A 144,179-nucleotide genomic window follows, 5' to 3' on the forward strand; every position below is an offset into this window, starting at 1 on the left:
GACACGGAATCATTTGGATTCTTTGAAGGTAGATTTCGTCCTTGTGATTTATCCACAGCCTTCTTCATGGTTTGCTCAATCCGTATTTTTCAGTACCAAATCTTCTCTTTTTCTGAGCTTTGCCAACACACTACTCTTTATCATCAAACTTTTACTGTTAAGGTCGTTTATAGTTTTTACTGCTTCATCAGTATTTCGAGAACTAGTTCACAGTTTAGGGTGTTTTTCAGAAACTTCACATTCAAAGTATATAAGTCCAGAAGATAGACACATATAATTGTTGGCGTAAACATGCTGCGAGATTTCAAAATACTGATTGCTAATTTCCAATGATTTGTATGGCAATTCTCGTTACAAGATGCAGATGAGTAAATGATTGGGTTTTGATAAATATAAAGATTTTTCGGAAAGTCAAAGATCAATGAAGTTGTTAATAAGTTTACTGCTAATGTGGCGATATATGAAAGGTTTCCCGGTAATAATGATGAAGGGGTAATCATTATAATAAGGCTTATTCGATTGAACAATTAAAGTTGGTTTGCTGGAGCTGTGACAAAACCATCTATTTTTAGAAGGGATTGAAAAGTTATTTTAGCTAGTAAATGCCAAAAGATCTAACATGGATACATGTTAAATTATGACTTTGGTTTCAAGAGTTTTTCAGGTACGTAACTGTGGATAACATGTGGTTGGATCATCATCTCGATTGTTCATTATTTGAAGTGTCTTCAGGTATTTCGAAGGGCTTGAACACAGATTATAATCGTTAATATACATACGATGTTCTAACACAGTTTTGAAGTTAAAGTATAGCTTTGAAAGATGTAAGAATCTAAGAGTGATGATACCCGTTATAACTTGAATTGAATTCGGCGATTTCAAAATCAGAATATGTAATTAGATTTTGAATGAGTATGGTTGTTTTGATTTCTATAAAAGAATGTATATTGTTGTGAAAGTAGGGAGTATAATGGATGATTTGCTGAATCAGATTCGAAGAATGTAACATATTAATTGTGAATTTATATATCTCTCGGGTATTACCTACCCGTTAAAAAATGTCACAATTAATATTTTGTACAAAAGAATTTTATTACAGTCTTTATGGAAATATATGTGTATATTTCTTCAGATGTAATATAGATTTAATGAGTTAATATTAAATTAAACTCACTTGATTTATGGTTAAGGCTAGGATAGATAATTTCTAAACTTTAGAAATTACATAATCGTCGTAGAATGTTTTCCCAATGAAGTTATGAATCAATACTTCATCGTTGTGGTATTCCTTAGTATCTACAGGGCGTATGACGTCGATGCTCATGGGACAGATTGTGAAGTTGAGGTTTTCGATGCGGTTGTTATTGGTGGTGGTAATGGTACTTCTGGTTTTTTTTTATGGTGGTACTGGTTATGTTGCTGGTGCTGCTGCTGGTGTTTGTAACCTTTGCACCATATTCTCCAAAGCCACTACCCGAGCGCGAAGCTCGTTGACTTCTTCTATTACACCGGGGTGATTGTCGGTTCGGACGAGCGGATAAATAAGATCTAGAATTTGGTGTAGTATATAATCATGACGAGATACTCTGGAAATGAGAGAGAAAATGGTGTTTCGAACAGGTTCGCCGGTAAGTGCTTCAGGTTCATTGCCAAGAGGGCAATGTGGTGGATGGAAAGGATCGCCTTCTTCTTGTCTCCAATGATTAAGGAGGCTACGAACCCATCCCCAATTCATCCAGAATAGATGATGGGTGATTGGTTGATCCATTCCAGTCACACTGCTTTCGGAGCTTGAGTGGGATTCTATTTCGGAATCTGAGGAACTTGAACTGATGACGAATTCCATTTCGTACGATTTGATAAAGGATTTTTTGATACGAAATGATTTTTCGGCTATCGGGTGGTATTCTAACTACATAGAATATCTATATATATAGATCAAAAGATTTCATAGATTACGGAGGAATTTACGGAATATGTCAGGCAAAGTTTACGGTAATAGATAAGATAAGATATGATTTAGCAGATACGCTAAGATATGAATTTTTTTCTATACACTATTCATGCAATCAATGCAGCAAGACGTGTCTAGACTAAGAATGATAAGCAGGTAATTTTCTAAGGATGGTAAGTAGATGATTTCCGACTAAAAATGATAAACAAAACTTTTGACATGCAGACACGGTCGAAGTCCAGACTCACTAATGCATCTTAACAACTATCAGTTAGACACACTAATGCAAGACCTGGTTCGCTAAGACCACCGCTCTGATACCAACTGAAAGGACCCGTTCATATACATTATAAACGATTCACAATAGTTGATTACATCGCGAGGTATTTGACCTTTATATGATACATTTTACAAACATTGCATTCGTTTTTAAAAGACAAACTTTCTTTACAATGAAAGTTGATGACATGCACACCATTTCATAATACATCCAACTATAATTGGCTTAATAATAATCTTGATGAACTCAATGACTCGAATGCAACGTCTTTCAAAATATGCCATGAATGACTCCAAGTAATATCCTTAAAATGAGCTAATGCACAGCGGAAGATTTCTTTAATACCTGAGAATAAACATGCTTTAAAGTGTCAACCAAAATGGTTGGTGAGTTCATAGGTTTATCATAACAATCATTTCAATATATTAATAGACCACAAGATTTCCGTTTATAAATATATGTACACTCGCAAGTGTATAAAAGTATTCTATAAGTTGTAGGCACCCGGTAACAAGCCTTAACGTTCATATTTTACCCTCTGAAGTACACCAGATCAGGTGTGTTTAATATAACCTCGAAGTACTAAAGCATCCCATAGTCAGGATGGGGTTTGTCAGGCCCAATAGATCTATCTTTAGGATTCGCGCCTACCGTACATAGACAAGTAGTTTAATGTTACCAAGCTAAGGGTATATTTCTGGTTTAAACCCACATAGAATTAGTTTTAGTACTTGTGCCTATTTCGTAAAACATTTATAAACAGCGCATGTATTCTCAGCCCAAAAATATATATTGCAAAAGCAATTAAAAAGGGAGCAAATAAAACTCACAATACTGTATTTCGTAGCAATTATGTATATGACGGCACTGAACAAGTGCAGGGTTTGTCTCGGATTCACGAACGTATCAATATTGTGATTCAATATTGCAGGAAAGTACGTAGACGCAACGAAAATGATAAACGTTAGGTTGACCTCACGAGCAATACCCTTGATCAATACCCATAACCTCCATAGCTATAACCCATAATTTCCTTAGCTCTATCCCGTTTGAAAACTTATTTTGAAATCGTCTGAGTATAACTCCGTCGTAGTATTTTATGTATACTAATAATATCTTGAAATAATACAAAGAAAATATATATATATGTAATTCGATTGAGAGAGTTTAGAGAAATATATTTTCAAGTTTCTATGAAATAATGAAACCTATTGAATTCTATTTATAATAGATTTTTGAATTATTAAAGTGAATTATTAAAGTATGAATTATTAAAGTGAATTATTAGAGTGAATTATTAAAGTATGAATTATTAAAGTGAATTATTAAAGTATGAATTATTAAAGTGAATTATTAAAGTGAATTATTAAAGTATGAATTATTAAAGTGAATTATTAAAGTGAATTATTAAAGTATGAATTATTAAAGTGAATTATTAAAGTGAATTATTAAAGTATGAATTATTAAAGTTAAAGTAAAGTAAAAGTAAAGTAAAGGTAAAGTTAAAGTATAGTAAAGTATAAAAACTATGTATGTATAATACGCGTATAAATATATATAATATTAATTTAAATCGTTATATATATTTAATGAAATAAAATATAAATATCGTTATATTTATTATACTGGTTAAGTAATGAGTTGTCAAAAGTGATTCTAGATATTTATAAAAGTTATATACGTTTTAATAATAAAGTTCTTTTTAAACTGAAAAAGTCTTTGTACGTTTGAAAATAGATTAATAGAATATTATGGAAACCAATTCTCCACTAACTTTTGTCTAACTTTCGTAAATGACACTTTTTGTTTTTATTTATAAATAGCTTTACAAATTATTCTGAATATCGTTAAGAGGAATAGATTTTCTCAAATCATAGTGGACCTCTCAACAGAGACTTGTAATCATAATTCAATGTTTCTGATAATTCAATCATTTAATATATATTTTTTTAATTTCGTCGAAAATCATATTGAAACAAATACGTTCGTGTAAAGTATTATACGTTTAATACTTTATTAATATTCTCAAGTTATAATATATATATACATATACATATCTATTTATATATAACGGTTCGTGAATCGTCGGAATTTGGTCGAGGTTATAATGAATGTATGAACACAGTTTAAAATTCCTGAGATTTAACTTAACAAACTTTGCTTATCGTGTCGGAATAATATAAAGATTAAAGTTTAAATTTGGTCGGAAATTTCCGGGTCGTCACAATATGCTAACTTAATGATTTAAAACCTGGAAACACGAAAAACACCGTAAAACCGGATTTACGCCGTCGTAGTAACACCGCGGGCTGTTTTGGGATAGTTAATTAAAAACTATGATAAACTTTTATTTAAAAGTTTTTCTTCTGGGAAAATGATTTTTCTTATGAACATGAAACTATATCCAAAAATCATGGTTAAACTCAAAGTGGAAGTATGTTTTCTAAAATGGTCATCTAGACGTCGTTCTTTCGACTGAAATGACTACCTTTACAAAAATGACTTGTAACTTATATTATCGACTCTAAACCTATATTTTCTGTTTAGATTCATAAAATAGAGTTCAATATGAAACCATAGCAATTTGATTCACTCAAAACGGATTTAAAATGAAGAAGTTATGGGTAAAACAAGATTGGATAATTTTTCTTGTTATAGCAACGTGAAAATTGGTAACAAATCTATATTAATCATATCCTAGATAACTTATATTGTATTATACATGTATTCTAATATATGATGTAATCTTGGGATACCATAGACACGTATGCAAATGTTTTGACATATCATATCGACCCATGTGTATATATTATTTGGAACAACCATAGACAATCTATATGCAGTAATGTGGGAGTTAGCTATACAGGGTTGAGGTTGATTCCAAAAATATATATACTTTGAGTTGTGATCTAGCCTGAGACGTGTATACACTGGGTCGTGGATTGATTCAAGATAATATATATCAATTTTTTTCTGTACATCTAACGTTGGACAACTAGTTGTAGGTTACTAACGAGGACAGCTGACTTAATAAACTTAAAACATCAAAATATATTAAATGTGTTGTAAATATATTTTGAATATACTTTGATATATATGTACATATTTGTTATAGGTCCGTGAATCCACCAGTGGCCAAGTCTTACTTCCAGACGAAGTAAAAATCTGTGAAAGTGAGTTATAGTCCCACTTTTAAAATCTAATATTTTTGGGATGAAAATACATGCAGGTTTTATAAATGATTTATAAAATAGACACAAATACGTGAAACTACATTCTATGGTTGAATTATCAAAATCGAATATGCCCCTTTTTATTAAGTCTGGTAATCTAAGAATTAGGGAACAGACACCCTAATTGACGCGAATCCTAAAGATAGATCTATTGGGCCTAACAAACCCCATCCAAAGTACCGGATGCTTTAGTACTTTGAAATTTATATCATATCCGAAGGGTGTCCCAGAATGATGGGGATATTCTTAAATATGCATCTTGTTAATGTCGGTTACCAGGTGTTCACCATATGAATGATTTTTATCTCTATGTATGGGATGTGTATTGAAATATGAAATCTTGTGGTCTATTGTTACGATTTGATATATATAGGTTAAACCTATAACTCACCAACATTTTTGTTGACGTTTAAAACATGTTTATTCTCAGGTGAATACTAAGAAGCTTCCGCTGTTGCATACTAAAATAAGGACAAGATTTGGAGTCCATGTTTGTATGATATTGTGTAAAAACTGCATTCAAGAAACTGATTTTGATGTAACATATTTGTATTGTAAACCATTATGTAATGGTCGTGTGTAAACATGATATTTTAGATTATCATTATTTGATAATCTACGTAAAGCTTTTTAAACCTTTATTTATGAAATAAAGGTTATGGTTTGTTTTAAAAATGAATGCAGTCTTTGAAAAAACGTCTCATATAGAGGTCAAAACCTCGCAACGAAATCAATTAATATGGAACGTTTTTAATCAATAAGAATGGGACATTTCAAAGCTTATTCAGATAATTTAGTAATTGCGTTTGTACACAATTTAGTATTCAATACTGGTGGCCAGGTACACCTTGTGTGGAGAGGCAGGATCCTTTTGGTCCCAAGAAATTGGCGACTGTTCTGAAAATCCAACAACCAAGTCCAACCGGTTTATTCTAGAAACCACTTTATCTGGAATATCAAATTATGTAAAGGCAATAGTTGGGTTGAATAGTTTATATAATTGTAATTAAGATATTAAAGCAATATAATTAAAATAAACTAGCTAGCATGCAACAGCTAAGGACAGAGAAGACGTGGTTCACCATGATTTAAGATAACGTAGTGTCGGGATGATTGCGAGACACTCATTGGTTAGATATACCTTGGTGTAAACACTAGATTCCCTACTAATTGATTTCTCGATTACCATGTCACGAGGAACTAGGCTATCGTGATTCTGATCGTATGGACTATGCTCAACTCCCGACGCTTTATCTGGTTTAAGGATATAAACGACCCATCTTGGATGCAATGCATACCTTGGGCGCACGAATAGAGTAGCATAGCCATATATATAGAATATACAACCTTTCTTAACACCTTAGTGTATCACCCAAGTGAGTGGTTATGATTGTATTTCGAATCCCTTTCTGTCAATGGTTTGGTAAAATCTAAGGGTTTGTAGACGAATTAGAACTTCTGATAGTTTTCAGTCATCCTTAAAGACTTATAAGCTTAGTTTGTATTGTAATGCGTTAAATTCCCATTTATGACTTAAACCAGTCCTTACTTAAATCTACCCAATTAATCCCTTAGTTATCCACCATGTACTAGACTTATAGTGGTTCCATAGCTTCAAACCTTGACCATGCTCAAGTGGTCCTATAGTACATCAACAATGTATTCTACTGTATCAACAGTATTTCCTCAAGTCTTATACTCTTGACCAATGTCTTGATCTGGTCCTACGTTTATTGGTGGAAGGACGATAATGAAGAGGTTTAATATCATAGACAGAATGCGAGTACGAAACGATAATCATCCCTAACAAACATTATTAAATCATGGCAAACAATCAAGCAATACTCACACATCATGGCAACAAGCATTTCTAATATTAATAAATCACAAACATCTAACGAGAATATTATAATAAATTAATAAAAGAAAGGATAGATGTTGTGACACCCGGTACAAAATCAACATGTACGGATCATCAACAACAGGTCCATTACACGGTATAATGCTACATGTTGTTTCAAAACAAGTTTTTCATTCATAAAAAGGTAGTGATGTGTTCGATCGAGACCTTTATTTATGAACAGATTTGAGTTGTTTTGTTACACGAATTGATTTATTGTATATGTGGTATTTTATAGATTTCAGGTTGATTTCACACATATATATAGGCAACTAGTCCTATCCGTGTAGTTTAGTTTGTTGGTAAATCCGATTCGTTCCACATGGAGATGGAGTGTTTAATGGTTTTTTTATAGTCTTTGATGTCAAACTTAATTAAATGAGGTTTTGGATTAGGCATTTATAGTAACAGTAAAAGAAAATAAGTTAAACTAAATTACTAGATGAAATTACAAGATTACAAAAATTAACTTAAAAAGGGAATCTAATTGAAATTATACTAATTATGACGCGACAATTATATTACTAGATGGTAATTAGTAAAATAGTAATTTTTAATAAAACTATATGTTTAGAATTTTGTTTTAAGTAATTATTATATAAACTTATTTAAATTAACTAAATGATATTTTTAATAAAACTAATACAAATTAAAAGGAAATTAATTAATTAACTAATTATAAACTAGTTACAATTTATAAACTTATAATAATTAATACTAATTTTAAGATTAAAACATTTATTAAGGTATTTTATAATAAGTAAAACTAATTAACTTAATTAAAATAACTAATAACCTAAATATATATAATTAAATAATTAAAACCCTAAATTTAACCCTAGCTGTACTGTAGCCGCGTCAGAACCTTACACGATTCGTGTGATGATACACGATTTGTGTATGTGTAAAAGTATGTGACAGATTACTGTTACGAAAAATAAATGTTTTTATGTATTTTTCTAATATTTTAAAATGGTAAATCGTAAATAATAATAATAATACTTTTATAAGAAATATAAATAAGATAAATGGGAGTGTTTACTTAATTGTGTCACCCCTAGGTCCATGGATTGTTTTAAGTTTTACGCCCTATTTAAAATGTTCTAGTAACAAACTTTACATTTTTCTCTCGAATAAATATAAAGTTACAACTTAACTAAATAAAATCTAATTTTCATTGGATTCTTTTTAGAAAGCTACTATTCCCTAAGTATTTAAATTGAGACCTAGCCTAGTTTTGACCTTCGCCAATACCCAAATTATAACGGTTTCCCTTTTTATAATTTCACCTTCATATAATTTATTGATATCACCCAAACCACCGAAGTTTATTTCTAAATTGGTGTCAATAACTTATCCATAAATTCGTCTAGATCATTTTTAATGTTGAAGCTCAATTTATGTAAATAAAAACAACTTTCGTTATTTAAATTTAATAAATTAAGTGGCAAGGGTTAAATACCTAATTACATAAAAATGGTTCTTTTAACTAGGCTCAATATTAAAAATACTAAAGTTACATTTTAACTTTTACTAATGGTAACAATCCATTTCACTAGGGGCTCTACATTTAAGCAAACACTAGGGAAATTTAGCTATTCATTACACTAAGGTAGACATAAAAATATAGATATGCAAACATAATAACAACACTAATTTTAACAGAGTAAACTTACTAAAATATCTTCACTTGCATTAACTTCAAACGGTAGAAAAATTACAATAATAACACCCCTTTCACGCGTACAATAACACCCTTTATCACGAACAATACACCCTTAATATTACAACTATTTTTAACCTTGAACTAATAGAGTAATAAAAATTACAGAATAATAACTTGCGTATAATAATTGTATGAAAATATGTGTCTCATCAACTCTTGATAGTACTCCGTATTTAAACTGATCCAAGTAGTAGTAGGTGAATTCAACTGTCTTGATGGCTGTAGCACTAGAGAAAAAGAAGTAATTTTTAACTCCAAAAGCAGCCGCCCCTTATCTGATGAATGATTAAATTCGGCCTAACATTACACGATTCGTGTATCACTACACGATTCGTGTGAGAATAAATATACTACACGTTTCGTGTAGATATACACGATTCGTGTAAGAGTAATCAGCAATTTTCTTCATTTTTCTTTTTCAGTTGTTCTTTGTTGATCCCGTATTGACGTGTACTGATTTGGCACTTCTTATTTGAACTCTTTTCTTCTTTTATCTTGTACTTTAATTCGGATAAACCTTTCTTGATATAAATTTGGTTACAACTATCGTTTTATCGTCGTTTCTTCTAACTTCACTCTTTTGTCGTTTTTCTCGTGAAATGCGCATTGAATGTCTTTGTAGATGATAAAAACCTATGAAATATAAGTGATATTGCGTTGAATAATATGTATGTTTAGAGCAATATCAAAATACCCCACACTAGAACGTTGCTTGTCCTCAAGCAATTACATCTTTTAACAGAGTTAGAACATTATATATCTTTCTTATCGAACATTTAGATCACACAACACACACTACACGAAATGAAACACACACTATATGAAATATATTACACAACACAGTATTTATTGGATCACACGCACACGAAACGAAATTCTGACAACAGAAACAAACATGAAACTCGTGATTAGGGTTTAAAAATTTGGATCCTTAGGGAAAATTGGACCTTGTGAAAACGTTTTATGATTTTATAAAATGTCAGGCTAGTTTTTACACTAGACACGTTTTCCGGTTTTAACCTCAAATTCCGGTTGAGGGTAACTGAAAACCGAAGTCTCAGTCGGCGATTAGCAAGCTATTCGCCCCCATGATTGTAGTATCATGGAACTTGAAGCCGAATGTCCAAAAAATGGTTTTACACAAATATAATTCATAAAATAGCATAAGTTTTAGAACAAAATTATATCGTGTCCAAATATCATCGGTGAACCATGAGTTTGCACACCTCAATTTGTTATGGCATATGTATGTTGACCGCGGTCAAACATAGATGCAGTTGATCTTTACGGAGATCATCCATCTGGGGATTAGATTCATTAGTCTTAAAAGCTAATTTGCATTGTGCCCCCCCATTGTACGGGACATATCCTTCTCATGGTTAGGATAAGTCTGACCACCAAAAACCCTGTTTGATGCTGAGGTTAGGTGGATTTCCAGCCGATTTTAGGGATGACTTTACAAGATTTTTCGTCAACCTACAGCTGTTCTGGACTACATTTTCTAACATAAGTTAGCAAGTGTGTCAATTTGGAAGACTTTACTTCCTTACGGGATGGACTTGATTCATCCTCTATTACTCGTAATAGTGGAATATTCAGGTTTATACGTTCCAAAGCTATGATATCTGCAATAACTTCATAGAAACATGTGATATATGGTTCTCAACATAAGGTTTTATAAATTCTTGTTATACTTGGTTTCCTTTTATAGGTTTTAAACAAATAACTTATGCGTTTTTAATGTATTGAGACGACAATTTCGGTTTTTACACCTGATCTTTAATTGCTCGTAGTTACCTTAAAAATTGATTAGATACATTTGTTTAAAATTTTTATAAATCTTGATAAAAATCACCAAATTATAAGTTCTCGAGAATTTATATATTCCCACCCCACACTTAAGATTATGTAATGCCCTCATTACATAAAAATCAGATAATAATGTATATATTTGAGAGGACAAAAAGTGTAAAGTATTTGGAACTTCCTTTTGTTAACCGATTTGAATTTTCAAATTGCTTTTCCTATGATTATATCCATCTTTTGTATCACAATGCATATTGGTGTTTCGTATCGTCTAATTGCATTTTCGTCTGTACCTGTCAAAACCATGTTAAAAACACACAAAATATGGGGTTGTACTTCAATCATACAAAACAATATTACCCCACACTTATTTCTTACTAATATACAATAAAACATTAGAAGTATAAAAAATATCAATACACACCATTCAATTATGTTATTACAAACTAAAAAAAAATTAAAACAATAGAACTAGTCAAATGGGCTCCAAAATGGTCCTCCTCGTTCGCCCTCCTCCTGTTGCTGTCGCTGCCGTTGCTCGTTTAGGCGTTGTTCCTCGTAGAAACGCCTATATGCATCCTGACTCGCGGCTATTGCGGCGTTATGGTCATAGGGTGGAGGTAGAGGGTCATCGGGTGATTGCCATGGGGGATATGATGGAAAGGCTGAGGGTGCGTAAGCTTGCGGGTTAGACGCGTATAGATATGCCTGTTGGTGCGCCCACTCTAATTGATTTCCCATTCCCCTCTGATCATATCGGATGTTGGACAGCATATTATATTGATCTAGCTGGGTATGCCTAATGTCCCCTAATTGCCGAGATAAAGCAGTGTACTGATCTTCTGATCTCGCTCCCCAGTTTTGATATGAATTACGTACATCTAAACTCAATGCGTTAAATGAGTTTTGGAGCATATCGAAATCAGAAGTACCTGTATGAGACGAGCTAGCCTGATCTGTCTCTCGTCGTCTCCTCCTGGCTTCTCTCTCGGGTTCGTCATCCTCTTGCATCGGTTCTTGAGGCGCAACTTCCTGTGTCCTTAAACTAATCACCCCAGCCCTCACCCGTATAGCTTTAGCTGTCCTATACACATCCAATCCTAAGGTACGAACCTGTTGATTTATCGGTTGGATTGGAGGTGCGAAGTCGTTCGGGTTGATATCGAACCAGGATGCCAAACATGTGATATAGTGACCCCCCGATATGTCACTGTCTCCTCGAGCACCCTTACCTACATTGGCCAAAAAGTAGGCCACTCTATAGGGTATACTAATATTAGTTTCCCTATCTCTAATAACATCCAAATACCAAAGGTCGACATAATTAATCCTATCTGTAGTAAGGAATGCCCTTTGGTTAATCGTGTTCGCTATAAATTTATGAATTAATCGATAGCGAATATCTTGGATCTTAAGGTATGATTCTCGGCCTGCTGTATATGAATTTCTTCCGGAAAAAGATCGCCAGACGCTGACAGAATCATAATCTCCTGAATACCTAGCTCCTGTAAATATAAATTCCCAAAAACCTGGAGCAATCATATCATCACCCTCATAAATCCCTAAGGCCATAGTTAAGTCGCCTAGGGACATTACTCTATCAACCCCACCCAGTCGGAATTGTAGGAAACTAGTATCTTGGACACTTGCGGGGCTTTTATCCATCCTAACAGTAGAGTAAAATTCTAAACACAAATCCCTATATACAGGAGCAGTCAAACCAAACAATCTCTCCCAGTCATTAAATTACCTAATTACCCCAAATTCATCCGTGTAGCTTTGGGTTAAAATATTCCTTATCTGTGTATCTAAATTAACTGGGTGACCTAAGGGAGTCCAATCAACAACGCAAACTTGATTGATTGTTCGATTTACCAGAGTAAGTAAATCCTTAACTTTTTGTACCCTTTGGCTTATTTCAATAGGGAAATGTAGAATCGGGTGTAGTTGCAACATTTGTTGTTCCATTTCGGGCGTAACTTCCTCTTGTTGGTTAACTGCCCTCATTCTAATTGGTCCCTGCATAACATTTTAAAAACAAGGAAATCATCCCAATAGGATGTGTAAATGTTAGCAAAGATTTTAACTTCAACAAACAACTTGTTTTCAATACCACCTTAATCAATTTAATTCAACAAACTTGGGATATTTAGTTCTATTATCCAAAACAAAGCAAAAACAAACCAAAAATCACAAATCAAAAATCAAGTTTCATATAAAAAGTCTAATTCACAAGTGAAAACACGCAATTTTTCTAAGCATATCTACTTCAATTCAATCACATTGCGCATATCTCAGCTTCTAAATCATCCTTAACATCATTCAAACGCATACTTGATTCATGAAAGTATCAAAAGTTAACAATTTTAGGCTAAAATTAAAAATCACACAATCAAGCAATCAAAATCATGTTCACAAGTTCTATATACTAACAAAATACTCAAAAACAACTAATTATAACCAAATTAACACACTTTAGTTTCAATTTCTCAATTTTCCCCAATTTGGTATAAACCCTAATTTGCAAACACCAATTAAACATCATTTTCTTATGCTAATCGGGTTTATCATATTACTAACAACATAGATATAACAATAATCAAGAAAAAAATCAACACAAACATGCACAAAATTCGGATTATAACTATAAAGAAAAATAATGAAAAACTTGAAGAACACTAATTAAAATGGGTTAAAAATCCTTACCACTCTTGGCATGATGAAAGATTGAAGAATTAGAGGAGATTCAGAGTGTTAATTTAATGATTTGGTGCGATTTTGGGGTTTTTGGGGTTGAGCTCTCGTCACAGAAAAAAAAAATGGGGGAGGGATAGAGTGTGCAAACCAGTCCCCTGCCCCTTTCTGATATGGCCAGATTTTTGGCCTTACACGAATCGTGTAGGGCTACACGAATCGTGTAAGGCTTAATTTCAGCTGTAATTTTTTTTTTTTTTTTTATATATAACTTATAATCAATTAAGTTTTAAACTATCTTTTATAGATTTATATTTGTAACGGAAATTCGGTTTTTACACCTGTTCTTTATCCGTTTATAAATCTTAAAAATAAATTTATAAAATTTAATTTATTAATAGTTAAAGTTTTTAATATTTTTCGAAAACAAATTTAAAATAAAATAAAAACACTCTATTTTTTTTATAACTTAAAATCAATTGAATTTAAAATATCTTTTAAAAATTTATATTTGTAACGGAAATTCGGTTTTTACACCTGATCTTAATCCGTTTATAAATTGTTAACTTCAATTTATAAAATTCAATTAATTAAAAGTTAAAGTTTTTAAAAGTTTTATCGAAAATGAATAAAATAAAAATAAGTACATGAAAAATAAAAATTAAATAAATAAAAGTTCACTCTATTTTTGTTATATACCCTTAAATCAACTAATTTTCAAACTTAAAACTTTGTTTCCTATCATCTAGGTAGAGATTAATTTCGGTTGTCAAACCTATCATTATCCACGACAAAGTTTTATAAGTTATATATTTTTACGGTTATTGATAAAAGAGTATATTTTTGCAATCTACTACAGACTTTTAGAATTTAACAAATATTCTGTACAATTTTTTTTGAAAAGTAAAAATTCAGTTGTGACACCTAACATTTTTATTTTCAAAGAAACAAGTTAAACTCAAGGCGTTTCACCTCAATTTAGTAGAAAGGATTTTTTTTTTTTTTTTTTTATTTTGTTTTCTTGATTTACTATTTAAATGATATCTTAAAAATTTAACAATTAATTTCGTGCAATTTGAACAACAATAATTCAGTTTTAACACTTTAACATTATCGTTTTCAATGAAAACAGGTTAAATTCAAGTTTAATCAATTTTAAATAGTAGACCTTTTTATAAAACTCACTGCAAACAAATATAAACCAAAATACACACAAAATAAAAAAAATAAAAATAAAATATGCACATACATACAATCGACGAGAAAAAGAGTTAGATAGTGAACCCACGTTGACTCACTTCGTAGTCGAGTCGCGAAATTTCGCTTCCCATTGCCTCGTAGGCGTAACCTCGTGGGTTTAAGAGGTTTTCTTCTAAACATTTGAAAGGCCCTTCTCGGCATAAAGTTACGTACTCGAAATTAGAGTCCGTTTGGTTCTTTGGGCAATCTCCTGAGTGAGCTGGTTTTCCACATTTTTCACATTTACCCAATTGACGTGCCCGACGCCTTTTAGCGCATTTTGATTTGCCTTTTCCATAATTTTTCTCATTATAATCTTGTCTTTCTCCTTTTCTCATCGCATCGCATCTTTTCTTAATATCTAACACCACATCTCTTGGTAAAATCTTATCGCATATTAAAATGAAGTGGTTGTAGATATATTGACCTCGCATCTTGAAAATAAACAATAAAAACAAACCAAAAGAAATTAAAAAGGTAGAATGGAGGGAGAAGACTAGTTCTTTAGGGTCTGCTAGGGAAAGACCAATCTAACCCCACTCTTAAAGATAAGAATAAAAATCGAGAATGGAGTTTAAAACCTTAGAGTTACCCTGAATTTATTTGTCCTTAGGGTAGAAGGTGGTTTCGTCTCTTTCCGTAGTATTGATTTCTTCAAAGTATAACTTGAGTCTGTGTCCGTTCACTTTGAAAGTTCCGCCGTCTTTACCATACAACTCTGCATATCCAGATGGAAAAACCTGTTTTATTATATATGGCCCATTCCATCGGGATCTAAGTTTACCAGGTGAAAACTTGAAACGTGATTGGAATACCAATACTTTATCCCCTTGCTCAAATTCTTTCTTTTTTAATCGTGCATCGTGCCATACTTTAGTTTTTTCTTTATATGTTTTAGAATTTTCGTAGGCTTGTAATCTTAATTCATCTAGTTCGTTAAGTTGTGATAACCTATTTTCTCCGGCTTGTACAAGGTCGGTATTACATTCTCTCATAGCCCAGTACGCCTTGTGTTCAACTTCAACAGGTAGATGACACGCTTTACCGTATACAAGTCTAAATGGTGTGGTACCTATTGGTGTTTTATACGCAGTCCTAAAAGCCCACAACGCGTCATCTAACTTGCGTTGCCAGATTTTAGGGTTGTTATTAACCGTCTTCTCAAGTATGCGTTTTAAGGCACGATTCGTGTTCTCCACTTGACCACTTGTTTGCGGGTGGTACGAAGTAGAGAAACGATGAGTTACGCCATACTTCTTCAACACCTTTTCAAGAAGGTTGTTGGTAAAATGTGTTCCTCGGTCGGATATGAGTGCTTTTGGGATTCCAAAGCGTGAGAAGAGATTTTTCAAGAAGTTTACCACCACCCTAGCATCATTTGTAGGCAAAGCTTTTGCTTCAGCCCACTTGGATACATAGTCAACGGCTACTAGTATGTACTTGCACTTATGTGAACTTGGAAAGGGTCCCATGAAATCGATTCCCCAAATGTCAAAGATTTCACAAACTTGGATGCCGGTTTGAGGCATCTCATCCTTTTTCGTGATGTTACCCGTTCGTTGGCATGCGTTACAAGTCCGAACGAAATCATGGGCACCTTTAAAGATCGTGGGCCAATAAAAGCCCGATTCAAGGATTTTTCTTGCAGTGTGGTTTGGTCCGAAATGACCGCCGGTTGGCCCTTGATGGCAATGCTCAAGAATTTGTTGAGCTTCTTGTCCGTACACACAACGGCGAATTATTTGATCCGCACCAACACGAAATAGGTCTGGGTATTCCCAGAAATAAGACTTTAAATCCGCAAAGAATTTCTTCTTTTGCTGATAAGTAAGTCCTTTTTGTAGAATGCCTGAAGCAAGATAGTTTGCAAAATGGGCAAACCATGGGATTTCAGATTCTTTTTCAACCCTCATTAGAGATTCGTCAGGAAATGTGTCCTTGATGATTGTGTCATCAAGTTTATCTAATTCGGGGTTTTCAAGTCGGGATAAATGATCGGCAGCTAGATTCTCAGCTCCTTTCTTGTCACGTATCTCAATGTCAAATTCTTGAAGTAAAAGAACCCAACGTATGAGACGATGTTTTGCATCTAGTTTCGAGAATAAATACCTAAGTGCCGAATGGTCCGTGTAAACAATGGTCTTGGACAACACCAAATATGACCGAAATTTATCAAATGCATAAACAACCGCTAGGAGTTCTTTTTCCGTGGTGGTATAATTAATTTGGGCTCCCGTTAGAGTTTTACTTGCATAATAAATCGGAAGAAAATGATTATCGGGACGTTGTCCTAAAACAGCACCTAAAGCATAGTCGCTTGCGTCGCACATTAGCTCAAATGGCATACTCCAATCTGGAGATACCATAATGGGAGCTTGTGTGAGTTTTGACTTAAGAATCGAGAATGCATTCTCGCAATTAGTGTCAAAGCCAAATGGAGCATCCTTTTCAAGAAGCTTGGTCAATGGGCGGGCGATTTTAGAAAAATCTTTGATAAATCGCCTATAGAATCCTGCGTGACCAAGAAAGCTTCTAATTGCTTTAACATTTGATGGTTTAGGTAGCTTAGAGATAACTTCAATTTTAGCTTTATCTACCTCTATTCCCGCACGAGATATTTTGTGACCAAGTACAATGCCCTCCTTCACCATGAAGTGGCATTTTTCCCAATTTAGGACCAAGTTTGCTTTCTCACATCGGATAAGCATACGTTCTAGATTGAAAAGACACGATTCAAAGGAGTCTCCAAACACGGAAAAGTCATCCATGAAGACTTCCATACAATCCTCTACCATATCATCAAAGATTGCCATCATGCACCTTTGAAAGGTTCCGGGTGCATTGCATAAACCAAACGGCATGCGGCGATAGGCAAAGGTACCGAAAGGACAAGTGAATGTGGTCTTTTCTTGGTCGTTGGGATCAATTGGAATTTTGAAGTAACCGGAGAAACCATCTAAAAAGCAATAATATTCTTTTCCCGCTAATCGTTCAAGCATTTGATCAATAAAAGGTAAAGGGAAATGATCCTTTCTAGTGGCATCATTTAGACGTCTATAATCAATACAGACTCTCCAGCCGGTAACTGTTCTAGTTGGGACGAGTTCGTCCTTTTCATTTAATATAACGGTTGTACCCCCCTTTTTGGGTACTACTTGTACTGGACTAACCCATGGACTATCGGAGATGGGGTAGATTAACCCGGCGTCAAGAAGCTTGACGACCTCCTTTTTAACAACCTCTTTCATGTTGGGATTTAGCCTGCGTTGTCTTTGTACTACGGGTTTGTAGTCATTCTCAAGGAGAATTTTATGTGTACAATAAGACGGGTTTATTCCCGGAATGTCGGTTGTTTTCCAGGCTATAGCCTTTCTATGGGTTTTTAATACAGAAATTAGCTTATCCTTTTCATTATCTGAAAGATGTGAAGCAATAATTACTGGTAATTTAGATGTACCTTCGAGATAAGCATACTCCAAGTGTTTGGGTAGTTCTTTAAGCTCTAGTACGGGTGGTTCTTCTAAGGAATTTTTTATACGAAATCTATCTTCATTTTTGATTTCCTCAAACGATTCCTCTTCCATGGGAATTTCTTCTATTATGGTCTCGTCATCCGTGACCACCTTCATCAACTCATCAAAATCTTTATCAATATTGAAGTATTCATTCTCACTTACCGGGGCTAACCCCGGGATATCAATTTCAAGTAGCTCCTTCAATTCATTCTCGACACAAAGATCTATAACATCAATTTGAAAACAAGAGTCATCGGTAGAAGTGGGTCTTTTCATGGCTTTGTCAATGTGACAAATTATTCTCTCGTTTCCCACACCTAGACTCAATTGTTCCTTTTGGACATTAATGATAGCATCTGCAGTATTTAGGAAAGGACGTCCTAAAATGATAGGAACTTTTGTGTCCTCTTGCATTTCTAGAATAACAAAGTCGACGGGAAAGATGAGTGAGCCAACTTTTACAAGTATATCCTCGGCTATACCTATTGGAGTATCAAATGATTGGTTTGCTAATCGAATACCCATTCGGGTTGGTTTTAAGTCTCCTAAGTCAAGTTTTAAATATAACGAGTAAGGCATTAAGTTAACACTTGCACCTAGGTCGGCTAGTGCATCGTACACTACCGAATCACCCATCATACATGGTATAATAAAACTACCAGGGTCTCCTAATTTTGGAGGTACATTTTGTTTCTTTAAGATGGCCGAACATTCCTCATGGAGGAATGTGGCAGAAACGTCGTGGTATTTACCCTTCGAGGATATGAGATCCTTTAAAAACTTCCCGTAATTGGGCATATCCCTAAGAACCTCCGCGAGTGGCATGTTAATGCTAATTTGCTTAATCATGTCCGCAAATTTCTCATACCGCCTTGCGAGTCTGTCTTTCTTTAATGCTTTCGGGTAAGGAATAGGTTCCTTATGCACCTTTACTGGTGGTTCTTCGCTTTTCTTTGGCATGACCTCAGGTGGATCATCTTTCTCTTTATCTTTGTTATCTTGCTCATTTTCATCAACCGGTATTTGTAAAATAGAAGGAGATAAAGGAACTTCCGGGGATTTTGTAGTCTCCGGTTTAGTAGTTAAACCACTTCTAGTAGTTATAGCATTTACATGCTCGTTCCTTGTTTGAGGGTTGTTGGGATTTACTTGAGTATTTGAGGGGAGAGTACCTGGTGGTCTCTCTGATAGTAACTGTGAGATCCTTCCAACATCTCTTTCTAAGTTTTGTATTGTAGCTTGTTGATTTCGGATTTGCTGAGTTTGGAGCTCTGCATTTTGCTCGTGCTTAACCATAAAATCTCTTAAGAGATCTTCTAAACCAGATTTCCTCTCAGGTTGAGGTTGCATAATTGCTAATGGTTGTGGTTGATTGAATGCTAGTGGTTGTGGTTGATTGAATGCTAGTGGTTGTGTGTGTTGGAAATTATTTTGATAATTTCGTTGAGGTTGATTTTGGTTATTATAACCTGGTGGCGGAATTCTTTGATTTTGATTTGGGAAATTCCGGTTATTTTGGTAACCTGGATTTCCTCCTTGATAGTTATTATTATTTGATCCTGAAGGTCCTCCTACTTGATAGCTGTTTATAGGAGGATATTTTCGGTTGTTTGCTTCTATAGCTGGAAAATCACTGAAGTTCATTTCACCTTTTCGTAAGTATCCTAAGAAATTTGCTTGTTCTTCCATTGTACTTTGATCACAATCTCTAGTAAGATGGGGACCTTGGCACAGTTCACATCCTACTCTGATAGCATGCATTTCCTTGGTTACTTTCTCGATTTGCCTTGCTTGATTTGCTATTTGAACTTTTAAAGAAGCAATTTCATCATTGCTTTCAATACTAGCAACATTTGATGATCTAGAAAATTCTATTTCTTGATGCCAATTATTAGAATGGGAAGCTAAATCAGCAATGATTGTGTGAGCGTCTTCAGGTGTTTTCTTCATGATCGAACCTCCGGCTGCAACATCTATATCTTTTCTAGTTGTCACATTGACTCCTTTATAGAATATTTGGACCTTTTGGAATGTATTCAACCCGTGTTGAGGACATATTCGAAGCATTTTATTGAATCGGGTCCAAGCTTCATAAAGAGTTTCATTAGGCTTTTGTTTAAAGTGATTTATGTCACTTTGTAATTTTGCTGCTTTTGAAGCAGGAAAGAATTCTGACAAAAATTTATCCATCATATCATTCCAGTTTTCAATATAACCTTCTGGTAATGAGTCTAGCCAATCTCTTGCATCATCTTTTAAGGACCATGGAAAGATTTTTAAACATGCAACTTCATCGGTGACATCTTTGATTTTGAAAAGCTTGCAAATGCTTACAAACTTACGAAGATGCTCGTTAGCATCCTCATTTGGGGCTCCACCGAATTGACATGTATTAGTTACCATGTGTAAAAATTGACCTTTTATTTCAAAGCCATCACTCATCGTGGGTTGGATGATTGCGTGGCCTTGACCTTTTCTTGTGGCCTTCATTAATGCTTCCATCGTTTGATTTGTATCAGCCATTTCTTTTTCTTCTTTAATAATCGGCTCTATGATTGGTTGAATTATTAGTTCAGAGTCGGATTCTAAGAAAAGTGACTCTAAATTTTTAGCAAGAGATTCTACTTCTTGAGTTCTTAAGCGTTCGTGGAATTTTCTTTCGGGTTCAGGATGTGAGGGAGTTAATTCAGCGTTGGAGGAACGTAAGTTCATACATTAATTTTCTATTATGAGATCACTTCACTAAAGGTTTATCTAGGGTTACCTACTTGTTTCTCTTTTCTTTTTTTTAGTGTTTTTCGGTGTTTTAAAATTACTAGTACTTCCTATTTCTTTTTTTGTTGTTTTTGTCCTTTATTAATTCTTTGAGGTTCCGGATTAAGTTTAACGAGTTTAGGATTGAACGGATCATACAATTTGGGAAATTGTACAAAGAACTAAAGGATTTATTCAAAAACTTTGAACTTTCTTGGAAATAAATTTCCTCGAGAGGATCGAATAACATAAAAACAATGATAAAAACCTTTAAACAAACAGATTATCCTTCTGATTTTTGCCCACGTTTCGAATAGCCAAAAGATGCAGCAGAGGGGCAGGATCCTTCAAAGACCAATAAAATTGGTGATCCAACAACCCGGTCCACGTACAAATCCAACTACTACTACGAATCAGAAAAATTATCTATTTATTTAACTGCCAACTCCCCGGCAGCGGCGCCAAAAAGTTGATGTGTTCGATCGAGACCTTTATTTATGAACGGATTTGAGTTATTTTGTTACACGAATTGATTTATTGTATATGTGGTATTTTATAGATTTCAGGTTGATTTCACACATATATATAGGCAACTAGTCCTATCCGTGTAGTTTAGTTTGTTGGTAAATCCGATTCGTTCCACAGGGAGATGGAGTGTTTAATGGTTTTTTTATAGTCTTTGATGTCAAACTTAATTAAATGAGGTTTTGGATTAGGCATTTATAGTAACAGTAAAAGAAAATAACTTAAACTAAATTACTAGATGAAATTACAAGATTACAAAAATTAACTTAAAAAGGGAATCTAATTGAAATTATACTAATTATGACGCGACAATTATATTACTAGATGGTAATTAGTAAAATAGTAATTTTTAATAAAACTATATGTTTAGAATTTTGTTTTAAGTAATTATTATATAAACTTATTTAAATTAACTAAATGATATTTTTAATAAAACTAATACAAATTAAAAGGAAATTAATTAATTAACTAATTATAAACTAGTTACAATTTATAAACTTATAATAATTAATACTAATTTTAAGATTAAAACATTTATTAAGGTATTTTATAATAAGTAAAACTAATTAACTTAATTAAAATAACTAATAACCTAAATATATATAATTAAATAATTAAAACCCTAAATTTAACCCTAGCTGTACTGTAGCCGCGTCAGAACCTTACACGATTCGTGTGATGATACACGATTCGTGTATGTGTAAAAGTATGTGACAGATTACTGTTACGAAAAATAAATGTTTTTATGTATTTTTCTAATATTTTAAAATGGTAAATCGTAAATAATAATAATAATACTTTTATAAGAAATATAAATAAGATAAATGGGAGTGTTTACTTAATTGTGTCACCCCTAGGTCCATGGATTGTTTTAAGTTTTACGCCCTATTTAAAATGTTCTAGTAACAAACTTTACATTTTTCTCTCGAATAAATATAAAGTTACAACTTAACTAAATAAAATCTAATTTTCATTGGATTCTTTTTAGAAAGCTACTATTCCCTAAGTATTTAAATTGAGACCTAGCCTAGTTTTGACCTTCGCCAATACCCAAATTATAACGGTTTCCCTTTTTATAATTTCACCTTCATATAATTTATTGATATCACCCAAACCACCGAAGTTTATTTCTAAATTGGTGTCAATAACTTATCCATAAATTCGTCTAGATCATTTTTAATGTTGAAGCTCAATTTATGTAAATAAAAACAACTTTCGTTATTTAAATTTAATAAATTAAGTGGCAAGGGTTAAATACCTAATTACATAAAAATGGTTCTTTTAACTAGGCTCAATATTAAAAATACTAAAGTTACATTTTAACTTTTACTAATGGTAACAATCCATTTCACTAGGGGCTCTACATTTAAGCAAACACTAGGGAAATTTAGCTATTCATTACACTAAGGTAGACATAAAAATATAGATATGCAAACATAATAACAACACTAATTTTAACAGAGTAAACTTATTAAAATATCTTCACTTGCATTAACTTCAAACGGTAGAAAAATTACAATAATAACACCCCTTTCACGCGTACAATAACACCCTTTATCACGAACAATACACCCTTAATATTACAACTATTTTTAACCTTGAACTAATAGAGTAATAAAAATTACAGAATAATAACTTGCGTATAATAATTGTATGAAAATATGTGTCTCATCAACTCTTGATAGTACTCCGTATTTAAACTGATCCAAGTAGTAGTAGGTGAATTCAACTGTCTTGATGGCTGTAGCACTAGAGAAAAAGAAGTAATTTTTAACTCCAAAAGCAGCCGCCCCTTATCTGATGAATGATTAAATTCGGCCTAACATTACACGATTCGTGTATCACTACACGATTCGTGTGAGAATAAATATACTACACGTTTCGTGTAGATATACACGATTCGTGTAAGAGTAATCAGCAATTTTCTTCATTTTTCTTTTTCAGTTGTTCTTTGTTGATCCCGTATTGACGTGTACTGATTTGGCACTTCTTATTTGAACTCTTTTCTTCTTTTATCTTGTACTTTAATTCGGATAAACCTTTCTTGATATAAATTTGGTTACAACTATCGTTTTATCGTCGTTTCTTCTAACTTCACTCTTTTGTCGTTTTTCTCGTGAAATGCGCATTGAATGTCTTTGTAGATGATAAAAACCTATGAAATATAAGTGATATTGCGTTGAATAATATGTATGTTTAGAGCAATATCAGGTAGCGTTTTTACCAACATCAAATGTTTTACAAAAGATAACGTGCTTCTACGAATAGAAAGCATTAGTACATGACACAAAGGTTATTACAAAGCCATTGTTCAAATGTAACATAAGTTGTGAATGCAAAAATAAAAGTTCCATGATTGAGACATCTCTAAGTAATGCAGCGGAAGTCTAACACAGCTAGTCTGTAACAGCAAGTCTATAACACCAAGACTATAATAGCAAGTCTAACAGTGGAGCAACAATGTCTAAGCACCTGAGAAATACATGCTTAAAAAATGTCAACACGAATGTTAGTGAGCCATAGTTTGTTTGTAATCGGTAATGTAATGTAGACCACGAGATTTCGTATTCAAAACAGTATGAAAAGTATATGCTTATCCGTGGGCACCCGGTAACTAACATAAAAAGTAATATATCACCCCCTAAAAGTACACTTGGCGAGTGCATATGTTTACGAAGTATTAAACACCCGTTGACTGCTAGCGCGACTAGACCGAGTGTGGATGTCAAACCCTATGGATCCATATCTAAGATTCGCGTCTACCGGTTCATAAACCAATAGTTAAACGTTACCGAGCTAAGGGGAATCTTTGTGCCGTTATGTCACCAACACATATATAAAGTTTAAGTACTCATGTCTAGTATGTAAAACATAAAAAGCGCATGTATTCTCAGTCCCAAAAATAGTTAAAGTAAAAAGGGAGCTATAACTCACAATGAATGTGCGATAAAATTGATACGAAAATGTAAGCAAGTAGTAAGTCGGTCCAAACAAGTAAGTTGGTCGATCCAAAAGGTCCTCAACCTAAGTCAAAGGTTACTAAGTCACTAAATCGTCCCCAAAGGTTTAAAAGCAAATAAGTTAAGTCTTAAGTATCATCATCATCATCATCATTCGTAAAAGATAAAGTAAGTTTTCAACAAGAATAGAGATCTAAACAAAGGGCTGATTTCGGATAGCTGCTACGACCTCTATACAAACCGAAAAGACGCGTGGTTAGTGGCCAAGGCTCCGTATGTGAGTCCTCTTACTGCTGTCCAATTTTCAGATCCTAACTCGATGTCATTTGACCGTGGCGATGGTTCAAGCACGAGTAGGTCAGAATTTTCAGCACGTCGTTACAAAGGCGTAGTGATTTTCGGAAGTCTATAAATCCTAAACCATATATCGGATTTAGGCGAGTCTTAAACGAATATTCATCTAATCTAACCGAACTATCTGGAAATAAACTTTTTAGAAGTCCCAGGAGTCTGATAAGACCCCGAAAAACAGAAAACAAGTGCTCCGGTGGGTTTCTTGGTGCTTGATGCTCATCACGGTTTTCATCCTTGATGCGTATAAGCCTCAAGTGTACAACTCTTGATGTTTTAGCATCACTTTGATCAAGTTTAAACCATCAACATACAATGTCAAGACTAAGAAGAAATACAACTCACTTAAGAGTTTTAGAAGGATGATGAACCAAGGTTACATCATGTTCTTAGTCTTAACACAAATACAAGTTCTATTCAAGATTAAAGCTACAAACTTTGATTCAAATCAAGCAAGACCTTAAGTCACATAAATTAGATCAAACAAGGTAATGAAACCCTAAAGTAGAAAGTTTGGATCCCTTAACAATAATTATGAGATTTCAAAGCTAGAAAGCTTGAATCTTTTATGTCCTTGAAGATCTTTAAAGCAACAAGCTAGATCTTCAAGTTTCATGAAGATCATAAACACAAGTTTTGATCTTTTAGCAAAAACAAAGTGATCTTAAGCTATAAAGCTTAGATCCATCAAAGTAATGAAGATTCAAAGCTAGAAAGCTTGAATCTTTTATGTTCTTGAAGATTTATAAAGCAAAAGGTTAGATCTTCAAGTTTCATGAAGATCATAAACACAAGTTTTGATCTTTTAACAAAAATAAAGAGATCATAAGCTAGAAAACTTAGATCCAACAAAGTAATGAAGATTCAAAGCTAGAAAGCTTGAATCTTTCATGTTCTTGAAGGATTCAAATCAAAGTTTGAATCTACAAGATATAACAAGATCAAAAGGCTAAAAAACTTGATCTTATGATGATGATGATGTCGTGATTAAGAAGAGAAGAAGAAGAAGAAGAAGAAGAAGAAGAAGAAGAAGAAGAAGAAGAAGAAGAAGAAGAAGAAGAAAATTTAAAAACTTACAATTTTAGTGTGAGAAAGACTAGAGAGAAAATTAGAGAGCAAGTGTGTGTAAAATGAGAATAAAATCAAGTGTGAAATGGAAGAATGAGGCTTGATATTTATAGTGGTGGAGGGTGGTGCTTGGCCATGGGTTTAGGGGGGGATAAGGGGACAACTTTTTACTTTTTGCATGGTGGTGGTCTAAAGGTGGTGCTTATTGTTGGGATCCCATGCAACATGTGTAGTAATGGTGAACAAAAATGCTAGTATGTTGGCTCATCTTAATGGGTTTTTGTCCTACTTCTTAATGGGTCATAAATCCATTAAAGTTGGGCTAATTCAATGGTCCATTAACTAGAGTAGGGTGGGCTTAAGTCCATTAAGGTAAAAAGTCCAATACGACTAACTAGTGTGCATTAGTAAATTACTAAGTGTAAATAAGCAACCAATAAGCCAAGTAATTGTCATTAGAAAATAACAATTAGTTTTACGTAGTCATAATATTCCAATTATGACAAAAGTTAAACGTGTACCAAGTACATAGCTCGTTCTAAACGCCAAGTGACACTAACGGTCATAAAAGCATTCGGGGATCAAGTTAAGTAACTAAGTACTTAATAGCGTGTTGTAAGGTATTAACGAAAGTAATTAACATGAATAATGATCCCAGAATATAATCTAACATAGTAAAAATAAATACGCAGTTTTGTGAAAGTAATAAGCACAAATATAAGTCAAAAAAGTCGGGTCGTTACAGATGTTACCGAATAATGTCGGCAGAATAACACTTGTATTTCTTCATAATATTCATAGCATTACAATGCTTGATAGCTTCTACTACTAACTATATACTATTCTCCTATTGATCACTAGAGAGCGACAATAGAGAGATAATTATTTTCCTAATCTCGGTACTTTTATCTCTCTAGAATCTAGAGAGAGAACTAATCTCCTGTAGATCACTAGAGAGCGACTATAGAGAGATATTTGAGAGAGAAGTGAAGAATTGGTGTGTGTTGAAATGGTGGGATGAGCCACCTATTTATAGGAAAGCTTGATGGCAAAGTTGTAAATAAATTGCTGAAAAATCCCTGGCAAGTGGTTTGGCAGGTGGTTTGCATATGGGGTATGTCTAAACCCCTGGCAAGTGGTTTGGCAGGTAGGATTTTTGTTGAAAAAATGGTTGGCAAACGGCTGGCAGACCGTTTGGCAAGCCGTTTGCAGGGGCCGTTTGCCAGCCTTGCCCGTATGATGTGCCCGTTTGCTTGACCCGTGTTGTAGGTTGTTTGTCATAGTGGCAGGCCATTTGGCAAGCTGTTTGGCCTGTCTTGGTTTGCTGAATTCACTGGATTGTAACTTGATTTCTGGTCTTTCACCGTTTTCGCTCTAGAATCTTCGTTTTAGCTCCGATTCTGACGATTCTTGCGCCCACGCATTCATAATTAAATATACTACAACATAAGATTAAGTAAATAAACTTTCCCAAGAACTATAAAATAGGTTATTCAAACGCGAGTTAATCGTCTTAGCCGGTTTTGCTCGTTTTTCCCTGTTTTTCATCCCTTTTTAGTGATTCTTGAAACATACCCTTCGTAATGACATAATCTACCATATGAAGCAAATAAATGCTTATTTATATGATAAAGTCAATTACTTTATCATAAATGGGGCTAATATCAGGGGTAAAAACGTGACTTTTTAGCCGATATCAAGCAATCTTCGTTAACTACCTAATCATTCCCTTCCCTACTCTATCCATCTTAACCGCCTACTTCGACATATTGATGTGATAACTCCTCTAAGGGTCCCTCGTCCCGTTTCAACCATTCCGCTCACTTTTTTGGTTGAGATTCCTATCATAACTCTCTCATCCGACACTGATGATGCTACCATCTTAGACACCGTCAGCACCAATGCTCATTGTCTTTAAAAAGGTTGGTTAGGGAAAAATTAAGGGCGCGTAGTTCTGTCACATAGCTTATGATTATGACTTATTATCTTTTATGCACTATGTACTATAATTATGACTTATTATGCATGCTACTCTTTTTTCTATGAGTCCTATGTTATATAGTTCAAGGGGAAGCCATACTATCTTCCGCTATGTACGATTCAAGGTGGAGCATTAACTTAGGGCGCGCTTAGTTTCAGGGGTAGCTAACCTTTTTGCATCGACAAAGGGAGAGAAAGTATATGGTAAGTGACGTTAACACCTGTGTTGTTTTATACATCTAACCACACTTATGTTTTTCATCATAAAAAATGGGGAGAATGTTGGTTAGTAATCTAATGATGATATTCAAATGTTAATCACTTTGTTTTGATGATGACACCAAGCCTTAAGTGTTTAATGCGTATAGAACAACACAAGTTCACAAACCTACATGATCTCCAGAGGCGGAACCTCATAGAGACCAAAGAGGGCCATGGCCACCCTAACTTTTTGACCTAGAAGTGTTATTTTTATGATATTACCTGGGTTAAATATTTTTACCGACTACTAGGCCCTCCTAATATGGAGGTGAGTATTTGCAGCTTTTAGTTTAGGAAGATGAACCCCTTCCCAATGTTCCACACGTGACAATAGTCTCACACACGGTCAATTTCTTTTGTATTATTTTCTATTTTTACCACCACTACTAATATCTATATTCATATTAAATCCCTTTATTTGTAGTATTATTGCTAAATAGCCCTTCTGCCTTATTATTTAATTATAATAATATGATGAAAAGTTCATTTTATAATAAATAAAACTACTTCGAACTTTTCTAATAGTATGTAAAGTGTAAACTATTTTAGTGTAATCAGCAGTTTATATTATCGACTAGAAATATTAGAGTTTTTTGTTTTTTATATACAAAAATCAATGTGTTGATGAGGAGTTTGTTTTAAATTAGTTTAAACATGGAAATATTAAGATATTGTTGCATGCTACGGAGTAATAAATTTGATTTGTATTTAAACGTTTCTCTTAGAACATCAAAAAAAGCATTTCGTTCATGCCTGAGGTGTCTTCGAGCATAGGCAAGATAAGGACATAAAATTTTGAATATGTAAAAAAAAAAAAATTCAATATATTTAATATTTAATTAAATCAATTAAAAATTTGTTAATTAAAATTAAAATACATTTTTCAAATAGTTATTTACAATGTAAGTAAATATATAAAAAATTGGAGTATTATTTTTTTTATGCGTAATAAATATTTTAACGTATATGTGGGCTCATTTTTATTTTTGTCTAGGGCCTTTAAATTGTTGAGACGATCCTGCCTCAGGGCATAAAAAAGACAGGGCAGGCCACGACCCTACATTTATTAATTTATTTTAATATTCATTTTGGCCCCCCCTAATCAAAAGTTTCACGTTCCGCCCCTGATGATCTCTAGCAAACGACCTATACACATAATAAACAAGTCAAAAGAGTCCTTTGCAAAACCCATGTAGTAAACGACTAGGTCCACGCTTGACCGCAAGTCTGACCGTGGGTATCCTGTACCACGATTTCTGAGAAACCAGGTACACGGTCGACTTCACGCTAGACCGTGGTCCGAACACAAAATCCTCTGATCAAAATGGTTTGATCATATAAAGTTTGACCAGTTTGGGGCATCTATAATTTACAAAACGTTTTTCAGTATGCTTAGAAAAGTTGTCCTCTTCATATCCAAAAGGGTTTTGGTCTCTAAATTGTTAATATTGATTAATTTCACCTAATGACGCCTTAATAACAATTTAGCTTGCGATTCAGGTTAATGACACAAGTGTTGCAAAATATCCTTTTGAACCTAATAAAAAATCATCCTTTTAAATCTAAAATATCTCTAGACATGTTTAGGATGGTCATTAAGTCTTCAATAAAGAGATGCTCTTGTCTTAACCGTTAAGCATTAATTGTATGATTAAGTATGGTTTTTGCAACTCCCAAAGAGTCCTTAACTAGGTTCAAACTAGTTTCATTTGACTTGTTGCAAGCAACAAATGAGTCAAGATACTTCCATTAAAGTATTGACAAATATTGAAGACATGGGAAATGATGTTTGAAGTGTTGTGGTTTGTCAAAGTATAAAAATCTGCATATGCCATTATGGAAAATCAATGACACAATAGAAGGACAATGGAACTTTCCTTTTTTTCCAAGCTTATGTCGACTTCCATGAATACATCCAAGAACAAAGGGGTTATGCAGATTGGTTCAGATGTTTTTGGCTTCTAATTGCAGCCATCCAATAAGGGAAACTGACAAAAATAAAGGTCTAATGGATATAATTTCAGAGATCAGAACCTGCACGGTCGAACCACGGTCACCCGTGAGGTGAGACGTATATGGCCTGAACAGATTTTATCTTGCCTATATATACCAAGCGTTGGTGCAATTGAAGACCCACCTCTTGCACTTACATTTTCATATATTTTCAGATATCATTCAAATATTATTGTAAACTATTTAGAGTGATTCTAGCAAGAGTGATTGTAAACTTAGTCGTGAGTTTACTTGTAAGCTATCTTCTTAAAAAATCTAGAAGGTAGTTAAGGTTTTGCTAAGTTGGAGCATTAGGATCTTGTGGTAAGAGCATTTGGTGATTGTGAATTCTTCAAAGGGATATAAGGGTTCATAAGTTGCAGCTTATCGAGGAACTAGTGTTGTATCCGGACACTCCACCGAGTTTGGAGTAACATGGTGGAACTAATTTTCAATTCGTTGGAAGTGAATTAAGGAGGATTAGTTAACATCTTCCCGAACCACTATAAATTTCTGTGTTTGTTCTCTTATCCCTTATCTTTACATTTATATTACTTGTGAAGAAACAATTGAAATCTCACTATAGTCATCCCAAGTTCTAAATTGAAAAGATTTGTAAAAATCAACTAAGTAACTATTCACCCCCTCTAGTTACTTACACGATCTGTTTGCAACAAGCGTAATACTTTTTACTGCTTTTAATATTTTTATTAAGTGAGATTGTGGATTCATATTGTTTTTTATTAATTAATGTTAGAGCAAGCAATCTCTTTGATTTATCATCTCTGATCTTCGTTGACTCATTATTTTCTTTGAGAAACTAAAATTAGGGTTTTCGAGACTTTTCTTCCGTGTTTCATCTACGGATCTTGATAGAGCTGGTGTTCTTGGGTTACGAAAAAGTCGTGTGGTGATTACTTTACATATTTGTGGTTGTTTTAGGGTTTTATAGTTTACAAGCCCTAATTTGTTAATTTAAGGTTTCTGGTTGCCCTAATATGTGGTTCTTATTTCTTTCGATGTTATTCTTCCCTATCAGACGTCTACGATCATTAAAGTATTGGTTAAGTACTCTCTTCATACTTACCATGTAGTAGTTGGTTAAGACTATCATTTTTCTCACTAAATATATTGAGGTACAAATAAAGTGATTATCCTTCTCCGGTCAACTTTTTATTGACTTAGTGTTCTGTCACTGGTCTTATAAACTCGTTTCTTGGATGTGATAGGTGTAATTTCATTGTACTATCCTAGGTTTTAAATTTTGATTCATAAGAGTTGTATCTTAGTCAATAAATTTCTAAAAGAGTATCTAAAGTTTGGTAAGAATATGGTTCTGTGGTTTTCAATTGAGATATAATATCAACTCCTTATTTCAAGGAGGAACATATTTTTCTGATTAATATCACAAACTAAAACCTATGTGGAAGCAGTATGATGCAATGATAAATCTTTCTGACTATAACTGCAAAACTTCAAAAGTTTTTGAAGATCATGCTCAGTTATTAAAGTTAATGCAATTCTTATTGAGTTTAGGTGATGTTTATCAACCCATAAGAAGCAATCGTATGACAAATAATCCCTTACTAACTACCAAAATAGTTTTTGCAATAATTTCAAGGAAAGAGTTCATAGATCATCTATTTTTATAACTATCTTAAAAGAAAACAATTATACTTTTTCAGCTAAGTCTAATGCAGAGGGACAATCTCTATGTAATAATTCTAAAACAAGTAGAGGTCCTCCTACTAATGTAAAATGCTCTAAATGTAATAACATTTGTCAAATCATTCATAAGTGTTTTGAGATACTTGGCTATCTACCTAGTTAAAGACCATTAAACAATAAACCCATTAATAATTTTGTGTCTTCTTCTATATCTTCTTGGTCTAACAATTTTGGTGGGAAGCATTTCCTAAATAATGGTGCAACTTCTTAGGCACCTCAGTTGCAACCCTCTTTCTTTACTGAAGATAAATTATCAAAATTGAGATTCATGATAAAACTATAATCTTGAAGACACAAAGACTCAAAGTCTAATATGAAAGGTGAAACGATAATTAAATCAGCCCAAAAGATGCACGGGCCGCGTGCCTATCACAACTCGAAAGACAATCAACCTTCACAAGCTAAAATAGTGGACTAACCGGGTATCTCGAAGTTGCAACTAAAAACATGGTGGGAGATATTAATTAGTCACCACTTTAAACTTAAAAGGGACCAATTCTTTTTTTATCTATTCGATGTGGGATGAGATGTTACAAACTCTACTTAAATTCTTGACGTCCTTGTCAAGCCGAAAAATAATCAATACCCAGGATCCATATCCTATGAGATACACGAGCATTGTGCCCCTCACACCCAGTGAGGATTCCTTAGGAGACGCATGATCCGAGTGCCTATCAAATTCGGAGAAGTTATGGCTCTGATACCAACTGAAACGGCCGTCAAATTGGCCCTAAGAAATGCACGAGCTTCCTGCCCGTCACAACCAGAGAGACAATCGCTCCTCATAAGTTAAAGCAGCGGACTAACTGGGTATTCCCAGGTTTTAACTAAATACAATGGTAAGAGATATTAATTGCGACAACTTTGGCTTATAAGAGATCAATACATTCTTTCACTATCCGATATGGGATGAGATGTTACAAAAGGTATTTATTTTAATCAACTTAAATATACTCCCTCATGGGTTGTTGTCTGAGGGGTTAATCAATACTATATAACTGATGATAAGATCTTAAGGAATTTAGTTGATAATTCCTACCTAACTTTATCTATTAGTAACCTTAATGGAACTTAACAGAAATAGATAAAAATGTTGATTATCATTTGAGTTCTCATTTAACCCTCCTTGATTTTCTGATTGTCCCTTAATACACGGTTAATCTTATGTCTCTATAAAAAATTCTTAAAATAACAAAACATTTATATTTGGTGATCAACATTATTATATTGGACTTTTCCCCAAAAGGAAACAGTGAAAAAGACTCCGGGATTGATAATGTTTGAAGAAGCTTGTATATTTTCAATGATCAATTTGTTCTTAGTAACTACTCTTATGCTAATGTGTGATATATGTGACATCGCCCATTTTTTTAAATACACAGTAGAAGTAATATACATGATTAATAGGATTAACACAAACATATAGATATTAGTAATTTATTACATAACCAGGTGTCACTTAAAACCAGTTTACATAATACGTTAATTTTAATAAAAGACACATCAGAGTTCTTCGTGTCCAAACATAACACTGACATGTCCGCCTTCTCCCCTAAAAGCAACATCGATAAGCGAGCAATCAGAAGGGAGGAGATGGAAGGGTTAGCACAAAGATAAGTGAATGAAACTAACTACTGACTATAGTATACATGAACAGTTTATACCAATCATGTCATATAGTGTAACACACAACCACCACTTGTGCAGTCTAAAGAGACTCTGACGACCTGGCCTAGCCTGCAACCACCAGTTGATCAGACTGAGGTTTACCAGAGTCCTCCCACATATCACGTAGTATAAGTCATACACACGCAATGAATACATCATTCAAACTTATAATAAACCGCTGCCACATGAGGAACCCAACCTCCCATATGGTTGATCTCTCCTTCCTGTTTCAAGGCTACCTCACGGTAGGAACACACTAGGATTTCAACACAAAAAGCAACACACAAGCAGTACATACAACAGGTAATCAGTACCAATCAATACTAGCATGTTAATCCTAAATAGCATGGCATTCTTAGTATAACTAGCTACTCTATACTACAAGTCCTTATTCAGTCCTACTCACCGATTACCAACAATTGAGAAGGCGCCCAGTTATCGTACTTCACTAAGCCTTCTCTTTTTTCACTAAGCCTTCTCTTTTTTCTTTTCACCTAAAAAAGATATACAAACAAGTCAGTCATAATGTTTTAATCAAAATTATACAAACGAGCAGCATAACGACCTGGAAATGACACTTAAACAACAAAAAATTGGTCCATAAACTATTGATTTGTACGGATCTAGGTTCTATCTGTTTGAATCCAGAACAGATGCATCTGTACGGGTACAAATCTTACCTTATTAGATTCACCGAAACACAATGAATCGATTTCTAACACACAATAGCTTCTAAGAACAAGATTTGGTGAATTAGGTTTTAGGGTTGATAAAGATGTTAGGTACGTCGATTGTCTTTTGTTTGATGAGAACGAGATAGGCAATTGACTGCAGGACTATTGGGTGGGGGTAACTGGAGGAAGACAGCACGGGGCAAAGCACCTAGGGAAGGCAGGCACTTAGGGTGAGCAAAAAGGGTCAATATGTAGTAGAATTGCTCGAATGGACCTGATTAAGTATATGCTGACCACACCTATGTTGAAGGGGGGAATTAGGTATGTGTGTGTGTATATGTATGTATGCGTGCATGGAGTTTTATTGAAAAAGCAAACAAAGAAACCAGCTCCATAAATAATAAGGGTTTAAAACTCATACCCCACAAGCTTGCCTTTCAAAAAAAAAAAAAAAAAAAACTCATACCCCACAAGACGCGGGTATTTAACAGTTATCTGAACTCTTACGTACCTCGTTAGGCAGCCCTAACGGAGTCCAAGTTAAATAAACAAACCTATTATTTGACCCTTATCACAAAATGGTCTTAACCTAATAATCAAATAATTATAAATATACTATAAAAATTTAAAACATATAAACCACACTTGATCGAATCCTAAGGGCAAAATAGTAATCTTACAGTTAACCCAGTCGGAGGGTGTTACAATATATGTTTAAATTTGTGTGATATGGTCGTGTAGGTCATCCTAATGAGCCTACTATGAGGGTTTTAACATGTCAAATAGGTTTTGAGAATTAGTCTGTCATGCCTTATGACATTTTTTACAAAACAAAACAAACTTGAGACCCATTTCTTTTGAGTGAACACATGTCTATTATTATTGGTGAATAAGTTCATCTTGACATGTGAAGTCCTTATAAGGTGACTAGTAAAGAGGGAGTATAGCTACTTCTTGAATATTGTTCTTGACTATTGTTCTTGACTATTGTCGATGACTATGCTAAGGTTATCTGGTTTTACTTGTTAAAAAAAAAGGTGATGTTTGTGATTTTCGCAATTTACGTCTCCTTAATTCATCATTTATTCAAGGTATAATCTCGTTTTACTTATTATTATTTCTAAAGAATATTACGTTTAATTGATTTGTTTACTGTCTTTATTTAATTATGAGTAGCTAAACCCCATTAGGGTGTTGGTTTGGGTAAAAGGAGATAAAACTGTAATTTGTCGAGTATGGCCGCTGACCTGAATGGCGAGGCCGGCGGCCCAGAACCTTTAAAATCAGTAAATTATCTCGAACACTGTCTATTATTTTGACACAATACTTATTACTCTATTTTTGAATGGTTATTGTTGAGAACTCTTACGGAATCTATTAAATAGACCCCTATACTAAATTGATCTCATAGGTTGACTTAGAATTGTGATAACGGTACCTTAACGAATTGAACCTCTTACTGTATTCGGTATGCACGGGTGGAACTGCCGGATTAAGTCCAGTAGTGTAATCATACGTTTAACCTTTGTAACACCCTCAGACCGGGCTTAGATGTAAAATTACCATTTTGCCCCTAAGTTGTATACGTGTCTTTACATGTGGCTTTATTTTAATTTAATGTTTATTATTATCTGGCTATATGGTTACGATCAGTTTGAGACAAAGGTCACAGAACAGGTTAGTTTATTTAAATTGGAGTCCGTTAGGGTTGTTAAATGATGTACGAAAGATATCAGATAACTGATAAATACTCGTGTGTTGTGGGGTATGAGATTTAATCCCAATTAAGTTACTTGAACTGCTCTTTGTGCCTCATTTCCTCCACTTCTCTAAAATATTCACACAAATACACACACACACACACACAGTACCTTCTTCATCTCCATCTACCAAACCCTAACTTCTTAATCTTTTTCTTGAGCTCAAATCATTTGTATCTTTGTGTTCTTTGTGATTTGGTGAGTCTTTTAAGGTAAGAATCAAAAGATTTCATGCTTTAATCTTTGTGAAAATGGGGTTTTTGTGTTAGGTTTTACAAAAGTGTAATTTGGGTCAAAATTGCTTGAATTGTTGTTATTTGTGCTAAAATCTTGTTGGTTTATGTTCCAAAACGTTTAGTGTACCAGATGTGGTCAGTCTTGGAGTCAAAAATGAGCTTTGGATCAAGAATTGGTGAGTTTAGTGTGAAACCCATCACTTTTGCAGCTGTTGCAGTTGATGAACTACTCTCGGCTGATGGTCGTTGACCATCGACCGATGGTGATTGGCGATCAGCCAATGGACTTGACCATCGACCGATGGTGTGAGTCCTACGAACAATGTTTAATATTTTACACGATCGACTGACGGGAGGGGCCATCGACCGATGGTGTGCTGACAATCGGCAGACCGTCTCTGACAGACGACTAATGGTCTTAGGAAGTTGAAATTTTACTAAGTGTTGTTGCCTAGCCGTTATGCTTCCCGTGTGTCTAATTTATTGTGAATACTTCAACTGTTAGGATTGTGCTTTTAGTATGATTGTATGATGTATGTCATATCTGGGGACATGTAAAACCATTCCGTTGAATGGAAATGTGGCTTTGTAAAGGGTCGTTAGATATAGACTTTTTGTTAATGATTCAATCGTATCATCACTATTATCAGAATAAAGTTACTAAATTTTGTTATCTTTACTCAGGTGATAAATACAAGAGAAGGCACAGAAAGATTAGACCTCTGAGATCCTTTTGTGCCAGTATTAGAGCATAGGTTTAGCAGCATGCACATTATGATTGAATGTTATGTTCCCAAAATCTATGGAAGGCATGTCAAACATTACACGCAAGGGGATGGTCTATGTGAATGTTAGGGCAGGATGTATGTTAGTATGTGAGTACTAGCCAATTATATACTATGCTTTGGTGTGAGATGTTGTGGTAGTGCAGAAATGGCATATAACGAGAATAATGCTACTGACCCCATCACCCCGAAGAAGATGGCCATGTGTCATCGGAGGAGGAAATGACTCAGGAAGTACTTGATTTTCAAAATTAGTTACAGGAAGCTAGAGACCGAATAAAGGAGGTTGAACAACAACACCAGGTGAGCCTACTTCGGAGGCTTGTAAGTGTGAGCCTGATTTGAGGGTATTGTATGCTAGTTGACTGTTAAAGGGTCAAGCGATATAATGGTGGGATTCTATTGAAATGTCCCGTTCTTATTGATTAAAAACGTTCCATATTAATTGATTTCGTTGCGAGGTTTTGACCTGTATACGAGACGTTTTTTTTTTCAAAGACTGCATTCATTTTTAAAACAAACCATAACCTTTATTTCATAAATAAAGGTTTAAAAAGCTTTACGTAGATTATCAAATAATGATAATCTAAAATATCCTGTTTACACACGACCATTACATAATGGTTTACAATACAAATATGTTACATCGAAATCAGTTTCTTGAATGCAGTTTTTACACAATATCATACAGACATAGACTCCAAATCTTGTCCTTATTTTAGTATGCAACAGCGGAAGCTCTTAGTATTCACCTGAGAATAAACATGCTTTAAACGTCAACAAAAATGTTGGTGAGTTATAGGTTTAACCTATATATATCAAATCGTAACAATAGACCACAAGATTTCATATTTCAATACACATCTCATACATAGAGATAAAAATCATTCATATGGTGAACACCTGGTAACCGACATTAACAAGATGCATATATAATAATATCCCCATCATTCCGGGACACCCTTCGGATATGATATAAATTTTGAAGTACTAAAGCATCTGGTACTTTGGATGGGGTTTGTTAAGCCCAATAGATCTATCTTTAGGATTCGCGTCAATTAGGGTGTCTGTTCCCTAATTCTTAGATTACCAGACTTAATAAAAAGAGGCATATTCGATTTCGATAATTCAACCATAGAATGTAGTTTCACGTACTTGTGTCTATTTTGTAAATCATTTATAAAACCTGCATGTATTCTCATTCCAAAAATATTATATTTTAAAAGTGGGACTATAACTCACTTTCACAGATTTTTGCTTCGTCGGGAAGTAAGACTTGGCCACCGGTTGATTCACGAACCAATAACAATATATACATATATATCAAAGTATGTTCAAAATATATTTACAATACTTTTAATACATTTTGATGTTTTAAGTTTATTAAGTCAGCTGTCCTCGTTAGTAACCTACAATTAGTTGTCCACAGTTAGATGTACAAAAATAAATCGATAAATATTATCTTGAATAAATCCACGACCCAGTGTATACGTATCTCAGTATTGATCACAACTCAAACTATATATATATTTTGGAATCAACCTCAACCCTGTATAGCTAACTCCAACATTCACATATAGAGTGTCTATGGTTGTTCCGCAATATATATATAGATAGGTCGACATGATAGGTCGAAACATTGTATACGTGTCTATGGTATCTCAAGATTATATAATATACAATATAAGTTGATTAGGTTATGGTTGGAATAGATTTATTATTAACTTTCACGTAGGTAAAATGAGTAGTTTTTATCAATCTCGTTTTACTTGCCATTTCTTCGTTTCTAATCCGTTTTGAGTGATTCCAGTGGCCACGGTTTTGTATTGAATTTAAATTTATGAATCTAAATAGAAAAAGTATAAGTTTATAATCGGAAATACAAGTTACAAGTCATTTTTGAAAGAGGTAGTCATTTCCGTCGAAAGAACGACATCTTGATGACCATTTTGAAAAACATACTTTCACTTTGAGTTTAACCATGATTTTTGGATATAGTTTCATGTTCGTAAGAAAAATCATTTTTTCAGAAGTATAGCTTTTAAATCAAAGTTCTTCTTAGCTTTTAATTATCCCAACCAAAACAGCCCTCGGTTTTACTACGACGGCGTATATCCAGTTTTATGGTGTTTATCGTGTTTCCGGGTTTTAAATCATTAAGTTAGCATATAATATAGATATAGAACATGTGTTTAGTTGATTTTAAAAGTCTAGTTAGAAGGATTAACTTTATTTGCGAACAAGTTTAGAATTAACTAAACTATGTTCTAGTGATTACAAGTTTATAACGTTGAATAAGACAGCTTTTTAAGTATGAATCGAATGATGTTATGAATATCATTACTACCTCAAGTTCCTTAGAAAAACCTACTGGAAATGAGAAAAATGGATCTAGCTTCAAAGGATCCTTGGATGGCTTGAAAGTTCTTGAAGCAGAATCATGACACGAAAACAATTTCAAGTAAGATTTCCACTCGAAATAAGATTGTTATAGTTATAGAAATTGAATTAAAGTTTGAATATGATTATTACCTTGTATTAGAAAGATAACCTACTGTAAGTAACAAAGGTTTCTTGATCTTGGATGATTACTTGGAATGGATTTAGAAAACTTGGAAGTAAACTTGCAATCTTGGAAGTATTCTTGATTTTATGAAACTAGAACTTTTGGAATTTATGAAGAACACTTAGAACTTGAAGATATAACTTGAGAGAGATCAATTAGATGAATAAAATTGAAGAATGAAAGTATTTGTAGGTGTTTTTGGTCGTTGGTGTATGGATTAGATATAAAGGATATGTAATTTTGTTTTCATGTAAATAAGTCATGAATGATTACTCATATTTTTGTAATTTTATGAGATATTTCATGCTAGTTGCCAAATTATGGTTCTCACATGTGTTAGGTGACTCACATGGGCTGCTAAGAGCTGATAATTGGAGTGTATATACCAATAGTACATACATCTAAAAGCTGTGTATTGTACGAGTACGAATACGGGTGCATACGAGTAGATTTGTTGATGAAACTGAACGAGGATGTAATTGTAAGCATTTTTGTTAAGTAGAAGTATTTTGATAAGTGTCTTGAAGTCTTTCAAAAGTGTATGAATACAAATTAAAACACTACATGTATATACATTTTAACTGAGTCGTTAAGTCATCGTTAGTCGTTACATGTAAATGTTGTTTTGAAACCTTTAGGTTAACGATCTTGTTAAATGTTGTTAACCCATTGTTTATTATACCAAATGAGATGTTAAATTGTTATATTATCATGATATTATGATGTATAATATATCTTAGTATGATATGTATACAGTTAAATGTCGTTACAACGATAATCGTTACATATATGTCTCGTTTCGAAATCATTAAGTTAGTAGTCTTATTTTTACATGTGTAATTCATTGTTAATACACTTAATGATATATTTACTTATCATTTAACATAATTAACCAAGTGTATCAATATCTTAATATGATTCATATGTACCTAGTAAGACGTTATAACGATAATCGTTATATATATCGTTTTCGAGTTTCTTAATTTAATAGTCTCATTTTTATGTATATAACTCATTGTTAAAATACCTAATGAGATACATACTTATAATAAAATCATGTTAACTATATATATAACCATATATATTTCATCGTATAGTTTTTACAAGTTTTAACGTTCGTGAATCACCGGTCAACTTGGGTGGTCATTTATCTATATGAAACCTATTCCAATTAATCAAGTCTTAATAAGTTTGATTGCTTAATATGTTGGAAACACTTAATCATGTAAATATCAATTTCATTTAATATATATAAACATGGAAAAGTTCGGGTCACTACAGTACCTACCCGTTAAATAAATTTCGTCCCGAAATTTTAAGCTGTTAAAAGTGTTGACGAATCTTCTGGAAATAGATGCGGGTATTTCTTCTTCATCTGATCTTCACGCTCCCAGGTGAACTCGGGTCCTCTACCAGCATTCCATCGAACCTTAACAATCGGTATCTTATTTTGTTTAAGTCTCTTAACCTCACTATCCATTATTTCGACGGGTTCTTCAATGAATTGAAGTTTTTCATTGATTTGGAATTCGTCCAACGGAATAGTGAGATCTTCTTTAGCAAAACATTTCTTCAAATTTGAGATGTGGAAAGTGTTATGTACAGCCGCGAGTTGTTGAGGTAGCTCCAGTTGGTAAGCTACTGGTCCGACACGATTTATAATCTTGAATGGTCCAATGTACCTTGGATTTAGTTTCCCCCGTTTACCAAATCGAACAACGCCTTTCCAAGGTGAAACCTTAAGCATGACCATTTCTCCAATTTCAAACTCTATATCTTTTCTTTTACTGTCCGCGTAGCTCTTTTGTCGACTCTGGGCGGTTTTCAACCGTTGTTGAATTTGGATGATCTTCTCGGTAGTTTCTTGTATTATCTCCGGACCCGTAATCTGTCTATCCCCCACTTCACTCCAACAAATCAGAGACCTGCACTTTCTACCATAAAGTGCTTCAAACGGCGCCATCTCAATGCTTGAATGATAGCTGTTGTTGTAGGAAAATTCTCCTAATGGTAGATGTCGATCCCAACTATTTCTGAAATCAATAACACATGCTCGTAATATTTCTTCAAGCATTTGTATTGTCCTTTCGCTCTGCCCATCAGTTTGTGGATGATAGGCAGTACTCATTTCTAGACGAGTTCCTAATGCTTGCTATAATGTCTGCCAGAATCTTGAAATAAATCTGCCATCCCTATCAGAGATAATAGAGATTGGTATTCCATGTCTGGAGACGACTTCCTTCAAATACAGTCGTGCTAACTTCTCCATCTTGTCATCTTCTCTTATTGGCAGGAAGTGTGCTGATTTGGTGAGACGATCAACTATTACCCAAATAGTATCAAAACCACTTGCAGTCCTTGGCAATTTAGTGATGAAATCCATGGTAATGTTTTCCCATTTCCATTCTGGGATTTCGGGTTGTTGAAGTAGACCTGATGGTTTCTGATGCTCAGCTTTGACCTTAGAACACGTCAAACATTCTCCTACGTATTTAGCAACATCGGCTTTCATACCCGGCCACCAAAAATGTTTCTTGAGATCCTTGTACATCTTCCCCATTCCAGGATGTATTGAGTATATGGTTTTATGAGCTTCTCTAAGTACCATTTCTCTCATATCTCCAAATTTTGGTACCCAAATCCTTTCAGCCCTATACCGGGTTCCGTCTTCCCGAATATTAAGATGCTTCTCCGATCCTTTGGGTATTTCATTCTTTAAATTTCCCTCTTTTAAAACTCCTTGTTGCGCCTCCTTTATTTGAGTAGTAAGGTTATTGTGAATCATTATATTCATAGATTTTACTCGAATGGGTTCTCTGTCCTTCCTGCTCAAGGCGTCGGCTACCACATTTGTCTTCCCCGGGTGGTAACGAATCTCAAAGTCGTAATCATTCAACAATTCAATCCACCTACGCTGCCTCATATTCAGTTGTTTCTGATTAAATATGTGTTGAAGACTTTTGTGGTCGGTATATATAATACTTTTGACCCCATATAAGTAGTGCCTCCAAGTCTTTAATGCAAAAACAACCGCGCCTAATTCCAAATCATGCGTCGTATAATTTTGTTCGTGAATCTTCAATTGTCTAGACGCATAAGCAATCACCTTCGTTCGTTGCATTAATACACAACCGAGACCTTGCTTTGATGCGTCACAATAAATCACAAAATCATCATTCCCTTCAGGCAATGACAATATAGGTGATGTGGTTAGCTTTTTCTTCAATAACTGAAATGCCTTCTCTTGTTCATCCTTCCATTCAAATTTCTTCCCTTTATGCGTTAATGCAGTCAAGAGTTTTGCTATTTTGGAGAAATCTTGGATGAATCTTCTGTAGTAACCAGCCAATCTTAAAAATTGACCTATATGCTTCGGAGTTTTTGCGGTTTCCCACTTTTCAATGGTTTCGATCTTTGCCGGGTCCACCTGGATACCTTCTTTGTTCACTATGTGACTGAGGAATTGAACTTCTTCCAACAAAAATGCACACTTTGAAAACTTAGCGTACAGTTTTTCTTTCCTCAATACTTCTAGCACTTTTCTCAAAAGTTCTTCTTGCTCTTGATCATTCTTTGAGTAAATAAGTATGTCATCGATGAAAACAATGACAAACTTGTCAAGATATGGCCCACACACTCGGTTCATAAGGTCCATGAACACAGCTGGTGCGTTAGTCAATCCAAACGGCATAACCATAAACTCGTAATGACCATAACGCGTCCTAAAAGCAGTTTTTGGAATATCATCCTCCTTTACTCGCATTTGATGATATCCAGAACGTAAATCGATTTTCGAATAAACCTACGAGCCTTGTAGTTGATCAAATAAGTCGTCAATTCTCGGCAGTGGATAACGGTTTTTGATGGTAAGTTTATTCAACTCTCTGTAGTCAATACACAACCTAAATGTACAATCCTTCTTCTTGACCAACAAAACAGGAGCTCCCCATGGTGATGTGCTTGGTCGAATGAAACCACGTTCTAATAGTTCTTGTAGTTGGCTTTGCAGTTCTTTCATCTCGCTGGGTGCGAGTCTGTAAGGAGCACGAGCTATTGGTGCAGCTCCTGGTACAAGATCTATTTGAAATTCAACAGATCGATGTGGAGGTAGTCCCTGTAATTCTTTCGGAAATACATCGGGAAATTCTTTTGCGACGGGAACATCACTGATGCTCTTTTATTCAGTTTGTACTTTCTCGACGTGTGCTAGAACAGCATAGCAACCTTTTCTTATTAGTTTTTGTGCCTTCAAATTACTAATAAGATATAGCTTCGTGTTGCCCTTTTTTCCATACACCATTAAGGGTTTTCCTTTTTCTCGTATAATGCGAATTGCATTTTTGTAACAAACGATCTCTGATTCACTTCTTTCAACCAGTCCATACCGGTTATCACATCAAAACTCCCTAACTCTACTGGTATCAAGTCAATCTTAAATGTTTCGCTAACCAGTTTAATTTCTCGATTCCGACATATATTATCTGCTGAAATTAATTTACCATTTGCTAATTCGAGTACAAATTTACTATCCAAAGGCGTCAATGGACAACTTAATTTAGCACAAAAATCTCTACTCATATAGCTTCTATCCGCACCCGAATCAAATAAAACGTAAGCAGATTTATTGTCAATAAGAAACGTACCCGTAACAAGCTCCGGGTCTTCTTGCGCCTCTGCCGCATTAATATTGAAAACTCTTCCGCGGCCTTGTCCATTCGTGTTCTCCTGGTTCGGGTAATTTCTAATAATGTGGCCCGGTTTTCCACATTTATAACAAACTACATTGGCATAACTTGCTCCGACACTACTTGCTCCGCCATTACTCGCTCCGACACCATTTGTTCCTTTCGTTCTGTTAACCCCTGGTCCGTAGACCTCACACTTCGCCGCGCTATGACCATTTCTTTTACACTTGTTGCAAAATTTGGTGCAGAACCCCGAGTGATACTTTTCACACCTTTGGCATAACTGCTTCTGATTGTTGTTGTTGTTACGGTTGTTATTGTTATTGGGATGATTGTTGTAGTTTCTGTTGTTGTTGTTGTTGTTATTGTTAGGCCATTTGTTGTAGTTGCGATTGATGTTACGATTGTTGGGATAGTTGTTGCGATTATTGTTGTAATTGCTGTTGTTGTTGTATTGGTGATTCTTATCACCGTTTTCCTCCCACTTTCTTTTGACTTGCTTCACATTGGCCTCTTCAGCCGTCTGTTCTTTAATTCTTTCCTCAATCTGGTTCACTAGTTTGTGAGCCATTCCACATGCCTGTTGTATGGAGGCGGGCTCGTGTGAACTTATATCTTCTTGGATTCTTTCCGGTAATCCTTTCACAAACACGTCGATCTTCTCTTCCTCATCTTCTAACGCTCCCGGACACAATAGGCATAATTCTGTGAATCGTCTTTCGCACGTGGTAATATCAAATCCTTGGGTTCGTAACCCTCTAAGTTCTGTCTTGAGCTTATTGACCTCGGTTCTGGGACGGTACTTCTCGTTCATCAAGTGCTTGAATGCTGACCACGGTAGTGCGTAAGCATCATCTTGTCCCACTTGCTCTAGATAGGTATTCCACCATGTTAACGCAGAACATGTGAAGGTATGCGTAGCGTACTTCACTTTATCCTCTTCAGTACACTTACTTATGGCAAACACCGATTCGACCTTCTCGGTCCACCGTTTCAATCCGATCGGTCCTTCGGTTCCATCAAATTCCAAAGGTTTGCAGGCAGTGAATTCTTTGTAGGTGCATCCTACACGATTTCCTGTACTGCTAGATCCAAGGTTATTGTTGGTATGTAGCGCAGCCTGTACTGCGGCTATGTTTGAAGCAAGAAAGGCACAAAATTCCTCTTCGCTCATATTCAAGGTATGTCGAGTAGTCGGTGTCATTTCCTTCAAAATAGTCAAATGAAACGAGTTAATCATATAGAATATCAAGAGTAGTCAATAGTATTTCGTAGCGTAATATGAACTTATTTATAAAAGCTCTTTCTTCATATTAGCGTTTTATACTCTTTAATTCGGGTAGTACCTACCCGTTAAGTTCATACTTAGTAGCTAACATACCATTTCAACTACTACAATTCTATATGAAAAACTAATCACAAAAAAAAAATATCATATTCAAACCTTTATACAATAACTTGCAAACTTACAATACCGCTTTTTTTTACATATAGCATGAAATATAGCACATAAAACTTTGATACAAAGTAGTTGCGAAGATAATTCTAGTTAATAAATAAGGCGTTCAGCAAAGGCAATAAAGACACGTAATTCATACGTCTAGAAACAAGTCATGCATTCTGGTTTTACTAATACCACTTCCCATCCTTGGTTTTGTGGAACATAACCATTGTGACCGATAGTAAGACAATGTGATGTAACGTCATCAAAAGGATGAAGGTTACGTAATGACCAACAGTCTCGTAATAACCTAAAAACCTCATTTCTTACCCCAATTACCGACTCCGTCACTTGTGGGAACGTTTTGTTTAATAGTTGTAGCCCGATGTTCTTTTTCTCACTTTGGTGAGAAGCGAACATTACTAACCTGTAAGCATAACATGCTTCTTTATGTTGCATGTTAGCCGCTTTTTCTAAATCATGAAGTCCTATATTCAGATACATTGAGTCAAAATAATTTCTTAACCCGTTGCGTAAAATAGCATTTGGGTTCCCCGCAATATATGCGTCAAAGTAAACACATCGTAACTTATGGGTTTCCCAATGTGATATCCCCCATCTTTCAAACGAAAGCCTTTTATAAACCAAGACATTCTTGGAACGTTCTTCGAATGTCTTACAAACTGATTTTGCCATAAATAGTTGTGCCGAGGAATTCTGACCGACTCTAGACAAGATTTCATCAATCATGTCTCCGGGTAAGTCTTCTAAAATATTGGGTTGTCTATCCATTTTGTGTTTTTATACTGTAAAATAGACAAGAGTTAGATTCATAAAAGATACTTATTAATACAAGCAATTTTTACATATATCGTAAAGCATAAGCACACTATATTACATATATTACTCCGCACAAATACAACTATCTTATTCCGACTCACTCGTTTCTTCTTTTTCGAACTTGGTTCTTTTTGCTAAGTTTTTAGGGATATATGATGTTCCCCTAATACGAGCCGTCGTTTTCCACATTGGTTTAGAAAAACCTGGTGGTTTAGAGGTTCTCGGGTTATTGTCACAACTTAAGAAATACGGGTGTTGACGATACATATAAAGTTCATCGGGTTTGGAATCAAATTTCTCTATTTTTATGACCCTTTCCCTTATTGTTCTCTTTTGCCTTATTAAATTGCGTTGGGGTAATTTCTATAACATCATCGGAATCCTTGTCGGGATCCGATTCATCGGAGAATTGGTAATCCTCCCAATACTTTGTTTCCTTGGCGGAAACACCATTGACCATAATTAACTTTGGTCGGTTGGTTGAGGATTTTCTTCTACTTAACCGTTTTATTATTTCCCCCACTGGTTCTATTTCTTCTTCCGGTTCCGATTCTTCTTCCGGTTCCGATTCTTCTTCCGGTTCCGACTCTTCTTCCGGTTCCTCTTCGGGAACTTGTGAATCAGTCCACGAATCATTCCAATTTACATTTGACTCTTCATTATTATTAGGTGAGTCAATGGGACTTGTTCTAGAGGTAGACATCTATCACATAATATCAAACGCGTTAAGGGATTAATATATCACATAATATTCACATGTTAAAAATATATAGTTTCCAATAAAATTTGTTAAGCAATCATTTTTCAAGTAAACACGGTCGAAGTCCAGACTCACTAATGCATCCTAACAAACTCGATAAGACACACTAATGCAAAATTCTGGTTCTCTAAGACCAACGCTCTAATACCAACTGAAATGTCCCATTCTTATTGATTAAAAACGTTCCATATTAGTTGATTTCGTTGCGAGGTTTTGACCTCTATATGAGACGTTTTTTTTTTTAAAAGACTGCATTCATTTTTAAAACAAACCATAACCTTTATTTCATAAATAAAGGTTTAAAAAGCTTTACGTAGATTATCAAATAATGATAATCTAAAATATCCTGTTTACACACGACCATTACATAATGGTTTACAATACAAATATGTTACATCGAAATCAGTTTCTTGAATGCAGTTTTTACACAATATCATACAGACATGGACTCCAAATCTTGTCCTTATTTTAGTATGCAACAGCGGAAGCTCTTAGTATTCACCAGAGAATAAACATGCTTTAAACGTCAACAAAAATGTTGGTGAGTTATAGGTTTAACCTATATATATCAAATCGTAACAATAGACCACAAGATTTCATATTTCAATACACATCCCATACATAGAGATAAAAATCATTCATGTGGTGAACACCTGGTAACCGACATTAACAAGATGCATATATAATAATATCCCCATCATTCCGGGACACCCTTCAGATATGATATAAATTTCAAAGTACTAAAGCATCTGGTACTTTGGATGGGGTTTGTTAGGCCCAATAGATCTATCTTTAGGATTCGCGTCAATTAGGGTGTCTGTTCCCTAATTCTTAGATTACCAGACTTAATAAAAAGGGGCATATTCGATTTCGATAATTCAACCATAGAATGTAGTTTCACGTACTTGTGTCTATTTTGTAAATCATTTATAAAACCTGCATGTATTCTCATTCTAAAAATATTAGATTTTAAAAGTGGGACTATAACTCACTTTCACAGATTTTAACTTCGTCGGGAAGTAAGACTTGGCCACTGGTTGATTCACGTACCTATAATAATATATACATATATATCAAAGTATGTTCAAAATATATTTACAATACTTTTAATACATTTTGATGTTTTAAGTTTATTAAGTCAGCTGTCCTCGTTAGTAACCTACAACTAGTTGTTCACAGTTAGATGTACAGAAATAAATCGATAAATATTATCTTGAATCAATCCACGATCCAGTGTATACGTATATCAGTATTGATCACAACTCAAACTATATATATATTTTGGAATCAACCTCAACCCTGTATAGCTAACTCCAACATTCACATATTGAGTGTCTATGGTTGTTCCGCAATATATATATATATATATATATATATATATATATATATATATATATATAGAATATAGATGGGTCGACATGATAGGTCGAAACATTGTATACATGTCTATGGTATCTCAAGATTACATAATATACAATATAAGTTGATTAGGTTATGGTTGGAATAGATTTATTACTAACTTTCACGTAGGTAAAATGAGTAGTTTTTATCAATATCGTTTTACTTGCCATTTCTTCGTTTCTAATCCGTTTTAAGTGATTCCAGTGGCCACGGTTTCGTATTGAACTTAACTTTATGAATCTAAATAGAAAAAGTATAAGTTTATAGTCAGAAATACAAGTTACAAGTCATTTTTGAAAGAGGTAGTCATTTCCGTCGAAAGAACGACATCTTGATGACCATTTTGAAAAACATACTTTCACTTTGAGTTTAACCATGATTTTTGGATATAGTTTCATGTTCATAAGAAAAATCATTTTTCCAAAAGTATAGATTTTAAATCAAAGTTCTTCTTAGCTTTTAATTATCCCAACCAAAACAGCCCCCGGTTTTACTACGACGGCGTATATCCAGTTTTATGGTGTTTATCGTGTTTCCGGGTTTTAAATCATTAAGTTAGCATATCATATAGATATAGAACATGTGTTTAGTTGATTTTAAAAGTCTAGTTAGAAGGATTAACTTTATTTGCGAACAAGTTTAGAATTAACTAAACTATGTTCTAGTGATTTCAAGTTTATAACGTTGAATAAGACAGCTTTTTATGTATGAATTGAATGATGTTATGAATATCATTACTACCTCAAGTTCCTTGGATAAACCTACTAGAAATGAGAAAAATAGATCTAGCTTCAAAGGATCCTTGGATGGCTTGAAAGTTCTTGAAGCAGAATCATGACACGAAAACAATTTCAAGTAAGATTTCCACTCGAAATAAGATTGTTATAGTTATAGAAATTGAATTAAAGTTTGAATATGATTATTACCTTGTTTTAGAAAGATAACCTACTATAAGTAACAAAGGTTTCTTGATCTTGGATGATTACTTGGAATGGATTTAGAAAACTTGGAAGTAAACTTGCAATCTTAGAAGTATTCTTGATTTTATGAAACTAGAACTTTTGGAATTTATGAAGAACACTTAGAACTTGAAGATAGAACTTGAGAGAGATCAATTAGATGAAGAAAATTGAAGAATGAAAGTGTTTGTAGGTGTTTTTGGTCGTTGGTGTATGGATTAGATATAAAGGATATGTAATTTTGTTTTCATGTAAATAAGTCATGAATGATTACTCATATTTTTGTAATTTTATGAGATATTTCATGCTAGTTGCCAAATGATGGTCCCCACATGTGTTAGGTGACTCAAATGGGCTGCTAAGAGCTGATCATTGGAGTGTATATACCAATAGTACATACATCTAAAAGCTGTGTATTGTACGAGTACGAATACGGGTGCATACGAGTAGATTTGTTGATGAAACTTAACGAGGATGTAATTGTAAGCATTTTTGTTAAGTAAAAGTATTTTGATAAGTGTCTTGAAGTCTTTCAAAAGTGTATGAATACATATTAAAACACTACATGTATATACATTTTAACTGAGTCGTTAAGTCATCGTTAGTCGTTACATGTAAATGTTGTTTTGAAACCTTTAGGTTAACGATCTTGTTAAATGTTGTTAACCCATTGTTTATTATATCAAATGAGATGTTAAATTGTTATATTATCATGATATTATGATATATAATATATCTTAGTATGATATATATACAGTTAAATGTTGTTACAACGATAATCGTTACATATATGTCTCGTTTCGAAATCATTAAGTTAGTAGTCTTATTTTTACATATGTAATTCATTGTTGATACACTTAAAGATATATTTACTTATCATTTAACATAATTAACCAAGTGTATCAATATATTAATATGATTCATATGTACCTAGTAAGACGTTATAACGATAATCGTTATATATATCGTTTTCGAGTTTCTTAATTTAATAGTCTCATTTTTATGTATATAACTCATTATTAAAATACCTAATGAGATATATACTTATAATAAAATCATGTTAACTATATATATAACCATATATATATCATCGTATAGTTTTTACAAGTTTTAACGTTCGTGAATCACCGGTCAACTTGGGTGGTCATTTGTCTATATGAAACCTATTCCAATTAATCAAGTCTTAATAAGTTTGATTGCTTAACATGTTGGAAACACTTAATCATGTAAATATCAATTTCATTTAATATATATAAACATGGAAAAGTTCGGGTCACTACATCTATCATCGCTTATCTACCTAAGGAGAAATATAATCAGACAACCTAAGAGCAATTCCATGCTAAAGTTTATGAACAATATTGTATAGAGTACGAGATGGGAAGGTTGAAGACTGAGTTTTTGAGTATGAAGATGACTAGATAATATGAAAATTGATGATGTTTTCTGGGATTTTAATGCTCCGTTAAGATTCGTTCAACAATGGGTACCAAATGACAAGGATAAAGTACAACATTTTGTGAGGGTGATTAAGCCTGAGTATAGAACAGTTGCCTGTTTTGCTTCAACCCTAGAACAAACTCATAAAATGGAAAATGCTACAAATGGGGATGTTAGGGCGGCAAGAAGTGCAAGTGCAGGAAGTGGATCTTATGGGAGAAGGTCTGAGAATCCATCGAATAATCAGTAAATCCAGAAGTCGAGTAGACAGTCTGGTAATCGTGCTAAGAAATCAGGTGGTTATAAGCAGCAGGGTAAATCGGGTAAGAGTGGGTCGAGCTCCGATTCGAAGAATTGGTGTGTGGATTGTAAATCTACACAAGCAGGACCGTGTTCTCCATCGACTAAGATATATTTAAGATGTGGAGTTTCGGGTCATGACACCTTTAATTGCACATTCAGAGATAATGTCAACTGGAACTGTCATAAAGAAGGTCCCTGATCTGCAGGTTGCCCATCAGCTTTAAGAAGCAGTTCTTGGGCAGGGTCAGGGGCGAGGTCAACGTCCATGGGTAGAAAAGAAAGAACCCTCCGACAGCTGAAGCAAGGGCATTCCAGATGACGGTAGACGCTGTAACTGCTATCGATGACGTCATAACTGGTATGTTCTTGGTTAACTCCTTGCCAGATTGTGTATTGTTGCTTCAAGGGAAAATCGTTCCTTTATGTCATTAGGATTTTGTCATAATTTAAAGTTGCCTGTAAAGATATTAGATGCGCCATTGAGAATAGAAGTAGCTGATGGTAAATCGGTTCTATGCACATCATTTGTATCTGGAGTTACCATAGAGATTGATGGCCATCATTTTCCTATAACCTGTCTGCAGATGCCTATACCTAACTTTAATGTAGTCGCAGGCATGAACTGGTTAAGTTCGAATAGGGCTAGTATCAAGTGCCATAAGAAGATGATTTCTTTTCTTTGGCCGATGGGTCTCGAGTTGTAGCTAGAGGGGAGTACAGTGGATTTAAGTTCCCTATGGTTTCTCTAGTGAAAGCCTAAAAGGCAATATCGAAAGGTTATGATTCGTTTTTAGCTTATGTGATCGATGTTAAGAAGCAGAAGAAACAGGTGTCTGATATTCCGGTTGTGTCAGAATTCCCCGAAGTGTTTCCAGATGATTTACCAGGGTTACCTCCGGTACGTGAAGTAGAATATAAAATTTATATGTACCAGGTGCTACGCCGGTAGAAAAAGCTCCTTATCGATTAGCTCTTCAGAAATTGGTGAAATGATGTCTCAAATTCAGGAATTGTTGGATAAGGGGTTTATTCGACCAAGTTCTTTGCCATGGGGTGCTCCTGTTTTGTTAGTGAAAAAGAAGGATGGGTCACTTCGAATGTGTATAGACACCATGATTTGAACAAGAAAAAAATAAAGAGTAAGTATCCATACCGAGAAAAGATGATTTATTCGATCAGTTACAGGGTGCTTCTTACTTTCAAAGATCAATTTACGTTCCGGGTATCATCAGGTACGAGTTGCAGAAACCGATATACCGAAAACGGCATTTATAACTAGATATGGGCACTATGAATTCCTGGTTATGCCATTCAGGTTAACAAATGCGCCAGTAGTGTTTATGGTTTAATGAATAGAGTGTGTCGACAGTACCTCAATAAGTTCGTGATTGTTTTTATAGACGACATTTTAATTTATTCGAAAACTGAAAATGATCATGCGATGCATTTGAGGTTAGTGTTAGAGCTACTAAAGCAGGAACAGTTGTACGCGAAGTTCTCCAAGTGTGATTTCTGGTTGCCAGAAGTATAGTTTTTAGGTCATGTAGTTTGTGAACTGGGTATTAAGGTGGATAAGTCTAAGATAGAGGCAGTAATGCATTGGAACTCACCGAAAACTCTGACAGAAATCAAAAGATTTCTGGGTTTAGCAGGTTATTACCGCCGGTTTATCAAATACTTTTCAAAAATAGCGGGTTCATTGAATAAGTTAACCAGAAAAGATGTAGCCCTTCGATGGACTGATGAACAAGAAAAGGCTTTTCAAACTCTTAAACAGTTGTTATATCAAGCGCCGGTTTTAGGTTTTCCAGAGGGGTTCAAAGATTTTGTAGATTATTGTGATGCGTCTCATACTAGTTTGGGTTGTGTTTTTATAACACCCCCTGATTTTTTTTATTTTCTTATTTTTATTAAAATACAGTGGAAGACCTGGTTATAATATATATATATCATATAAAATCCACTTGATTATAATATACACGTTAATATTTAAAAGTCTGGGTGCTATATTAAATATTATAACAACTTTTAATATAAAGGACACGACATCAGAGTTTTCGGCTTTGTCAAACATATCTTCCAAAATCCCATCTTCACCCTGATAACTAGCATACAACAAATCCATAACCTGCAGGGAAGATGTGGGGGATTAGCACGAAGCTAAGTGAGTGCAACTAACTACATGCAATAGTATACAGGAACCGTCATACTAATCATGTCACATAGTGTAACATATAAACATCACCCAAGTGCCGTCTACAGAGACTCTGGTGGCTCGGCCAAATCATTAACCACCAGCTGATCGGACTGGGGATTACCAGAAGTTCCTCCACCACCGTGTGTATATATATATAATCCACAAGCGACGAACGCGTCATTCACATATATATACACCTCGGTTGTCTAGGCTACCACATGAGGAACCCAACCCGCAGGTTGATCTCTCCTACCGAGGCTACCACACAATAGGGACGCAATGGGCTCCAGCAGACAAGCATCAACTAACATGCAGTCATCACAACGTACTAACTAAGCACAACAATAAGTATATCTAACAAGCATGGCAATCATAATATAACATGCTACTCTATACTATATACTCTAGTTAGTCCCACTCACCGATACCGACATCACTCGGTAGTCTAATGTCACCGAGTCTTCTTCTCGTCTGTAACACCTTAAAACAATACTCACAAGTTAGTTATAATATCATGATCATCAACATACAAACGGCAGCATAACGGCTAAAAATCAACACTTAGTAAAATATTTCACTGCCAAAGACACTCGGTCGACTGTCAGAGACAGTCGGCCGACTGTCTACACTCACTCGGTCGAGTGTCAAGTCACTCGGTCGATGGTCTCTCATAGACACACTCGGCCGTGGGTCTCACACACTCGGTCGATGGTCGAGTCGGTCGGTTGAGTGTCAGGAGACACTCGGCCGACTGTGTTTATCTGCAGAAGCTGAAGAACAAAGTGACGGGTTTCAGCCAAAATCGACCAATTCTTGCTCTAGAGCTCGATTATGACCTCAAAACTGACCAAATCGAAGACACTAAACATGAAGAAACATAAGCCCACAAGATTTGAACTCAAACAACATCAAATCTAACCATTTTGACCCAAATTACACACTTTGTAAAAACTAACACAAAAACTCAATTTTTTCAAAGATTAGAGCATGGAATGCTACAAATCTTACCTTAAAAGAATTAGTAAATCGCAAGGAACACAAAGATACCAACGATTTGAGCTCTAAAATAAGAATTAAGGATTAGGGTTTGGTGTAGGTGAAGAGATGAAGAACGGTGTGTGTGTGTTTGGTGAATTTTCTAGAAATTGTAAGAACACAGCTCACTAGTCACTTAATTTAGGTTAATTCCCACACTATGCGATACACGGGTATTTATCAGTTATCTGATATCTTTCGTACTTAATTTAACTACTCTAACGAGGTCCAAATTAAATAAACAAACCTGTTCTATGACCCTTGTCACAAACTGGTCCTATCCACATCATTAAATAACAATAAATATAAAATTAAAATAAAAGCATATAATAACACCACACAACCTGCGGGCAAAATAGTAATCTAACAGCTAGGCCCGCTTCGAGGGTGTTACAAATCTACCCCCTTAAAGAGATTACATTCTCAGAATCTGCTAAGTCATAGCCAACACGGGTCGCAGGTAACAAATGCCAACACAATTGGTCACACCGGTAGCTACACCAAAACACATCCTAAGATGACAAGCATTACCAAGGTTCATTAGTTTTCTCAGCTGTCAACCCATAAGCCAGAATAGTCAATTTAAAAACTCACCGTCACTAAGTCAATGCCAACCCTTTCTGTTACAACCAACTCCAATCACGCAACACAACATTCAGATAAGTTTTCTCGTAATTGCCTATAGCATAACAAATATCGCTTGAAGGGGTGACCAAGTACCAAAAATCTACTGTTTAATAAGGGCCGTGCATGTCATCTTTTATCCTAGCGCTAAACTAAGAGGATAACGATCAAAAAATTCAACACTAGATGCAATCAACATTCATTCAAATACAAGACAACCCAAAAGTATTATATAGACCCATCATCAACTTAATTGACTTCCACGAAATGGTTCACAACAAGTTTCCGCTTACATATCGTATTCTCGAATCATATGTAACTATCCATCATTTAGTCCTCTAATTTACATCAATCAGTTGATTTTCTCAGTTTTCCACAAAAAGTTTCACATCAAACTGTCACTACACCCCACTTTCTGAAGATACCAACGGTTATACACTGTCAATTTCATCGAATCGGACTGATCCATCAAATTTCGAGATTACCCATAAAGTAAATCCATGCAATCTCCCATTTAGTTTATTCTAAGTCATCTGTTTATTGTCAACGTGTCACATGAAGACACAACTCAGTTAAGCCCACAATTCTACATTACTAAATCAACAAAGGTCATGGGTATTACAAACCACCACAACGGGCCACAACGTGACCTAAGTCAAAACATGTCTACGGTCATACACCTTACAAAGCTCCGTCCGTTCTCGTAGGTCAAAAGCTAACTTATCGATCTAAAGCCAAACATACCATCTACTATTCTACTATCCAAGGGTCAAGACCCGCTATATGCCGATGTGCAAACTTACTTACTTATGCTACACACTATCCGAATCGTTCCTCACATTCTGGTCTAGAAAACAGTCTTTACCATGAGCTAAAGAAATTCAATGCTAACAACATGTCGCTATCTAATAACTGAACAAGTCTAATTTCATCTGAATTCTAAACTTGATCTATCATTAATCTTAAAAAATACCACGAAAATTCCATCTCATGTCTAGGTTTTACACACTAACTCTTGAGTCACTACTAATGACCCACTACATGATATCTGTCAATCATGATTTGAGGTTATCCCCGAGTCACCTTCATCGAATTTCCTAGATTAACTCACTCTAAAACACTGAATAAGGGCTATTATTTACCTTAGAATATACAAACTTAGCTAATTTCATCACTACAACATAGCCAAATCAACTCGGATTACACTAAATTACCCAAACTCCGTAATTTAATACCTGTTTCAATCTCGATATTCAAGAATTTCGTTGAAATTCGCTTATCTGGTTCAATATTCACCCAATTATTCAACGACTAAATCGTGATTATGGTCAACTCAATCATAGTAAAAATGATTACCAACCCAATTTCAAATCAATTCAATCATTACATCACAAATCTTGAGTAAAGAATAATCGTCCACACAGTCTGAAAGTAATTATCCAAGTATTAATTTCCTCAAGTAACATCAATACACATGCCCAACACTGCTACAGTTACATCAGAAAGATCGTCACTAGGTTAAAGTGCTACCAAAACCCGCAATTAAATACCTAGTTCAAATTCAATACTTATGGGTTTCGTCATAAATCACTTATCTAAGTTGATACTTACCCAAAATTCATCACTTAATGCATGACTTTATTCATATCATCAATAGAAGAAACACTTACAAATACAATATTAAACCAACATTAATCATTCGAACATGGATTTCAAGTCAACGATATCCACTACCACAAACAATAAACATCCATCTAACAATTAAGTCTGTCAAATGATATCAATCCACGCATTTGACACCACTAAAACTATCTCTGCATCGACTTTATTTTGCTTCGAACTTCATCAGAACTCAAAACTAAGGCTTATTCGATCATCAATAGCCTAGGTCCAAATATGGTTCAACTAACATTACTATGTCGGAAAAAGTCTACTCTCGGTTAACAGTTCATCGAAAATCACATTCATTGTCAAACAACACCCAATCTAACACTCGTTACACCTCTTCCGACTCTCAAAACTACTGTATGATTTACTACAATGTATTTCCGTTGGCCAAACTTGATACATCATTCTAAATCACACTTTCATTTCGAGTATTTCGGAACAAGATCTTAATAGAGTTCATCAATACAACACAGTCTATTTTCTCAAGTCACTGGTAGTTATAAATCTCCACTATACCTAAATCAAATAGATTTTACAATCTAAGACTATCCAAATCGCAAGAAGTCTTGTAAGTAAACACCTAACTCGGTTCTAGCTCGATCTTAATTCTACTAAGTCCTCTTTAGCAACCACATTTGAAAATCCGATCCAACATTTGATAAACTACACCTACTTAGTTCGTCTTATTTGCAAATACTATTATTGTCCGTCCTCGACCTTGCATTCAAATCTTCCAAAGATAAGATATTCACATTAGTCACTATCGAACTATCAGATCAATGATTCTACCTTAACAGTAATATGATCACAGTTCTAATCACGTCTTCTGACCTAGTCAAGATTCATCACAATTCAACTTGAACTGAATTCCTATTCCGATTATAGTCTTATCCACTTCCAAGAAAGTCACTAAACGAACGTCTCCTATACTGACATCTAATGAGTCACATCAATTCACAAAAGTCAACAACTTCTCAGGACAACTCTACGAGTCCTACATAGCTAGTCAAATCCTGCAACGGTACAACCAGACTAGTAATAATCCTCACATAACAACAAAACATAATTTTCCTATCTTTAGTCAAGACTACATGGAAAGCTCCTTTCAAACATACTTCTTAAAGGTCACCACCAACTCACATGAGTCTAAGGTAGGAAAAGCGAATCCTCAAGGTCTTACTACGATCACAAATATCTGAACCAAAAGTCTACATCATACATGACACGCAAACCATATACATACGACAGTAACAAACAGGGTCTGGGTCCTCTTATTAAAAGACAAGAAAACTACTACTCTATCCCAATCCTTATGGGTCACTACATGTGTCCCGTAGATCCTTGGAAAGGAATTATATTCCACCTAAGTCCAACACAACTAGTCCCGTCATACAACAATATCATAGGGTCCGTCATTTACTGGTTCAGTCACGGTCGACAAGCATGAAATCTACACTTCACACAATTACACAATAGGTTTCGGGACCTTCACCAATCATTAAGGGGTAACTACCCTAATCAGTCTCTATGCGTCACTACACGTGTCCCAACAATCAATGGTAAAGATAAGACTTCATATTCGGCTTGGTTAATAATCATTCACCTTAATTCTTCCAGTCTATGCCAACGGTAGTCTCACGTATAGTATAACAGGCCATATAACAATAATTCACAACAGCATAACACAATATTCCAAAGGTCATGTCTATAAAGTCTCACAGAACATAGCAGTCAGTCTAAGGGAATAAAATCCCGATAGTGGCCAGAGTAGTTCCAGACACAATCGTCGTAACTAGATCCGTCAACTATCATCTACTTCTATCTTGCAGAAATAATTACTCAATCGCAACTAGAATCACTAATCATCACATATTATCATTACAAAAAACACACAATACGACAATGGCATGAACACAATCTACAGATTCTATAATAATAAGAGTTACAGTAATGTAACAAGAATGTACCTTTATGAATAAGAAGACATCTTTTGTTTCTATCAACACGTCAATCGCACCCGCACCCTTAACCCTCATCAACTCTGCAACTGAATCCTCATTGTTGGAGCCACGTCGACTAATACTCATCAAATCCTTCATCCAAATCGGCATCAAACGCATCCACTGAAGTTCTGTCAGCACTGAGGGTTAACAGGGCACCAGCAGGGTGGAATTGATCTTCATACCTGTCTTATCACGACATCTCACACACAAAAGCATAGTAGATAATCTGTAAGTTTCCGCCAACTAACTCGTCAATACCTACTTCACTCACTTAATCCACCCCCAAGATATGTTTAACTTGACACACGGTTTGGGAACATGTCACTTTCATGCACATGCTGCCATAACCATGCTCTGATACCAACTTATAACACCCCTGATTTTTTTTATTTTTTTTTTAAATACAGCGGAAGACCTGGTTATAATATATATATCATATAAAATCCACTTGATTATAATATACACGTTAATATTTAAAAGTCTGGGTGTTATACTAAATATTACAACAACTTTTAATATAAAGGACACGACATCAGAGTTTCCGGCTTTGTCAAACATATCTTCCAAAATCCCATCTTCACCCTGATAACTAGCATACAACAAATCCATAACCTGCAAGGAAGATGTGGGGGATTAGCACGAAGCTAAGTGAGTGCAACTAACTACATGCAATAGTATACAGGAACCGTCATACTAATCATGTCACATAGTCTAACACATAAACATCACCCAAGTGCCGTCTATAGAGACTCTGGTGACTCGGCCAAACCATTAACCACCAGCTGATTAGACTGGGGCTTACCAGAAGTTCCTCCACCACCGTGTGTATTTATATAATCCACACGTGATGGACGCGTCATTCACATATATATACACCTCGATTGTCTAGGCTACTACATGAGGAACCCAACCTGCAGGTTGATCTCTCCTACCGAGGCAACCACACAATAGGGACGCACTGGGCTCCAGCAGATAAGCATCAAATAATATGCAGTCATCACAACGTACTAACTAACCACAACAGTAAGTATATCTAACAAGTATGGCAATCATAATATAACATGCTACTCTATACTATATACACTAGTTAGTCCCACTCATCGATACCGACATCACTTGGTAGTCTAATGTCACCGAGTCTTCTCCTCGTCTGTATCACCTGAAAACAAATACTCACAAGTTAGTTATAATATCATGATCATCAATATACAAACGCAGCATAACGGCTAAAAATCAACACTTAGTAAAATATTTCACTGCCAAAGACACTCGATCGACTGTCAGAGACAGTCGGCCGACTGTCTACACTCACTCGGTCGAGTGTCAAGTCACTCGGTCGATGGTTTCTCGCAGACACACTCGACCGTGGGTCTCACACACTCGGTCGATGGTCGAGTCGGTCGGTCGAGTGTCAGGAGACACTCGGCCGACTGTGATTATCTGCAGATGCTGAAGAACAAAATGACGGGTTTCACCCAAAATCGACCAATTCTTGCTCTAGAGCTCGATTATGACCTCAAAACTGACCAAATCGAAGACACTAAACATGAAGAAACATAAACCTACAAGATTTGAACTCAAACAACATCAAATCTAACCATTTTGACCCAAATTACACACTTTGTAAAAACTAATACAAAAACTCAGTTTTCTCAAAGATTAGAGCAGGGAATACTACAAATCTTACCTTAAAAGAATCAGTAAATCGCAAGGAACACAAAGATACCAACGATTTGAGCTCTAAAACAAGAATTAAGAATTAGGGTTTGGTGTAGTTGAAGAGATGAAGAACGGTGTGTGTGTTTTGTGAATTTTCTAGAAATGGTAAGAACACAGCTCACTAGTAACTTAATTTAGGTTAATTCCCACACTGTGCGATACATGGGTATTTATCAGTTATCTGATATCTTTCGTACTTAATTTAACTGCCCTAACAGAGTCCAAATTAAATAAACAAACCTGTTCTGTGACCCTTTTCACAAACTGGTCCTATCCACATCATTAAATAACAATAAATATAAAATTAAAATAAAAGCATATAATAACACCACACAACCTGAGGGCAAAATAGTAATCTAACAGCTAGGCCCGCTTCGAGGGTGTTACAGTTTTGATGCATAGAAATAAGGTTATAGCTTATGCTTCATGTCAATTGAAAGATCATGAACGAAGCTACCCTACTCATGATTTATATTTAGTTGAAGTTGTTTTTGCTTAAAACCTTGGAGACACTATTTACATGGTACGCATTGTGAAATTTATACTGATCATAAGAGTCTTCAGTATATATTTCGCAAAAAGATTTGAATATGTGACAACATCAATGGCAAGAACTAATTTAAGATTATGATTGTGACATCAAATACCATTTGGGTATAGTAAATGTGGTCGCTGATGCATTGAGTCACAAGAAAACAGTTAAAAATGTTCGATTTATGAGAATTGAAAGAGTTTCAGATCCGATTGACTGATTGAAAACCGTTCAACTAGTAGCTTTAAATGACGAAAATTTTAAGACTGAGAAAATGACCAAACAAAAATTTGACTTATGTAATGACGTTATAGCATTAAAGACCTATAATAACCGAATTTGGGTGCCTTTGCTTGAAGATTCGAGGGATTTGATCCTTATAGAAGCACATAAATCTAGATTAACAGTTCATCTGGGTAGTACAAAGATGTATAGAGATTTGAAAACTTTGTATTGGTGGCCGACAATGAAGACAGATGTTGCTAATTTTTTCAAAAAATGTCATATTTGTAGCAAGTCAAAGCGGAACATCAGAAACCGTACGGGTCTTTACGACAATTGGAAATTCCTGAGTGGAAATAGGATCATGTTACGACGGGTTTTGTAACCAAATTACCCCGAACCCATAAAGGATACGACACGATCTGGGTGATAGTGGATCATCTCACAAAGAGTGTCACTTCTTAGCTACTCGTGAAACTACTTCATTAAGTGATTTAGCATATTTGTACTTGAACGAAATCATCAGCAGATATGTTGTGCCGTTGTCAATAGTTTCCGACAGAGATACTAGATTTGTATCAAACTTTTAGAACAATTTACAACAGAATCTGGGTACACATGTGAATTTAAGTACTGCTTATCATCCACAGACAGACGCTCAGAGTAAACGAACGATTCAGAGACTAAAGGATATGTTAAGAGCGTGTGTTCTAGAATATGGTGGTTCTTAGGATTCACATCTTTCACTGATAGAGTTCTCATACAATAATTTGTATCATTTGAGCCGTATGAAATTTTGTATGGTCGCAAGTGTAGCGTGTTGGTTAGAAGCGGGTGAGAAACAGTTTGCAGGTCCTGAAATTGTTCAGATAACAGCTGAAAAGGTTGAGATTGCTCGCGAAAGTTAAAATCCGCCAGAGTCCGACAGAAGATGTATGCTGATCCGCTTAGACGTCTGGTAACCTTTAGCGTAGGTGATCATGTATATCTGAATGTTTTGTCGTGGAAAGGAGTCATCCCATTCGGTAAACGTGGTAATTAGCGTCGAGGTTTACTGGCCCATTTTCGATCAGAGAGATTCTGAATTGTGATGTCACTTTTTCCTTCCTAAAATGACTAAAATGCCCCTAGGGTTTTTCCTTTCATTTCTGCGTATTTTATATCTAGGGTTGTTATTTGAAATATAATTAATACGAAACAAATCAACGTTGACCTAACGTTACTTTAGTCAACAACACATTTTTATTAAATTTATATTATTATATGTAACTTTAGTTAATAGTATTATATGAATTAAAATATATATATAACCATGTACGATATAAAAATATGTATTATAGTATTAAAATATTTGTGGCACTTTTATAAAATGTAAAACTATAAGGTAAATTAATTAATTATATGATAAATTTTTATATAATAAAAATGAAATTAATAAATAAACATTTAATTTTGATAATAATAATAATAATATAAATGAAATAATTATTTAATCTAGAATCTTCTATTATTTTCTCTAGATTATTTATTTATGGAAATTATACATGTATTAATCTAAAAAGATATTTCGTTGGGAACAAGTTGTGAACCTAGATATTTTTTCTAACAAAATACATTTACTTGGAGAATAAAAAATAATAATATTTTTTAAAAACAAATCGACCATTTTTATAAAAGATTTATTTATTTTTATTTATATTATTTAACTTGTTTTCCAAGGTAATTTTTCTCTATAAATACCAAGCTAAACCTCACATTTTTTTCTCATAAATCCTTGGAGTCTTTCTCAAAACCCTAAATATATTTTGTAAGTTTTCTATCTTTTCTTTTCTTTTATTTATTTTTTTTTGATTTCTTTTTTTTGCCGATTACTTTAGTTATTTTTATTAAACGAAATTAAATATAAGTAATACATGATAATTACTATTATGTATTATAAGTTTATAAAAAATATCTTTTACAGATTTATAAGACCAAATTATATTTTTAAATAATTAAAAAAAGGATTTAAAAGTATATATATATATATATATATATATATATATATATATATATATATATATATATATATATATATATATATATATATATATATATATATATATATATATATATATATATATATATATATATATATATATATATATATATACGGTACAAATATATTTATAAAAAATATTTAAATTATGAATTAAATCATGTAATTATTTTTATAGTAAAGTAACATACTGATAATAATTATTCTTATCAAAATATAATTTGTATATATTTTTATAATAAATTATGCTTATCTATAATAACCGAATAAGAGGAAAATACAAAAGTAATTAATAAAAACTTTATAAATTCATGGTATCAGGTCTAAAATCATATTAATATTATTCTAACATGTATACATAAGTTATTTATTTTTAGAATCACTAGAATAATTGTTATTCATTTATTATGATTTAGTGTATATAAATATTGTGTAAATTGGGTTTTAAATTCTACAAATACTTAAAAATAGTAAAAATATTTTTTACGAAGTTTAATAGTCTTATAATAATTTATAAAGTCAAAACCCTAATTTATATAACATTATATATATTTATTCTTTATTTATGTTTATATCGAATTACTTAAATACACATAAAACGAGTTTAAAATTAAATAATATACCAACAATAGTAAAAATTACATAAAAAGTATTTAGAACAGTAGTAGAATATATAATAATAATTATATATATTATTGGAGTATTATTTATAATTAATTTCGAATTATGTATTAATTAAACTTAGAAACTATGTAAAATTTGTAATAAATATTTTTATTAATAATAAAAATATATATAAAATTTTTGTGAGTTTATAAAACTTATCTAGACCTGTGAAAATTATAAAACTAAATATTTGGGTCGAATTAGTATTTATTCCATAATTAAACTCTATTTGTGTATAACCGAAAACAAATAAGGAAATAAATAAAAATAAATATAAAGATAATGTAGAATATTATTATAAAATTTTTCTACAGATTTATGAACTTAAGGAAACTTATAAAACTTATAAACTTAATTATTTGATATTTAAGTAAATTAAAAATGAATTTAGGGGAGTATATATCTATTTTTGGAATATATAATGTATATAAAATATATATTAATTAATTATATTAATTCTAAATATAAAAATATGCAAATAAACATTTAATTAATAATTAAATATTTATTTAACATACATAGTAGATATTTAATATTATACATATACCTAGTAAAATATATAACATATATTATACGTACATATACTTTATTAATTCATTAATATTATATAAAATACAATTACATAACATGATAATAAAATACTTAAATAAATAATAATGATAATTGAATTATTAATATAATAACTAATATAATAAACATATTATTAATATATTAACGTGTCGTATTCCTATACGCACATAACGAGCTAAGGTTATGATCAAAAGATAACGTATAACTTATACGAACTCCCCGCTACTTACGGTCAAGTGGATGATGTCTAGGTTGCCATGATGGGAATAAGGTTTTGGATTAAACGAAAGGTTGTAGACTTATAGTCCAACTGAAAGTTCCTGACCCCCGATTACATCTGGTCATCCCGACTTACTTGATAGCAACGAATTTTGGACAAAGTTGTACAACGTCTTAAGGTGAAAATTATAACCCGAACTTTCTAAAACTAGAAACCTACTTTAAATGGAAACTTTCCAAAAGTAAAAAACTCTTATCATAAATTGTCACTTTTAATACAATCATTATGTTAGTAAACATACTCCTTATCTGTTAGACAAATCTCTGATAAGTCAATATATCTCTAGGTTGAAGACATGGTCATATATCTCGTTCATTTCATTCGTGGAATTATCTTCATCTTTTGATGTGCTATTTAAGGTGATTTTCATAGTCCCATTTTTACCGTTTTTATATTTTGGGATGAGACACATGCTTTCTTTTAAATGTTTTACGATTTAGACACAAGTAACTTGAAAAACTTTATATGCAACCGGATGAGACCTTTTGTTAAACTTGTATTTATACATGTATTTATACTTGTATTTTTACATGCTAAATCCCCGCTAGATAATATCGTTAATTGCATGAATTTGAGTTGGCAAACTTAATTATTGATGGTAGCGCTATGTGAGCAACGTCCCTATCCATTGACAGATGTCAAGTGGGTACATAATAATGAAAGCGTAGTACGACGGTACCATAGGGTATTAATTATTTAGTTCGATATTATACTCATGGCATTGCTTTAATTTTTTATATATGAATTATATCGGATTTTTATAACTAAATCTTGTGGTCTAAAAATCTTGATTATTGATATAAACCTATGAATTTTACTCAACCTTTGTGTTGACGTTTGAAGCATGTTTTGTCTCAGGTTATAATTAGCTTTGTGATGCTAGCTACTGTGCTGTTGATGATTGCGTGCTTTGTTTGCTGCATTGGAGTCCATCATTTTTATTTATCATTTAATATCTAGACATTTGTCATTGGATTAAAGATGTAAAACCTTATTAATTTTCCGCTGCAATACAATTAATGTTTTATAAAACGTCTCATATAGAGTCGTTCTCGTTTGTACACTTGTGTTATGATATTGAAAAGTCACAAATACCCTGGCCCCATTTGGGGGTGTGACAGATTGGTATCAGAGCCAGGTTGTTATAAAGAACCAGGATTGCATTCTATGTGTGTCTTATGTGCTAGTTAGGGTGCCTTAGCAATCTTTAGGACTATAACCTTTCTTGGCTTAGTTTAATTGCATTTCTTATTTGTTTATATTCTTTCTTTAGTTTTAAGTGACTTTAATTATTTATATTCTTGCCTTAGTTTTATATACTATCCTCATTTCTATGTTTGACTTACTATGCTCTCCTTCCATCTTGCCTTCACACCGTACTTTAGAATCTACCTAGTACTCTTTCTTCTTTTAGGATGTCATTCACGACTTCTGAATTTAGCGACATTTCCATGACATCTATTACGGTCATGTACATAACGTTATGATACGTACCGTGGTGCCTTGGGTTGCGAACCAGAAAACATCATTCTTAACTTGTGAAGATTCTCTCTGCGCTATCCTTAGTGCGTTGGGAAAATGTTTTAGGTTATGGATTCTGTAAAACAGCAATTAAGTTTTAAGCCCTTAGGAAGTTTTCTAATAGATAAAATTTTGTAGTTTGAACGTGTCTTGACCTTATGGGGTGATATTGAAGTGGAAATATGAATTAGTGAAATATAATGACGCCTGGTCAACGTGATTATATAACAGTAATTCATAAAGAAATTCCAATATCATGACATATGGAATAGAAAGTGAATCAAAGAAAAATTTCCAAGCCATTCATTCAAAAATCTCAATGTTATTACATGAAGGGTAATCATCATCTGATTTGTAGATATACGAAGAGCTCATTTCAACCAAACTATCTATCTCATACCCATGAGTAGTTTAACAATCCCTCATATACAATAAAAGTTGCAAAACTTTGTATTCATTCTTTCTTAAACAACATATCCCTTTATCTTTGATGCTAATTATCACGTTTAATCACTACCATATCCTCGTTGGAAGGAAGGATGCATATTCCTAAGTGATCTGAAGTGACACCCCCGAAATTTCTTCGAAGCGTGCCTCCTGTTATCTGTAATTTCACTCCTGGTGTAGATTTTCATGAACCCATTAGGAATCCATCGAAGATAAGCGACAACCACTCGCAAGGATTTCATTTGAATTTTCAAAGCGTCGATTCTTAAAAACACCACGTTCACCTAAGTATTTACCTACTACACCATTATATACTCCTGATACACCACCACCATCACCTGATCATAACCCTTCGACTAAAGGCTCTGCTTACCATGGTAGAACCTTCCAACGGGTATCTTTTGATTACCGTATAAATTAGAAGAATCCCATCATACTCTAGCGTATCCACATTTCGGGCCAGTAAAGGGCGTAGTATATATATATTTCCATCACTATATTAAAAAGAATGTGATCCCTCACACGCTCCATATGACCAAAGGTAGCATTGATATGATTATCATTACGTTACCTAAGGTCAAACATCACGTGATTTGTTGTATCTAAACAATAAGTCGCGACCTTTGAATCGTTAACCATTTTCCTAAAAATCTTACGATTTTGCCTTGGTGTTAAAAGCATGTTAGTTGTATCATTAAATGATATTAATGATTCTAACAACAGGAAAGTGACACCATTTCCTTACATCACCCTTACTCATTAGGGAAATTCATACCATCCCGAATATAATCACAGAATTAGCGAGAACTTGATGAATTAATTTTCAATTATCATCACATAGTCGAAAGTCACTGCATTAGCATGTCTTCATACCTGTCTATGTGAACATCGGATTATTCATTCTCAAGTTATTATGAAATCTTTGTCAATGACGGATTCAATCCATGAGTATATAATAAGGGCACTTACAGCTAGCCTTCCGACTCCAATATTAGTCATGACCTGTTGGCATTTTAAAGTCAACAGGGGATTAACTTCACGTTCTCATACTCTACCATTCATATCTCACTTGACAGCAACAACTTCACACATGAACATTTTGAATTCCAAGAACTTGTAATAGCCATCAACCACATTTAAATTCAATAGTTTTCGTTACCTCGTAACATTGTTGCTTAAATATCACCCGAAATTTTCAAAAATCATTCACTTGATCTTCATCAATCTTTTTCCAACTCGTAACCTCCGAAATATGAATATTCTGTTTATCAAAATTTTACACACACTATTTTACTGTGCGATCCTCTCAAAATTTTATAAAATAAATGTATTTACTGTCATTCGTGCAAATTTTATTAATCGTATATAATAAAGTAAATAAAATTTACCCTTACCTATTTTGACTAGTAAATATCAAATTATACCTACACTTTTACCAATCAATTCTTTTACATTTGAATTCAAAAGTTATTTTTCTTAAAATAGTACACGTTGCACATAACTCCAGTTTTACTAAGAACTTCGTTTCATTATTATTGTCACATCAAAATGTCTCTAACTTTTTTTAGAATTACTTTGACTTATTATATAAAATTTTCGTATTACTCCACAATATGATTGGATCACAGTTCCTCTTATCCTCTGAGCAAGAACAAAACATACCTCTTGCGCTCATCAACTATTCATTTTAGGGACTGGCTGTAGCATAAATGCGGGCTGTGAAATCAGTGTCTGAGATATGCACAGTGGTCACACCTATTCTTAAGGGAGGCACTGTGTGGGAATTCAACCCTAACCATATTTCAGATTGGTATCAATTCTAACTGTTATGACACTGGTATCACGGATAGAGATTCACTAAGCTCGTCTGAGAAGTTTCTACCTCTGATATTTCACGGCTAAACCACAACATCCTCGTAAACATCAATTCTATGATTTAATATCTTTTTGGCACGAGAAAGCATTTTTCGAAGATTTCCTCACCTGTTGGAAACAATTCTTTATAGCCAATGATTTACATCTGCACTTAAACTTATAAGTGAATGATGGATCGACTCGCCGTATGTGTAAGAACGTCTTTCTCATTAAGAGATCACACCTTTTCGTGCGGTTTTCTATCAAAAATATAATTTAAAATCCTCGCTATCTTCTCTAAAGGAGTTACCTTAAACGTTTATGGCATTTATGTGGTTACTCTAAACATTTCTTCCTTCGTGGGTTGCAACTGGATGTTATCCTAGTCAAGTTTCGATCCCTGATTTGACATGTAACTGAAATCATGATCATAAAGTTACATTCTACAACGTGCTATCAAAAACTATTTCCAAGGATAAGTTCGCATGTATTATAATACACTGAATGATATCTTTCATTAATCACTCATACCATCCTGAGGGCATCTTAGTAATTATGACATACTTGTATATAAGCCTGATTAGTGACTCCTTTTCGTCGATTCACATTAAGAATTTCTTGAAAACCAAAGGTATAATGTCTATGGTTACCTTCCAGAATTTGAAGTTGGTACCATCTCTAACAAACACAAGCCATGCATCAAACTTCATGGCTGTGATCTCCACAAACTCCTATATGTTTGTCTGCCCTAGTGTTGTGGCATAAAATGCTCAAGGTTTTAAATTAGCTTAGTAATGTTTCTGAAATTTCATGTATCCGAATTACTGAAATGCGTGAATAGCATTATCATCTTCTCTTTTTGAGGAAATCTATTCGGATGAAAAACCTGTTATTCCTTTGGATTACTTTAGCATTGATAATAAGATGCACTTCAAAGAAGAACCTGTATAAGTTATGGGTCATAAGATTCAAACGCTTAGAACAGGGCAATATTTCTATAGAACGGATCCACTGGAATTCACGCGATGGCCCCAAGTGTACCTGGGAACGTGAAGACCAAATGAAACGGAAATATCTCCATCCCTCTTCTCAAAAGCTGATACATCCGAGAAGTCTATCCAAAACTTCAAGACGAAGTTTCCATTTACGGGGGGATACTGTGACAACCGTCACTTTTTCCTTCCTGAAATGACTAAAATGCCCCTGGGGTTTTTCCTTGCATGTCTGCGTATTTAATATCTAGGGTTGTTATTTGAAACATAATTAATACGAAACAAATCAACGTTGACCTAACGTTACTTTAATCAACAACACATTTTAATTAACTTTATATCATTATATGTAACTTTAGTTAATAGTATTATATGAATTAAAATATATATATAACCGTGTATGATATAAAAATATGTATTATAGTATTAAAATATTTGTGGCACTTTTATAAAATGTAAAACTATAAGGTAAATTAATTAATTATATGATAATAAATTTTTATATAATAAAAATGAAATTAATAAATAAACATTTAATTTTGATAATAATAATAATATAAACGAAATAATTATTTAATCTAGAATCTTCTATTTTTTTCTCTAGATTATTTATTTATGGAAAATTATACATGTATTAATCTAAAAAGATATTTCTTTGGGAACAAGTTGTGAACCTAGACATTTTTTCTAACAAAATACATTTACTTGGAGAATAAGAAAAATATATATTTTTTAAAAACAAATCAGCCATTTTTATAAAAGATTTATTTATTTTTATTTATATTATTTAACTTGTTTTCCAAGGTAATTTTTCCCTATAAATACCAAGTTAAACCTCACATTTTTTTCTCATAAATCCTTGGAGTCTTTCTCAAAACCCTAAATATATTTTGTAAGTTTTCTTTCTTTTTTTTTTTTGATTTATTTTTTTAGCCGATTACTTTAGTTATTTTTATTAAAAAAATTAAATATAAGTAACACATGATAATTACTATTATGTATTATAAGTTTATGAAAAATATCTTTTACAGATTTATAAGTCCAAATTATATTTTTAAATAATTAAAAAATAGATTTAAAAGTATATATATATATATACGGTACAAATATATTTATAAAAAATATATAAATTGTAAATTAAATCATGTAATTATTTTTACAGTAAAGTAACATACTTATAATAATTTTTCTTATCAAAATATAATTTGTATATATTTTCATAATGAATTATTCTTATCTTTAATAACCGAATAAGAGGAAAATACAAAAGTAATTAATAAAAACTTTATAAATTCGTGGTATCTGGTCTTATTTTAACATGTAAACATAAGTTACTTATTTTTAGAATCAATAGAATAATTGTTATTCATTTATTATGATTTAGTGTACATAAATATTGTATAAATTGAGTTTTAAATTCTATAAATACTTAAAAATAGTAAAATTAATTTTTACAAAGTTTAATAGTCTTATAATAATTTATAAAGTCAAAAACCTAATTTATGTAACATTATATATATTTATTCTTTATTTATGTTTATACCGAATTACTTAAATACACATAAAACGAGTTTAAAATTAAATAATATACCAACAACAGTAAAAATTACATAAAAGTATTTATAAAAAGTAGTAGAATATATAAAAATAATTACATATTATTGGAGTATTATTTAAAATTAATTTCGAATTATGTATTAATTAAACGTAGAAACTATGTAAAATTCGTAATAAATATTTTTAATAATAATACAAATATATATAAACATTTTCCGAGTTTATAAAACTTATCTAGACCTGTGAAAATTATAAAACTAAATATTTTGGTCGAATTAGTATTTATTCCATAATTAAACTCTATTTGTGTATAAGCCGAAAACAAATAAGGAAATAAATAAAAATAAATATAAAGATAATGTAGAATATTATTATAAAATTTTTCTACAGATTTATGAACTTAAGGAAATCTATTAAACTTATAAACTTAATTATTTGATATTTTATTAAATTAAAAAAAATTTAGGGAAGTATATATCTATTTTTAGAATATATAATGTATATAAAATATATATTAACTACTTATATTAATTCTAAATATAAAAATCTGCAAATAAACAATTAATTAATAATTTAATATTTATTTAACATACATAGTAGATATTTAATATTATACATATACCTAGTAAAATATATAACATATATTATACATACATATACTTTATTAATTCATTAATATTATACAAAATACAATAACATAACATGATAATAAACCTAAACTTATATATACTTAAATAAATAATAATGATAATCGAATTATTAATATAATAACTAATATAATAAACATATTATTAATACATTAACGTGTCGTATTCCTATACGCACATAACGAGTTAAGGTTATGATCAAAAGATAACGTATAACTTATACGAACTCCCCGCTACTTACGGTCAAGTGGATGATGTCTAGGTTTCCATGATGGGAATAAGGTTTTGGATTAAATGAAAGGTTGTAGACTTATAGTCCAACTGAAAGTTCCTGACCCCCGGTTACATCTGGTCATCCCGACTTACTTGATAGCAATCAATTTTGGACAAAGTTGTACAATGTCGTAAGGTGAAAATTATAACCCGAACTTTCTAAAACTAGAAACCTACTTTAAATGGAAACTTTCCAAAAGTAAAAAACTCTTATCATAAATTGTCACTTCTAATACAATCATTATGTTAGTAATCATACTCCTTATCTGTTAGACAAATCTCTGATAAGTCAATATATCTCTAGGTTAAAGACCTGGTCATATACTCTCGTTCATTTCATTCGTGGAATTATCTTCATCTTTTGCTGTGCTATTTAAGTTGATTTTCATAGTCCCATTTTTACCGTTTTTATATTTTGGGATGAGACACATGCTTGCTTTTAAATGTTTTACGGTTTAGACACAAGTAACTTGAAAAACTTTATATGCAACTTGATGAGACCTTTTGTTAAACTTGTATTTATACATGTATTTATACTTGTATTTTTACATGCTAAATCCCCGCTAGATAATATCATTAATTGCATGAATTTGAGTTGGCAAACTTAATTATTGATGGTAGCGCTATGGGAGCAACGTCCCTATCCATTGACATATGTCAAGTGGGTACATAATAATGAAAGCATGGTACGATGGTACCATGGGGTATTAATTGTTTAGTTCGATATTATACTCATGGCATATACTTTAATTTTTGATATATGAATTATATCGGATATTTATAACTAAATCTTGTGGTCAAAAATCTTGATTATTGATATAAACCTATGAATTTCACTCAACATTTGTGTTGACGTTTTAAGCATGTTTTATCTCAGGTTATAATTAGCTTTGTGATGCTAGCTACTGTGCTGTTGATGATTACCTGCTTTGTTTGCTGCATTGGAGTCCATCATTTTTATTTATCATTTAATATATAGACATTTGTCATTGGATTAAAGATGTAAAACCTTATTAATTTTCTGCTGCAATACAATTAATGTTTTATAAAACGTCTCATATAGAGTCGTTCTCGTTTGTACACTTGTGTTATGATATTGAAAAGTCACAAATACCCCTGGCCCTATTTGGGGGTGTGACATGAATGATCAAATTGTAGTCTTAGTTCTCCCTTCTGAGTTAGCAGGAATTTACAACATATTTAACGTATGCTACTTGAGAAAGTGTAAAGTCGAGGATGAAAATCATATTTTTCTGTTGAAGGATTTGAAAGTAGATATGACCAAGAAACTGATTGAAGAGCCAATTAGGGTAATTGATCGAAAATTTACCATGCTAAGGAAGAAGCAGATTCCTATGGTACTAGTTGAGTGATGGCATAGTTTAGGTGCCAATATGACTTGGGAAACTGAGTAGTTAATGAGGGCGCGCTATCCCCATTTGCTTGACCTTGACCAGATTCTGAGGATGAAATCTTCTTAAGGGGGGGGGGGTGGATTTGTAACACCCTTAGATCGGGCCTACCTATAAGATTACTGTTTTTCCCCTAAGTTTGTATACGTATCCTTATATGTGCTTTTATTTTAATTTAATGTTTATTACAATTTGGTTGTGGTTAGGACCAGTTTGTGACAAGGGTTACAGAATATGTTTGTTTATTAATTTGGACTCCGTTAGGGTTGTTAAATGATGTACGAAAGATATCAGAGAACTGATAAATACCCGTGTGTTGTGGGGTATGGGATTTGATCCCAATTAAGTGACTTGAACTACTCTTTGTGCCTCATTTCCTCCACTTCTCTAGATTATTCACACATACACTCATATATTGTACCTTCTTCATCTTCATTTACCAAATACTAACTTCTTAATCTTGTTCTTGAGCTCAAATCAGTTATATCTTTGGGTTCTTTGTGATTTGTTGAGTCTTTTAAGGTAAGAATCAAAGGAATTCATGATTTAATCTTTGTAAAAATGGGGTTTTTGTGTTAGGTTTTACAAAAGTGTAATTTAGGTCATAATTGCTTAAATTGTTGTTATTTGTGTTAGAATCTTGTGGGTTTGTGCTCCAAAATGTTTAGTGTACCAGATGTGTGTGACGACCCGAAAATTTCCGACCAAATTTAAACTTAATCTTTATATGATTTCGACATGATAAGCAAAGTCTGTAATGTTGAGTCTCAAAAATTTTGAACTGTTTCTTATATTCATTTAACCTCGACTAGTTTCGATGATTCATGAGCATGTATTTGTAAATAAATATGTAAATATATAGGAAAATATAAATAATAGTATATATGATAATTCGAAAAAATAAAATACAATTTAATCATTTGATTAAAAAAATTGTAAAATAATATACAGGATGATTAAGTTACTACTAAAATGAATCTATAAATATATAGATATGATCTCTAAATAATTGATGATTATATGCATACTGTAATATATTAAAACGTATAAATAATAAATAGTCAATATATTTATTATATATATATATATTATATAACTAATAAATTGTAATATTAAATTACATGTTGAAATATAGTTATTATATTAAAATGGTTATTATTACTTTCATTATTATTATTAAAATAAAAATTAATATTAATATTAATATTAATATTAATATTAATATCAAGATTATGAATACAACAACATCAACAACACACCCAATCCCATTTTATGGGGTATGGGATCAAGATTATGAATATTATTATATAATAAATATATATATAAAGTTTGATACATTCAATTTATTATTATTACTAAAAGTTATCATTTTTATTTAAAATTATTATTATCATTATTTTTATTACTTTTATCATTATTTTTATTATTATTAATATTATATTATTTTATATTATTATTAATATTATTAATTCTATTATTATTAGTAGTTTAATTATTAGTAATGATATTATAGTATTTTACTATCAACATATTTATATTTATAAATTGATATTACCAAATCAGATAAACAAAATTGTGAGATATATAAATCGAATATATACATATTCTGTTAGCCATCACCATCGATTTAACTATTTTTCTTCTCCTACAACTATTCTTGATTGATAGTCTTGTCCACTTAATTGGTACTACAAAACAATGAATATTTACTCAATCAAATTATAAGTTTACTATTGCATTACGATAAAAGAAACCAAACAGATAGTTACAAAATCTGTTTGAAGTAGTTTTCTACCTTTTGATTTTTGTCTTCTTCATCAAAATTATGTCGAACCATTTTCCCTACAAAACAATCGATCACTTCATAAAACTTGTAATCGAAGACACCATTTGATCTTCTTCTTCTCTTTTCTTCAAAACCCACATGGGTGTTATCGCTATTATGTTTTCCATCATCCATACTCCCATGCTCAAACCATCAACCTTCATGAACAAACCTCGGGTCCTATTTCTCTTCATGATTCTCTCATGGTTATCAAAACACCACCATTTATAAACTGTCAATATAATACTAACCTTTTGTGTTCGAAACCTTTTATCACCACTTCCACCGATCACCACCCTAACCTTCTATCACCATTGAACACCGTCATAAACACATGAAACCCGTCACCCTCCTTCACCGTTGTTTGAACTACCACAAACCCAATCCCACTTCTAATTACTTTTTGTTTCTCCCACGATAAATAACACCACCAAAACATCATCCTTCCAATTTTCTTAAAGCACAAATGAACCATCATCAAAGCACTGCTACCGTTTATTATTTTTCTGTTTTCAAAACCAACACGCACAATCACCATCGAACCACCTTGCTCGAGTTCTTCTCTCTTGAATCACCTTAACTTTCACCACTATTTCAAGCCATAATAACCACCTTCGACAACCATCACCTTTGAACACCATCAAGACCACTTGTCAAACATAAACAAGATTACCACAAACCACCAATATATTTTTTTTCCTTCCATGACATAAAGGCTGCTACAATATCCATTCCTTTTCTTATTTTTCTGTTACAAACGATCATCCATCTCTACTGCTATTTCGTTTACTTCTACAAAGAAAACCAACGAAGGGAAGTTATATTATACGTTTACTTGTCAATTTGTATATAGGATATTAATAGGGCTATATAAATTTATCAATTGGGGCTAGGAGGATATTCATGGCTGACACATTAGTTGTTTAATCAAGGACATGCCAATTCTCTTTTCCCTTTAACTTTGTAAAGTGGATTCCACTAAGGGAATGTACACCGACACTTTGCCAAAAGTATACCGGTTTCATGTAGTAAATTACACGATCCATGTAAGATTACTCGCGGTTTCTTGTGTCTATTACTAGTCGATGTTTTTAACATAAATGATAATGAAGATGATGCGAGTATGATTATTGATGGTGATTGAATGATGATGAGAATGCATGATAAAGAAACCGAAATTTTACAATTTTTCAAGTTGGGCTGTTATGCTTAAATGGTTCAGTTAAAAATAAAACACATTGGGCCGGTTCTTTGTCTATTATGATTAAGGGAAATGACGGTTTGGAAATTAAATAAATCGATGAGGATGTATGATGTTAGATGAGGATGATGATATGAATGATAATGATCATGAATTATTATGTTTAGGATAATGGGTTTTGAAAAAGATGAAACAGAAAGCGCGTTATAATAATTATAAGGAGTATTAATTCAGAAAAAGCATGATCAGGGGAGTGGTTAAGGATGTTATCGGGTTAGCGGGACGTCACGGGTTCAAACCCGGACTTGAGCATTTTCGTTTATGACTACATCCTTGAGGTAGTTTACCTATTACTCATTATTATTATTATTATTATTATTATTATTATTATTATTATTATTATTATTATTATTATTATTATTATTATTATTATTATTATTATTATTATTATTATCAATATTATTGTTATTATTATAAATACATATTATTTTACAAAAATACATTACAAATATATTAATATTAAATATTACTAAATTTTTATACTAAGTAAGCTATATATATATATAATATATTAATAATATAAATATATATATTCTTATCATATATAAATCTTGAAATAAATTTTTATTTTTAATGTATCATGATAAATGATTAATATTATATTATTAAACTACTTTAATAAGTATTTATTATATTAATATTAATAAATGTATTATAGAAATAAATAATTACTACTTAAAGTATATAGGATAAATATAACTTAATATGATATGTAAATTATTAATATATAAACTTATTAGTTGTTATTATATGTGACAATATACATAAATGATATAGGTTCGTGAATCTAAGGCCAACCCTGCACTTGTTCCGTGTCATCATATACATATTTTTACTACAAAATATCGTATGGTGAGTTCATTTGCTCCCTTTTACTCTTTATATTTTTGGGACTGAGAATACATGCGATGTTTTTACAACTGCTTTATTAAATGCTTTTGAAATATATTTTGAACTGCGAATACATGAAATGCTTTTATAAATATTTGACGAGATAGACACAAGCAAAACATTCCTCGAATGAATTATTATGCAGACGGAAGTTCTGTGGATTATTATTGAATTATGTGGACATGATAATTGCCACCAATTGATGTGAATATTTTTCCCCTGATTATTATTGCTTGGTAACCTAAGAATTAGAATCGGGTATGGCCCTAATTCACGCAAATCCTAAAGGTAGCTACCGGGTTTAACACCCCCACCCAGAATGTTCACTAGACGGAAGAGCTAGTGGGCGTGGTGTTTAGTACTTCGAAGTTTATATAATTTTACAGACGAGATGTTCTGTTTTTGGGGATATTATTGATGCGCATTATATGTTAAGGTCAGTTACCAAGCCAAGCTATGAAAGCAAAGTGAATGTTATGTATCGAGGGAATGATTTTTATACACAGGTTATGTGTATTATTTTTGTGCACGAGATATGTGTACGGTTATTAAAAATCGGGAGGCAACCTACGGGGGAGAAAAGGATACGAACCTACTCTGCTAAGCATTATGAAAAAATTGTTTCGTACACGATATAGGTGTACTGTATTTAAATCTTGTGGTATATCAAAATGATGAATTTTTCCTGTTTATGATAAACCTATGAACTCACCAACCTTTTGGTTGACACTTTAAAGCATGTTTATTCTCAGGTATTAACGAAATCTTCCGCTGTACATTTGCTCATTTTAAAGATATTACATGGAGTTGTTCATGGCATATAGAGGTCAGAACCTCGTAATGGGACCAACTGTTGAAGACTTCTTCCAGATGGATTAGGACGGGTCACTACAGGTGGTATCAGAGCGGTGGTCTTAGCGAACCAGGTCTTGCATTAGTGAGTCTGGACTTCGACCTAGTAGTAGTTAGGATATATCAATGAGTTTGGACTTGGTCCTTGTTTGCATGTCAAAAGTTTTGCTTATCATTCCTTGTCGAAAAATATCTACCTATCAAATTCAGTCTCGACACGTTTTATTGCAATTATTGCATAGATGGTGTACAGACAAATTCATATCCCATCACATTAAACCTTGTTTGACACATTTCCTTAATTCCCTCCGTAATCTACGGGATCTTCTGTACTATAGGTATTCTATGTAATTAGAATATCATCTGGTATCCGAAAATCATTTCATATCGAAAAATCTTTTATTCAATCCTACTAAATGGAACTCGCCACTAGTTCAAGTCCCTCGGATTCCGATATGGAATTCCACTCGAGCTCCGAAAGCAGTGTAATCGGAATGGATCAACCAATTAGCCATCATCAATTTTGGATGAATTGGGAATGGGTTGGTAGTCGACTTAATCAATGGATATGAGAAGAAGGCGATCCTTTTCACCCACCAACCTGCACTCTTGGCGACGAACCTGAAGCACTTACCGGCGAACCTATCCGAAACACCATTTTCAGCCTCATTTACAGGGTAGCTCGTCACGATTATATTCTATATACAATTCTAAACCTTATTCATCCGCTACTTCCGACCGACAATCATCCCGGAATAATGGAAAAGGTCAACGAGCTTCGCGCTTGAATAATCAATTTGGGGAATATGGTGAAAAACTTACCAGCTTCAGCAACATCACCAGCACCAACAACCACACCAGTACCACCAACAACCTAAGTTTCAACATCACAAACCGTATCTCGAGCATAACCTTCGTCCTACATACTGTTCTACATCACTTTCTTCGATCTACATGACGATTATGTAATCTCTAATATTTTAGAGATTATTTACTCTCGTTCTAACGGTAAAACAAATGAAATTTATATCATATTAACTCATTAAATCCACGATTACATCTGAAGAAAATATATATGTAAGAATATTTTCATAAAGGTTGTAATTAAAAATTCTTTTGTACAAACTGTTAATGGTGAAAATATTTTAACGGGTAGGTAATACCCGAGGAATATTTAGATCTCACATTAACATATTGTACTGTACATTCTTTGGTTCCGATTCAATAGTCATTTACTATCCTACTTACAACCACAGATATACGTATCCGTTCACTCACAAATAACCATTTTAATTCCAATTCAATTTCATATTCGAATTTCGACCGATCAGAATCCAAGTCAAGATTTGACAAGTGGCATAATGAAGAAAATAATGGGTAAAATAAAATTGATTAGTAACCATTTATTTAACTACGAAAAAAAAATTCTTTAAGATATAACTAATAAATTGTAATATTAAATTACATGTTGAAATATAGTTATTATATTAAAATGGTTATTATTACTTTCATTATTATTATTAAAATAAAAATTAATATTAATATTAATATCAAGATTATGAATATTATTATATAATAAATATATATATAAAGTTTGATACATTCAATTTATTATTATTACTAAAAGTTATCATTTTTATTTAAAATTATTATTATCATTATTTTTATTATTCTTATCATTATTCTTATTATTATTAAAAGTTATCATTTTTATTTAAAATTCTATTATTATTAGTAGTTTAATTATTAGTAATGATATTATAGTATTTTACTATCAACATATTTATATTTATAAATTGATATTACCAAATCAGATAAACAAAATTATAAGATATATAAATCGAATATATTCATATTCTATTAGCCATCACCATTGATTTAACTATTTTTCTTCTCCTACTACTATTCTAGATTGATAGTCTTGTCCACTTAATTGGTACTACAAAACAATGAATATTTACTCAATCAAATTATAAGTTTACTATTGCATTACGATAAAAGAAACCAAACAGATAGTTACAAAATCTATTTGAAGTCATTTTCTACCTTTTGATTTTTGTCTTCTTCATCAAAATTATGTCGAACCATTTTCCCTACAAAACAATCGATCACTTCATAAAACTTGTAATCGAAGACACCATTTGATCTTCTTCTTCTCTTTTCTTCAAAACCCACATGGGTGTTATCGTTATTATGTTTTCCATCACCCATACGCCCATGCTCAAACCATCAACCTTCATGAACAAACCTCGGGTCTTATTTGTGACGACCCGGAGATTTCTGACCAAATTTAAACTTAATCTGTAAATGTTTCCGACATGATAAGCGAAGTCTATAATGTTGAGTCTCTAAAATTATGGAATTATGTTCATGTAATCAATTACCTCTTTACTATACTCGACGATTCACGAACAATTGTGTGTAAATAAAAAAATGTAATTTCACATCTATATATTTATATATATGCAAATAAGTATAAGGGTATATATAATATTTCAAATTAAGTACACTTTAATCATTTGAATTAAAAATTTAAAATAATACATAGCATAAATAAGTTATAATTAAAAATGAAGTTATGTATAAATATATATATAATTTCTATATATCTTTATTATTATATTATATATATAATATATAAATAATAAAAAGTTATTATTATGATTCCATACATATACGAATAATTGTGATAATTACTTTTATCAGAATAAATAACTATATTAATAAAATTATGATACTAATATGAAAATTATTATGTACAGACCATTATAGTATTATCAGTATGAATACTAATTTAGATATGTAATCTATAAATATGAAATTTTATCGTTATAGTATTGATATTACAAATATAATTATTATAATTAGTATTATTATATCAGTTTTATTATTAAGATTGTTAATTGTATTTTTTTATTTTTATATAATCTATTATATTTAGTAATGATATTATTATTATTATTTTAGTATTATCATTTATTATTATTAATATTAGTATTCTTATTAATATAAATGTTAATAATATTATTATCATTAAATACATTGATAATTATTAGATTTAAACTATATAACTACAGATAAATATATAAATGCATATATACATATATATAAATACATGTTTATAAATAAAAATATAGATATGTATATAAATAAACAGATATACGAATATATATTTTAAATCAGATTTATAAATAAATAGATTTAGATATATATATATAAAAATATATATACTAATATTTACATTCAGGAGATTTATTGGATACGTAATTAGTTCCTTTCACCATCCTTTTGTGATCAAATGGTCCTACTACAGCTAATCTTCTACGATTTAGAATCAAACACTAGGAACAATCCAAATTCTGTTTAGGGTCGACATCCATTTTTATTTATTTATTTATTTATTTATGCTGTACGATAACAAAAATTCTGGTCGACTTTCTTACAGCTATAATTCAAACGAATTTCACACTTAAACTGATTTAGTCATTTATTTATAGATTTTCCTTATCAATTAAAAATCATTACAGTCTTTATCCCATCCAATTAAATCAGAAATCAACGAAGAACAAGTGAAACTGCCCTGTTCACGTCAAAAATTCCAAAAGGGTCGATTTCGAAATAAAGTTCAAAATGTGTAAATGTAGTTCTGTTAAGAATCTATTACTCGATCTTTCTGCAAAATTTGAAGTTCCAACTCTTATTATCGAATCCTAATTTTGAAGTCAAACTTTCAAAAGTAAAAAGTCAACGATCTGTTCTTCCCCAAATTCGAATTCGTTTTTATGATTTCAGTTAAATTAAAGCTTCAGAGGGTTTCTAATAATGATTTAAAACCTTTTTCATTTAGAAATCGTGGTCTAAAATAGTCTGGAAATCGAGTTTAATAATTGAGTCTATAGAGTTCATCAGCGAATTTTTTTACAGCTTCTTTTTTTTATTTTCTTTTTATTTTATTGTTTTAATTAAATTAATTATCCACCAATTGTTTCTGTAACAATTTCAAGTCATTAAATTTAATAAGTGATTCGTTGTTTTGATTTGGTTGAACTCTGGTCGACTGGAATATGAAGAGAAAGGAGAAGATATAAGAAACAGATAATAGATACAGTTTATATATAATAAAAAGGGTGTTTAAGTCAGGAAATCAAAAACGGCTGAGTGGTATTGTGTGCTTTGGGTTAAGCGAGAGGTCTCGGGTTCAAACCTGGGTGGTGACATCTTTTTTTTTAAAGCTTGATTAAAGGTAGTCTATTCTTGTTATTATTATTTTTTATTATTATTGTTATTATTAGATTTTGTTATTATTACTAGAAATTATTATGATTATTATTATTGTTATGATTATTATGATTATAAGTATTTTTGTTATTAGGTTTATTAGTATTATTATTATTATTATTATTATTATTATTATTATTATTATTATTATTATTATTATTATTATTATTATTATTATTATTATTATTATTATTATTATTTTTAACAAGTATTATTATTAAATGTAATTATTATCATTATTCTAATTATTATCATTAACTTAGTTATTACTAAATAGAACGAGTATTATTACTATTATTATTATGTTTATGATTAAAATTCTTATTATTATATATTCATTAATATTGTTATTATTACTATTGTTATCTATATCAATATCAATAAAGATACTATTGTTAGAATTTTAGAATTTTCAGTGTTATTAATATAGGTATTATTATTACTAAGAAAATGATGCAAAAACTATTATTACTTCATTAATATTAGTATTTGAATCATTCTTATAATTATTAGTATTATCATTATTAATAAAGTTATTATTACTAGTAAATCATTATTATCAAAACTATCATTTTTAACAAATAAATATTTTATACCAAAACTTATATTTACTATATATACTATAATTATATTTCATATAATAATATATCAAACATACTAATATTTTAAATAAATACTTACATATAACTAAATGTATAGATAAAAATTAATTTGAAATATATATACAAAATATACAAATATTATATAAGATATATTATATATAAATAAAGTTTATATTTAAAAAGATTTGAGTATAAATTCCATATAACTACACGTATCTAAAAACCTTTACAATTAATGAATGAAATTATGAAATTTCTATTAAATATTTTAATAGATATACAATTGATATAGGTTCGTGAATCCAAGGCCAACCCTGCATTGTTCAGTTGTTCAATATAGTCATATGTATTTTTACTACAAAATACATTAGGTGAGTTTCATTTGCTCCCTTTTTAAATGCTTTTGCAATATATTTTTCGGACTGAGAATACATGCGTTGCTTTTATAAATGTTTTACGAAATAGACACAAGTACTTAAAATTACATTCTATGGTTGGATTATTAACCGAATATCGCCCTTCAAGTCTTGTAACCTAAGAATTTAGGGAAATGGCCCCTGATTGACGCGAATCCTAAAGATAGATCTATGGACCTTGACAAGTCCCATTCATGGTACGAATGCTTTAGTACTTCGAGATTATTATTATATAGACGAGAAGTTCTATTTGCTGATATTCTATGCATTAAAGTTAACGTCGGTTACCAGGTGTTCAATCCATATGAATGATATTTTTGTCTCTATGCATGGGACGTTTATTTTATGCGAACTGAAAATGAAAATCTTGTGGTCTATTAAAAGGATGGAAATGATTATTTATGTTAAAATAATGAACTCAACAACCTTTTGGTTGACACTTTAAAGCATGTTTATTCTCAGGTACGAAAGAAATCTTCCGCTGTGCATTTGCTTATCTTAGAGATATTACTTGGAGTCATTCATGACATATTTCAAAAGACGTTGCATTCGAGTCATCGAGTTCATCAAGAATATTATCAAGTCATTTATAGTTTAGATATATTATGAAATGGTATGCATATCTGTCAACTTACGATGAAATGAAAGTTTGTCTTTTAAAAACGAATGCAATGTTTGTAAAATGTATCATATAGAGGTCAAGTACCTCGCGATGTAATCAACTGTTGTGAATCATTTATAATCGATGTGGACTTCGTCTGGATGGATTAGGACGGGTTATGAAAGTTGGTATCAGAGCGGTGGTCTTAGCGAACCAGGTCTTGCATTAGTGTGTCTAACTGATAGTTATTTAGATGTGTTAGTGAGTCTGGACTTCGACCGTGTCTGCATGTCAAAAGTTTTGCTTATCATTTCGTGTCGAAAATTACATGCTTATCAATCTTAGGGAATTACTTGCTTATCATTCTTAATCTAGACACATCATACTGCAATGATTGCATGAATAGTGTATAGACAAAAATTCATATCTTAGCGTATCTGCTAATTCATATCTTAGCGTATCTGTTATTGTTACCTTTGCCTGACAGATTCCGTAGATTCCTCCGTAACTTATGGGATTTTAGTATTATATATGCATATGTAAATTATGTATTGCAGGGTACTAATCTACATCCTATAATCTATTTCTTATCGAAAATCCTTCATCTGATCATACGAGATGAATCCCTTAACCAGTTCGAGTCCCTCAGATTTCGATAGCTATTCCGATAGTTATTCCAACAGCTATTCCGACATGGATATTCACCTAAGCTCCGAAAGCGGTGTCACCAGAATGAATCAATCAATCAACCATCCCCAATTCATCTGATGGGTTCGTAGTCGACTTAATCAATGGAGACGCGAAGAAGGCGATCCCTTCCACCAACCGAATTCACCTCTTGACAATGAACCTGAAGCGTTTACCGGCGAACCTGTTCGAGACACCATTTTCTCTCTCATTTCCAGAGTATCTCGCCACGACCATATCACGAGTCAGATTCAAAACCTTATTCATTCGCTCGTTCATACCGACAATCATCCCGGAGTAATAAAGTCAATGAGTTTCGCGCCCGAGTTGTAGCCTTGGAAAATATGGTGCAAAATGTACCAGCTTCAACAACATCAACGGCATCAACTGTACCACCAGCAACAACACAAACCACAACAACACACGCCTCAATATCACAATCGGTACCCCGAGCATAATCATCGTTCTACATGACGTTTTGCATCATTTATCTTCGTTCAACATGGCGATTATGTAATCTCTAATGTTTTAGAGATTATGTACTCTAGTTCTAGCCGTAAATCTAATTAGTTTAATATCACATTGACTCATTAAATCCATGATTATATCTGAAGAAAATATATATGTATATATATTTTCATAAAGATTGTAATTAAAAATTCTTTCGTACAAACTGTTAATGGTGAAAATATTTTAACGGGTAGGTAATACCCGAGGAATCTTTAGTTTTCACATTAAGTAAGTTACACTGTACATTCTTCGAATCTGATTCAACAGTAATTTACAATCTTACTTACATCCACAGATATACGAATCCGTTCATTGCAGAATAACCCTTTTCATTCAATTTCATATTTGGAGTTTGATCTATCAGAATCCAACAAGTGGCATAATGAAGAAAACATTGGACAAAAATAAAATTTGTTAGAAACAAACAAATTAACCATGAGAAATTTTGTTAAGAATCCACGCTAACTGTTCCTAGCTAATTGTTCCTAGCTAACTGATTACATTTTATTTATCGCAATTTAATTATCGCAATTTACATTCTCGCAATTTTATTTATCGTCATTTAATTTCTGTTATTTACTTTACGCACTTTATTTATCGTTATTTAATTTCTGTTATTTATTTTACGCACTTTAAATATCGGGACACGTATATAGGGTTTTGACATATCATATCGACGCATTTATATATATTATTTGGAATAACCATAGACACTCTATATGCAGTAATGATCGAGTTCTCTATACAGGGTTGAGGTTGATTCTATAATAATATATATACTTTGAGTTGTGATCGAGTCTGAGACATGTACACGGGTCACGATACGTATTAATTAATTCGAATATTATATATTAAACTATATATGAATTATTGGACTGTCAACTGTGGACTATCGACTGTGGACTAATAACATTGGACAATTAAAATAAATTAAAATATTGATTATAACATATGAAACTAAACAATTCTTCAAGTTTGCCACTTGATTTCATCTTAAACCTCATTTATATCTTGACGATTACAATCTGCTTTCAAACCTTTCATGATTCTTGAAAATACCTCAATCGAGAGGATGAAACAACCGCACTTCATTTACGGAAGAAAAGATTGATGCATATAGTGTTGCACCTGAAAAACACTCGGAACCTGAGTAAACGTTTAACACATAGCTGTGCTAATTCCTTTAGTGTTATTATTACCGAAAATAACTTTGCAACTCCTGATCGAGATAGCCAATTTTGTCACAGCTCCAACAAGTCAACTTCGATTTTTTCGTTCGAAACAACCTTATTATAATCTTGATATATATGTGTACTCTTTTATTGTTACCGGGGAACCTTTTATATCCCACCATATTATCAGTAGACGTACCAGCAACCTCGTTGCTCCTTGGCTTAAATCTCTACGTCAAATCACTATATTTATCTATTGAAGTCTCATCATGTACTCATCCGCATTTTGTAACAAGAATTGCCATACCAATTACCGGGAATCAACAAATCTGTATTGTGAGTCTCGCAACGTTTCCACATCAACAGTTATATGTTTCCATATAAATATTTATCTCTTAGAACTATGATCTTCTATTCTAAAATTCTGAAAAGCATCCAGTCTACGAATCAATACTTTGAATGTTGAAAAAGCTGAATAAAGCAGCAGAAATCGTAGACAACCGTAAATGACCTTAATCATCAGAAGGTTGATGATAAAGAATAGTATGTTGGAAAAGCTCAGAAAAGTTGGGATTGGAAAACGGATTGAGCTAACCACGAAGGAGACCAAGGACAAATACAAGGACCATACCCTATATTCAAAGAATCCAGGTAATTCTGGATCCGATGAAATCTTTAGAGAATATCTTGCTCCGAAGTCATGTTAAAATCTTGCGGAAAATCTTTCTTCATCAACCATCGAACTTAGAAATTCCAAAATATCATCATAAATATCTTCGATATTTCTGAAGATATTTTCATAAATAATCTCGTTCGAAATTATTTATCTCTTCGTGCTATCTATATTACATCATAGAGGAAACTATTTTAATTTCTAAATTTCTTTAAAATTCGAGTTTAAAATATGAATGTTATTGAAGTAATCTTGGGAACTGATGCATGAGTTAGTATAATATAATGACACTTGATCAACGTGATATATTACATTAAGTCATGCTGAGTTTCTAAATGGAACGTGATGATTCACAGATCATAACATCATCATGTGCCATGTTACACGACTCTTACGTTCTGTCTAATCTATAAACATATCAAGAACATATTTTTCTTGATAGTCCTATCTTTCCTTGAATTCTGGTAATTTGACAAGTCAAATTATACTAGTACCGTTTCTTTCTTAGAACATTAACAATGTTCATTCTGAAACTTATATCTACGAATTCTGGACCATTACAAGATATGCCTAATCGCAAGAAGAAGAAACGAAGGGACAAAGCTCCGAAATAGAAATTGGAGTATAAATCGCAGCAAATAGGGGGAAGTATTAACTGGGGATGACAATGATTATAGAAAACAAAAGCAAGGACTTCGAAGTATAAGGGAAGATATAAAGCCGATAACAACACATAAATTACAAACCATGTATATCAATGTTTATAGCAACATAAAGACACTGGAGGATTAAAAGCACTATAACCTCAAGGGCAAAGTAGAAGTAAGCAGATTCCTCTGGTGGAAGTTGGAAAAAGAGGATTATTGTTGTGATAGTAAGGATAAGGACAAGGATCAGAACTGGATTAAGCATTTTCACAATCTTTTGAATTTGGAAATTGAGTATAGGAATGGTAAAAGTAATGGAATGGAAGAAGTTAATTTATAGTGAGATACCAGATAAAGCAATCGAGACAGATGATCGCGTTTAATTAAAGAGATTTTAATCTCCATAAATCCCGAAGAATCAAATCTTTTAGTTTTTGAAGATTTTCTTTAAATCCCTTGAATTCCGGAATTCAACCAAGATACCATCAAAAGTTAAGACGAATCTTTACTTTTTCTATTTCAATCTTTTGTGACAACTTCACTCGTACACTTCACATAATCAAATCATTTTATCTATGTTACTCACTAATGATAAAACTCTATTATCAACCCATATTCGTCATGAACACATTTTTATTGTTAGCCATGACCTCCTCACTCAAATTTCGGGACGAAATTTCTTTAACGGATAGGTACTGTGATGACCCGGAGATTTTCGACCAAATTTAAACTTAATCTGTAAATGTTTTTGACACGATAAGCGAAGTCTGTAATGTTGAGTCTCGAAAATTATGGAATTATGTTCATGTAATCAATTACCTTTTTACTATACTCGACGATTCACGAACAATTGTGTGTAAATAAAAAAATGTAATTTCACATCTATATATTTATATATATGCAAATAAGTATAAGGGTATATATAATATTTCAAATTAAGTACACTTTAATCATTTAAATTAAAAATTTAAAATAATACATAGAATAAATAAGTTATAATTAAAAACGAAGTTATGTATAAATATATATATAATTTCTATATATCTTTATTATTATATTATATATATAATATATAAATAATAAAAAGTTATTATTATGATTCCATACATAAACGAATAATTGTGATAATTACTTTTATCAGAATAAATAACTATATTAATAAAATTATGATACTAATATGAAAATTATTATGTACAGACCATTATAGTATTATCAGTATGAATACTAATTTAGATATGTAATCTATAAATATGAAATTTTATCATTATAGTATTGATATTACAAAATATAATTATTATAATTAGTATTATTACTATATCAGTTTTATTATTAAGATTGTTAATTGTATTTTTTTATTTTTATATAATCTATTATATTTAGTAATGATATTATTATTATTATTTTAGTATTATCATTTATTATTATTAATATTAGTTTTCCTATTAATATAAATGTTAATAATATTATTATCATTAAATACATTGATAATTATTAGATTTAAACTATATAACTACAGATAAATATATAAATGCATATATACATATATATAAATACAGGTTTATAAATAAAAATATAGATATGTATATAAATAAACAGATATATGAATATAGATTTTAAATCAAATTTATAAATAAATAGATTTAAATATATATAAAAATATATATATACTAATATTTACATTCAGGAGATTTATTAGATACGTAATTAGTTCCTTTCACCATCCTTTTGTGATTAAATGGTCCTACTACAGCTAATCTTGTATGATTTAGAATCAAACACTAGGAACAATCCAAATTCGGTTTAGGGTCGACATCCATTTTTATTTATTTATTTATTTATGTTGTACGATAACAAAAATTATGGTCGACTTTCTTACAGCTATAATTCAAATGAATTTCACACTTAAACTGATTTAGTCATTCATTTATACATTTTCCTTATCAATTAAAAATCATTACAGTCTTTATCCCATCCAATTAAATCAGAAATCAACGAAGAACAAGTGAATCTGCCCTGTTCGCGTCAAAAATTCCAAAAGGGTCGATTTCGAAATAAAGTTCAAAATGTGTAAATGTAGTCCTGTTAAGAATCTATTACTCGATCTTTCTGCAAAATTTGAAGTTCCAACTCTTATTATCGAATCCTAATTTTGAAGTCAAACTTTCAAAAGTAAATAGTCAACGATCTGTTCTTCCCCAAATTCGAATTCGTTTTTATGATTTCAGTTAAATTAAAGGTTCAGAGGGTTTCTAATAATGATTTAAAACCTTTTTCATTTAGAAATCGTGGTCTAAAATAGTCTGGAAATCGAGTTTAATAATTGAGTCTATAGAGTTCATCAGCAAATTTTTTTACAGCTTCTTTTTTTTTATTTTCTTTTTATTTTATTGTTTTAATTAAATTAATTATCCACCAATTATTTATGTAACAATTTCAAGTCATTAAATTTAATAAGTGATTCGTTGTTTTGATTTGGTTGAACTCTGGTCGACTGGAATATGAAGAGAAAGGAGAAGATATAAGAAACAGATAATAGATACAGTTTATATATAATAAAAAGGGTGTTTAAGTCAGGAAATCAAAAACGGCTTAGTGGTATTGTGTGCTTTGGGTTAAGCGAGAGGTCTCGGGTTCAAACCTGGGTGGTGACATCTTTTTTTTTAAAGCTTGATTAAAGGTAGTCTATTCTTGTTATTATTATTTTTTTATTATTATTGTTATTATTAGATTTTGTTATTATTACTAGAAATTATTATGATTATTATTATTGTTATGATTATTATGATTATAAGTATTTTTGTTATTAGGTTTATTATTATTATTATTATTATTATTATTATTATTATTATTATTATTATTATTATTATTATTATTATTATTATTATTAACAAGTATTATTATTAAATGTAATTATTATCATTATTCTAATTATTATCATTAATTTAGTTATTACTAAATAGAACGAGTATTATTACTATTATTATTATGTTTATGATTAAAATTCTTATTATTATATATTCATTAATATTGTTATTAGTACTATTGTTATCTATATCAATATCAATAAAGATACTATTGTTAGAATTTTAGAATTTTCAGTGTTATTAATATAGGTATTATTATTACTAAGAAAATGATGCAAAAAATATTATTACTTCATTAATATTAGTATTTGAATCATTCTTATAATTATTAGTATTATCATTATTAATAAAGTTATTATTACTAGTAAATCATTATTATCAAAACTATCATTTTTAACAAATAACTATTTTATACCAAAACTTATATTTACTATATATACTATAATTATATTTCATATAATAATATATCAAACATACTAATATTTTAAATAAATACTTACATATAACTAAATGTATAGATAAAATTTAATTTGAAATATATATACAAAATATACAAATACATAAGATATATTATATATAAATAAAGTTTATATTTAAAAAGATTTGAGTATAAATTCCATATAACTACACGTATCTAAAAACCTATACAATTAATGAATGAAATTATGAAATTTCTATTAAATATTTTAATAGATATACAATTGATATAGGTTCGTGAATCCAAGGCCAACCCTGCATTGTTCAGTTCTTCAATATAGTCATATGTATTTTTACTATAAAATACATTAGGTGAGTTTCATTTGCTCCCTTTTTAAATGCTTTTGCAATATATTTTTGGGACTAAGAATACATGCGTTGCTTTTATAAATATTTTACGAAATAGAAACAAGTACTTAAAATTATATTCTATGGTTGGATTATTAACCGAATATCGCCCTTCAAGTCTGGTAACCTAAGAATTTAGGGAAATGGCCCCTGATTGACGCGAATCCTAAAGATAGATCTATGGACCTTGACAAGTCCCATTCGGGGTACGAATGCTTTAATACTTCGAGATTATTATTATACAGACGAGAGGTTCTGTTTGGGGATATTCTATGCAATAAAGTTAACGTCGGTTACCAGGTGTTCAATCCATATGAATGATATTTTTGTCTCTATGCATGGGACGTTTATTTTATGTGAACTGAAAATGAAAACCTTGTGGTCTATTAAAGCTTGTATATTCTCAGGTACGAAAGAAATCTGCCGCTGTGCATTTGCTCATCTTAGACATATTACTTAGAGTCATTCATGACATATTTCAAAAGACGTTGCATTCAAGTCGTCTAGTTCATCAAGAATATTATCAAGTCATTTATAGTTTAGATATATTATGAAATGGTATGCATGTCTGTCAACTTACGATGAAATGAAAGTTTGTCTTTTAAAAACGAATGCAATGTTTGTAAAATGTATCATATAGAGGTCAAGTACCTCGCGATGTAATCAACTGTTGTGAATCGTTTATAATCGATGTGGACTTCGTCTGGATGGATTAGGACGGGTTATGAAATTATTTCTCTTCATGATTCTCTCATGGTTATCAAAACACCACCATTTATAAACTGTCAATATAATACTAACCTTTTGTGTTCGAAACCTTTTATCACCACTTCCATGGATCACCACCCTAACCTTCTATCACCATTGAACACCGTCATAAACACATGAAACCTGTCACCCTCCTTCACCGTTGTTTGAACTACCACAAACCCAATCCCACTTCTAATTACTTTATGTTTCTCCCACGATAAATAACACCACCAAAACATCATCCTTCCATTTTTCTTGAAGCACAAATGAACCATCATCAAAGCACTGCTACCGTTTATTATTTTTCTATTTTCAAAACTAACACACACAATCACCATCGAACCACCTTGCTCGAGTTCTTCTCCGTTGAATCACCTTAACTTTCACCACTATTTCAAGCCATAATAACCACCTTCGACAACCGTCACCTTTGAACACCATCAAGACCACTTGTCAAACATAAACAAGATTACCACAAACCACCAATATATTTTTTTCCTTCCACGACATAAAGGCTGCTACAACATCCATTCCTTTTCTTATTTTTCTGTTACAAACGATCATCCATCTCTACTGCTATTTCGTTTACTTCTACAAAGCAAACCAACGAAGGGAAGTTATATTATACGTTTACTTGTCAATTTGTATATAGGATATTAATAGGGCTATATAAAATTATCAATTGGGGCCAGGAGGATATTCATGGCCGACACATTAGTTGTTTAATCAAGGACATGCCAATTCTCTTTTCCCTTTAACTTTGTAAAGTGGATTCCACTAAGGGAATGTACACCGACACTTTGCCAAAAGTATACCGGTTTCATGTAGTTAATTACACGATCCATGTAAGATTACCCGCGGTTTCTTGTGTCTATTACTAGTCGATGTTTTAAACATAAATGATAATGAAGATGATGCGAGTATGATTATTGATGGTGATTGAATGATGATGAGAATGCATGATAAAGAAACCGAAATATTACAATTTTTCAAGTTGGGCTGTTATGCTTAAATGGGTCAGTTAAAAATAAAACACATTGGGCCGGTTCTTTATCTATTATGATTATGGGAAATGACGGTTTGGAAATTAAATAAATCGATGAGGATGTATGATGTTAGATGAGGATGATGACATGAATGATAATGATCATGAATTAATATGTTTAGGATAATGGGTTTTGAAAAAGATGAAATAGAAAGTGCGTTATAATAATTATAAGGAGTATTAATTCAGAAAAAGCATGATCAGGGGAGTGATTAAGGATGTTATCGGGTTAGCGGGATGTCACGGGCTCAAACCCGAACTTGAGCATTTTCGTTTAGGACTACATCCTTGAGGTAGTTTACCTATTACTCATTATTATTATTATTATTATTATTATTATTATTATTATTATTATTATTATTATTATTATTATTATTATTATTATTATTATTATTATTATTATTATTATCAATATTATTGTTATTATTACAAATACATATTATTTTACAAAAATACATTACAAATATATTAATATTAAATATTACTAAATTTTTATACTAAGTAAGCTATATATATATAATATATAAAATATATTAATAATATAAATATATATATTCTTATCATATATAAATCTTGAAATAAATTTTTATTTTTAATGTATCATGATAAATGATAAATGTTATATTATTAAACTACTTTAATAAGTATTTATTATATTAATATTAATAAATGTATTATAGAAATAAATAATTACTACTTAAAGTATATAGGATAAATATAACTTAATATGATATGTAAATTATTAATATATAAACTTATTAGTTGTTATTATATGTGTTAATATACATAAATGATATAGGTTCGTGAATCTGAGGTCAACCCTGCACTTGTTCAGTGTCGTCATATGCATATTTTTACTACAAAATATCGTATGGTGAGTTCATTTGCTCCCTTTTACACTTTATATTTTTGGGACTGAGAATACATGCGATTTTTTTACAACTGCTTTATTAAATGCTTTTGATATATATATTTTGAACTGCGAATACATGAAATGTTTTTATAAATGTTTGACGAGATAGACACAAGCAAAACATTCCTCGAATGAATTATTATATAGACGGAAGTTCTGTGGATTATTATTGAATTATGTGGACATGATAATTGCCACCAATTGATGTGAATATTTTTCCCCTGATTATTATTGCTTGGTAACCTAAGAATTAGAATCGGGTATGGCCCTAATTCACGCGAATCCTAAAGGTAGCTACCGGGTTTAACACCCCCACCCAGAATGTTCACTAGACGGAAGAGCTACTGGGCGTGGTGTTTAGTACTTCAAAGTTTATATAATTTTACAGACGAGATGTTCTGTTTTTTGGGGATATTATTGATACTTATTATATGTTAAGGTCATTTACCAAGCCAAGCTATGAAAGCAAAGTGAATGTTATGTATCGAGAGAATGTTTTTTATACACAGGTTATGTGTATTATTTTTGTGCACGAGATATGTGTACGTTTATTAAAAATCGCGAGGCAACCTACGGGGGAGAAAAGGATACGAACCTAATCTGCTAAGCATTATGAAAAATGGTTTCGTACACGAGATAGGTGTACTGTATTTAAATCTTGTGGTCTATCAAAATGATGAATTTTTACTGTTTATGATAAACTATGAACTCACCAACCTTTTGGTTGACACTTTAAAGCATGTTTATTCTCAGGTATTAAGGAAATCTTCCGCTGTGCATTTGCTCATTTTAAAGATATTACATGGAGTCGTTCATGGCATATAGAGGTCAGAACCTCGCAATGGGACCAACTGTTGAAGACTTCGTCCAGATGGATTAGGACGGGTCACTACAATGTGGTCAGTGTTGGGGTCAAAATTTAGCTTTAAATCAAGAATTGGTGAGTTTGTCGTGAAACCCGTCACTTTTGCAGCTGTTGCTTCTGATGAACTACCTTCGGTCGATAGTGATTGGCGATCGGCAGATGGACTACACCATAGACCGATGGTGTGATTCCTTTGACCAATGGTTAACATTTAGACAATCGACCGACGGGAGGGACCATCGACCGATGGTGTGCTGACAATCAGCCGACCATCTCTGACAGTCGACTAATGGTCTTAGGCAGTTGAAATTTTACTAAGTGTTTTTGCCTAGCTGTTATGTTGCCCGTGTGTCTAATTTTATTACTTTAACTGATAGAATTGTGCTTTTAGTATGATGTATGTCATATGTGGGGACGTGTAAAACCATTCTGTTGAATGAAAATGTGGCTTTGTAAGGGGTCGTTAGATGTAGACTTTGTGTTAATGATTCAATCGTATTATCACTATTATCATAATAAAGTTACTGAGTTTTGTTATCTTTACTCAGGTGATAAAGACAAAGAGAAGGCTGAGAAAGATTAGACCTCTGAAATCCTTCTGTGCCGGTATTTGGTGAGTGGGACTATCTAGAGTTTGATAGTATTGAATAGTCTGTTATTCTATGATTTCCTATATTGTAGAGATTAAAATGCTATTATTGCTAGTTAGTTATGGCTATGTGATGACTACTTATTATGTGACGGCATGTGTGTTGGAGCCCAGTGCGTCCCTATCGTGTGGTGGCATAGGTATGAGAGATCAACCTGCGAGTTGAGTTCCTCATGAGATGGCTAACATCCATGTTCGTATATTTTTGAATGATGCGCTCTTTGCATGTGGATGATTTATGAAATCATGGATGTGCAAGGAACTTTCGGTAAGCCCCAGTCTGATCAATTGGTGGTTAATGGTTCGGTAGTATTGCGATGTCTCTGTAGACTGCACTCAGAGTGATTTATGGCATGATTAGTATAACTGCTGTGATATACTATTGCATGTAGTTTGTTGCACTCACTTAGCTTCGTGCCCTCAATCTCCTCCCTGTAGGTTGTTAGCTTTTGTAGATATTGCTTTTTGGGGAGAAGATGGGCATGAAGATGTTATGTCAAGACTCAACTATGATGTTTTCTTACTTCATTTTAAAACTGGCTGTGACCAGAGTTAGCTACTGATAACATATATCATTAAACTGTGTCCTTTTGTAAATGTTAATATGGATACGTCTTTTCTAGGTAAAACCGTATTTTGTTGTAATGTCACGTGGCACCGGTTGTAATGACTTAACGTTAGTTGCAAGTTACATTGAGTTTGTAAATATCAAGTTTGTTTTAATGAAAATGGTTTAATTGATATAATGCTTCCGCAATGCTTAAAAAAATGGCGGTGTCACAACCTTAGTGGCACCTAAGTGACAGTTAAGTACACTTCACTAATAGAGGGATTAATGACCCCGATGTTCATTTTCAAACACTTAAAGTCATTCGAGAAGACGCTCTTAAAATAAGATCCGTTTACATATAAAATCCCCGACCGAACCAGCATCCTCCCTTTCTTTTATTTGAATTAAAGTCAAGATATCCATTGCTCCTGTAATACAAAAACCCCAATATATATATATATATATATATATATATATATATATATATATATATATATATATATATATATATATATATATATATATATATATATATATATATATATATATATATATATAACGCACAAAAATAGATAAAAATAAATCCGCCAACTACATTTGTTGCCTACCTGTCTTGGGACGATCATGTACTTACATCCAGTGTTGTAAAAAACTCGATTACTCGCTGATTAATCCCCGATTAATCATTTTTAAGAACAATCCGTTCCGATTTTCAAAAATCCGTTTAATTAAACGGTCAACGTCAATTGATGGGTCAAAATCGAATTTGGTAATCAAAGTCGGTCAAAGTCAAAAAGGGTTAACATTTTAACATGAATTTAAATTAGAACTTTATAGTATTTGAACAAAATGAATAATTTTAGACAATCATGTCAATGTTTATTTTTATATTTATGGTTTTTTTTCTATATTTACACATATAATTTTTAAAATTTAACATTTAAATGTATAAACTACAATCCGATTAATCCCCGATTAATCCCCGAATTACCGATTAATCCTACTAAAGTCTCAACCGATTAATCTCCGAATAGCGAATTTTGCAACCTTGCTTACATCCACTACTCTACACTGACCGGGACTCTTCCCGTTAGTGCTAAAATCGTAGTAGTATAGCTTTACAAAATTTAAAGTTGTTGATTCCACACACGCACACGAATCCATGCACGTCACATGGCATCTCACACGTTTTTATCCTACTTATTGGTCGGAGGTCCATTCGGAAGCAATCTCTCTATCCATATAATATTGAGAGTGAGGTTTTTCTCTACTATTGAGGTGTCTCACTAAGGGTAGAGAAATGACTTCTCTTTATTCTAGAATAGGGGAATGATATATTGTCTATATCTTACTTCCACCATACTCACTTTCGTGAGATTAGATTTTGTTGTTGGTGGTGGTGGTGGTGGTGGTGTTGTTGTTCTTAATAAATGTGTAGAAATGGAGGGACCACTGCCTCCACATATGTTGTAGTTTAATTTGTTTTGTGATTTGGGGTTGTGAGACCATCAATTAATTAATAGAAATAGATTTGCAGTTTATTCGTGAGTTTGTGGTTGGGTTTTCGATTTGGGTTTGTGAAGTTTAATCTTGATTTCTGATTTAAATTTTAAATTGAGGTTTCTGATTTAGGTTTCTGATTTTGCAATTTAACTGGTTGTACAGGTTTTGTTTTTTTCTAGCAATACATGGATGTACAGGTGTTGTTTATGTTAGAAATTTTTTTTATTTTCATATTGAAGTAATCTTGAGATTCATGTTACGATTTGTTATCTTGAAATTTATGTTAGGATTTTTTATTTTCATAATTTATTATTAAGGTTAAATTATGGTTTATGAGATAAATAAATAGATATGTAGATAATTTGAGAGAGTAAAGGAGATGAAGATGATAAAATGATTAAAAAAAATACCCTTATATGCATGACACGTGTCTCGAGTCAACGAAGAAATTTAATGAGCATGACAATATTGGACTATCGGCGTAAAACGTGCAAATTTTGAACTATCCAGTTGAAAAGATCAATTTTGGACTATGTTTGCAATATTTAACAAATCACAAGAACTATCCGTGTAATTTTGTCAATTAAAAAGTAACGGTAAAAATTAAAATATGTGTTACTTTATATATGTCATATATTAATACACAATATGTTTCTAGTTCACCTGTAGGGATATATATGAAAATAAAAACCTAGTTAGAAACTGATAGTTAGAGTTTATTATTTTAATAATGTTAAAAAAACTAATTATTTATACGTGAATTGATATAAAATAACAAAATAAAAAAAATACTACTGTATATGATATTAGAAGTATTTATATAAAATATTTGTAAACTACACAACTTTTTAAAAGTTACTTTGAATAATCTATCTTATCTAGCTAATTAGGTGATGTCATTAAAATGCATTTACCAAGCATAAAAATAAATCAAAAATAAAAGAGGAAAAATTTGGGAGCATTAGATGATGTCATTAGTCTTAGGATTAAATTATAATTTTTAATTAACAAATTAATAAGTAATAATTATACTATACGGAGTATCTGCTAAATAAAATACTGAGTACTCTCTCACGCGTGCCTTCATTCCTAACCAAGGTTGCAAAATACGTGAGACGGGATCGAGACGGTCAGGTTCTAAAAAGGTCGAGACGGGGTCGAGACGGACGTTGACCAAAATTGACTTCTAAATATATAAGTATATAAATGTATATATGTGTACATATTTTAAAGTCAAAAACTTTAATTGACTAATTTGTACTCATAATTGCTATCACCGTTAATATAATACAGAAAATTTAAACTAAAATACGACAAATTTGACCGATTTTACCGACTTTCTGGCTTTTCCAAATTTTGAGAGACTTTGACCTGATTTTTTTCAACTTTGACCCGAATTTTGACCGTTGATTGTCATATTAGACGGTTTTCTTCAAGACGGGACGGGCTAGTCACCAAAACGTCGCAACGGGCGTCGAGACGGCTCGAGAGGGGTGTTTTGCAACAGAGTTCCTAACCTTTAAAACATAGAAAATGGTAAAATGGTTGCACGCCCTTTCCTTTCTCTTACAAGTATCTTTTTCCAAGAATTCAAATCAACAATTCAAATTTAAATTAAGTTATCATCTATTTCATCTTTGCGTCTGGATGTTTTCATTTTCTCTCCATCATAAGTTCTTTCAGGTAAGTCAAAAAAATTTATGTTTAGGGTTTTGATTGGCATTATTCTATCTTAGGGTTTTCATCTCCTCTTCCTCATCTTCAGTTTATCATTGTCGATCTTCATGGTTACGATTTCTCAATTCAATTCCTAGGTTTCCTTCATCTCAAAATTTTTAGGGTTTTTTCAATATTGCTTTTCTGTAGCGAGTGGTGGTGGTGATGATGGTGATGGTGATGGTGATGGTGATGGTTCTGCTTACGAAGGGAATAGCGAGAGCATAATCATATGGGATGATTAAAACGGCTATGAAATTCAATATACAATTGTAAGTCAGTTTAACCATGTTTGAATATTTTTATTTATGTACTTAATCGTAAGTGATTCATCACATATCAAACCACCAGTCATCCAAGTGTATGTAGATTGCAGGTTGATAAATGGGACTAGCAAAGTGAGAATGACATTTTTGGTTGACCAGTATAGCAGTAGGCTATACAGGTTATTTTACTAATTATTTCAAATGTCACTTTAACTGATTTGGTTATGTTACTGATTTGGTTATGTTTGATTTTGTTAGTTGATGTGTTTTGTTAATTTTCATAAAATGGTTATATTACTAATTGTGTTTTATTAACGAATCACCAGTTTTATAAGTAGATGAAGATTACAATTTGTTGGTTGTTATGGTGATGTGTGTATAAGGATGATGTATCATGGTCTAAATTTGTTAGTGTCAGCCTCCAAGTAAACTATGCCCACTTGACTTGACTATAACACACCAGCATTTAAAGGATTTGGTTTTGGGTTCGACCACAATACTACTTTGTAAGTTCATGGTTTCATTTAAAGGATTTTCTATATTTGTATTAATTTATGATTATGATGCAAGCTGACCATAATTAAATGACGCAGTATGCAAAGAGGCCATCAGTTACATTGCTTAATAGCTGTATCTATTGCGGGTTTCTTTATAGCTCTTTTTGACGTGGTAAAGATCAACTTTAAAACATGGAATGTGTTAACAGCTAGCCCCTGCAAGCTTGAGGTATATTTTACATTCTTAATTAGAGCACCTTCCTTTTTTGCACCCGCAATAGAGCAGCTTCCTGTCACTTATGTACTAACATAGGTTGATGGTTAATGATATATTGAGTTTGAGTTTTTTAAAGTATGTTCTGTTAGTTTTGAACTTTTTGCTTTGATTTTGTCAAGGTTGTTATTGAATTATGCTTAGATGTTTAGGTACTCATGGTAAGTCAATTTACAGTACACTAATCTGAATTTCAAAAAAGACTTGACATTACTACAAAGACATTCATGCTACTCTAAAAGAAGCATTTGTGATACAAGATTAACAAGTAAGTTCCTGCCCATTTTTTCCATGTGTGAATGGGTTCCTAAACATCTTATTTAGTGGATAGAAGTTACATTTCTTAGAAAGCAATTTCTGTTATGGTTCGATCAGTTTTAGGTGCAAAAAATAGTTTAGTTGACTTGATTTTCTAATGAAATTCGCGCAAAAAGTGTGTTTCGATTCTTTATATATTGTTTTGGTTGGATTTGAATATTGGTAATATGATATGGGCATGTGAAACAGTGGGACGTGTCATAGTTGTTGAATAGCTGATTATTAGCTTAGCTGAATTGGTGCTAAAGCTTTTTATTTTTTATTATTGATGCATAAATTTTTTTATTATATATAATATTGGGATATCGAAGAAGAAATTATTCTAAAATAGTGTGTGTAATTTGTAGATGTTGATTGTAGTTTGTGATTATATTAGGTGTTGATTGTAATTGTACTGGGAGTGGTTGTCCATGACTATATATAGAGAAGTATGTGAGTTTACTTTTTCTGGATTTTCTATTGAAGGTAATGAGGGTGGTGAATAATGTTGCAGTATTTGGTGAGTATAGTGTGCGAGTTATTAATTATGAACGACGATTAACATTGTTTTAGTCATTGTTAGATTTTGTGAGCTTGACCCATTTACTAAATCATTGTTTCTGATTATCTATCTTTACTATAATTAGATTTGACTTAGTTAAAACAATGTTTGATAAGCCCATTTAGACCATTTAGATTGATTCATATCTTAAAATATTGTTTCCATTTATTCTTCCTTTTGCTTCTAATTTCAATTTAACAACCTTTGCAGCAGGGTGTCAATATTGACCCATTTAGAAGCAAGGGGTAATGATGAAAAAATAAAATAGCTCTAAATAATCTTGCTCCGCAGAAGGGTGAAATTTTGTATGGCGAGCAAAAAAGAGAAGGCAAGCAATTATATGAGTCAAGCGCTACATGATATGGCCGAATAGAAACGAGGTGGTTTTCGGAAAGGGTAATCAGAGCAGTGCGATAGTACTCGCTGATATTCACTTGAAATCTTTTAAATGGATCTCCAGTAGATCGAAAAAGGGTACGTTGGATTGGAACCAATGGCTTAAATCCTAGAGCTCTTTGAGATTCTTGCAGACTTCGAGAAGTTGTTGGTTGATAGAGCTTCTATGTTATTACGTTCGAGTTGTGTTATATATGCATGCATCTGGTCATCATCTAAGTCATTTTAGTTTTGTTGTCCAGCTGATGTTACGACTTCCAGTTTGGGTCATGCAAGTAATCTATAAGACTGTAACTTAAAGATTGTATTTTATAAAATTTTTTGAACAAACCCGTGATTTCACGGGTCTTTAAACTAGTTATATTAACATACTTGAATTTTTATCAACCATTCTATATTAATACCAATATTTATAAAATAAAATAAATTTGAACTTCTGAAATTTACAGACTAACTTATCACTTTAACCCTAAAAGAAAATCGGATGTTGTGATCCTCAACTAAATAATTAATTGATGGACTTTTATCTTTCATTTTTTCAAATAAAGTGGGACATTAGCAAGGAACTACATAGTCTAAAAATGAACTAATTGAGTAATGTTATGTTTACCTTTATGAGTAATCCAATAAAAATGAGTAATATCTACATCATCAACTACCATATGGGTTTAGCTAATCAGGGGCGGATCCAGGATTTGCAGTCACTGGTGTCACCGGTTAAAACTCAAAAAAATTTCTACTAGATGTTTTATTTCAATGGTGTCACTCATACAAAATTTACACTATCTACTGGTATCACTAGTTAAAAACCCCAAAATTTTTCCACTACATCGCGTATTTCAGTGGTGTCCCGTGCCACCACACTCAACACACTAGGTCCGCCCCTGTAGCTAATGAGTGCCCTAAGGGCAATTGTTAAGCACCATTAATGATGTATAATTTTCTAAAATTAACATGAATTGTAATTAATATTCGCCGTTTAAATGGAAATAAATGAGTTTATTAAATAAAATTTGAGTTATAAATGAAAATTTCGAGTTTAATAAATCATGCTTAACAATTGCCCTTAGGGCACTCATTTATTGCTTTCGAGTTTAATGAAAAGTGAATTATTTCTTAACTTTCAAATATTCGAAAGCTCTAGTTATCGAGTCGACAACAAGCGTCGATTTATTGGCGACTTCACTGACTCCTAGAGCCTAAATTAATTTTCAAGCAAGATTTAAAACCCATGGAAATTTGATTTTATCTTTTTCATGGTATCTCAATTTTATTTTATTTTATTTTTTAAAAAACTGTTTCCTACTTATTGGTCGGATGTCCACTCAGAAGCAATCTCTCTATCCGTCGAATAGAGAGAGGGATGACTTTCTCTACTTTTGAGAGTGTTTTCACTCTGGGTGGAGAAATAACTTTTCTTTATTATCGGATAGGGGAACGATTGTCTACATCTCAACTCCCTCATATACCACTAATGTGATATTGAGTTTTGTTGTTGTTGTGTTTCAAATATTCGAAAGCATATAAGAAATTTCCAAAAGGGCCTTTTTTATTATAGAAACAACCGAGTCTTCGATTCATTGTGACCACTCGAACCATGAAGAGAGTTATGAAATATCAGTATCAACCCTACACGAACCTTTAACTAAAGTTGAAAAAAATGCAAACAGGAGAACATCACATGTTCTAGGGATTCGACACCCAAACATCATAGAAGGCATGCTATGGGCTCACTTTCAAGACTCTTTTTCGAAAGGCTTAGTTGGATAAGAACTTATCATAGCAAGTATCAATAAACTCAGATTTAATTTTGTTTGATTAAACAAACACCCAAAAAATTTTGTTAAAACCAAAGGCAACAATTCTATCATCAATTCTGTTGGGAAGTTATCCCACATCGACCATGAGACAAAAAATAAATGTATGCATATAAGCCTAAGAGGAACTCCCTCTATCACCAATTGGTTTTAGAAAAGGATGGACTCTTGTGCTTATATGCCGAACATGTTGTTGCGTTATACGATTTATTAATTCTATCACGGTATCAGAGCTCATGCAAGCGGTTTTACAAAGCGAGTCCGAGTCAGGCCCCCATGTGTGTGCCGTCGTCGCTACAAATATATCGAGTGAGGCCGCTAACGTGTCGCCATCTCTACAACCGTTCCACGCCTCGTTATGAGGGGGCGTGTTGGAAAGTTATCCCACATCGGCCATGAGACAAAAAACAAATGTATGCATATAAGTCTAAGGGGAACTCCCTCTGTCACCAATTGATTTTATAAAAGGATGGACTCTTGGGCTTATATGCTGAACATGTTGTTGGCTTATACGATTTATTAATTCTGTCAAATTTAATTCGATCCCAGCTTTCCTTAACTACTCTATATGAAAAAACAAGGCAAATATGAGTAGAAAAATGTAAAAATACCTTTTATTAAAAAAATAAAGTCGTAAACCAAAGCCCATATGACTATAATTCTTAGACCACTTGTTACGTAGATATGTGGAGGTGGTGGCCATCCGAGTTGGACCTCCACAATGCATGTTATGCAATGTCGTGAGGGCGTTTTGGAGGGGCGTTGAGGGTGGTTCCAATGAGCACAACAAGAGTTTGTTTTCCATGTGGCGCAACGTGATTGGTTCGTTCAAATTTGTTAGCGTTTGATGCCGTTTGATTTTAATAAAAAAATCCTAAATTTCAGTTATAAATATAACTTGTTTTGTCACTTTTTTAAATAATTTGTTATAAATTCCTCTCTTATTCTATATACTTTCTACACATATAAAAATGTGGATAATAATTCCATGATTAAAGCCAAGCAAATGTTTGATTTTATGTTAGAAGATGATTCGGTTGATCCACAAATTTTAGAGTTTCTAATACTTGCACAAGAACAAGACGAATATTCAAGATAAGTGATTTCACAAACTTATATTCATAAAAATCATGAAGGTGCGGCTCAATGCTTATGAGAGGATTATTTTGCTCTGGAACTAAAGTATACACCAGCAATGTTTCACGTATACGTTGTCAGCTTTTTCTTTCAATCGTAGAAGGTATATCTACTTACAATTCTAATAATAATCTGGATCATTTTATGTTTTTTAATCAATGACCTGACGCGGTTGGTCGTCGAGTGTTAACCTCATTACAGAAGTTCGCATCTACCATTTGTCAATTGGAGTATAAATGCACCAGATAAGTTTGATGTATACTTGCAAATGCATGAGAAAACATCATACAATCGTTTGCACAGTTTTTGGCAGTGTGTTATTGATCTTTATAGACGTGAATATATGTGAAAACCCCATGCAACAGATATTGCACGTTTGTATAGTGCACATGAAGAAAAATCCGGATTTTGGGGAATGTTGGGTTGTATTGACTGCATGCATTGGCAATGAAAGAACTGCCCAACTGCAAGAAAAGGGCAGTTTACTATGGGTGATCAAAAACATCCAACGATTATACTTGAAGTAGTTGATATATGAAATGTGGATATGACATGTTTTTTTTGGAACAGCGGGAACAAACAACAATATAAATTTACACGAATCTCCTTGTTTGATACCCTTAAAATTTATACCGCTCCGTCCTGCGTCGCTTAATATTAAGGGTTATCACTACACTAAAGGGTATGGTATTTATCCAGATTGATTGATGCCCATAAAGGATTTAAACAGCCTACTTAGACCAACAGAGCTGCTTGAAACTCGCCCTCGTTCATGCTATCCAGGGCGCCGATGGCAATTCCTGTGCTATGGGCCGCCCTCAAGATTCTCTCACCTCGCCGCCCTCAAAATTGTCTTTGTATAGCAGATTGGAGGACGTGAATTTTGTTGCAAAACTAGTTTTTCAAACGGCAATATAGCTGTTGGCTATTTTTTTCTTCTTCTTTGTTTTATACAATATCTTCACTATATATATACTACTATCCCATATCAATGTATATTACATTTTAACTCAATATTACCCAACAATGGCTCCAAAATTAGATACTCTCACACAATTTGCAATTGATATTGCGAGTTCAAATGTCAATAATGTTGCACTTGATCAACTTGATATGATCGATGAAGAAGACGGAGAAACTGTCGAATAGATCCCTAGAGCGCCTAGAAGATTTATACCAAGAGATCGAGAGGGAACCAGTATGCATTTATGGCATGATTATTTTTCAGATAATCCGAGGTTTTTCGGAGATTATTTTCGTAAAAATTATAGAATGGGTCGGCCGTTGTTCATACGCATATGTCAAGGTATAATTATTGTCTCTCAAGAACCTATTCCAGATTTTTTTTTATATTTTCGTCAAAGGCGGGATGCTACCAGATTGCTTGGTTTCAATGTTTTTCAAAATTGCACATCCCTGATTCGACAATTAGCAACGGTACTGCACCTGATGCTTTTGATGAGTATTTACATATGGACCAACAAACATCATACGACTGTTTAAATAATTTTTGTAAAAGTGTATTTCATTTGTACGCTTTTAAATATTTGAGAAAACCGACTCCACAAGAACTACAACGTCTTGTGACCGCGCATGCAGAATACATGGTTTTCCGGGAATGTGAAATGTCCCGTTTATATTGATTATAAACGTTCCATATTAATTGATTTCGTTGCGAGGTTTTGACCTCTATATGAGACGTTTTTCAAAGACTGCATTCGTTTTTGAAACAAACCATAACCTTTATTTTATCGACAAGGTTAAAAGGACACCACCTAGATTATCAGAAATGATAATCTAAAAATATCACACTTACACACTATCAATACATGTTGATATACAATATTAATATGTTACAACAAAGTAAATCTCGAATACAGTTTTAAACAATATTATACAAGCATGCTGACTCCATATCTTGTCCATATTTTAGCATGCAACAGCGGAAGCTCTTAATAATCACCTGAGAATAAACATGCTTTAAACGTCAACAAAAATATTGGTGAGTTACAGGTTTAACCTATATATTTATCAAATCGTAATAATAGACCACAAGATTTCATATTTCAATATACATCCCATACATAGAGATAAAAATCATTCATATGGTGAACACCTGGTAACCGACATTAACAAGATGCATATAAGAATATCCCCTATCATTCCGGGAAATCCTTCGGATATGATAAAAACGAATTCGACGTACTAAAGCATCCGGTACTTTGGATGGGGTTCGTTATGAAATGTTCCGTTCATATTGATTATAAACGTTCCATATTAATTGATTTCGTCGCTAGGTTTTGACCTCTATATGAGATGTTTTTCAAAGACTGCATTCGATTTTAAAACAAACCATAACCTTTAAAATATTACGACGATTATCAAATAATGATAATCTAAAATATAGCGTTTTTCACACGACCATTACATAATGGTTTACAATAATATTACACATCAATATAAGTCTTCGAATGCAGTTTTTAAACAATATTATACATGCATGGACTCCAAAATCTTGTCCTTAATTTAGTATGCAACAGCGGAAGCTCTTAATAATCACCTGAGAATAAACATACTTAAAACGTCAACAAAATTGTTAGTGAGTTATAGGTTTAACCTACATATTATTAAATCATAATAATAGACCACAAGATTTCATTTTTATAACACATCTCTTATCAGGTATTTCGCAAACTACATAGAGATAAAAATCATTCATATGTTGAACACCTGGTAACCGACATTAACTTAATGCATAGAATATCCCCAAAACAGAACCTCTCGTCTGTATAATAATATCGAAGTACTAAACCATCCATAACCTGAATGGGGGTTGTTAAGCCCAATAGATCTATCTTTAGGATTCGCGTTAATTAGGGGCCATTTCCCTAATTCTTAGGCTACCAGACTTGAAGGGCGATATTCGGTTTAATAATCTAACCATAGAATGTAGTTTTGCGTACTTGTGTCTATTTTGTAAAACATTTATAAAGCTGCATGTATTCTCATCCCAAAATATTAGATTTTAAAAGTGAGACTATAACTCACTTTCACAGATTTTTACTTCGTCGGGAAGTAAGACTTGGCCACTGGTCGATTCACGAACCTATAACAAATATGTACATATATATCAAAGTATGTTCAAAATATATTTACAACATTTTTTAAATACGTTTTAATGTTTTAAATATTTTCAGTCAGCTGTCCTCGTTAGTAACCTACACCTAGTTGTCCATAGTTAGATGTACAGAAATAAATTGATATATATCATCTTGACCCAATCCACGACCCAGTGTATACACGTCTTAGGCTAGATCACAACTCAAAGTATATATATTTTTGGAATCAACCTCAACCCTGTATAGCTAACTCCAACATTACTGCATATAGAGTGTCTATGGTTGTTCCAAATAATATATATAGATGGGTCGATATGATATGTCAAAACATTTGCATACGTATCTATGGTATCCCAAGATTACATAATATATTAGAATACATGTATAATAAAATATAAGTTAGCTAGGATATGATTTGTATAGATTTGTTACCAATTTTTACGTAGCTACAACAAGTAAAAAATATCCAATCTTGTTTTACCCATAACTTCTTCGTTTTAAATTCGTTTTGAGTGAATCCAATTGCTATGATTTCATATTAAACTTAAGTTTATGAATCTGTACAGAAAAAGTATAAGTTTATAGTTAAAAATATAGGTTACAAGTCATTTTTGTAAAGGTAGTCATTTCAGTCGAAAGAACGGTCTAGATGACCATTTTGGAAAACATATACTTCCACTTTGAGTTTAATCATGATTTTTGGATATAGTTTCATGTTCATAAGAAAAATCATTTTCCTAGAAGAACAACTTTTAAATCAAAGTTTATCATAGTTTTTAATTAACTAACCCAAAACAGCCCGCGGTGTTACTACGACGCCGTATATCCAGTTTTACGGTGTTTTTCGTGTTTTCAGTTTTTAAATCATTAAGTTAGCATATCATATAGATATAGAACATGTGTTTAGTTGATTTTAAAAGTCAAATTAGAAGGATTAACTTTTGTTTGCGAACAAGTTTAGAATTAACTAAACTATGTTCTAGTAATTACAAGTTTAAACCTTCGAATAAGGTAGTTTTATATATATGAATTGAATGATGTTATGAAAATCATTAATACCTTAGGTTTTGTGGATAAACCCACTAGAAATGAAAAAAATATATCTAGCTTCAAAGGATCCTTGGATGGCTTGAAAGTTCTTGAAGCAGAATCATGACACGAAAACAAGTTCAAGTAAGATTTCCACTCGAAATAAGATTGTTATAGTTATAGAAATTGAATCAAAGTTTGAATATGAGTATTACCTTGTATTAGAAAGATATCTTACTGTAAATAAGAAAGATTTCTTGAGGATGGATGATCACTTTACAAGATTGGAAGTGAGCTAGCAAACTTGGAAGTATTCTTGATTTTATGAAACTAGAACTTATAGAATTTATGAAGAACACTTAGAAATTGAAGATAGAACTTGAGAGAGATCAATTTGATGAATAAAATTTATGAATGAAAGTGTTTGTAGGTGTTTTTGGTCATTGGTATATGGATTAGATATAAAGGATGTGTAATTTTGTTTACATGTAAATAAGTCATGAATGATTACTAATATTTTTGTAATTTTATGAGATATTTCATGCTAGTTGCCAAATGATATTTCCCACATGTGTTAGGTGACTCACATGGGCTACTAATAGCTGATCATTGGAGTGTATATACTAATAGTACATACATCTAAAAGCTGTGTATTGTACGAGTACGAATACGGGTGCATACGAGTAGAATTGTTGATGAAACTGAACGAGGATGTAATTGTAAGCATTTTTGTTAAGTAGAAGTATTTTGATAAGTGTCTTGAAGTCTTTCAAAAGTGTATAAATACATATTAAAACACTATATGTATATACATTTTAACCGAGTCGTTAAGTCATCGTTAGTCGTTACATGTAAATGTTGTTTTGAAGCCTTTAGGTTAACGATCCTGTTAAGTGTTGTTAACCCATTGTTTATTATATCAAATGAGATGTTAAATTATTACATTATCATGATATTATGATATATTAATATATCTTAATATGATATATATACAATTAAATGTCGTTACAATGATAATCGTTACATATATGTCTCGTTTCGAAATCATTAAGTTAGTAGTCTTGTTTTTACATATGTAGTTCATTGTTAATATACATAATGATATGTTTACTTATCATAATACCATGTTAACTATATATATATCCATATATATGACATCATATAGTTTTTACAAGTTTTAACGTTCAACTTGGGTGGTCAATTGTCTATATAAAACCTATTTCAATTAATCAAGTCTTAACAAGTTTGATTGCTTAACATGTTGGAAACACTTAATCATATAAATATCAATTTCATTTAATATATATTAACATGGAAAAGTTCGGGTCACTACAGTACCTACCCGTTAAATAAATTTCGTCCCGAAATTTTAAGCAGTTGGAGGTATTGACGTATCTTTTGGAAATAAGTGCGGGTATTTCTTCTTCATCTGATCTTCTCGTTCCCAGGTGAACTCGGGTCCTCTACGAGCATTCCATCAAACCTTAACAATTGGTATCTTGTTTTTCTTGAGCCTTTTAACCTCACGATCCATTATCTCGACGGGTTCTTCAATGAATTGTAGTTTTTCATTGATTTTAATTTCGTCTAAAGGAATAGTGAGATCTTCTTTAGCTAAGCACTTCTTCAGATTCGAGACGTGAAAGGTATTATGTACATTGGTGATTTGTTGAGGTAATTCAAGTCGGTAGGCTACTGGTCCAACACGATCTAAAATCTTGAATGGTCCAATGTATCTTGGATTTAGTTTCCCACGTTTACCAAATCGAACAACGCCTTTCCAAGGCGAAACCTTAAGCATGACCATCTCCCCAATTACAAATTCTATATCTTTCCTTTTAAGGTCCGCGTAGCTCTTTTGTCGACTCTGAGCGGTTTTCAACCGTTGTTGAATTTGGATGATTTTCTCTGTAGTTTCTTGGATTATCTCCGGACCCGTAATCTGTCTATCCCCCAATTCATTCCAACAAATTGGAGATATGCACTTTCTACCATAAAGTGCTTCGAACGATGCCATTTCGATACTCGAGTGGTAACTGTTGTTGTAGAAAAATTCTGCTAATGGTAGATGTCGATCCCAACCGTTTCCAAAATCAATAACACATGCACGTAGCATGTCTTCAAGAGTCTGTATCGTCCTTTCACTCTGCCCATCGGTTTGTGGATGATAGGCAGTATTCATGTCTAGACGAGTTCCCAATGCTTGTTGTAATGTCTGCCAAAACCTTGAAACAAATCTGCCATCCCTATAAGAGATAATAGAGATTGGTATTCCATGTCTGGAGACGACTTCCTACAAATACAGTCGTGCTAACTTCTCTATCTTATCATCTTCTCTTATTGGCAGGAAATGTGCTGATTTAGTGAGACGATCAACTATTACCCAAATAGTATCAAAACCACTTGCAGTCCTTGGCAATTTAGTGATGAAATCCATGGTAATGTTTTCCTATTTTCATTCCGGGATTTCGGGTTGTTGAAGTAGACCTGATGGTTTCTGATGCTCAGCTTTGACCTTAGAATACGTCAAACATTCTCCTACGTATTTAGCAACATCGGATTTCATACCTGGCCACCAAAAATGTTTCTTGAGATCTTTGTACATCTTCCCCGTTCCAGGATGTATTGAGTATCTGGTTTTATGAGCTTCTCTAAGTACCATTTCTCTCATATCTCCAAATTTTGGTACCCAAATTCTTTCAGCCCTATACCGGGTTCCATCTTCCCGAATATTAAGATGCTTCTCCGATCCTTTGGATATTTCATCCTTTAAATTTCCCTCTTTTAAAACTCCTTGTTGCGCCTCCTTTATTTGAGTAGTAAGGTTATTGTGAATCATTATATTCATAGCTTTTACTCGAATGGGTTCTCTGCCCTTTATACTCAAAGCGTCGGCTACCACATTCGCCTTCCCCGGGTAGTAACGAATCTCAAAGTCGTAATCATTCAACAATTCAATCCACCTGCGTTGCCTCATGTTCAGTTGTTTCTGATTAAATATATGTTGAAGACTTTTGTGGTCGGTATATATAATACTTTTGACCCCATATAAGTAGTGCCTCCAAGTCTTTAATGCAAAAACAACAGCGCCTAATTCCAAATCGTGTGTCGTATAATTTTGCTCATGAATCTTCAATTGTGTAGACGCATAAGCAATTACCTTCGTTCGTTGCATTAATACACAACCGAGGCCTTACTTTGAGGCATCACAATATATCACAAAATCATCATTCCCTTCAGGCAATGACAATATAGGTGCCGTAGTTAACTTTTTCTTCAACAATTGAAATGCTTTTTCTTGTTCATCCTTCCATTCAAATTTCTTCCCTTTATGCGTTAATGCGGTCAAGGGTTTTGCTATTTTAGAAAAATCTTGGATGAATCTTCTGTAGTAACCAGCCAGTCCTAAAAATTGGCGTATATGCTTCGGAGTTTTAGGGGTTTCCCACTTTTTAACGGTCTCAATCTTTGCCGGATCCACCTGAATACCTTCTTTGTTCACTATGTGACCGAGGAATTGAACTTCTTCCAACCAAAATGCACACTTTGAAAACTTATCATATAGTTTTTCTTTCCTCAACAACTCTAGCACTTTTCTTAAATGTTCTTCGTGCTCTTGATCATTCTTTGAGTAGATAAGTATGTCATCAATGAAAACAATGACAAACTTGTCGAGATATGGCCCACACACACGGTTCATGAGGTCCATGAACACAGCTGGTGCGTTAGTCAATCCAAACGGCATAACCATAAACTCGTAATGACCGTAACGCGTTCTGAAAGCAGTCTTCGGAATATCGTCCTCCTTCACCCGCATTTGATGATACCCAGAACGTAAATCAATCTTTGAATAAACTGACGAGCCTTGTAATTGATCAAATAAGTCGTCAATTCTCGGTAGTGGGTAATGGTTCTTGATGGTAAGTTTGTTCAACTCTCAGTAGTCGATACACAACCTGAATGTACCATCCTTCTTTTTGATAAACAAAACAGGAGCTCCCCATGGTGATGTACTTGGTCGTATGAAACCATGCTCTAGAAGTTCTTGTAATTAGCTTTGAAGTTCCTTCATTTCGCTGGGTACGAGTCTGTATGGAGCACGAGCTATTGGTGCAGCTCCCGGTACAAGATCTATTTGAAATTCAACGGATCGGTGTGGAGGTAATCCCGGTAATTCTTTCGGAAATACATCGGGAAATTCTTTTGCGACGGGAACATCATTGATGCTCTTTTCTTCAGTTTGTACTTTCTTGACGTGTGCTAGAACAGTATAGCAACCCTTTCTTATTAGCTTTTGTACCTTTAAATTACTAATAAGATTTAGCTTCGCGTTGCTCTTTTCTCCGTACACCATTAAGGGTTTTCCTTCTTCTCGTACAATGTGAATTGCATTTTTGTAACATACGATCTCTGATTTCACCTCTTTCAACCAGTCCATGACGATTATCACATCAAAACTCCCTAACTCTACTGGTATCAAATCAATCTTAAATGTTTTGCTAACCAGTTTAATTTCTCGATTCTGACATATATTATCTGCTGCAATTAATTTACCGTTTGCTAATTCTAGTATAAACTTATTATCCAAAGGCATTAATGGACAACTTAATTTAGCACAGAAATCCTTACTCATATAGTTTCTATCCGCACCCGAATCAAATAAAACATAAGCAGATGTATTGTCAATAAGAAATGTACCCGTAACAAGCTCCGGGTCTTCCTGCGCTTCAACCGCATTAATGTTGAAGACTCTTCCTCGGCCTTGCCCATTATTATCCCCCTGATTTGGACACATATTTTTGTAATGGCCCTTCTTCCTGCATCTAAAACAGGTAATGTCTGCATAACTTGTTCCGGCATTATTTGTTCCCTTAGCCATTGATCCGTAGATTTCGCACTTTGTCGCACCATGGCCCTTTCTATTACACTTAGTACACACTGCTGTACAGAGCCCAGTTGGATGGTATCCTTCACATCTCTGGCAGAATTTCTGCCTCTTGTTGTTATTGTTGGGATTGTTGTTTTTGTGGTTGTTATTGTTGTTGAAACGGTTGTTGTAGTTGTTGCTGGGGTGGTTGTTGTTGTTGCGTTTGTTGTTGCGAAAATTGGTGCGATTGTAGTTATGATTGTTGGGTTGATTATTGAAATTGTGACCCTTGTCACTGGTTTCTTCCCATTTCCTCTTGACTTGTTTCGTATTGACTTCTTCGGCCGCCTGTTCTTTAATCCTTTCCTCAATTTGATTTATAAGCTTATGAGCCATTCGACTTGCCTTTTGTATGGAGGCGGGCTCGTGTGAACTTATATCCTCTTGGATCCTTTTCGGTAACCCTTTTACAAATGCGTCGATTTTCTCTTCTTCATCTTCGAACGCTCCCGGACACAATAGGCACAACTCTGTGAATCGTCGTTCGTACGTGGTAATATCAAACCCACATGTTCGTAACCCTCTAAGCTCTACCTTGAGCTTATTGGCCTCGTTTCTGGGACGGTACTACTCATTCATTAAGTGTTTGAATGCTGACCACGGTAGTGCGTAAGCAGCATCTTGTCCCACTTGTTCGAGATAGGTATTCCACCATGTTAACGCAGTACCTGTGAAGGTATGCGTGGCGTACTTTACCTTATCTTCCTCAGCACATTTGCTTATAGAAAACACAGATTCGACCTTTTCGGTCCATTGTTTCAGTCCGACTGGTCCTTCAGTTCCATCGAATTCCAGAGGTTTACAGGCAGTGAAAGCCTTGTAGGAGCATCCTACATGGTTTCCTGTGGAGTTAACTCCACTGCTAGACCCTGAGTTATTGTTGTTTTGCATTGCAGCCTGTACTGCTGCTATATTTGTTAGAAGGAAAGCACGGAAGTCTTCCTCACTCATGTTCAAGTTCTGACGAGTAGTCGGTGCCATTTCCTTCAAAAATAGCCAAAAGAATTAAGTTAATCATATAGAATATTAAGAGTAGTCAATAGTATTCCGTAGCATAATATGAACTCATTTATAAAAGCTTTTTCTTCATATTAGCGTTTTATAAGTTTTAATTCGGGTAATACCTACCCGTTAAGTTCATACTTAGTAGCTAACATACAGTTCAACTACTACAATTCTATATGAAAACTGATTATAATAATATTTCACATTCAAACTTTTATACAATATTTTGCAAACTTACAATACCGCTATTTTACATATAGCATGAAATATAGCACATAAAAACTCTGATACAAAACAGTTGCGAAGACAATTCTAGTTAATACGCAAGTCGTTCAACAAAGGCAATAAAGACACGTAATTCATACGTCCAGAAACAAGTCATGCATTCTGGTTTTACTATGACTTGTAACAACCCAACCCTTATGCAACCGAAATATGCAAAAATAAAAAAAAATTGTTTGTTCAGCAAATGGCGCGGCGTGCCAAACTAGTCTGTCCAAAAAGTCTTTAAACGTGAAAAAGATTGGCCACTTCCCGACATATTTAGACAAAACGCTTTTACCCACATCTTCAAATATGTATAACTAACACGATTCAAACATAAAATAAGTTTTACAAAGTGGGGCTCACATCGGCCGTTTTACGAGTTTCATACGAAAGTTTGAGTTTCGACCACATTAGTTTAATTTCCAAACAAACTACGAGCATGATGTTTGGGGATAAACTACCCAAATCCTAGGCCGAATCCACAAGTAATCCAAGCAAGCAACCAAAAAGGGAAATCATCTAAATCCCGAGCATACCCTTGCCACGTCCGCCTCTGAACCTAAAAATGTAAACAACGAGAGGGTAAGCTAATGCTTAGTGAATGCAACACTTATACGCATACATACATAATCCAATTACTTGCATACACCTACACAACAACACAATAACATTAGCAAACCGCAATATCGAATAAACGAATAATCGTACGTATAACAAGTCAACATCATTAACATAGAGATCTCAACAATAATATACGCCAAATACAAATACGTACAATGCTAATAAAATTACACATCCCAATATACCCAATGTCGACATTCGACTCGATGGTGGCCGACGAAGAGTAGTAGGTCAAAATCGTTAACTACTCACCACCCATCGCACGCGTACGTGGCCGACGAAGAGTAGTAGGTCAAAATCGTTAACTACTCACCACTATGCACCATGAGGCCGACGAAAAGTGCAACCGAATCGTTAACACTTACCTCAATCACAAGGATGGCCGACGAAAAGCGAAACCGCTTACCATCCCACGATAAGTGGCCAACGAAGAGCGGATCCCCAAACGGATACACTCACCACTTACCCCAACACACATATGCGGCCTACGAAGAGCGATAGGTCAAACATTAATCACTCACCACATATCTAAACATACACATGTAGCCGACGAAGAGTGATAGGTCAAACGTTAATCACTCGCTACATGCCCAAACACACACATGTGACCGACGAAGAGTGATAGGTCGAACATTAATCACTCGTCACATGCTCACCTCCAATCGTGGTCAACAAAGAGTCATTCCTTTCGGGTATAACTCACCACATTCCAAACACCATATATATATACACACGTGGTCGACAAAGAGTGATAGGTCATACGTTTATCACACGCCACATACACAAAACGATTATAGCCAACGAAGAGCTATCCACACTGATATCACTCACTATATTTTTCCCAACTCAAATGTGGTCCACGAAAAGTGAATCCTAACGGATGTCACTTACCACATCGCACACAAGCAACCAAATTATATACATAAGCGTATAAATATTCCACCCACCTTGATTACTTAAAAAGCAATCCCGCTTGAGCTCCTAATCGTCCAAATGCAATTTACCTAAGTAATTCACAAACAAATAAGCTAAACACTCTAGCTTATGCCCAAAACACCAATAAGTGCAATTTCGACCCATTTGCACTTCCAAGCACAAACCGCGCCCAAACTAACCAATAATCACTAACACAAGTGAGAATGGTCCTAATATGCCAATCAAACCCAATCATAGGTGTTAAACACCTATCTTGCCCAAAATGACACTTAAACCCTAATTTGACCCATAAGAAGTCAATATCACGCCATTAGCAAGTTTTGACACCAAAACATATTTAACTCGGTTCTATGCTTCAACTTAATCCATTTTAAGTTTATAAACCTTATTAAATCGGCAATTGAGTCATAATCATCAACAAACCCTAATTTTGACACTAGTCAAAATTAGTCAACCATAAGAACCCTATTGGTTTCCAAAACACCAATAATCACTAACACTAGTGATTATACACCATTAACAAGTCTTAAACATGGTTAAATCATTAACCAACCCAAAACCCGCCAAATATCAAAGTAGTAAGTTTCCATAAACCCTCTTCATCAACCAAATGAGTTTTACAACTAACAATCTCAAACCCTAACTTGAATATCAAATCTAACAAATGAAATTCGGAGTTAGGACTTACCAATACTACCAAAACGTAGCTAGGAGCGAGATGAACAACTTTAAAACCTGAGATTTGGCTAGAATTCGACTCCTTCTTCTCCAAATCAAGCCCTCTCACTCTAGAACTCTTCCTCTCTCTCTAAATATGGATGAGAGTGTTTGTGTGGGTGAGAAATGAGCTCCAATGGAGTTCTAGATCAGTCTTGGTGACCCTAAACCGACTCTAAATGAAAAGACCAAAGTACCCCTCATTTAGACCTTTTAAAAAGGCTAAAAATTACATCAGACGGGTTCGGCGCGCAGCGCCAAAAGGTAGAGCGCCGCTCCAACCTACAAGTCAGTTTTCAGAAACTTGTTTTGGCCATAACTCTTTGACCGTAGCTCCGTTTTCGATGAATCAAATATCGTTGGAAACGTAATAAGATTTTCTTTCCAATGGTAAGGCTTTGAAACATCAACACAAACTCTATTTGGGGTTGAAAAGATACGTACACACCTTGTCACTTCAGACAATGTCCAGTTTCCTTCGACGTTCGAGCAAGCAACACGTACGTGCTTCGTACACTTCATACACGCATCGTACACCATAAATACATTATGTACAATAAATATTTGGGTCTTACAACTCTCCCCCACTTACACTCGATCACGTCCTCGTGATCTTCTCCACTTAACCAATCCGGAACTACTCGACGGCCCTCAATCATAAGTTCCAATCCGAACTTTCCTAGACAATTCTTCCCAATGAATCACCTTTAACAACTAAAATCGTCATCCGCGATATCAAAACCACAATCCGAGCACTAAAACCTGCTCTTTTCCCCATATCGGGAGAAACTCCACCAATCTAGTATCGAGATATCAATTCCTTAGCGTACCTTTACCAAGGACAACGCTAAAAGCGACCAAGTCTCAACCTAAAGTCAACAATCCGAACGTTGAAGATCGAACCATAAAAATCCTTACGGATTACACTTACCACTAAACATCCTTTGTAGCGCGAAATACAACCAATACGCCACTAACCTAGCATCATAAGTAACGGTTAAGACCGATAGCGTCCAAAACGACTATCACAATGCTAAACCCAAGGTGCACAAAAATCGACTATTGTTACACCCGTAACAACATGTGAGCGAAACACGGCTATCGCCTCACTAATCCTACGACATGTTCCCCACGACCCCACCATCGGCGTATAAAAACCACCATTAGTTCACACAACGTGGTCCTTACGACCCCACCATTAGCGTATAAAACAACCAATTGATAACACATCCAACAACATGAAGGCTGGCAGAAAACTACACGCGACCCACTTCCCAAATCTCAACACCGGATGAAGTCAGCGGACCCCGTCAACGGTCATGCTTCACCGATATAACACTACACCCATGATGAAGTCAGCGGAGCCCGAAGGTCATGCTTCACCAATCAACGATCTCATGATGAAGTCAGCGGACCCCAAAGGTCATGCTCCACCAATCAATGATCCCATGATGAAGTCAGCGGACCCCGAAGGTCATGCTTCACCAATCAATGATCTCATGATGAAGTCAGAGGACCCCGAAGGTCATGCTCCACCAATCCACGATCCCATGATGAAGTCAGCGGACCCAGAAGGTCATGCTTCATCAATCACCAATACCATGATGAAGTCAGCGGACCCCGAAGGTCATGCTTCATCAATCAACGCCCTTTTGGTCTCGAACGACGAGTAGCATATCATCGCGCTCTGCTACGCCATACTGAATCCTAACGGATACCACTAACCATTCACACAATCGAGCAAGAACCACCTATATCAAACATTGGCACAAAACATTAATTCTCTAAAAGAGGATCCGATACGCACATCCCTTAATCGAGGGATTTCACCTTGCTCGCCATACCCGTCCATTATCTCTCAACGAGATTTACCACATTACCACCTTAGTGATAATTCAAATCCAAAATCATAGGTACAATTTAACCGAAATTGTACTCTACCACAAATCGACCAAATCTAGGTCCCGACACAAATTTCGGATCTACCAAAAGCATTGTCCGAAATCTCACACTAAAACCTCCGCGTGCGGGAGTGTAACTCCCCCACTTGGAACTACGTTCCATAACCGCATCTCGTACACCCGCACAATGCTACCAAAGGTAGACTTTACCAATAATTGAGTTCACACGGCCCATCACCATGTCTTGCTTCAACGTTGAGCATACCAAGGATCCTAACCTATCCTTAAACACTTCAAACGAAAAGTGTACCACAAATTACACGAACTATACACTCGCAATCATCCAATTGCTTTAGTTTGCGAATTTCACCCGATTACTCTTGTACCTAAGGGTTTCACTTCGGTACCCTAAGTACAATGTAACCGCAACACAATCGGAGTCGAACACCACGCTAGTAGGTATAAAAAGGCACCTAATGTCACGTCACGTAGACTCCTTTACCAACATACATCGAGATCAACACTTGATTTCAAGAGTTTCAATCCACCCAACGAACCTCATGGTTCATCAACTTCAACACGAAAGCGAACACGCGCTTAACGACCGAACACCAAAACCCATTTCCATGGTTTGGTAGAAACATTTCCCAAATACTAAGGAATGCTTGGTTGCACCAAGTCTTACGCCCTTCGCCCGACAATCAAACGTCACCATAGGGTACTTCCATTCGGAATGTCACCCATATCAATAACATGCACAACACCATTGAGACTTTAAGGGTCTCACTCAAACGAGCTTAACGACCCGATACCAACCAAAATGCTTAAGCACCCAAGGATTCGCACCATAGGATCAAGGCACAACACACCACTTATACACTCTACTGAGAGCAAACCGGAACCATAAACGTAAACCGCCCGCTTGCTACGAATTATCTCCAATGGAGAATAAAGTTTAGCTAAGACTTACGCACATACCGCATGTTATTACAAACGAACAACATATAATTTCGTACTAAAAGTACCTGATGTAGCGCTGTTGGGCTTCCGTGCTCCACTACCCATCATGTAATCTCGCTCTAACCTCCTAACCCGATCGTCATGCGATTCGGAACACTCTGACTTCCGGTGTCCCTCCATTTGGCAAATGAAACACCTGATTGAGCCTAAAGGCACCACCGTACAATCTTGTGCCAAATGACCCCATTCCCCACACTTAAAGCACGTAAGCTTGTAACCCTTCTTACTCTTCTTTTTCACATTCCAGACGCCTTTAGGCGTACTTCGTGCCCTCTTACCATGAGCACCGTGTAATCCTAACCTTGCAAGTACATCTTCATCATCGCTACCTCGAGGTTTGGGAAACCTCTTTTCAAACTCTTCCTTTACTACTTTAGTCACTTGGTCTCAGACCATTTCCGTCATTTGTCCTTCGACCAACTCCTTGGTTACTTCCCTAACTTTGTCGGTGAAAACCGAGACGTATTGTTCAAACACGGCCTCAATCTTTAATGTTAAGTCATCCTTCTCTTCGTGAATAGGCTCACTCGTTCCGCATCCATCTTCCGTTTTCATTCTAAGGAATGCAAACGATTTGTTCACGAACGTATAAACCACACGCACAACACCGCCCCATCTTGCTAAACACTCATCGTACATCGCTTGTTAGACACGATTTGCACCCGTAATAAGGTTTGCTAGTCCTTATTACGCATGAACGCCGTCTTAACTATTAGTACAACGACCGCCTCGCTCGATGATATAAACAATCACAAACAAAATCCTACGCGATATAAGCACACGCAAGACTTATCATCGCAACACAATAACATATTAATAATATCCGCATTACTAATATGAACGTTAGTCCACTTATAAACAAGGCACTAACTATAACCCATTCCAACCCGTAATCCTACAAGTCCCGCAACAAATTAAGCACACACAAAAGTCTAAGTCTAGGCACCTATCTCAAGTCACCTAAATCCCTTAGACCAGGCTCTGATACCACTTGTAACAACCCAACACTTATGCAACCGAAATATGCAAAAATAAAAAAAAAATTGTTTGTTCAGTAAATGGCGCAGCGCGCCAAACTAGTCTGTCCAAAAATTCTTTAAACGTGAAAAAGATTGGCCACTTCCCGACATATTTAGACAAAATGCTTTTACCCACATCTTCAAATATGTATAACTAACACGATTCAAACATAAAATAAGTTTTACAAAGTGGGGCCCACATCGGCCGTTTTACGAGTTTCATACGAAAGTTTGAGTTTCGACCACATTAGTTTAATTTCCAAACAAACTACGAGCATGATGTTTGGGGATAAACTACCCAAATCCTAGGCCGAATCCACAAGTAATCCAAGCAAGCAACCAAAAAGGGAAATCATCTAAATCCCGAGCATACCCTTGCCACGTCCGCCTCCGAACCTAAAAATGTAAACAACGAGAGGGTAAGCTAATGCTTAGTGAATGCAATACTTATACGCATACATACATAATCCAATTACTTGCATACACCTACACAACAACACAATAACATTAGCAAACCGCAATATCGAATAAACGAATAATCGTATGTACAACAAGTCAATATCATTAGCATAGAGATCTCAACAATAATATACGCCAAATACAAATACGTACAATGCTAATAAAATTACACATCCCAATATACCCAATGTCGACATTCTACTCGATGGTGGCCGACGAAGAGTAGTAGGTCAAAATCGTTAACTACTCACCACCCATCGCACGCGTACGTGGCCGACGAAGAGTAGTAGGTCAAAATCGTTAACTACTCACCACTACGCACCATGAGACCGACGAAAAGTGCAACCGAAACGTTAACACTTACCTTAATCACAAGGATGGCCGACGAAAAGCGAAACCGCTTACCATCCCACGATAAGTGGCCAACGAAGAGCGGATCCCTAAACAGATACACTCACCACTTACCCCAACACACATATGCAGCCGACGAAGAGCGATAGGTCAAACATTAATCACTCACCACATATCTAAACATACACATGTAGCCGACAAAGAGTGATAGGTCAAACGTTAATCACTCGCTACATGACCAAACACACACATGTGACCGACGAAGAGTGATAGGTCGAACATTAATCACTCGTCACATGCTCACCTCCAATCGTGGTCAACAAAGAGTCATTCCTTTCGGGTATAACTCACCACATTCCAAAAACCATATATATATACACACGTGGCCGATAAAGAGTGATAGGTCATACGTTTATCACTCGCCACATACACAAAACAATTATAGCCAACGAAGAGCTATCCACACGGATATCACTCACTATATTTTTCCCAACTCAAATGTGGTCCACGAAAAGTGAATCCTAACGGATGTCACTTACCACATCGCACACAAGCAACCAAATTATATACATAAGCGTATAAATATTCCACTCACCTTGATTACTTGAAAAGCAATCCCACTTGAGCTCCTAATCGTCCAAATGCAATTTACCTAAGTAATTCACAAATAAATAAGCTAAACACTCTAGCTTATGCCCAAAACACCAATAAGTGCAATTTCGACCCATTTGCACTTCCAAGCACAAACCGCGCTCAAACTAACCAATAATCACTAACACAAGTGAGAATGGTCCTAATATGCTAATCAAACCCAATCATAGGTGTTAAACACTTATCTTGCCCAAAATGACACTTAAACCCTAATTTGACCCATAAGAAGTCAATATCACGCCATTAGCAAGTTTTGACACCAAAATATATTTAACTCGGTTCTATGCTTCAACTTAATTCATTTTAAGTTTATAAACCTTATTAAATCGGCAATTGAGTCATAATCATCAACAATCTCTAATTTTGACTCTAGTCAAAATTAGTCAACCATAAGAACCCTAATGGTTTCCAAAACACCAATAATCACTAACACTAGTGATTATACACCATTAACAAGTCTTAAACATGGTTAAATCATTAACCAACCCAAAACCCGCCAAATATCAAAGTAGCAAGTTTCCATAAACCTTCTTCATCAACCAAATGGGTTTTACAACTAACAATCTCAAACCCTAACTTGAATATCAAATCTTACAAATGAAATTCGGAGTTAGGACTTACCAATACTACCAAAACGTAGCGAGGAGCGAGATGAACAACTTTAAAACTCGAGCTTTGGCTAGAATTCGACTCCTTCTTCTCCAAATCAAGCTCTCTCACTCTAGAACTCTTCCTCTCTCTCTAAATATGGATGAGAGTGTTTGTGTGGGTGAGAAATGAGCTCCAATGAAGTTCTAGATCAGTTTTGGTGACCCTAAACCGACCCTAAATGAAAAGACCAAAGTACCCCTCATTTAGACCTTTTAAAAAGGCTGAAAATTGCATCAGACAGGTTCGGCGCGCCGCGCCAAAAGGTGGAGCGCCGCTCCAACCTACAGGTCAGTTTTCAGAAACTTGTTTTGGCCATAACTCTTTGACCGTAGCTCCGTTTTCGATGAATCAAATATCGTTGGAAACGTAATAAGATTTTCTTTCCAATGGTAAGGCTTTGAAATATCAACACTATAACGACCCTCATTTTTCCATTCTATATTTTTTCAATATTAAATGCCCAAACAATATAATTAAAACTTAATGATCAAACTTTAATCAACAATTGTTAAGTGTTAAGAGTTAGAAAACATATTAATTAACTTTGTGCAATAATTGACAAGTTAATAAAAGATGAAAATAATAAACTGTTAGTCGACACTCGCTACTAATTAAAATTTATGCATTTATGTAATATTATAACTAATAACCTGTAAGTAATAAATAAAAAGTGACATTTATATAAATAATAAAACAATTGGGAACTAAATATATACAAGTCATGAATTAGTAAAAAGAAAATAATACTTATCAATGTAGTAAATGTAAAAATAATAATAGTAATAATAATGAGACTAAAGAATCTTAAACCATTACATCCTTATGTTGACTAAAAATAAGGTATAAACTAGTACCACCTATTGTTGACTAAAAAAAATTATAAAACTCATTTTATCAACTTTATTTTCACTATAAATAGCACCCATTTGTTTCATTTCAACTCACACCTCAAAACACACTCTCAACTTGAAAGAAACTCTCCCAAGTCTCAGCAACTATTTTTTTGTAAGTCCCCTAATTAATTTATATAGTTTTTATTAAGTTTTTATATAGTTTTATGCTAGTTTTTATGTTAAAAACTAATTAAATACGAAATTAATTTTAATAAAAAATGTAAATACATGATAATTAGTGTTAAGTATCCTAATGTCTATAAAAATTAGTTTCATGAATTATAAAGTCGGAATAGTATTTATTAAAAATCAAAAACTGATTTTTTTTATAAACCGAAATACATAAATGATTTTTATTAAATAGTAAACGAATTTTTTTGTAAAATTTTATTTTAGTCGCTTGCTATATCATATGTAAGGGTAATTATAAATTTTTTTTATAATTAAATTCGCATGTTTAATATTTAATTTGAATTTTCTTCTGAAAACGCTACAGTACCCGATTAAACTGTTTTTTATAATAAAATGAAATTACATGTTACAGCAGGTTTTTAACCATGATAACTATTAAAAACTACTTAATAACTATTAATAAAGTTATAAAAATATTTGTAGAATTAATGGTTATGTATTTCTATTTAATTTTTTTTATTAAAACTAAAAACTATACAATAGTATGATTAAATAGTTAAACTATTTATATAAATGTATAAATAATTTTTCTGACTTTGTTGTAACATTATAAGCATAGAAAAAAATATTGGTTGAATTAATTTGGTTCATTTAATAATTAATTCTTTATAAACTTTGTATTATTACAAACCGAAAGGAAAATGGAAAATAAATACTTAAACACCATAATAAAAATCTATAAATTTTTCTTAAGCTTATTTTGATCAGTAGAACATAAGAAAAATATAAAATGTGATGTTTAATTTGTTACCTATTTATTTACATTTTAGCTATTAAAACAATAATAAAAAGTGTTATTTAATACACAAAACTTAATATTAATGTGTATAAAAATTTTATTATATTTTATACATATTACCTACTGATATTAAATCAATATTACACTTGTTAATATTATTAGATAATTAATTGATGCTATTATTGATCTAAAACAAAATTTAAAATAAATATATATATGTATCCTTACATATATATAATATTTATATATATTGAAACACTTATAAGTAAAATAACTAAAGTGTTGTATTCCTATACACACCTAAAAACATATTGGATCGGTATATTAGACTTGTATAGATCTTAAACTTTCTCGATGTGGATGGAAGCTCGAAAGTCTTAGGTGGAGGGTCTGGATTGACCAATTTAACGGATCCTGGTGCTCAGAAACCTAATGACCTGAAAAGTCCATTTTAAATTGAAAGTGGGTAGATTGGAAGCTTGTCTAATATGCAAAAGCCTTTCCAAAACGATAAACAATCTTTAAACTTACTACACACGAAAATACTTAAACTTATCTTCATACGGGCAAAACATCTAAACTATTCTCAACTTATTCTTAGGTTGACTTATCTTGTGCTTCGATCATCCATACATTCTCTTTAAGGACTACCTTACTTCATCGAATTACTAAGGTGATTTTTATAGCCCCACTTTACTTGAGCTCAATTTACTTTTTATACTTATTGGGGTGAGACACATGCTGCTTTTACTATTTACAATTTAGACACAAGTACCAACTAAAACTATGCTATACCCGGCTATGTCCGACTAAGTCCCTACAGTGATATTTTTAGGTGCTGCGGCATGCTTAGTTATTGGGGGTAGGCCTATCGGGAGTAACGTCCCCGATACATTTGATGTTATCTTTGTATTGCTTGATAATGAAATTAAACCGACAAGTAGAACTAACTTGTCATGGGGCAAACTTGAACGTTTAGTCTAAATATCACGCACTGGCATAACTTTTTGATCCTGCGGGAGATCAACCTTACAAATTAAATCTTGTGGTCTAAAACAAACGGTCAAACTTATTTGTTAAACCTATGAACTTCACTCAACCTTTTGGTTGACACTTTAGCATGTTTTGTCTCAGGTGCTGTTTGATTCAAGCTCTTATACTTACTGCTTATGTGATGCTACTTGGACATAGGATCAAGAGATATCGCATTTATTACTTCTGCATGTGAACATTTCCATTATTGTTATTCCTATCATTGTAACTACGTTTCATTTTCCGCTGCGTGCTCAATAAAGTTTGTTTTATCATTTAGTATTGTTCTCGTATATTATAATATGTTGGTTGATTTGATATTAAGTCACATTTCACCCAGGCCCTAACTGGGGGTGTGACAGATTGGTATCAGAGCAAACCAGGCTGTTATAGAGAACCAGGATTGCATTTTTATGTGTGCCTTACTTGTTAGCTAGGGTGCCTTAGCAATCTAGGAAACTATAACCTTTCATGCCTTAGACTTAAAGCACTTAGGATTGTCGTATAATCTTAACAATTATGCTTTAATAAACTTGACTCAAAGATTCTAATCAAGGTCTCTTTCCTAATGATAGGATGTCAAGCTCAAGCGTTAACAAGCCCAACAAAGCAACTCACAACCCTACCACCGAAGTAGGTGTTGGACACTCTTCAACTTCGAGACCAGTTCGAAGTCCTCTTTATAGTCCTGCTTCACCACCGCTGAATTATAGCCCGAATACTATTTTAGATTCACATGGGTCTCCTCAATACTACCCAACTCCGAGAACCCAAGATAAGGGAAAACAGCATGAAGAAGTTGGTCCATCAAGGAAGAGAGCCCGATCTCCTTTTTATGATGGTCCTAAGTATGAAATCATGAGATTACGAAACGATACCGAGAGAAACATTGGAGGTCTACTTCGCCACATGGAAAGAGTGGATCGTCGAATGAAGAAACTTATGAAAGAAAACGTCGAGCTAAGAAAGGAGTTTCTGATGCTAAAGTGTGAGGAAGAACGCAACACTCGCTGGGGAAAGCAATCACTTGCTTACCTCAAGGAGGATGTTGATGTCCGAATGAAAATGGAGAAAGGTCGAGTCGACGAACAACTTGCCATAAGAGAGTACAACACTAATGCCGTAAACAGTCGTGTTACCAACCTTTATGACAACTTCGAGTATCTCTATGAGAAACAAAAGACGAAAAATGAGAAAGTTGAGGAGTTTATGAAGAAGGTTGGAGACGAAATATGAAGACTACTTCAATCTTAATATTTCCTAGTTATTTTTCCTATTTTCCATCTATGTAAAGGCTGTGCCTTAAACAATTTCTATTTCCGAATCGTGTAATAAAGGCTTATTTAATGCCTCGTTCTAATAATATAAAGTGTTTTATTAATATCATGCGATATCAATACTTTAGTTTATTCATACTTGTGATTACTCAAACTTATAACTTGTTAAACTTATCAAACATATGTTCACTTTTATGTAGTGACATCATGGTTCGTTCAGCTGCACCTACCGTTAACAACGTTGTGTTAACTACTGAGCAATTCCAACAGTTACTCGCTGCTGCCCAAGGCAACGCCCAAGCTAATCATGCTAATACTCAACCAAAACCTTGTTCCTACAAGGACTTTACAAACTGTCACCCTCCCGCTTTTAAGGGAAACGAAGAAGCTGTCGAACTAGTTCGTTGGTTCGAAAAGATGGAATCTATTTTCCGTATTTGCAACTGTGGTGATGATGATCGAGTAAAGTATGCCACTAGCTCGTTGGGTGGTAATGCTTTAACTTGGTGGACTGCTTATGCCAAGTCCGTAGGAATTGATAATGCTAATGCAATTCCATGGGACGAACTCAAAAGTATGATGGTCAACAAATTCTGCCCAAGGAGTCAAGTTCAGAAGCTTGAAGCTGAGTTCTGGGAACTCAGGGTCAAGGGTACTGACATTGAGAATTATACCAATCGTTATCTGGAGCTTTCTACTCTATGTCCTGAAATGTTTCCTACTGAAGCTAGAAGAATTGAGCGGTATATTGAAGGTCTTCCCGAGGATGTTCAAGGGAATGTTATTACTGCTGAGAAGGTTACTTTGGATGCTGTGATTCTCATGGCACAAAATCTCATGTTGGCCAAGAGAAGAAGGGCGTCGGCCAATAAGCAAGTTGAAACCAAGGGTAATGATGGTAAGAGGAAGTTTGAGCCGTCTCAAGGTTCAACTCAGAATGTTAGTAAAAAGCTTATGGATAGTACAAGGACGAATTATAAGGGCACTTATCCTTTTTGTGTTCGTTGTGAAAGGCATCACCCGGGGCAGTGCACTGCCACTTGTTCGTTGTGTAAGAAAGTGGGACACGTAGCTAAGACGTGTAGGACTCCTCCAAAGAATAAATCTATTGTTCCTGCCAAAGCTCCTCCTACTTGTTATACTTGTGGGGAAAAGGGACACATTAGTCCAAATTGCCCTAAGAAGAGAGATAATCCTGCTACTGGAGCCAATACTACTGCTGCAAAGGGTCGTGCATTTGTTATTACTGCTGCTGAAGCCCGAGATGAAGATGAGGTCATCACGGGTACGTATCTCGTCAATAATTGCTACGCAACTATTTTATTCGATACTGGTGCCGACCGAAGTTACGTATCTAATGAATTTTGTACCCTATTTACTGAAAAGCCTCAACCCTTAGAAACTAAACGATTAGTAGAAGTAGCCAATGGAAAGATCATGAAAGTTGATAAAATTTATAAAAACTGCAACCTAATCTTAGCCAGCAAAGAATTTAAGATAGACCTTTTGCCGGTCGAGCTAGGAAGTTACGATGTCATAGTTGGAATGGATTGGTTACGTCCATTAAGAGCTGCGATCATGTGTTACGATAAAACCGTTCATGTTCCATTAGGAAATGGAGAGACTCTTATTATCCAAGGTGAAAAGAGTGGTTCCAATCTCAATATTATCTCCTGTATTAAAACCCGCAAATACCTTATGAAAGGTTATCCAGCTATTCTAGCCCACGTTAATCTGATTGAATCGAAAGAGAAGCGAATTGAAGATGTACCAGTAGTTAAAGACTTTCCCGATGTGTTTCCCGAAGATCTTCTGGGTATTCCACCTCCTCGACAAGTTGAATTCCAAATTGATTTAACTCCTGGTGCTGCTCCTGTTGCTAAAGCACCATACCGTTTAGCACCTTCCGAAATGAAGGAATTATCCAACCAACTCCAAGAACTATTGGATAAAGGTTTCATTCGTCCAAGCTCGTCCCCTTGGGGAGCTCCTATTCTGTTTGTTAAAAAGAAGGATGGTACATTAAGGATGTGCATTGATTACCGCGAACTTAACAAGCTTACTATCAAGAACCGTTATCCGTTGCCACGTATTGATGATCTATTTGACCAACTTCAAGGGTCAAGTGTTTATTCAAAGATTGATTTAAGATCCGGTTATCACCAACTCAAGGTCAAGGAATCCGATATTCCTAAGACTGCTTTTCGCACTCGTTATGGGCACTATGAATTCTGTGTCATGCCTTTTGGTTTAACTAATGCTCCTGCCGTGTTCATGGACCTCATGAATCGTGTTTGTAAACCGTATCTTGACAAATTTGTCATCGTATTCATTGACGACATCTTGATCTATTCGAAGAATGAGAAAGAGCATGAGCAACATTTGCGCATGATTCTTGAACTCTTACGAAAGGAACAACTTTATGCTAAATTTTCTAAGTGCGAGTTTTGGCTCAAAACCGTACAATTTCTCGGACATGTTGTTGATAGAAACGGAATACATGTCGATCCAGCTAAGATTACTGCTATTCAGAACTGGGAGATACCAAAGACTGCAAAGCATATTCGTCAATTTTTGGGACTTGCCGGTTACTATCGAAGGTTTATAAAAGATTTTTCTCTCATTGCCAAACCTCTTACAAAGCTGACTCAAAAAGGGAAGAAATTTGAGTGGTCCGAAGAACAGGAATCTGCTTTCAAGATTCTGAAGGAGAAGTTGACCACAGCCCCGATTCTTTCTTTACCTGAAGGTATCGACGACTTTGTTGTTTACTGCGATGCCTCAAAGCATGGCTTTGGTTGTGTTTTAATGCAACGAGAGAAGGTTATCGCCTATGCATCTAGACAGTTGAAGAAACATGAAGTAAACTATACCACACATGACCTAGAGTTAGGTGCCGTGGTATTTGCATTAAAGATATGGAGACATTATCTCTATGGTAATCACTTTACGGTGTACACTGACCATAAAAGTCTTCGACACATCTTTGATCAAAAACAGCTGAATATGAGGCAAAGTCGATGGCTCGAGACATTGAACGATTATTATTGTGAGCTGAAATATCATCCTGGCAAGGCGAATGTAGTTGCCGATGCCCTTAGTCGAAAAGACGATATTAAACGTGTTCGTGCTTTAAACCTAAAAATCAAATCGAATCTTATTTCACGAATCTGTGAAGCTCAATTGGAAGCTATTAGACCGACACTTATCGAAGGTGAAGGACCTATTGGTTTTGAGAACCAACTTCAAGTGAGAGCTAATGGTACACGGTACTTTGGCAATAGAATCTGGGTTCCTCGTTTTGGTAATCTTCGCGAACTAGTCTTGGATGAAGCACATAAGACTAGATATTCTATCCATCCCGGTTCCAGTAAGATGTATCACGATGTGAAAGAATTCTACTGGTGGCCTAACATGAAAGCCGATATTGCTACTTATGTTAGTAAGTGTCTCACTTGTTTGAAAGTCAAGGCCGAACATCAAAAGCCTTCTGGTCTGTTGACACAACCCGACATTCCGCAGTGGAAGTGGGAAGGTATCACTATGGACTTCGTTACTAAGTTACCTAAGACTTCGAACGGTAACGATACTATTTGGGTCGTAGTTGATCGTCTTACTAAATCTGCACATTTCATACCAATCAAGGAAACCGACAAGATGGAGAGATTAGCACAGCTTTATATTAAAGAAATCGTCTCACGTCATGGTGTTCCTATCTCGATCATTTCTGATCGCGATAGTCGATTTGTTTCTAGATTTTGGAAAACTTTACAATCTGCTCTTGGAACTCAACTCGACATGAGTACAGCTTATCATCCGCAAACCGATGGTCAAAGTGAACGAACCATTCAAACTATGGAGGATATGCTACGTGCTTGTGCAATCGATTTCGGCTAAGGATGGGATAAACATCTACCTTTGGTTGAATTTTCTTATAATAACAGTTATCACTCCAGCATTAAGGCTGCACCTTTTGAAGCTTTATATGGACGGAAGTGTAGATCCCCTTTGTGTTGGGATGAACTTGAGGACAGACATTTAACTGGTCCTGAAATTATTCACGAAACTACCGAAAAGATCGTTCAAATCAAGCAACGTTTAGAAACTGCCCGTAGCCGACAGAAAAGCTATGCCAATAAGAAACGAAAAGACATCGAATACCAAGTTGGAGATAAAGTCATGTTGAAAGTATCCCCTTGGAAAGGTGTTGTCCGCTTCGGTAAGCGAAGTAAACTCAGTCCACGATATGTTGGACCATTCACAATCACTGAAAGAGTCGGTCCCGTGGCATACCGATTAGAACTGCCAACCGAACTTAGTCAAGTACATGATGTGTTTCATGTCTCAAATCTTAAACGGTGTCTTGCCGATGACACACTCGTTATTCCTCTGGATGATGTCCGCATTGATGAGCAAATGCACTTCGTTGAAGAACCTATAGAAATCATGGAAGGAGAGGTCAAACAAACGCGTAAAAGCAATATACCTATCGTTAAAGTCCGGTGGAATTCGCGTAGAGGCCCCGAATATACATGGGAACGCAAAGACCATATGAAACGGAAATATCCCCATCTCTTCTCAACTGCTGATGCAAACGAGAAAACTACCTAAAAACTTCGGGACGAAGTTTTCAATAACGGGGAGGTACTATAACGACCCTCATTTTTCCATTCTATATTTTTTCAATATTAAATGCCCAAACAATATAATTAAAACTTAATGATCAAACTTTAATCAACAATTGTTAAGTGTTAAGAGTTAGAAAACATATTAATTAACTTTGTGCAATAATTGACAAGTTAATAAAAGATGAAAATAATAAACTGTTAGTCGACACTCGCTACTAATTAAAATTTATGCATTTATGTAATATTATAACTAATAACCTGTAAGTAATAAATAAAAAGTGACATTTATATAAATAATAAAACAATTGGGAACTAAATATATACAAGTCATGAATTAGTAAAAAGAAAATAATACTTATCAATGTAGTAAATGTAAAAATAATAATAGTAATAATAATGAGACTAAAGAATCTTAAACCATTACATCCTTATGTTGACTAAAAATAAGGTATAAACTAGTACCACCTATTGTTGACTAAAAAAAATTATAAAACTCATTTTATCAACTTTATTTTCACTATAAATAGCACCCATTTGTTTCATTTCAACTCACACCTCAAAACACACTCTCAACTTGAAAGAAACTCTCCCAAGTCTCAGCAACTATTTTTTTGTAAGTCCCCTAATTAATTTATATAGTTTTTATTAAGTTTTTATATAGTTTTATGCTAGTTTTTATGTTAAAAACTAATTAAATACGAAATTAATTTTAATAAAAAATGTAAATACATGATAATTAGTGTTAAGTATCCTAATGTCTATAAAAATTAGTTTCATGAATTATAAAGTCGGAATAGTATTTATTAAAAATCAAAAACTGATTTTTTTTATAAACCGAAATACATAAATGATTTTTATTAAATAGTAAACGAATTTTTTTGTAAAATTTTATTTTAGTCGCTTGCTATATCATATGTAAGGGTAATTATAAATTTTTTTTATAATTAAATTCGCATGTTTAATATTTAATTTGAATTTTCTTCTGAAAACGCTACAATACCCGATTAAACTATTTTTTATAATAAAATGAAATTACATGTTACAGCAGGTTTTTAACCATGATAACTATTAAAAACTACTTAATAACTATTAATAAAGTTATAAAAATATTTGTAGAATTAATGGTTATGTATTTCTATTTAATTTTTTTTATTAAAACTAAAAACTACACAATAGTATGATTAAATAGTTAAACTATTTATATAAATGTATAAATAATTTTTCTGACTTTGTTGTAACATTATAAGCATATAAAAAAATATTGGTTGAATTAATTTGGTTCATTTAATAATTAATTCTTTATAAACTTTGTATTATTACAAACCGAAAGGAAAATGGAAAATAAATACTTAAACACCATAACAAAAATCTATAAATTTTTCTTAAGCTTATTTTGATCAGTAGAACATAAGAAAAATATAAAATGTGATGTTTAATTTGTTTACCTATTTATTTACATTTTAGCTATTAAAACAATAATAAAAAGTGTTATTTAATACACAAAACTTAATATTAATGTGTATAAAAATTTTATTATGTTTTATACATATTACCTACTGATATTAAATCAATATTACACTTGTTAATATTATTAGATAATTAATTGATGCTATTATTGATCTAAAACAAAATTTAAAATAAATATATATATGTATCCTTACATATATATAATATTTATATATATTGAAACACTTATAAGTAAAATAACTAAAGTGTTGTATTCCTATACACACCTAAAAACATATTGGATCGGTATATTAGACTTGTATAGATCTTAAACTTTCTCGATGTGGATGGAAGCTCGAAAGTCTTAGGTGGAGGGTCTGGATTGACCAATTTAACGGATCCTAGTGCTCAGAAACCTAATGACCTGAAAAGTCCATTTTAAATTGAAAGTGGGTAGATTGGAAGCTTGTCTAATATGCAAAAGCCTTTCCAAAACGATAAACAATCTTTAAACTTACTACACACGAAAATACTTAAACTTATCTTCATACGGGCAAAACATCTAAACTATTCTCAACTTATTCTTAGGTTGACTTATCTTGTGCTTCGATCATCCATACATTCTCTTTAAGGACTACCTTACTTCATCGAATTACTAAGGTGATTTTTATAGCCCCACTTTACTTGAGCTCAATTTACTTTTTATACTTATTGGGGTGAGACACATGCTGCTTTTACTATTTACAATTTAGACACAAGTACCAACTAAAACTATGCTATACCCGGCTATGTCCGACTAAGTCCCTACAGTGATATTTTTAGGTGCTGCGGCATGCTTAGTTATTGGGGGTAGGCCTATCGGGAGTAACGTCCCCGATACATTTGATGTTATCTTTGTATTGCTTGATAATGAAATTAAACCGACAAGTAGAACTAACTTGTCATGGGGCAAACTTGAACGTTTAGTCTAAATATCACGCACTGGCATAACTTTTTGATCCTGCGGGAGATCAACCTTACAAATTAAATCTTGTGGTCTAAAACAAACGGTCAAACTTATTTGTTAAACCTATGAACTTCACTCAACCTTTTGGTTGACACTTTAGCATGTTTTGTCTCAGGTGCTGTTTGATTCAAGCTCTTATACTTACTGCTTATGTGATGCTACTTGGACATAGGATCAAGAGATATCGCATTTATTACATCTGCATGTGAACATTTCCATTATTGTTATTCCTATCATTGTAACTACGTTTCATTTTCCGCTGCGTGCTCAATAAAGTTTGTTTTATCATTTAGTATTGTTCTCGTATATTATAATATGTTGGTTGATTTGATATTAAGTCACATTTCACCCAGGCCCTAACTGGGGGTGTGACAAACACAAACTCAATTTGGGGTTGAAAAGATACGTACACACCTTGTCACTTCAGACAATGTCCAGTTTCCTTCGACGTTCGAGCAAGCAACACGTACGTGCTTCGTACACTTCATACACGCATCGTACACCAAAAATACATTATGTACAATAAATATTTGGGTCTTACATGACTACTTCCCATCCTTGGTCTTGTGGAACATAACCGTTGTGACCGTTCACAAGACAGCATGTTGTAATGTCGTCAAAAGGATGAGGATTTCGTAATGTCCAACAGCCCCGTAATAATCTAAAAACCTTGTTTCTCATCTCAACTAACGAGTCCATCACTTGTGGGAATGTTTTATTTAAAAGTTTCAACCCAATGTTCTTTTTCTCAATTTGATGAGAAGTGAACATTATTAACCCGTAAGCATAACATGCTTCTTTATGTTGCATGTTAGAAGCTCTATCTAACTCACGAAATCCTATGTTGGGATATGTTGAGTCAAAATAGGTTCTTAACCCGTAGCGTAAAATTGCATTTCGGTTCCCCGCATTTAACGCTTTAAAGAAAACACGGCGTAACTTACGGTCTCCCCAATGTGATATACCCCACCTATCAAAGGAAAACCTTTTATAAATTAAGGCATTTCTGGAATGTCTTTCAAATATTTAACAAGTTAATTTTGCCATAACTAAATGTGCTGATGAATTCTGACCGACTCTAGACTAGATTTCCTCAATCATATCCTCTGGTAGGTCTTCTAAAATATTCGGTTGTTTACCCTTAACGTCCATTTTGTTTTTATAATGTAAAATAGACAAGGGATTAGATTCGTAAAAGATAATTAACAAACAATACAAGCAATTTTTACATAGAACATAAAAGTACAAGCACACTATATTACATATATTACACAACATGATTACAACTCTTTAATCCGACTCACTCGTTTCTTCTTCTTCGAACTTGGTTCATTTTGCTAATTTCCTAGGGATATATGATACCCCCCTAACACGAGCTGTCGTTTTCCACAATGGTTTAGAAAAACCTAGTGGTTTAGAGGTTCCCGGGTCATTGTTACATTTTAGAAAATACGGATGTTGCTGATACATATAAAGTTCATCGGGGTTGGAATCGGGTTTCTCTATTTTATACCTTTTCCCTTATTATTTTCTTTCACTTTATTAAATTGGGTCGAGGTAATTTCTATAACATCATTGGAATCCTCATCGGGATCCGATTAATCGGAAAATTGATAATCTTCCCAATATTTTGCTTCCTTGGCGGAAACACCATTGACCATTATTAACTTTGGTCCGTTGGTTGAGGATTTTCTTTTATTTAATCGATTTACTATAGGTATCAATATTTCTTCTTCCGGAACCTCTTCTTCTTCGGGTTCCTTTTCTCTAGATTCCTCTTCTTTCAAATTATATTCGACTCTTCATTATTATTAGGTTAGTCGATGGGATTTGTATTAATGGTAGACATCTATCACACAATAGCAAACACATTAAGAGGTTAATATATCACATAATATTTACATGTTAATAATATATAATTTCCAACAAAAGTGTTAAGCAATTGTTTTTAAAGAAAAAACGGTCGAAGTCCAGACTCACTAATATATCCTAACAAACTCGATAAGACACACTAATGCAAATTTCTGGTTCTCTAAGACCAACGCTCTGATACCAACTGAAATGTCCCGTTCATATTGATTATAAACGTTCCATATTAATTGATTTCATCGCGAGGTTTTGACCTCTATATGAGACGTTTTTCAAAGACTGCATTCGATTTTAAAACAAACCATAACCTTTAAAATATTACGACGATTATCAAATAATGATAATCTAAAATATAGCGTTTTTCACACGACCATTACATAATGGTTTACAATAATATTACACATCAACATAAGTCTTCGAATGCAGTTTTAAAACAATATTATACAAGCATGGACTCCAAAATCTTGTCCTTAATTTAGTATGCAACAGCGGAAGCTCTTAATAATCACCTGAGAATAAACATACTTAAAACGTCAACAAAATTATTGGTGAGTTATAGGTTTAACCTACATATTATTAAATCATAATAATAGACCACAAGATTTCATTTTTATAACACATCTCTTATCAGGCATTTCGCAAACTGCATAGAGATAAAAATCATTCATATGTTGAACACCTGGTAACCGACGTTAACTTAATGCATAGAATATCCCCAAAACAGAACCTCTCGTCTGTATAATAATCTCGAAGTACTAAACCATCCATAACCTGAATGGGGGTTGTTAAGCCCAATAAATCTATCTTTAGGATTCGCGTCAATTAGGTGCCATTTCCCTAATTCTTAGGCTACCAGACTTGAAGAGCGATATTCGGTTTAATAATCCAACCATAGAATGTAGTTTTGCGTACTTGTGTCTATTTTGTAAAACATTTATAAAGCTGCATGTATTCTCATCCCAAAATATTAGATTTTAAAAGTGGGACTATAACTCACTTTCACAGATTTTTACTTCGTCGGGAAGTAAGACTTGGCCACTGGTCGATTCATGAACCTATAACAAATATGTACATATATATCAAAGTATGTTCAAAATATATTTACAACATTTTTTTAATACGTTTTAATGTTTTAAATATTTTCAGTCAGCTGTCCTCGTTAGTAACCTACACCTAGTTGTCCATAGTTAGATGTACAGAAATAAATTGATATATATTATCTTGACCCAATCTACGACCCAGTGTATACACGTCTCAGGCTAGATCACAACTCAAAGTATATATATTTTTGGAATCAACCTCAACCCTGTATAGATAACTCCAACATTACTGCATATAGAGTGTCTATGGTTGTTCCAAATAATATATATATATGGGTCGATATGATATGTCAAAACATTTGCATACGTATCTATGGTATCCCAAGATTATATAATATATTAGAATACATGTATAATACAATATAAGTTAGCTAGGATATGATTTGTATAGATTTGTTACCAATTTTTACGTAGCTACAACAAGTAAAAAATATCCAATCTTGTTTTACACATAACTTCTTCGTTTTAAATTCGTTTTGAGTAAATCTAATTGCTATGGTTTCATATTGAACTTAGGTTTATAAATCTGTACAGAAAAAGTATAAGTTTATAGTCAGAAATACAGGTTACAACTTATTTTTGTAAAGGTAGTCATTTCAGTCGAAAGAACGACGTCTAGATGACCATTTTGGAAAACATACTTCCACTTTGAGTTTAATCATGATTTTTGGATATAGTTTCATGTTAATAAGAAAAATTATTTTCCCAGAAGAACAACTTTTAAATCAAAGTTTATCATAGTTTTTAATTAACTAACCCAAAACAGCCCGCGGTGTTACTACGACGGCGTATATCCAGTTTTACGATGTTTTTCGTGTTTTCAGGTTTTAAATCATTAAGTTAGCATATAATATAGATATAGAACATGTGTTTAGTTGATTTTAAAAGTCAAATTAGAATGATTAACTTTTGTTTGCGAACAAGTTTAGAATTAACTAAACTATGTTCTAGTGATTACAAGTTTAAACCTTCGAATAAGGTAGTTTTATATATATGAATCGAATGATGTTATGAACATCATTACTACCTTAGGTTTTGTGGATAAACCCACTGGAAATGAGAAAAATATATCTAGCTTCAAAGGATCCTTGGATGGCTTGAAAGTTCTTGAAGCAGAATCATGACACGAAAACAAGTTCAAGTAAGATTTCCACTCGAAATAAGATTGTTATATTTATAGAAATTGAATCAAAGTTTGAATATGAGTATTACCTTGTATTATAAAGATATCTTACTGTAAATAAGAAAGATTTCTTGAGGATGGATGATCACTTTACAAGATTGGAAGTAAGCTAGCAAACTTGAAAGTATTCTTGATTTTATGAAACTAGAACTTATAGAATTTATGAAGAACACTTAGAAATTGAAGATAGAACTTGAGAGAGATCAATTTGAAGAAGAAAATTGATGAATGAAAGTGTTTGTAGGTGTTTTTGGTCATTGGTATATGGATTAGATATAAAGGATGTGTAATTTTGTTTACATGTAAATAAGTCATGAATGATTACTAATATTTTTATAATTTTATGAGATATTTCATGCTAGTTGCCAAATGATGCTTCCCACATGTGTTAGGTGACTCACATGGGCTGCTAAGAGCTGATCATTGGATTGTATATACCAATAGTACATACATCTAAAAGCTGTGTATTGTACGAGTACGAATACGGGTGCATACGAGTAGAATTGTTGATGAAACTGAACGAGGATGTAATTGCAAGCATTTTTGTTAAGTAGAAGTATTTTGATAAGTGTCTTGAAGTCTTTCAAAAGTGTATAAATACATATTAAAACACTACATGTATATACATTTTAACTGAGTCGTTAAGTCATCGTTAGTCGTTACATGTAAATGTTGTTTTGAAGCCTTTAGGTTAACGATCATGTTAAGTGTTGTTAACCCATTGTTTATTATATCAAATGAGATGTTAAATTATTACATTATCATGATATTATGATATATTAATATATCTTAATATGATATATATACAATTAAATGTCGTTACAACGATAATCGTTACATATATGTCTCGTTTCAAAATCATTAAGTTAGTAGTCTTGTTTTTACATATGTAGTTCATTGTTAATATACATAATGATATGTTTACTTATCATAATACCATGTTAACTATATATATATATATATATATATATATATATATATATATATATATATATATATATATATATATCCATATATATGACATCATATAGTTTTTACAAGTTTTAACGTTCGTGAATCACCGGTCAACTTGGGTGGTCAATTGTCTATATAAAACCTATTTCAATTAATCAAGTCTTAACAAGTTTGATTGCTTAACATGTTGGAAACACTTAATAATATAAATATCAATTTCATTTAATATATATAAACATGGAAAAGTTCGGGTCACTACACGTTAGGCCCAATAGATCTATCTTTAAGATTCGCGTCAATTAGTAGATCGGTTTACTAATTCTTAGGCTACCAAGCAAAAGGGGCATATTTGGCTTCGATCATTCACCCATATAATGTAGTTTCAATTACTTGTGTCTATTTCGTAAAACATTTATAAAACTGCATGTATTCTCATCCCAAAAATATTAGATTTTAAAAGTGGGACTATAACTCACTTTTACAGATTTTTACTTCGTCGGGAAGTAAGACTTGGCCACTGGTCGATTCAAGAACCTATAATAAATATGTACATATATATCAAAGTATATTCAAAATATATTTATAACAATTTTAATACGTTTTACTGTCTTAAGTTTATTAAGTCAGCTGTCCTCGTTAGTAACCTACAAATAGTTGTCCACAGTTAGATGTACAGAAATAAATCGATATATATTATCTTGAATCAATCTACGACCCAGTGTATACACGTCTTAAGATAGATCACAACTCAAAGTATATATATTTTTGGAATCAACCTCAGCCCTGTATAGCTAACTCAAATATTACTGCATATAGAGTATCTATGGTTGTTCCAAATAATATATATACATGGGTCGATATGATATGTCAAAACATTTGCATACGTGTCTATGGTATCCCAAGATTACATAATATATTAGAATACATGTATAATACAATATAAGTTAGTTAGGATATGATTAATATAGATTTATTACCAATTTTCACGTAGCTACAACAAGCAAAATTATCCAATCTTGTTTTACCCATAACTTCTTCGTTTTAAATCCGTTTTGAGTGATTCAAGTTGCTATGGTTTCATATTGAACTTAAGTTTATGAATATAAACAGAAAAAGTATAAGTTTATAGTTGGAAATACAGATTACAAGTCGTTTTTGTAAAAGTAGTCATTTCAGCCGAAAGAACGACGTCTTGATGACCATTTTGAAAAACATACTTTCACTTTGAGTTTAACCATGATTTTTGGATATAGTTTAATGTTCATAAGAAAAATAATTTTCCCAGAAGAACAACTTTGAAATCAAAGTTTATCATAGTTTTTAATTAACTAACCCAAAACAGCCCGCGGTGTTACTACGACGGTGTATATCCGGTTTTACGGTGTCTTTCGTGTTTTCAGGTTTAAATCATTAAGTTAGCATATCATATAGATATAGAACATGTGTATAGTTGATTTTAAAAGTCAAGTTAGAAGGATTAACTTTTGTTTGCGAACAAGTTTAGAATTAACTAAACTATGTTCTAGTGATTACAAGTTTAAACCTTCGAATAAGATAGTTTTATATATATGATTCGAATGATGTTAAGAACATCATTACTACCTCAAGTTTTGTGGATAAACCTAGTGGAAATGAGAAAAATAGATCTAGCTTCAAAGGATCCTTGGATGGCTTGAAAGTTCTTGAAGCAAAATGATGACACGAAAACAAGTTCAAGTAAGATTTTCACTCGAAATAAGATTGTTATAGTTATAGAAATTGAATCAAAGTTTGAATATGAGTACTACTTTGTATTAGAGAGATATCTTACTATAAATAAGAAAGATTTCTTGAGATTGGATGATCACTTGAAATGGATTTGCAAGATTGAAAGTAAGCTAGCAAACTTGGAAGTGTTGTTGGTATGTTCTTGAGTAGTTGTTTTGTATCTTGGTTTATGTATGGATTTATGAACTAGATTGAGCTAGATTTTTATGAATATGATGAAGAATACTTAGAACAAAGGAAGAACACTTGAGAAAGAGTAGTTTGATGCATGTAAGTTGCAAAATGAAAGTGTGTATGTGTGTGTTCATTCACGTGAATATGGTGTCACCATATAGGCTCCATTAGTTTGTAATTTTTTGTAATCATTCATGCTAGTTGCCAAATGATGGTTCCCACATGGTTAGGTGACTCACATGGGCTGCTAAGAGCTGATCATTGGAGTGTATATACCAATAGTATATACATTTAGAAGCTGGGTATTGTACGAGTACGAATACGGGTGCATACGAGTAGAATTGTTGATGAAAATGAACTAGGATGTAATTGTAAGCATTTTTGTTAAGTAGAAGTACTTTAATAAGTGTCTTGAAGTCTTTCAAAAGTGTATGAATACATATTAAAGCACTACATGTATATACATTTTAACTGAGTCGTTAAGTCATCATTAGTCGTTACATGTAAGTGTTGTTTTGAAACCTTTAAGTTAACGATCTTGTTAAATGTTGTTAACACATTGTTTATTATATCTAATGAGATGTTAAATTATTACATTATCATGATATTATGATGTATTAATATATCTTAATATGAGATATATACATTTAAATGTCGTTACAACGATAATCGTTACATATATGTCTCGTTTCGAAATCCTTAAGTTAGTAGTCTTATTTTTACTTATGTAGTTCATTGTTAATACACTTAATGATATGTTTACTTATCATTTATCATGTTTATCATAGTGTATCAATATATTAATATGATTCGTAGGTATTTAGTAAGACGTTGTTATAACGATAATCGTTATATATATCGTTTCGAGTTTCTTAATTCAATAAACTCATTTTTATGTATATCACTCATTGTTAATATACCTAGTGAGATACTTACTTATCATAATATCATGTTAACTATATATATATATATATATATATATATATATATATATATATATATATATATATATATATATATATATCCATATATATGTCATCATATAGTTTTTACAAGTTTTAACGTTCGTGAATCGCCGGTCAACTTGGGTGGTCAAATGTCTATATGAAACCTATTTCAATTAATCAAGTCTTAACAAGTTTGATTGCTTAACATATTGGAAACACTTAATCATGTAAATATCAATTTCATTTAATATATATAACTATGGAAAAGTTCGGGTCACTACAGAATGTTGGGTAGTCTAGATTGCATGCATTGGGCGTCGAAAAATTGCCCATATAGATACAAAGGTCATTATACAAGGGGCGATCATGGATACCCAACAATCATGTTGGAACCAGTGGCTTCGTATGACTTATGGATTTGGCACACTTACTTTGGACCCGTCGGTTGAAACAACGACATCAATGTGCTTAATCAATCTGATTTATTTAACGCGCTGCTTCAAGACACGGCACCACATTGTAATTTTTTGGTAAGTGGGGGTATCTTCAATAAAGGTTATTATTTTAACCAATGAGATATATCCTGAATGGTCGACTTTAGTTAAGTCTTTCAAAAGTCCGCCTACCCCTGAAGCAGCAAACTTTAAAAAGCTTCAAGAATCTTCCCGGAGAGATATTGAACGGGCATTCGGAGTGCTTCAAGGTCGTTGGAAGATAATTAAAAGCCCTTGCTGATAATAATAAGTTGAAAGAATTCGAAGAATTATGCACACTTGTGTAATATTACACAATATGATCACCAGAGACAACGGACGGGCAATGTGTGACCTTGAAGAAAAATATAGGCCGGCTCGTCGTCCAAGAAGATCAATCCAGGAAACGGTTCAAGCGCACATTTGCGCTAAAAAGGAACTGCGATATTCGACCATCAATCATCTACTACGACAAAAGCTCATCGAACACATTTGGAATTTTCCGACGAATTTTTGTATTCGACGCGTACCACAAGTGGGACCTTCCGATACAACCGAAAATGATGACGAAGATGAATACGAAGACGACGAAGAAAACTAAGACGAGGAAGACGATTTTGATGAAGATGATGAGTAGTTTTATTGTTTTTAATTGATGTTTAAGTTTATGTAATTTTTAATTATGTTTTCTTTTTCACTAAAAATGTAACCGTATTCATGTTATTTAATAAAAGTATTGTTTAT

This window comes from Rutidosis leptorrhynchoides, chromosome 5 (genome assembly GCF_046630445.1).
Source record: "Rutidosis leptorrhynchoides isolate AG116_Rl617_1_P2 chromosome 5, CSIRO_AGI_Rlap_v1, whole genome shotgun sequence".
NCBI classification, from domain to species: Eukaryota; Viridiplantae; Streptophyta; class Magnoliopsida; order Asterales; family Asteraceae; genus Rutidosis; species Rutidosis leptorrhynchoides.